Raw genomic sequence first — 120,452 nt, 5'->3', positions numbered from 1 at the left:
AAATGGACATATTCGCGAAGCAATAAAAGATTGCACCAAGGAGGTCCCTGCCTTCAGCAAGGCCCCCTTGTCGTCGGACCTACGGGCCCTACTAACGGATAGAAACGCACAGCAAAGACGCTACGAATCTGAACCGACCCGACAAAACGCGAGTCTACTTTGGACTCTCGGAAGACGGTGCAAGCGTCGCTTGCGCTGGCGTTATGACAGACAATGGGACGACCGACTGAGAGAGCTCGAGCCATCGCACGTAGCCTTCTACGACGTGGCAAGATATCTCAAAGCCGACCGCCTCGCAGCCACCCCACCTCTCAAACGCCCTGGCCTCCCAAACGCGATCGAGGACATCGATAAGGCCGAATGCCTAGCCGACAGTCTGGAAGCCCAGTGCACTCCAAGCACTACGGCATTTGTAAAATCACACGCGAAAAAAGTGAAGTCCGAACTCACTTCTATCTTATCTCGCCCCCCGGACGGAGTCGAAATTACCCCTACGTCATGCGAGGAAGTCTCTGCGGTTATCAAGGGGTTGCGCAAAAAGAAGGCTCCGGGGCCTGATACGATTAGCAACAAAGCTTTAAAGCTTCTCCCGGTCCAGATAATCAACCTCCTGGTGAACATCTTCAATGTTCTCCTAGCTCACTGCGCCTTCCCAGACGCATGGAAAGAAGCCACGGTCATTGGCATCCACAAGCCGGGTAAACCCCGCGACCTCCCGACTAGCTACCGCCCAATTAGTCTTCTCAACACCATTGGCAAGGTGTATGAGATAATAATTTTGAATCGTCTCAAAGCCATTTGCGATGAAAAGCAACTTCTCATCAAACAACAGTTTGGATTTCGATGTAAACACTCATGTGTTCATCAAGTGCACCGCCTCACGGAGCACATTCTAACCGGTTTTAATACATTTCATAACCCCATCGCCACCGGGGCGCTCTTCTTTGACGTAGCTAAAGCGTTTGACCGCGTCTGGCACGAAGGCTTGATATTCAAACTAAACCGTTTCGGCGTACCAAACAAAATGGTACGCTTGCTACACAGCTTTCTGTCCAACCGCACCTTCAGGTACCGTATAGACGGCACTCTCTCTTCACCCAGACAGATTCGCGCAAGAGTCCCTCAGGGCTCCGTGCTCTCCCCGCTTTTATACTCGCTCTTCACAAGCGACATTCCCACCGACCACCCGGGCGTACACGTCGCCCAGTTTGCGGACGACACCGCACTGTACGCGACGGCAGTAAACCGGGTCCACATTAGAGCCCGCCTCCAGAAGGCGGTAAACATTATAGGTAAATGGTTCCGCCTTTGGCGTATAGAAGTCAACCCAGAGAAAAGCGCAGCCGTGCTTTTCACCGGCAAAGCGGTCTCCCGTCTCAAGTCCGGACTCAAAGAAGTCTCCCTTTACGGAGCACCCATCCCCTGGCAACGTACTGCCAAGTACCTAGGCGTTACCTTCGATAACCGCATGAGCTTCTCCATGCACGTTAACAAAGCGAGAAAAAAGGCCGCATACGTAATGCACCGCCTTTACGCTATGATAAATAAGAAAAGTAAATTGTCCCTCCGCTCAAAGCTAACGCTTTATAAAACTACGATCCGTCCGATATTAACCTACGCTAGTGTAGTGTTTGCCCACCGTCCCAAAGCGACCCTTAGGCCGCTTCAAACCCTACAGAATCGTTTTCTGCGTCAAATCACGGGCGCGCCGTGGTTTTTACGCAATAATGACCTCCATAGAGATCTAGAATTACCGACAATAGCTAAGTACATGAAACAGCTCTCTCAAAACTATTTTGACAGAGCTGCCATCCATCCCAACCAACTAGTGGTTGAGGCCTGCAATTACACTCCCAACCTAAACGCTAACTGCAAGCAGAGGCGTCCCAAGAACGTCCTTCACGATCCAGACGATGACATAACAACCGACAATGCTTCCCAGGTAACACAATCACAAGCTACACAGCGTCTTCGCCGGCGAAGACGAGGTCCCCGATATCTAACGTCACCCGGACGTGGGTTTTCTAACTCACGATCTTGGGGGCGTCCGGACTGATTCACTCAGGTCACGGTTACCTCCTCCAGAATGGCCTTCTAAGCCGAGGTCCGAGTCTCATAGGAGACGCCCTTAGAGAGCCGTTCCGTCCTCTATCTTTCTTTCAGCCTTCGGGTCACATCAGGCGATGCTTCTGCGCTCGCCCAACCCCCCCGGTGACGCCGTAGTGGTTCCGCAGGGAGCTATCGGCACCTACTCAGACAGAAAAAAAAAAAAAAAAAACTTAGTAAATCTTTTCAACATTTACAGATAACTCTCTTTCAACAGCCTTTTTATAGAGCACGAGATGGCTCAGTGAATGTAGAGGCCGAATGGCAGGTACACCAGCGTTCTGAAGGTAGGAGGGGTTTTTAGCCGGTAGGAGTAGGGCACACTTGTACCGACTCATAAATCTATTGGCACTACCCAGAAAGTCCATGAGGATTTTCCCTTCTACTGAAAAAAAAAAAACCCAGTGGATGTGACCTCTGGACCTTGGATTTGAAGAGCATCGGTTCGAATCCGGTCCGGTGCATGCATCTCTAACTTTTCAGTCGCATTTTAAGAAATTAAATAGGTGTCTCAAACGGTCAACATCGTGAGGAAACCTGCATACCTTTTTTTGACGGCCTCCGTGGCGCAGTGGTATGCGCGGTGGATTTACAAGACGGAGGTCCTGGGTTCGATCCCCGGCTGGGCAGATTGAGATTTTCTTAATTTGTCCAGGTCTGGCTGGTGGTTGGCTTCGGCCGTGGCTAGTTACCACTCTACCGACAAAGACGTACTGCCAAGCGATTTAGCGTTCCGGTACGATGCCGTGTAGAAACCGAAAGAGGTGTGGATTTTCATCCTCCTCCTAACAAGTTAGCTCGCTTCCATCTTAGACTGCATCATCACTTACCATCAGGTGAGATTGTAGTCAAGGGCTAACTTGTAAAGAATAAAAAAAAACCTGCCTAAAATTTTCTTAATTTTCTACGTGTATCAAGTCTGTCAAACCGCATTGTGCCATCGTGCTGGATAACAGTCCAGCCTAATCCCTCTCATTCTAAAAGGAGACTCGAGCTCAACAATTAGCCGAATATGTGTTGTGGATGATAATGATGAACCTAATATACTTATGGATAAGTAAGGTCAAGCGATATACCTACGAGTACGGATGAGTAAGGTCAAGTTCAGGATATACCTGCTCCGAGCAACGGTCGTCCTTTGTTACGTGGGAGGAAAATAAACACGTGATTTGTCACTCGTAAGTAACTAATGATTAAGTATCCGATGTCAAGTCATTTACGTACTATTATATATATCATAATAAATTAATAATAAATAAGTTAATAGAACGAGAGTGTGAAGCCACCTTCCTCAATTTATAGTTTGAAAGTTTGTCAGCTCCATATATCTCAGCTCATATTTTTTTTCTCAATTATCTGCGTGTGTGAAGTCTACCAATCCGCATTGGGCCAGCGTGGAGGACTATTGGCCTAACCCCTCTCATTCTGAGAGAGAGACTCGAGCTCAGCAGTGAGCGAAATATGGGTTGTTAATGATGATATATCTCAGATCAGCTCAGCTCTAGGTCACCATAGGTTAGTAGGGTAGGTAACTATGGAGTTCTAAGGGTCCAGACTCTCAACCGTCCCAATATAAATCGTATTTATTGTATAAATGCATATTTTATGAATAGGCCATTAGACAAGCGCGATTCAACCTCATCCTTGCTTATCACCAGGCATGATTGTAGTCAAACGCAAGATTATGTACTCGTATCTACTCGTATATAAAAATAAAAATAAAATCGTTTATTTCAGTTTCTAAGATGACATAAATACATGCGACTTTGGAACCTTCCTTTAGGAGTAGTATAAACTGTAGCTTGGGAACTTCGTTCGTAACACTACCGATGTTCCGCGCGGGCGTATAGCGATGAATGAAAACCCCACGACCGATGGACGGCACTTCCCCGCACGCACGATTTCACACCCGCGCAGTCTTTCCCCTGTCGCCCGCATATCATAGGAGTGTTATCAATGAACTTGCCAGACTATGCCACTGTACTAGAAGACTACTAAGAGAATATCTATACAATACTCATATTATAAAAAAAAGAATGACAGCTGTCAAGCGTTAAGGATACACCGACTCTGTTTCTATTTACGAATTAAAGTATAACAAGTCAATGTTTACCTGTAATTATACGTGCAACTAACTAATAAAAGTGTAAAACTCAAGTGTAAATGCGCGCAAATCTGACCAATAAGTGGATCTCCAAAAATAACGCTTTATAATATCACCGGACTAATCTTGTGTTTTGTTTAGAAATACACTCCTGAACTGTATTTACTCTCAATCAAAGTGACTAAAGTTCTGCTTAGTGCAGTGTAATCCATGAACTTATGCGTAATTATTGCTAATAAAAGTGTTTATTAACAGTGTCCACTCATTTACGCAAAATCTGTGTTATAAATTCTCGTATGTGACACGCGACAAACGTAATATTCACATAATACTAATTTATGCACCACCAGACAATCTCTTACCAACTCGAATTGAGTCTATATCCTCTTGTCTCGCCGATTTAGTCATCAAGCACCCAAACGATCATATAATACTTGCCGGTGATTTCAACTTACCCTATATCACTTGGATTGATAATCAACCTACCATCCATAGACGCGGAGCGGTAGAGTTACACAATGCCTTCACAAACTTGTTAGATTTATGTAATGTATCAGGACTGAAACAGCAAAATACAATAGCTAATTGCAAGCAAAATACGTTAGATCTGCTGTTTAGTAATATTGACATTAGTGTGACACACTGCGATAGTCCTCCAGTCCCAGAAGATGTGTATCACCCATGTCTCCAGTTTAATCTGGGGAATTTGCGGCTTAGCTATAATCGTCAAAAACCAATCAAAAAACCTAATTTTTTTAAAGGTGACTATGTTCTCATTAACGACTTTCTTTCTAAGATCAACTGGTCTGAAGTACTAACGGGTGACTCAATGAATGATGTTATTAACAAATTTTATGCAATTCTCAAAGAAGCTATTAATAAATATATTCCGGTAAAGAGCAAGCTAAAATCAAACTTTCCAACGTGGTACACTAAATCTTTGATTCACGTAGTAAAAGAAAAACTTCTAAAGCATAAACTTTGGAAACAATATAATAATCCCAGAGATTACGACGAATTCTCTATATTAAGAAGTAGACAAAAATTAATTCAGAGTAAGTGTTACTCTCTTTACACCCAGCGAATGCAATCTTTTATAAGCAAAGATCCTAAGTTTCTCTTCTCTTACACCAAGTCCTTAAAAAGCAGTAAAAACGGGTACCCTACTGAACTAACTTTAGGTAGCACAAAATTCACAGGTGAAACCTCTTCCAGCTATGGTTTCAGCACATACTTTGAAAGTGTGTTTGTTAAGCCTGCTAATTATTATGACACTGCTAACCTGACAAATACTGCTCACAAGGAACCCACATGCAAAATAACTATTGGTGAAGACGACGTTCTAAAGTTACTTAGAACCCTAAAGGTCAACAAAGGGGCTGGTAGTGATGGTATTCCATCAATTTTCCTAAACAAGTGCGCTTCGTACTTGGCTAAACCTCTCTCCATTATCTTTGATCTTTCTCTGAACCGATTTTGCACTTTCCCCGATGTGTGGAAGGAGGCTTTAATTATTCCTATACATAAAAGTGGGTCCAAAACTCAAATCGAAAATTACCGACCTATCTCAATACTAAATGCTATGAGCAAACTATCTGAAACAGCTGTATTTACACACATCAGCCCGATAATAACAAGATCTATTCCTCCCGAACAACATGGTTTTATGAAGAACCGTTCAACAGTCACTAACTTAGCTGTTTTCACTGACTATGTGTTACGGAGTATGGATGAGAGATGTCAGGTGGATGTGATCTACACGGACTTCGAAAAAGCATTCGACCGAGTAGATCATGTAATCCTAATACATAAACTTAGCTTCCTGGGAATAAACGGTAATTTGCTGCGATGGGTAACTTCATATATCAAAAATCGAATGCAGGCTGTAGTAATGGGAAGTGCCAGAAGTGACTTTGTTAGTATTCCTTCTGGAGTACCTCAGGGATCAATCCTGGGGCCACTCTTGTACAATGCATACCTCTTTGATATTGGCAGTTGTTTTAGGTACTCCAAGTTTTTAATGTTTGCTGATGACAAAAAAGTATTCCTTAAAATACGCTCTCTTGATGATTGTCTAAAACTACAAGAAGACTTAAATGCTTTGACTGAGTACTATGTTAGGAATAGAATAATTGTCAATACCAAAAAATGTCATCACATAACGTTGACTCGTAAGAAAAATACTCTTAATTTCAATTATAAAATTAACGATATCATTATATCCAATGGTAGTTCAGTCAAAGATCTGGGTATACTAATTGATAACAAACTATCCATGAATAAGCACATCGACGTTGTTGCGGATAAAGCCTACAAACAACTAGGATTTATCAAACGCGTCACTCGTAGTTTCGATAACATTGAATGCATAAAAACATTGTACTTTGCCTACGTTAGAAGTCTTCTTGAATATTCGTGTAATATTTGGTCTCCCTATTATATTATACACTCTCAAAGGCTGGAGTCAGTTCAAAGACAATTTCTCAGGTATCTAGCGTTCAAAGACTACAGGCGATTTAACAATTATGAAGAAGCTTGTGCGCACTATAAAATAGACACCCTGGAGCAAAGAAGAAATCAGAGTGACATACTTCTGTTGCAAGCTATCTTGACTGGCAGTATTGACTGTCCTAGCTTACTGTCAGCTCTCTCGTTAAATGCTTCATCGTTTAGGCCCCGGCACACTCGCTTATTAGTTGCGCCTAAATCAAACTCCAACTATGGCCAAAACGCAATTTTGGTACGGCTATCTCGAAAATATAATAAGACTTACTCCCATTTAGATCTTTTTTATTTATCTAAAGCACAGTTAAAAAAAGAAATTATCACTTTACACCGAAGACAATAACACCTCAATGAACAAACGCTTTCAGAAAAACACATACCAAACTCAATAAACTTAACTAATTTATGCACCAATTCTCAAACCCACACACACGTCCATTTTCTTTCTCATGCTCTTAGACACATGCACACACACGAGCACACGCACTCACACACACACACACTCACGCTTATTCACTTTAATTCAACTTGCGAATTTTTAAATAAATTTTGTACTATTTTTCTTATATGTAATTAACTTAATAATATTATTTTATTCACTATCATTTCTTTTAAAAAAATATTTTTCATTTTCACCTACCTACCAACCTTATATTGTGATATAATATGTTATACCTACTTTATATTGTAACTTTCTTTGTAACTATATGTGGCCTTATTGTTGTTTATTTTACATTATTTATACATATTTTGTTAAACGCTGTTCGTTACAAATAAATAAATAAATAAATAAATAAATAAATAAAGCTTGTTTGTTTGTTTGAAAGCGCTTCTCTTAGAAGCTACTGGAATTTTTGTTGTTAGAATTGAAAAAACATTTGTGTTGGATTGTGTTCATTTCTCGAGTCGAATGCTATGGGTAACACATTACGATATCCCCGTCAATGAAAAAGTGGGTAAAACATTAATAAATTCTCTTTTGAGTGATTCCGTTGCGTGCGTAATCAAAAATCATGTATGACAGAATATTGCTTCTCTTAAAAAAATATACAGGTAAACTTGAAAACCTCCTCCTATTTGAAGTGGGTTTAAAAGTTCCAAAAGGTTTCCACGCGGACAAAGACGGGGGCGTCCAGTAGTTTAATATAAAAAAAACTTATAACATCAACAGTGACGTATATAGAGAAGGCATACGTGTCACATAGCCAGTTCCTTCCTCAGGCCCATGTAAATAAATTATTGTAAATAGTGGCATTTTGTATTGTGGGATTTTATATTTCTGTGCTAATATTTATAGTTTCTCAGAATACTATAAATAAATAAGCAATTAATAGTTTTAGAAAGACATTTTCCTTAGCTTAACAAAGTAGTTACAAAGTACGTCAAATAAGGTTCCTATGAGCTCGTCGTATGGGCCAATTCAGAAATTTCAGAACAGTCAAATTGAATAGTCGGTTAGTTCAATTTATCAGATACTAGAAAGTGCACGTCACTTCGTATGAAATAAATTAATTTTTACATGATTTCGATTTTTATATCGGACACCAAGCAGATTTTCACAAATTTGGGATTTTCTTGAAAGAAACCTAAAGTAGGTATATACTTTTAGAGTTTACTCCTTAAGAATCGATTTTTCATTTATAGCCCTCGGTATGAAAAAAATATGGTAAAATTCGATGAACGAATGACATACGTTTTTTGGGCGCAACCTATTCCGCGCACCTTTCACCGTGCGCTGCCGCCAACAGCGTGCACATGTGTTTTATCCTAACCGCAATCAAAAAAAGTTACAATTCTTCTGTTTTATTCGTTCATCATGTTCATAATATGATTTATTCTTTCACTCAAGAAATAGAGCGACGTAAATGCGTAGTGGGAATTACAATAATCACGTTTGTCAAAGGTAAAATATGGTGTTTAAAAAACCATCTGCGTCCAGCCTCATATTAATTACGAGTTATTACGTAGGACATATAATTAGTAGCAGATAGGTACTATGTGAGACGTGATAGCCCAGTGGATATGACCTCTGCATACCATTCCGGAGGGTGTGGGTTCGAATCCGGTCCGGGACATCCACCTCCAACTTTTCAGTTGTGTGCATTTTAAGAAATTAAATATCACGTGTCTCAAACGGTGAAGGAAAACATCGTGAGGAAACCTGCACGCCAGAGAATTTCTTAATACGTAATTACGTATGTTGGTCAACAATTACTCTTTAAATAAAAATTATATGTATATCCTTCTCTCGTGAATTTTTACACATAACCCTTTAGCCGGTAGAGGGTGGGGACTAACTGTACTCTAACAAAAATTAGCTCTTAAAAGCTTAATATTTTACAAACGGATCCTTCGGGCATGGGACAACTACAAGGGTTCATTGTGGACTGAACCCTAAAAACTGTATGTTGCTGCTAATGAAGTCATTATGAGCATATTGATGATAAAGAAATAGGTATTTCGGTCATTTTATCTAATTACTCGATTAGTAGTCTACCTAATCCATAAATAGCTAACCTTGCAACGACTACCGATCATCGAGAGATGGTGGTTTCATCCGCGCTTCCTGGACTTGTGTCGTACTCTATGGTGCTTTTCCACCAGAGATTTGCTATGCAGCTATGCTACGAAGATGTAAACTCTACGCTACGAAAATATGTGACTGTTTCCACCAATACTAAGCTGTGTAGCTGTGCGAGGAAGATGTGCTATGAAGATGCAGACATACTGTAGGTACTCTGTTCTGCACATAGCTACCCACTCGCGACGGCCCGTAGCAGGCACCCATAGCACCTTAGACCATAAAAAAGAATTAAAAAAATTAAAAAGAATTATTTAAATGGTCTAAGTATAGCACACATCCATAGCAACGCATCCTTCCTTACAAAAACATATCATAACTGCATCGGTTTCCACCAGTGCTAAGTTATGTGCACCAATGAATATGATTGGTGGTTAAGAAACCAGAGGCGTAGCTACCGCCGTTTCAGCCGTACCAATGATACGGGGCCCCCGGACTACAGGGGCCCCTTAAGTATGAAAGTAAAATTTTCATTTCACTTACTTTATTTCACTTACTTACTTATACTTCTGGTGCTTCGTGCAGAAAAAAAACTACTAAATAGATTTTCGGGATTTGCCGCTTGTCTGAACTCTTTTGTTTTATTGACCCCCTTCCAACTTTTTTTGATACAGGGCAAGCTACGCCACTGTATGAAACGCATCAATAGCAACTTCGCATAGCACTTCTCTGGTGGAAAAGCACCCTAATACACTCTTTCCTGACTAGTTGGAGGGGAATGGGAATATTGGTCACATTATAAAAAAAAAATGGCAAATATTCTTTAAAAAAACCAATTTATCAAAGTTCCATATCCCTTGTGCTATGGAGAGCCCTGTAGGCCATTAATAAAATAGTCCAATTATCAGTGGCGAAGAATGGGATTTAGATGAAGGTAAGCCGTCCCAAAGAAAATGAAATTCATACAGTGTGATACAAACTCCGGTTTCTCATATATCTAAATACAGTACAACAATAATTATATGCATGGATTTTTAAAGGTAACCCGGCGGTAATCGGCTTGCATGAACTCTTCGCCGCTGCTAATTATGGAGATGATACTTAAGCAACGTGGCGTGCATAGGTATTCATCAGAAGGTATTCTTCAAACAAGAACAAAAACAACAATAACCTTAAAATTAATATGTATTTTTCTTTCCTCGTACTAAATACCTAAAATATAATTTCAGTATCAGTAGATGCGGGTTGGTAGGCGTGTCGCATAGTCACAGACCACATCGGACGCAGAAATGACTGCGTGTTTCGTCATATTGTACTTACATTTGTCATCTTTCCGTATAACAATACATCACTCATCATTAATTCAATCAATCAGGGACATTTTATTTTCAAACGGTGGTTTTTTGACCGACCACCAAAGGTGTTATGTTTTTGGAGAGTTGGTATAGATAAATGTGCATAATATAATATGATAGCTTCTTTGGCACATTAAAAAGAAATTTAATCCTAAATTGTAGGAGTAATTTTCTTGTGGTTACTTGTAATGGAAATTTATTTAGGGCCTAACTTATTAGACTTGAAACGGACTTCACCCACGTGTTAGTAGTGATTTTAATTCGTCTCTATATCTATCAAAATTTTATACTGTTGATTGGGTTGCTGGGGCACTCAGATGTCCCGCAGCGGGTGGGTTGATTTTTTTGATAATTTTTTAATAATATTTTGTATTATGTTTTAAATTTTATTAACATTGTTATAAATTAAAAAAAAGGAAAAATAAATAAATGAGAGAAACCCGACCGACAACTTAACCTGCTCTGGGTGTAAATTGTAACACCAATTCCCCAAATCCAGGTTGAGAATTTTTACTGAAAATTTCTTAGAAGAAAGACAACTGTAACTAGTGCCTACTTCATGGCCCAACTCGGGATTCAAAGCCAGGACTTCGTGATCCGACGCTTTGGCTTACCATTGGCCCAGCGCGGCAGGTAGAGTATGTCGTACCACTTAATACGGACCTCTTCACAGCAGCCGTTATCACTTTAACAAGCAAAACTTGCGCGGGCGCATCCACCGGTGCTTGAGATTAAATAATTAATAAATATTAACACGTAAACAAATCATCAAGTCGCATTCGGACCGTCGACCGAGGCGGACGTCGCGAAATGTCACTATAGACGTCCGATAAAACAATAGATATATTATATACCTATTTTAGGTATACATATATTTTTTCCGAAGTGCTTCCAAATCAGCAATGGTCCACCATTGCTGATTTGGAAGATTTTCAAGGTAATTTTTTCATTTATATTAATTATAATATGTCAGTTTCAAAAGTAGTTTGTAATTAAAAAACGCAAATGTGGAATTAGGCTACAAGACAAGTAGCTTAATAAGAGTATCAAAATATTGATTTAGTTTTTATTGAGCTAAAGTTTTTTGAATGTATAATTTTTTTGGTTAAATTTTGGCTAAATTATTTTTCTTCTAATCGTGCGCGGTAGAGTGTTCGTGGTTGCTACGAGGTTTGACAACATTTCGTGGTCAGTCGGTTGATAACTTGGTTGCCGTCTTCACTAGCTCTGTTATCCAGTAGGAGATCTCTCTCAATACCTTTTTCCTTTCATCTAGCCTTGCACCACCGAACGCACAATCCACCTGTAAAAGAAAGCTTGCCAAAGAACATAAAAAAAAAACAAAAAATTCTGATTAATTTTGTAACTTAATTCTTCTGTACGTTTAACTTAATTACTTGAGATGATTAACCGCTTTCTATTGCCTTATTTATATACTTACTGATACTGGTATTTCGTCAACCAAATATTACTGTAAAATTAAATATAAAATTCAATAAGGTAAAGGTTATTTACAATAAAAATATCTTAAAATCAATCTCAAATATATGTATTGACAAATTGATTTTTTATGGATATCAATTAACTTTTGACACGGTTATGCGTAGGTACTTTGTAGGTGCATGTATTTTCCGAAGTTATTTATAATAGCGTTAAATTTTACGGAAAATCGATTTTCACGGTATCAGTTACGGTCTAACAAATGATAACGGTGACATTTTGATAAGTAACATAAGTAGGTGTATCTCCTGTTTACTGAAATTGACTTAAAGTAAACTTCTTCAGCATGAAATTCCATAAAGTACCTATATTACCTGCCTTCGATTCGGAGGGCGTAGGTTCGAATCCGGTTCGGGGCGTGCACCTCCAACTTTTCAGTTATATGCATTTTATGGAATTAAATATCACTCGACCATCGAGACACTCAATTTAATATCATTCATCATTATCATCATCATTAACAACCCATATTCGGCTCACTGTTGAGCACGAGTCTCCTCTCAGAATGAGAGGTGTTTGACCTTAGTCCACCACGCTGGCCAAATTCGATGAAATGAGGATGTTTTTCCTTCACCGTTTGAGACACGGTATTGGCGGATTGGCAGACTTTACACTCGTAGAAAATTAAGAAAATTCTCTGGTGCGCGCGCAGGTTTCCTCACGATGTTTTTCTTTCACCGATTGAGACACGTGATATTTAATTTCTTAAAATGCACACAACTGAAATGTTGGAGGTGCATGCCCCGGACCGGATTCGAATCCAGAATAAGAGGCAGAGTTCATATCCAATGGGCTATCACGACAGTCTCCATTAGAAATACGATAACGATATGGACCATGCAAAAATAAGTAAACAAAAGAGGTCTGTGGAATACCTAATTACCTGCATTTTATAACGATTATAATATTTGTCATATCTAACACTAACAATAACTTTAATACTTATTGTTCTATATTGTAGCTACGTACCTACACGTATTTATATCATTTTGTTTGTTTCGATTTATTTTTTTATATATAAACTGTATTATACAAAACCAAAAATTTACGAGTATTTATTGATTAGCGGACGCCCGTGACTTAGTCAGTTTTTCACAAATCCCACGGGAACCATTAATTTTTTCGGGATGAATAGCCTATGTGTTCATCTAGGGTATAACCTATATTTATTCCAAATTTCAGCCAAATCGGTCCAGTAGTTGCGGCGTTTAAAGAGTAACAAACATCCATTCAAACTTTCGCGTTTATAATATTAGTAGGATAGTAGGATGATACCTACTTATTTGGATTACATTTTGAGTGTCATGACAAATAACATTACATAAAACAGTTTGGAATCCGGTCATGTTCATTGGTTGGTTTTAATTAAATTTGACACATTATTATGTATTCATAATTATTATAATGGATTTTTATGTAACTTATTAGTGAAAGTTGGGTTACATTCAAACAATCGGTGATATGTAAAGCTTATTCATAATGTATTTAATCGTTTAACCCGTTCCGTGACTTGGTCGCTAACTATGGCCCTCTTATGAAGGTTCAGCTAAGCGGACGATTTTTTTTTTTAAAAGAATATTTGCCATATTTTTTATAATATGACCAATATTCCCATTCACCTCCAACTAGTTGGGAAAGACTGTGCTAGGAGTGGGTACGACAATAGACCAACGGGGCTGGGATCGAACCACCACCCCTCGGTGATGAGTCCGACCGCTCATAAAGGGTATAGATTGAAAGAACTATGATCAGAGTATCTCACGTGTCGCATCTTAGACTGTATTTATACTTACCAGTTACCAGGTTAGATCATGGTCAAAGCCTATTAATATATATTAGGTCAAATATTTTGTATATAAAAAAAAACTCTCGCCTAAAAAATCCCTTTATTAGTTAGTCTTAATGAAATCTGATTAATCTTCTCTACGTGCCTAAATCATCTGAGCACCCCCTTCCCGATTTTTAGTTACTACATCTTCCACAGTTACTCGTTGAAACTTAGTTTAGTTATTCTACAGAATAACTAAAGTAAGTTGTGTCTAACTTGTAATATGTTAAGGAAAAATATTGGCTTTGAAAGTTGCGAATCGGATTTTCTATCACGCAACACTATCCTTCAAGGACATAAATGTTTTTGTGGTCTACCTAACGTCTTTTAGCTAGAGCCGAAGTGTGTACTTATTTAGCAATAATGAGGAGAAAATCTAGATATAGGGGTGCCGGTTTGGTTGCGTAATGTGATATTTGCACTATGGATACGTTAGGTGTTTCTTGCTTAACGCTTAGGATGTTTTTTTATTAACCGACTTAAAAATAGAAGGTAATATAATTTTCTAAATTTTATTACGTTAATTATAAGGTTTCGGAAGGCTTTTGGTTGATCGGCATAAGGTTTGTATTAGTACTAGAGATAAAGGAGTAATTAAGCTTCCACTAAAAATAACTAATGTACAATTAACTAATATACATAGGTACATAGTATCAAAAATTGTAGAGTCCAAAGGAATCAAACCCATGTCCCTGTCTACTTGGAAAAGCTCATTAGAGTTAATTAGGATATTGTTACTCCATTTTGTTATGACTCGACCATTGAAATCGTACTGCATAAACGATTAATTGAAAAATAATACAATTAAGGAACTTAAGCTACTCGTAACTTAACGAGCTATAAAAAACACATCCAAGTAGAATGATAACAAGAATACTGGCTGCATCTCCATTGGACAGCCAGTTCTGATCCTTTTGCGCAAAATGAACTAGGCCTTTGACAAAATCACTGTCTGCCACTAGTCGAGGCCACATTTAAAAAATTCGGAGAAACATTTTCGCATTGCGACTTCATAGCTTAAGGGATCTTTGCGGCAGAAGGAACAAATATGTAGCTTTCGTTGAGGTATACTTCCAGTTCCAGCTTTATCTGCTGGGAATCTGGGGGTCCCAGATTAGGGTCCGTTTAATTTATTTAACCAGCGTTAGTCCATCACAATCTCTTGCCTTCTCTTACAGACTTATTCTTGACGGGTCGATTAACGTAGGAATGTTTAGTGGCAAGAGTCCTTTAAAAGGTGCTCCGTAAATTCTTCATTGAGGGAACAAAAGCTCAAGTAGCACAATACTTGTCTTTAACAGAGCTTTTTTAAACTTTGTGTTTGTAATTATACCGGTATTCCATAGTTTCACCCATCAAAGCGAACAGTACAACAAGTACATGCTAGTAGATATGCGCATGTTGATAGACATTGCTAGGTACTTCTACAGAAGTAGGGCCCTACTTCCAGTGAAACGAATATTTCCTAGCATAACACTTCAGCGTCATAGTTTTCACTTGATGTCCTTAAGATTTGATAAGATTGAATCACAATTTCTAATTGATAAAATTATTGAGTGCATTTTCATCAAAATTATATCTTTTAAGTGGTAATTATGACGTCGTTAAAGTAGTATGCTACTTGTTCTAATGTAGTGGTAGTTTGTTTGTGCACTCTCCTTATCATTGTCACGAAAAACTTCACTTTATCACGTCACATTGATAACAACGGAAAACAACTTGAAATCGTTTCAAGAAATCTGTTGACAGCATTGATGAGTGATAGAGTCAAGTAGTTCTGTGTGTAATGTCGTCATATTTCGCCATCAACATTAGCCTATTTTAAATTTTAATGAAGGGTAAGGGCCTTAATATTTTCAATAGTTATTGCATATATTTCGAATAATAGTAATTTAGGAACAATTTTCTCGTTCGTCCCTTCTTTATGCAGCATAAAGCCAACTTCATCTTATGCTACTAAGAATGAATAGCAGTATACAATTGTTTACGGGGAAATAAGGAAAGTAGCAAAGCGAAGTTATTCGTTTACGCCGCTATTATTGAACCGATTTGGCTGACATTTTTTTTATTTAATTGGATTTAAAAAAAAAGTTCTATTTGAACTATCCTGAAAAATGTACCTCGCAAGAATTTTGAAAAACAGAATATCACGCAGACGCAGTCGCGGGCATCCGTTAGTAAATAATAAATTATAATATTTCCATTATTCTTAAATCAGAAACAAGTTTCTTGCCTTCTACTCACTGCCAGACTTAAATTTTTCAAACTGCTTGCATAGAAGTCTTCCTAAAATAAATTAATTTTAATTTAAAATTGCGTGGTATAATATTAATGAGTACAAAAAAGCCACACAGGCTATATGTCTAATATATTTCTGGTTTTTCATCAATCAATATTATAAAGGCGAAAGTTTGTGTGTGTCTAAGTGTAAGTATGTTTGTTCCTCCTTTACACTGCGGCTGCTATACTAACTTGGCTGAAATTTGGAATGAAAATAGATTTTACTAAAACCTGGAAAAAATCACGTTTCCCGTAGCATTTATGATATACGCGAACGGAGTCGCTGGCGTATGATACGAGTGGTTTAAAATAATAATGTAAAAATAATGAAAATTAAAATGTAAGTAGGTTCAGGTAACTCGTATCTAGGTGGCTGCAAATCGTCTTTCATTATGTTAGAGGAAAATATGATGCACGTGCTTTATCGTGCTTAGGTAAATACATCTTCAAAGTACCTAATGAAATAATGTCACTGAACAAGTACTTTCCCTGTCAAAATAAAGCAGCATAGGTACCAGTGGCGAAGTACCGCTCGATATAATCTGTGGTTATACTCATACATCTTTAGGTACCTAAATATTCATTACAATAATGAAAATTCCAGCGGGAGAAGGCCTGTACGGACTCTTCGCTGCTAATAGGTAATTATAGAGATGCTGTTCTAAGAAAAAACATATCCCCTAAAAACCGTCAGACAAGTATTATTGCGACGGTACTGCAAAGTTTGCAATAGAAGTTTACCTCATACGAAAGTTTTAAGACACACCCACAAGAAGTTACTGTTTGTTGGAAGAATATATTAATACAGTCATGAAGTATGAATAACTTAGTACCTGCATAACTAATTGTGAGGAAAATTGTCACTATGACGTGCCCCCTTCCGCCGCGTCCTTTGATTTACTGAGCTACGAGTAAGGTCAACGTCTACTTACTGCTATAGTTAGTTACGCTTTAGCCAAACTGTTAACTGCTAACCAAACATTAAAAAAAACATACTGCCTTCAAATTATAAACTCAAACCTTCGTTGAAAACTATTCAAATAATCGCAATCCCATTAAAACCAGATAATGTAGTTTATGACAAAGTTGTAGACATATAAGTAAACATATACCATAAACATATTAAGGGTCGAATGCAATTTTTTTTTATTCTGTTTATTAATAGCTACTAATATACCTACATTTAATTTCATAGCCGGACCTATACCTATTTACCTTTTTAGGACCTGAACCTAGAATTTTCAGACATTTTGTCAGTAGTATTTTCGGATTTGTTTAGTTTTCTCGGAGATGTGTACAGAACGTATCTGTCTGAAAATACTAAACAGTCAAAATTTATGAAATTTCTTATATTTTATAAATGCATCATAGATACCTATTTATTATGTATGTATGTAGGTATACTGCCTCATTGGTCCCGTGGTTAGCTAGTTCAGCTACGGACAATGAGGTCCAGGGTTCGAATCCCGGGTCAGGCCAACAAAAACAAATCGGGATTTTTCTTACAAGGAAAATCTTAATAGCAGCCTGGAGTTGGAAAGTTGGCGGTGTTAGTACACCCCCGTGCCTCGGAGAGCACGTAAAGCCGTCGGTCCTGCGCCTGATCTCTCACCGGACGTGTCGGTCTGCCGTCCCATCGGATTTCGAGAGTGAGGGAAGAGAGAGTGCACCTGTGCTTGCGCATACACTTGTGCACTATAATATCTCCTGCGTACATGGCTATTCTCACCATGAGATTAGCCGCCGTGACCGAAAAAAAAAAAAGTCGGTCGGGAGCATATTATTATTATTATGTAGGTATTTGTCAAATTATCCGAAACCAGGTCAAATCGAATTGTAACGAGTATAGGTATAATCATCATCATCAAAGTTCTATTTGTATTTAAAAGTACGTGCACCATCATTATGTTTAAAGAAAATTATGGTTTTAGCGCAAACAAAAGAAGGAAAACTTGTCTATCATTAAACATGATTTTCTGTAATAATCATAGTTCTTGTATATAATGGAATGTAGGTTATTTAAATATAAATTTGTAGGTTTACCTTCTCGCTTTAATATGTAAGCAAAAGACATTAAAAAAAACAATAGATTCTTTAATTGTTACTCGAAAACTAACACGAACCGAAGTCACATATTATACGCTATGTGGTTTCGATTATTTCTAGTAATTAAAACTATTATTATGTTTTCTGTGCTATTATCTTTTTTTTTGTAAAATAATATAATAAATATTATAAATAGCTTTACGAATTATGTCCACGTTGAATGGTAGTAAGAATACTGGCTAAATTTCTGCCAGGCTGACCTTTTGGGCAAAAAATTTGCCAGCTTTTCTGTTGCCAGAAAATTATAACTAATATATTATCAATACTACTCTACAGGTACTGATCTCTAACATATTTTGACGGCCTCCGTGTCGTAGTGGTATGCACGATGGGTTTACAAAACGGAGGTCATAGGTTTAATCCCCGGCTGGGCCTATTGAGGTATTCTTGGTACAGGTCTGGCTTTGGCCGAGGTCAGATACCACCCTATCGGCAAAGACGTACCGCCAAGTGATTTAGCGTTCCGGTACGATGTCATATAGAAACAGAAAGGCTGTAGATTTTCATCGTCCTCCTAACAAGTTAGTCCGCTACCATCTTAGCATCATCACTTACCATCAGGTGATTGTAGTCAAGGGCTAAAAAAATAAATAATAGATTATTCATTTTATTTAATTCCTATGAATCATTTAACTGGATTTAAAAGTTTTAAGGAAAATCGTTTTTATAAAAGCTATAAAATATTTTATTTTTTATTAGGTAGGCACTTTAGGTTTTTACGATGTAATGAAACCAGAAGGTTTGTTCTTTATTTACCAAATAAAAATGATGATTCATTGGGGTTTTGAGATATTCCACAGTGTCATTTTAAATGACTATGACCCTTAGAAGGTCACACAATTTATTATCTAGTACAAACATTCCAGGCTCTTTACATAAAGATAAGGGATATGGAGCTTATACCCACCAGGGCGCGAATTTCAAAGCAATATGGCGGGGTGGGTGATAATCTATGACTCTTTGACTTTCATAGGACTACAATAGGTAGTATGTGGGTCTATGTGATAAACACGTAATATATTGTATTAGAATTTCATCTAAATACCAGCGGCGAAGAGTCCATACATTTTAAAATTCATACAAATATATTAATTATTGTAACAAATATGTATGGAAGTATGATAAACCGGAGTTTGTTTCAAACGGTATGAATTTCCTTTTCCTTCGCCACTGCTAAATACATAATATATTAGTGTTTTACATACAAACATCATATTTGACGAATGGCGCAGTTGATAATGATGTTATTTTAAATGAAAAGGTCCAGACTTCGATTTCCAGCACGGGTCAATTCAGGATTCTATATCGGGCTTTAGGTGGTAGACATATCTTTGTGTCAAATTAAATGAGCACCAGCGAAACATTGTCATCTGTTTGTGAATTATTGCTAAGTAATGATTTTTAGCTAAACGGTTTTCTATGTCACACGCCTCCCCTGTATTGCTGCTGTTTGACGGTCCTGTATAGCTCACACACACCAATGCATTTTTTGCTACTAACTTATTATTACTTCATCCACAACTACGTCTTCCGAAAATAGAATATCTGTGTATTGGTATGGCGACTAAAATAATAAATATGTAGGTAAATTACAATTTTTGCCCAGGGAATTACCAATACTTAGATATGAAACAGATATTATAATGTGTAAGGAAAATCTTCTATTTATTTACCTAACTAAATAAATGCGGTTACCTATCCAGTGTGTCAAAATGACCTTTTGAGTTGGACCAATCATTAATTTATAGCGATGCAGTGGTCAGTTATTTATATAGGTACTAGCTGACGCCGCGCGGTTTTGCCCGCGTGGTTCCCGTTCCCGTAAGAGTACAGGAATAATATATAGCCTATAGACTTTTTCGATAAATGGTCTATCGAACACTGAAAGAATTTTTCAAATCGGATCAGTAGTTCCTGAGATTAGCGCGTTCAATCAAACAAACAAACAAACTCTTCAGCTTTATATATTAGTATAGACTAGACAACTCCCCGTGATTTCAGCCGCGTAATTCACATTTTCGTGAGAATACGAAGACAAAATATAGCCTGAGACTCACAAATAACGTGACTTCCTAGTGGTAAGAGAATTTTCAGTTCAGTAGATCCAGAGATTACCCTACAATACCACAAAACTTTACCATTTTCGGGTTCCGTAGTCCACAAGGATTCCCTTATAGTTTCGCCATGTCCGTCCGCGGTTTATCGCAGAGACTGTTACTACTAGAAAGCTGTAAATTAGCATAAGTACGAGTATGTACATTAAAATGTGAACAAAATCGTAAAACAAAATTTTGAAAAATATTTTTTTTTATTTGTATAATATTTTTATATATGCGAAGTGAGGATGAATTTATTATAATCTATTAATGGTGTTATCGGTATTTATGTGCATTACATAAGGGATTAGAATAAACTTAATCTACGGGACCCTAATCTAAGCGTGGCCCGACACGTACTTAGTTAGTTTTTTACAATATTAGCAGAGTAATAGTAGGTATACGTGTAGGTTAATTTTGAACTGTTTTAATTACTAGCAATGTTATCAAATTAGCGATAAAAGATGCTTATTTTAATTGAAAAAATGTCCGTAATTAATTTTTTTTTTCGACGTGATAAACTATGTTATGTAAGTAGGTGCCTACAATCTACATAATATACTTTTAACTATGACCTTTAATAATTAATAATTTAGACATGATAACAAAACTTACGGCTTTATCGTTTATGATTAAAAGTAACGATTGTTTTTCATCTAATTAATACAGTTTTAAGTTTATATCTTACTCCGATACGGTTTAACTGAAAATTATAAGAGGAACAAAAACAATATACTAATTAAGTAATCTTTTATTACGATAAACTTTATATGTATAGTAAGAATATCAATAAAATTATTATTAATATTCTTACTATACAGAAAACATTATGTAAATACATATTTAAGAGAAAATATTTAATGTGGTTTTCATTATTAGATTGAGCAAGGGTAAGATTTATTAGTCGCTACGCTGGTTTATACTTCTATACTAATCTATACTAATATTATAAAGCTGAAGAGTTTGTTTGTTTGTTTGTTTGTTTGTTTGATTGAACGCGCTATTCTCAGGAACTACTGGTCCGATTTGAAAAATTCTTTCAGTGTTAGATAGCCCATTTATCGAGGAAGGCTATATTTTATCCCCACATTCCTAAGGGAACGGGAACCACGCGGGTGAAACCGCGCACGGTCAGCTAGTATTACATACTAGCGGACGATCGCAACATTGTCCGCCCTTAGACATCTTTAATCCAGCCCTTACAGTAGTATCGCTGTGAAAATGGAGTAACTTCTCCCGTTTTCCCAACGTTTCCCTTCACTGCTCTGCTCCTATTGATCGAAGCGTGATGAAAAGTATACTATAACCTGCCCAGGTATCTAGTTTCGTTAAAATCCGTCGAGTAGTTTTTGTTTCTATAACTAGCATACTGACAGACAGACAGACAAAAAATTTAGTGATTGCATTTTTGGCATCAGTATTGATCACTAATCACGCCCTGATAGTTATTTTGGAAATATATTTCATGTAAATTTGATTGTTTGTCTGAAACTACAGAACCGATTTAAAAAATTAAATCACTGTTGGGAAGCTACTATATTTTCGGGTGCTGTAGCCTGTAGGCTATATTTTATCCCCGTGTTCCTGGGAACGTGACCCACTTGGGTGAAACCGCGCGGTGTTGGCTAGTTATCTCTTTAATTTGTGTTGTATTTTTTTTATTTTACAATTTTTTTTTTATTCTTTGAAGTTAGCCCTTGATTACAATCTCACCTGATGGTAAGTGATGATGCAGTCTAAGATGGAAGCGGGCTAACTTGTTAGGAGGAGGATGAAAATCCACACCCCTTTCGGTTTCTACACGGCATCCTACCGGAACGCTAAATCGCCTGGCGGTACGTCTTTGCCGGTAGGGTGGTAACTAGCCACGGCCGAAGCCTCCCACCAGCCAGACCTGGACAAATTAAGAAAATCTCAATCTGCCCAGCCGGGAATCGAACCCAGGACCTCCGTTTTGTAAATCCATCGCGCATACCACTGCGCCACGGAGGCCGTCAAAGTTAACTCAGTTAAGAAACTTATTACAGTGCATGTTTATTCACTGACTGACCACTGACAATGGGTAGTAACGTTTTACGATGCGACGAATATGTATGCAGATATCAATCATTGCCTAATAGCAAATATGAATGAGGGGAGTTTTCCGCCGATTTGCCTCAAAATAGACACCCATTGTTGTGATTTATTTATTTAGCAACTATACATATACAAGTTTATTTTAAACCTAGCGGGACGCCCGCGACTTCCTTCGCCCTTAGACCTCTTTAATCCAGCCCTTGCAGTAATATCGCTGTAAAAATGGAGGAACTTCTCCCGTTTTCCCAACATTTCCCTTCACTGCTTTGCTCCTATTGATCGTAGCGTGTACCAAGTTTCGTTAAAATCCATCGAGTAGTTTTTGTTTCTATAACGAAACAGACAGACAAAAATTTTACTTATTGCATTTTTGGCATTAGCTTAGATCACCCCCTGATAGTTATTTTGGAAATATATTTCATGTACAGAATTGACCTCTCTACAGATTTATTATAGGAATAGATACAATACCGAATAGATAGATATCGCGTGCTCACAGATAAACAAACAAATGAATAATAATGCAAATTGCTTTTTTAAAGGTTGAGTGGTTTTTTTGTGGACTTTGAGCTCTTTATCCTTATTTTAGAAGATTTGATATAAAGGGCTATGCACACTACTTTATTTTAAGCCACTTAATTGTTTGATTTTGTGTGAAAAAAAATCAAAGTCCCGTTTAAATAGATTAGCTTTAGACAGATTAGCCCGGACAAACAGACAGACAAAAATTAAAAAAAAATTGATTATGTTTTAGTATCGTGTAATTAAGTGTTATGATGCAGCATCTTACAATTTACAAAAATATTTTAGTTCCAGTTTCATGTCAAGTTATAAAAGTTCTGGTTTCGCTTAAAATTGCCTCTAAAATACCTATTTTTAACCGACTTCCTAAAAGGAGGAGGTTCTACGTTCGGCTGTATGTATGTTTTTTTTATGTATGTCCAGCGATAATTCCGTCATTTATAGACCGATTTTTAAGCTATAAAAGTTTTGGATTTATATTTTTTATTTCATAAGTCTCACATTGTCTGCGTAATCTAATCGTGTAGACCGTCCCTTAAAGGACCATTAATTTTAGTGGCCATTGACCTTAACCTTTAGGAATAAAATTAGCTGATCAAGTTTTTTTGTTTTTTCTCAGTAATAAAAGATATATTGCGATTTTAGCGCGCGTCTTGTCAAGGTCGTATTTGTTGAATGATGATTTTGTTGTTTTTGTGCTAATGTCATAATGGAACTCATTAAGTCTATTATTATAAATGTAAATATAGATTTTTATTTACATTTGATGAATTGATGTACAAAAGATTATTAAAGTTGGCGATAAATAACTCATCTTAGCCTGATTATGGTTTACTTGGATGTTAGTTGGTTCAGCTACGGACAATGAGTTCTGGGGTTTGAATCCCGGGCATGCAATAATATTCAGGCAATAAAAATACGTTATTTGAATTTTTCTTACAAGGAAAATCATATTAGCAGCATGGAGTTGGGAGGTTGGTAGTTTTGGTACACCCCCGTGCCTCGCAGAACACGTAAAGCCGTCGGTCCCGTGTTTGACTTATCACCGGACTATAAGATTGAGGGATAAACACACACTTGTACACTATAATATCTCCACATGGTCAATTTCACCACGAGATTGGCCGCCGTAGCCGAAAAAAGAAAAAGCAATACGGTCAGGAGCATATTATTATTTGACTCAATCCATGCATTAACCAACACAATAAATTCGAACTAGTATATGTTCCTGACATTAGCGCGTTCAACAAAACAACTCTTTACCTATCTTTATACAATTAATATGACCAGTAAACCTTTTAGTTTTTCTGAGAAAAAACATTTTTATTGTAAGCGTTCAGGGACTTCACAGCAATAAAAATGTATGAGATTAATTGAAGTTTTATTACAGTTTACTTAAAGGTCTCTGTGCAAATAACTCTGTAATTTTGTATATCATTTAGGGATATTTTTTAGGGTTCCGGTTGTGAAAAGTAGGTACATAACGTAATCCTTGTATGACGTAGGTCTCATCAATCTATCTATCTATCTATCTATATATGTATATCTATACTTATAAAAAATCTGCAGAGAGGTCAATTCTGTGCATGACATATATTTCCAAAATAACTATCAGGGGGTGATTCGTGATCGATACTGATGCCAAAAATGCAATCAGTAAAATTTTTGTCTGTCTGTCTGTTTGTATGTTCGTTATAGAAACAAAAACTACTCGATGGATTTTAACGTACAATTGGTACAATTATTCTTCATACTCCTGGGCAGGTTCTAGTATACTTTTCATCACGTTACGATCAATCCGAGCAGAGTAGTGAAGGGAAATGTTGGGAAAACGGGAGAAGTTACTCCATTTTTACAGCGATACTACTGTAAGGGCTGGAAGAGGTCTAAGGGCGGACGCAGTCGTGGGCGTCCGCTAGTAAAGAATATGTATTTGCGCAGGATGGCTCTGTTGTTCTTAAGTCAACAATCTCGTTCTCAGAAATGCGAACACTCCGCCATCCACTAAATTAGTGGATGGCGAAACGAAAAAATATAAAGTTTGTCCCTCACTTTACTGTAGAGGAATAGACCACAATTATTTTCATGTGTAGCTGTGATCCCGTTGAATTTCTTTATACTGAATTGCAAATTCGTTTAATTCAAGGATACCTTACAAGCATTTTTGAAATTCAAGTCTGTTTGTAGAACTACAAATCACAATTTTTGTTTTATATTATATCATAAAAGTTAACTTTACACATAGCTTAAATGGCGTGCACTCCAAGCACACAAAAATGCCTTGCTTACCCTGAGGACTCGTTAACATTCCATTTAGTGCTGTGAGAAGGAACATTCCATTTTGTGCTGTTTTTCATAAAATGCAGACCCTAGAAAAACTTTTAACACGTCACTGCATACTGCATACTTACCAAATATCACAGAGATAGTCAACTACTGGTTGAGGCTTGTAACTACACCGATTCAGGATCGAAAAAACCGTCTTTTTCGATCCTGACGATAACATAACGACCGGCAACGCTCCCAAGGCAAAATAAACACAAGCTACACAGCGTCTTCGCCTTGTATCCACGTTGTTAAACAGAAAAGCATTAATTATTTTATAGGAAAAAAAATTGGATTGCGACTTCAGTAAAAGACGTAATCTTTGAAGTAATGAGGCCAAGGTTCGCAGACATCCGATGATTGTGATAACTTCTGATTTTGCAACAATCTCGCAAAAATGTTAATCTAAAGGTCCCTATACAATGTCGTTGCTAAGGATAATTCAGTAAATACCTCATTGGTGTGGTAGCTCTAGCTACGGAGCAAACAGTCCTAGGAAAGATGATGTAACCTTCCTTTGAAACTGCTTTGGTGTGAAAACTGTAAACTCTAGTATCAAAGTCAAAACCAAAATATACTTTTAAAAATGTCCTGAGCAAAATCGTTGATACATCTTTACGAGTACATAATTTGCTTATTGCTTTTTCCATTTTCTATTATCTTGAATATCAGATTCAATACAAGTTGGTATATTTTAAACTGTAGCTGATAAAAACGCTCTAAAAATAATTGTATTTGAATCATTTGGTACCATCACGTACTTTGTATTCTAAAACGAATTTCCTACTTCCTAATATTTTCTTGGAAATTTGGAACCGCTGTGGATTTTCCACCATGTTAAACTAAGCTACGTGAAGAAAATTTAAATCATTTTAATTTTTAATTCTTGCTATCAAGACACTAAATTCAATTATCGATATCATTATTAAAAATTGATTTAGTAATTAAAAACGCTTCACTATCCTATTTGTATCGCTATACTATATTTATGTTACTTAATTAACGGAAGGTGGCCCTAAATAATATTATGATATACCTACCCAAAAATTTATTTCTAAGAAATGAGGCTATGGAATCGTATATACATATTTATGCAACCACATAGTTCAGCCTTTGGTATTGACAGTATGGACATTGGACAGTAATTAAAATTAAGTTGTATGACAGTATGTATTTTTCTTATTGCAGATGAAGCTGTTGATACTGACGCTTTTCATAGCGGCAGGGTACGCGGCCGACCTACCGCCGTCCTGCAACAAGCCCGTGTACTGCGACAGCAAACTTCTCCACTACGTGCAGATGGCTCGCATCTTCCCGGACTCTAAAACATTCGTCGATCTAGAGATGATAAACGATGAAACGACCACGCTCGCTGCTTTCGACAATCTCCTGAACCAAACAAGTAATAATCCCACAAAACCTCAACTCGAGGAATTCGTGGATAAACATTTTAGCTCTGTCGGCGAACTGGACGATTGGACTCCTCCCGATTACAATCCGCAACCGTTATTCTTAGCGGGTATTCAGGACGAACGTTTTAGGGACTTTGGGAAAAGTGTGAACGACATTTGGCCTACTCTGGGTAGAAAAGTGAAGTCTATAGTTTTTGAGCAACCGGACCGCTTCAGTCTGATCCCTGTCCACAACGGATTCGTTATTCCTGGCGGTCGTTTTCGAGAACTCTACTACTGGGACACCTATTGGATCATCGAAGGTCTCCTCGTCAGTGGAATGCATGAAACAGTGAAAGGAGTGATAGAGAACTTACTGGAGCTGGTAAAGACAGTTGGACACGTGCCCAACGGCAGCAGATGGTATTACCAAGAGCGCAGCCAGCCTCCGATGTTGACCGCCATGATGTCCCTTTATGTTCAGGCTACAAACGATATCAAGTTTCTGAAAGACAATATTGAAGCTCTTGAAGAAGAGTTAGAATACTGGTTGAATTCGCAATTGGTTACCTTCAATATTGGGGATAAAGCCTACTCGTTGTTGCGTTACGATGCACCCAGCGAAGGCCCTCGACCCGAATCGTATTACGAAGACTACAGCAACGCCCAAACATTCGAAACACCTGAACGTCAACAAGAGTTTTACACAGACTTAAAAAGTGCAGCTGAAAGTGGCTGGGACTTTTCGTCGCGGTGGTTCATTGATAACAATGGAAATAACAATGGCACTTTTTTGACACTCCGTGCCAGTCAAATAATTCCGGTCGACCTAAACTCCATATTCGCAAACGCTTTGAAGAAAATGACATATTTCCAAGCAATAACGCTGAACGTTCGCAAAAGCGCACATTGGGGATACCTCGCTAAGCAGTGGCAAAGTACAATCAAGGAAGTCTTCTGGAACGACGAGGATGGCATTTGGTACGATTGGGACTTAGCGAATAGTCGCCACCGCAAATACTTCTACCCCAGTAACGTCGCTCCTCTTTGGATGGGTGTCGTGGACAAACAGTTTGTCAGAGTAAACGCTTCGCGAATTTTGCAGTGGCTGGACAATTCTAAAGGTCTAGATTTCCCTGGCGGTGTTCCAACATCTTTGTCCGCATCTGGAGAGCAATGGGACTTCCCTAACGCGTGGCCCCCTCTAGTAAGCTTGGTAGTAAACGCTTTAGAAGCGTTGGGAACAAAAGACTCCTTGCTAAGGGCTCGTGAAGTGGCTCAAACATGGCTTCGGGGATGTCTCAAAGGATTCGATACCAGCAAACAAATGTTCGAGAAATACGACGTGGTAACACCTGGACAAATAGGCGGTGGGGGAGAATATAATGTCCAGACTGGTTTTGGATGGTCCAATGGAGTTGTCCTTGAGTTCCTTGCGAAATATGGCCGTGTGGTCACCTCGCAGGATTCTGTGGATGATTTGAGTGTGATACCAGCAAACATATTAAGTTTGCTGTCACCGACCAAAACTGCTGCTTAAAATTGACCGTTCCTAAAATTTCATAAACATAACATTACTTAATAAGTATTTTTTTATATTTTATGTACATATATTATCTATACTAATATTATAAAGAGGTAAAGTTTGTAAGTTTGTAAGTTTGTCACATTTTTTAAATGGGGTAATCTTCGGAACTACTGGTCCGATTTTAAAAATTCTTTCACCAGTAGAATGCTACATTATCGGGGAGTGCTATAGGCTATTTTATATTGGTATCATATATATTAGCCGAGTTATCACAGTTTTTGTCATACAGGTCGGACTGAAAATCCTCTTAAACAGACTTATTCGCATGCGCTGCCTAACTATTGTGTAAAATTGAAATTAATGTATGGAGACTTTATGTATCTTTAAAGGTTCTACAAAAAAGTCCGCGACACCATATATCTATCTTCTATATATTAGCAGATATAGTACCTTTTGTGTTTTAAAAATTATTAATTTTATATACTTAGGTTTACGTCATTATTTATACAACTAAACTTTAATCCTTATTAAAATAAATTATTTAATAATCACAAGGATATTATGGAGATAAGATTTGCCTTTTACAGTATGTTAATTACTTAAATAGTTTCGGAGATAATACAAAATTTCTAAAAGACGCAGAAATTCCGCTACATGACGCCCCGCGCTTTCAATTACATAGTTCCCGTTCCCGTGTGAATATGGGGATCAAACATAGCCTATAACACTCGCAAATAACGTAGCTTTCTATTGGTAAAACAATTTTCCAAATCGGTCCAGTAGATCCAGAGATTACCCCACTTTAGTTTCTTGGGAAATAGTCCTTTGGTCATCGCACCACGCTCAAAGGGCAGGACAGATTTTGCTAAAGGTAGGGGAAGGGTAGGGGTAAGGTTGGGAAGGTGTAGGGTACGAGTAGGTTAGGGTAGGGTAGGGGTAGTGTAGGGGTAGGGTAGAAGTAGGGGTACGATAGGGAAGGGGTAGGGTACGAGTAGGGTAGGGTACGGGTAGGGTAGAGTACGGGTAGGGTACGGGTAAGGTAGGGGTAGGGTAAGGGTAGGGTAGAGGTAAGGCAGGGGTAGGGTAGGGTTAGGGTTAGCGGTAGGGTAAGGGAAAAGTAGGGGCACAGTAGGGTTGGGTAAGTTTAGGTAGGGAGTAGGGTAAGGTAGGGGTAGGGAAGATGTGTACATAAGTAAAAGCGAAAGCGAAAGCATGACCGCTATCACACTAATATTTTAAAGACGAAAGTTTGTGTGTGTGTGTGTATGTTTGTTCCTCCTTTACGCTGCGGCTGCTAAAGCGATTTGGATGAAATTTGGAATGGAAATAGATTTTATTCTGGATTAACACATAGGCTTTTCATCCCGGAAAAATCCATGGTTTCCGAGGGATTTCTAAAATTTTACGCGAACGAAGTCGCGGGCGTCCGCTAGTGTATTTTATAAAAACAGAGTGCCATTTCACGTGTTATTAATTTTAAGAAGCAATTGTTACCTATATGTTTTAGGCATAAACACTAACTTAGTAAGTACTTACAATTACTAATCTATACCTAGGGATATGAAGAGTTACCATATTTTTAAGAATTCCCTACTATTATATACCTACTTCAAATAAATAAATAGTGGCGGATTTACAAAAAGGCTACTTTTAAGTAGACTGGAGCCTAGAGCGGCAAATTTGGTCCAAAAGTTTGTATCTTACAGAAATAATATAATTAAAGTGAAAACGAGTCTTGAAAATTTTAATATTTGTCCTACTGCTACGTACTGCACAGTATCCAAATATCAATTTTGCAATTTTATTGACAGAATAATAGGGTTTCAATTTTCAAAGATTAGTACTACTGGAGCAAAATTTGTAAATCCGCTACTGTAAATGATGTTAACTAATTGTTTAAGGTATTGACTATTATGAAGTAGGCAAACAGTGTTAATAGAGTTAGCTACATATATTTTAATAATAACGATATTAAAATGATATATATGTATGAATCGAAGTATTAAACTTTTAATTAATTTATTGTACGAAGAATGCATCTAACATTCGTAACTTCTATGCTATTTTACACGACCAAATCTGTTCGACAGTACTACAGAAATCCATCGAAATATATAATCTTCCCTATACGAGTAGAGATATTCATACAATAATATTATAGAACCTCGCAAAATTCCTTTTTAGGAATTTATGGGGCTGGGATTTTAGGACTTTTTTCTTGGAAAATCGTAAAACAAAATGGCATTACTCTATATTTACTTTACTACATATATGTATATAGCATTCTAAAACATTTACTTAGTATTTTAATTTTTATTTAAAGGTATCTTCTTTCCTTCTTCTTCATTTGCAGGCTGTATTTATAGGATCTTAATTTTATATTCTCTTGCGTATTTATTGGAAAGTCTTTGATTATAAATACGAATCAAAGTATAAAGTATTACAAAAACACATTTTGTCTTCTTTTTATGCAGGCTGGTACTTAGACAATTTATTTTAAGCGTTATTTATTTATTTAGCAAATATTTGTATTGTAATTATCAACATTTATATAAGTACAGATAAGTATTTATTTTATCATAGTAAATTACCTAAAAATATGAGATTAAAATAATGATAAATAATTTATATGAAGCTGTATTAAATGAAGAAAAATCTATCCATTGCATTTGCAACATGAAATGTATTTACTTACTATTAAAAAATACTTATTATTTTCATTCATTTATTTTCATTTCAAACAATAAACTTATTATGGCTGTGTTTATTTGGTTTTCATTTATTTACCTAAACTTATTTACAAAAGAATTGTACGTACCTATATTACAGCCCTACTCGATGTGAACTGTTTACCAACAAACAAGTTAATAATGCGGTTATAAATCGTTAGTCATTTCACACCTAATAAATTAACTTGTTCTTCAATTAATGAAAATAAATTCGATTTATAAGCTTAGAACAATTAGATATAGTTGATATGTCTTGAATAACATTCAATAAAGAAATAAATAAGTGAAATGCGTTTTCTACCTTCATTTGTAAAATTTTTGTACACATTTAGTAGGGCTGTATATTCGTAGGTACTTGTATATTCGGGTACAATCTACATGACGTATTCGAAATAAGGTTCGAGTGGCCCTACAAGCATGTCATAAAGTCATGGTGGTGGTGGGAAGCGCGCACAGGGTGATGTCCTGCCACCGCGCCTCTACGTTACCGGTGATACCTAAAATCTTGCAATGCACAGCTAAGCGCACGATGTTCAAAAATATCATGGAAATTGCATCCGAATTGCGATTATAGTTAAATATGGGTGGTCTTAGCGAATGTCCATATCGCAATGCAGCACTTGGACGCCTAATCGCCCAAGCCGTTCATTAAATTGTGGCTTTCAATGAACACTATCAATAATTATCATATCAAAAAAAAGCCTCTCGGGAAAGTTGGAAGAAAATGGTTAGCCATCCCACAAAACACCTAAAACCATTGACGAAGATTCCCACAAATTATTTACTAGCGGGTGTATATTTAATAGCAAATGTTCTAAGCGTTAACAAAACCTGAACATTTTTGTAGGCGCAAGGTATAAAGATAACACATATTTAGTTAATTATATTCATTCTATGACATATACTTATATCACTTGAAAATTGAATTTAAGTATGAGTAGGTAAGCCGCATTTTTACTTGTGTAGGGTACCTATCAAATATAGACGGAAATGTTTCATTTTTCATTTAAAAAAAGGGGCTTTTACTTTTATCGTATTAGGTAAAGTGTAAACTTAGCTTATCTAAATAAAATAAGTACTACTTAGGTGTTTATATGTTTATGACGACTTTACTCGTATTAATGCAAAGTTTCGAGTCAATTAAGAGCAATCATACTTTGTGATTCTGATTATTAGACTGAAAATTAATCTCAAGAATATGGTTACCACCATATATTTACGAGTACGAGTCGGTACAAGTTACCGCCGTCCGTAGATAAAGCTGTACCTACAAGCCGCGGAGATAGTTTACTAGCGGATCCAGTCAAGCTTCGCTTTGACTTATGTGCACGTCTTTTCTATCCCTATCCTACACTACCCTACTCCTTCCCCTACCCTACCCCTACTTTACCGCTACCCTACCCCTACCCTACCCTTACCCTACTCCACGAAAAATTTTATAAATGAAGAACCGCAAATTTAAGGAAGAAAGAAAGATCTTTATTTTTAAGTAATGCCACATATTACATTTTTAAAATATAAATTAGTACTTAGCTTAATTTCCACGCATACATTTTACATAAAACATCTACTAAATAATTCGAACAAAGCCTGAGTTATAAAAGCCTTGAGTTATAAAATAACAACGAAAGGTGGCAATGATTTTTAAATATACACTAACGGACACCCGTGACTTCGTCCGCGTGTAAAAACGAAATGGAAAAAAAACGAAATCCGTTGCATAGTTTTAATGATTTAAGCATATATAGGGACAGAGAAAGCGACTTAAAAGGTAAAATTACATCTATGGCTATGGCTAATCTGTGAAGAGCACATGCGCTGAAGTTTTGGCTCGCAGCATAGATAAGGAATGCTAATTTGCGTCACGTATCACATCTCGCGTCTTATCGCACGCAATCGTAACGTCAAACGTTTTGACAGCTCAGCTTACTAAACTAAAAACTTCAGTGAATCTAAAATATGCCCTTTGCAATTAGTTTTACTGATGAGTCGTAAAGGTCAAGGTCGGCACGTGCATCGAAGTTGTTCAACTCGTGTTTATGTGAGGCGCCAAGTCGCGTTACTTTGTCGGGATGTTCCAATATCAAGAGGCGAGCTCAGTGAAAGTTGCGTCAGCTGTGACGGGGCGGAGGGCCGGGACACAGTGACACACATGCACTATGAATGCAGTAATGCACTTGCAGTGTGGTCCGAAGCCGCGGGACGAACGGACGTATCGCTCCTCGGCGTTACAGAGGTTATGTTTACAAATCGCCGCGCTCTCGCGTCATAGAGCGTTCCAAATATGTTAGTGCACAGATTTAGAAGATGTGTCCCTCTGTACCCGGTGTTGGGATTGCTCGGAGCGTGTGCACAAGCGTTCAGTGTTGTCCCCTCTTGCAACTCCTCCATCTACTGCTCGGGAGAACTCCTGCATAAGGTCCAACTCGCGCGCATTTTCCCCGATTCGAAAACGTTTGTGGATCTCAAACTAAAACATACTGAAAATGAAACGTTGGATTATTTCGCGAAGCTAATGCACGACACGGGCCAGAATCCGTCGCGTGAACAACTCACAAATTTTCTCGATCAACATTTCTCAGCGGGAAATGAGATAGATAACTGGCTACCGCCCGATTTCGACCCGGATCCTCCTGTATTGCAACAAATTACAGATCCAAAGCTGAGAGCTTTCGCTAAAAGTATCATAGGAATATGGGCCAAGCTGGGAAGGAAAGTTCAAGATGACGTAAAAATAAATTCGGATCGCTATAGTTTTTTATATGTGCCCAATGGATTTATTGTGCCGGGAGGAAGATTTAAGGAGCTTTACTATTGGGATTCATTTTGGGTGATACGCGGACTTCTCATAAGTAACATGGCTCAAACGGCTAAAGGTATGATAGAAAATCTTTTGTATTTAGTCGAAAAGTACGGGTATATTCCTAACGGCAGTCGTTCGTACTATCTGGGCAGAAGTCAGCCGCCCCTGTTAGCTGCAATGGTAGCTAGCTATTACGCAGCTACTGGCGATCTCGCATGGCTTGAACGTAACATAGAAACTGTTGAAAAAGAGCTGCAATATTGGTTGGATCAGAAAAAAGTGACGATCGAAGTTAAAGGAAATAAATATATGCTACTGAGGTATTTTGCGGATAGACAAAGCAAGGGTCCGCGGCCAGAGTCATATTTCTAAGATTACAGTAACGCTCGTGTTTTGAAAAATGAAGAAATGCGCGAAGCTTTTTACGCAGAAATGAAAAGCGCAGCGGAAAGCGGATGGGACTTTTCTTCTAGATGGTTCGTGACAGCTGACGATGAAATCGGTAACTTGACAAATGTACACGCCACTCGTATCCTTCCAGTAGACTTAAATGCCATATTTGCCGGTGCCTTGGAACTGGCCGGCTTCTTTCGGAACAAGCTAAAAGATAGAAGAGAGGCCCAGAAGTGGTGGAGCTTAGCGAAGTACTGGCGGAGCGCCATAGAGAATGTTATGTGGGATGCTGAAGACGGCGTTTGGTACGACTACGACGCTCTAGCGAAGGCCCCTAGAAAGCACTTCTATCCTAGTTGCGTCACTCCCTTATGGTCAGCTGCAATAGAGGATTACAATGCCCCTAAATACGCTGAGCGCATAGTTAAGAACTTACTTACTTCAGGTGCCCTTGACTTTCCTGGTGGGATCCCAGCGTCAGTGCTCCATTCTGGCGAACAGTGGGACTTTCCTAATGCCTGGCCACCGTCGCAGAGTATTTTAATATTCGGGTTAGATTCCAGTGGCAACGAAGAAGCTAAACGATTGGCTAAAGAGCAGGCCAGGTTGTGGATACGTGCGAATTACATTGGCTACAGTACTTGGCAGAAGATGTTTGAGAAGTACAGTTCTGTGAAGCCAGGGCATCAAGGTGGTGGCGGCGAGTATGGAGTCCAGGATGGCTTCGGCTGGACCAATGGTGTTGTGCTCGAACTGTTACAAAGATATGGCAAAGAGCTGGTACTTTACGAAGAACCTGGAAACGTCACACCGAATATACAACTAGTATTGTAACCTAATATTTACGCAATCTCCATTTGTGTAAAACCTGATAATGTATTCCTATTAGCCTAGTAAGAATTTGTGTACTATCATTTCAATTTGCATTGGAAAATTTATGCAAGTTTCTAAATAGAGTAGATATTTCAAAGTAAAATTGTACAATCGTGTAAAATAACAATTATTATATAACAGAGTAAACAATAATTTATGTATATGAAGATCTTTTAGCATATTTTTTTACATTTCTATATCTAAATTATCCCGAGATAGCTATTAATATTACCTATTATTAAATAACTATAAGGAATTGGAATGGCAGGATCGATGGTGATTTTTTTTAAATATCTAATGAAAGAAAAATTTATAATGTAGCAATAATTGTTTACTATAGTAAATAATAACGGGAAATCCAACAATAGTCATAATTATTTGTAGTATTATCTAACTCCAATAGGTACAATTAGCTAGGTATTTTAATTATAAGTACAAAAGTGCGTTGTTATTATATTTATTAGAATTAAATATTTTTAAATGAATATCTTGGTAAATCATTTATTATATTAAACCTATTACGTTTGCTTTCCGTTTGCTACACAGGTATACATTGCAAAATATTAAAATTCATAAGCTACCTGAGGCACAGAATTTTAGTCTGGCAAGTTCATTGATAACACTCCCATGATATGCGAGCGACAGGACAAAGGAGAATGCCAGATCCTGACCCAGTCCTAACTCGGAATTTTGCGGAAATTGTAGATGTACTAAATATATTAAATTTTTAAATAATTGTTTTTTAATAAACCATTTTTACTGTTAAACTCCGGAATAAAAATCTGCCAAAAAAAGTAATTATATCCATTACGTTATTTCCTCATAGCTGACATTGTTTACTTATTTTTTAAAAACCTTATTTCGACCTTGGGTTCGAGCCCTTTAGAGCGTTTTTAGTGCATTCTAATTATTTTATGTTCAAAATGGCTAGAATCCAGAGCTGCGAAGTTAGATCAAAATGTAAAAATAAACTGTCATATCACTGTCATAACACTGTCAAACTATCAAAACTCGTAATAATTTGAAAATAATACCTCGGAGTAATTTGAAAATAATAAAATCACGTTTTTTTAATGTATTGCATGTGCTAAGTGCTTCTGTATTTACAAAAAACCAATCACGACGCTTTATCGTTATCTATTTCATAATAAACTGCACATATACTTAACCTTAAAATCAAACTTCAACTTGGATTTATTTTTATACCCCTAGTTATAAAGGGTTAAAAGGTAATATTTGTTTAATAGTACAAAAAATCCAATAATATGATATAAAATATATATTGTTGCAAATTAATTTTTTTTAGTGGGTCAAACTTCTATACATTGTCTGGCATTGTCCTTTGTGCCCATAGATTTAAGAATAGGTACAGAGTACCTAACATAGATTTAAGCGTAGGTACAGAGTACCTAATATAGATTTAAGAGTAGGTACAAAGTACCTAACATAAATTTAAGAATAGGTACAAAGTAGTATGTGCCTGTAATTTCACAGGCTATCATACCGGTCGTTGCTTGGTAGCAAAGAAAAGCATGCCAGTAGAATTTCCCTAGACCAGTTTTGTTCTATTGCTTAACTGGACACTTGTGTTATCTGTAGATTTATTAGGTACGTAGTAATGTGGAGACTAATGGCGTCTAAATGGTATAAGCGTTTCAGCCAAAACTACAAAAATTAAATAAAACAATTCAGCTTATAATATTATTTATTTTTGAGTATTTTTTAAGATCAATAAAATAATAATAATTTAACAACTTACGACATAATTTATGTAACAGAAAGGAGATCAACAGAAGAACTAAAGTTACCGTTAGTTCAGCTTTTACCGTGTCGCAAAGCTAAAGTGGGTGGGGCAAATAGTTCGAAGAGCCGATGGCCGTTAGGGTCCCAAGATGCTGAAATGGCGAACCCCGCACCGGAAAATGCAGTGTTGGTGGGAAAGGGATATCAAGCGGGTTATAGCCTACAGGGCGCCGCTAGATGCGGCTCAAACCCGTGCTGTTTCGATACTGGCGAAATTAGGGAGACTTCTAGGATAGGTAGGTCTGAAAAGCGTCAGAAATACGTCACATTTTGTGAAGAAAGGAGTCATAATATTCAAGTCGTCACATATGTTATGTTATTTTTTTACTTAAACTCTTACAAAAATCTTTAATTCGAAGATTCATCACTTAAATATACCTCCTTACCTAATTATTAGATATTAATTAAATCAACGAGTACCAACATCATTACCAACCCTCAACATCAAACTGTATTTCAATGCTGATTGCCAGCAGAAATAAGCACGACCATTGTATACGTCAAAACACAACATATAAGTTATTAAAGATACATGATTAAGTGAGTGAACTGTCACCGTTTTCATAACTGCATTCCGCATTTGGACTCGCATGAGGTTGTTCTAACTGGTTCCCAAACTCAGCTTCATATAAAACCTGCTGGATCTTTAGTTTAGCTACAGCATGTTGTTTGGCATTTAACCGCTTAAGTGTCGGCGCGCAACTTAGAAGAAACAATTCATCAGGGTCCGTCCTATTACAGTGGCATGGGTCTAGCTCTTCTAGAACGTCTAGACGCATTTTCTTGGCCGGTTGAGACTGGGAGTCTTCTTCGTCCTCTGAGTGGAAGTCTGGGAAGGTGAGGTCTGGGAGTGAGAAGTCGGCGGCTGAACGTCGCGGCAACTCCTCGGTCTCAGAGTCTGAAGTTTCTCGTTTGACGTTTGATTCTCTAGCCCTGTGACGAAGAGTATTTTTAATCAGTGGTTAGCATATTGAGCTACGAGGAGCCTCTGGGTCCTAATGTACTCGACTATGGAACATTGACCTTTCAATTAATTCATGTTTAGTAGGTTACTCCGCCCAGGGCCCGATCCAGGGCAAACGGGGCATTTGTCCAGAGCGGCAAAAATGAGTTATTCCCTAGCCGACTTATTTTTATTCTTTCAACTAGTTTAGTATCTTTACATAACAATCAAGGCTCATATACATATACTAATATACCTAATAGTAAAAAAAAAGTATTATTGGTGTATGTAAAGGGCAGCAAAATTGGTCTTTGCCTGGAGCGGCAAAATTGCTGGATCGGCCCCTGACTCCGCCATACCTACTTTAGAGAGCTGTTAGTCTTGGTTATTATCATAAATATCTAATACCGTGCGTTACAGAGTTAACCATTGACATCTTAAGTCTACCAAGGTGCATTGGAACTCACTTTACAATTACCTCTTATCAGAAGGGACGTATGCTCAAATAGACTGGTATTGATAATGATAAAGATGAATGATGATGATGAAAATGTATTTACCTAATCATTTTCATTGCTGGTTAAGAATAATCCATCTTCAGGACTAAAAGACAAACTCACCTGCAAGCGCTGCCCCTTCTAAACAACGAACGAGGCTCTTTCAAACCAGCCCTAGGGCATCTATGACTAATTTAGAGGACTGAGATGCATGTCTGCCGGGGCATGTATTAGAGATGGCAGCGGATGCACCAATATTGGTCAACGGCGGCATTCGAGTCTCGAGGAAGACCACGGCTTGCTGACATGGTCCAGGTCTAGCTGGTGGGAGGCTTCGGCCGTGGCTAGTTACCACCCTACCGACAAAGACGTACCGCCAAGTGATTTAGCGTTCCAGTACGATGTTGTATAGAAACCGAAAGGAGTGTGGATTTTCATCCTCCTCCTAACAAGTTAGCCCGCTTCCATCTTAGATTACATCGTCACTTACCATCAGGTGAGATTGTAGTCAAGGGCTAACTTGTAAAGAATAAAAAAAAAAGTGGCAACCGAGTGTAAAACTAAAGCCAATCTATATATCAATCACTAGCCGACGCCCGCGACTTCGTCCGCGTGAAACTCGATGTAAACTTTCAACAACCCCTATCCTACCCCTACCCCTACCCTACCCCTAGCCTACCCCTACCGATACCCTACTCCTACCTACCCCTATCCTACTTTTCTGGTTGATTTTTTACACCTTGTATTCGAAAAACATAAATATCTTACGGAACCCTATTTTTTCTAAAATAAAATTTAGCATAAGTTACTTGTGGATAATGTAGCTTTCGAATGGTGAAAGAATTTTTAAGATCGATCCAGTAGTTTTTGAGATTATTCATTACAATCAAACAAACATACAAACAAAGTTTTCCTCTTTATAATATTAGTATAGATGAGGCAAAGTTAGGGGGACGCCTGTAATGGCGTTCGAAGTGGCGCCGATTGATTATAGGTAAGCAGACTACCGCGTAACGTAGCGTAGAGCCGTGATAGCCCAGTGGATATGACCTCTGCCTCCGATTCCGGAGGGTGTGGGTTCGAATCCGGTCCGGGGCATGCACCTCCAACTTTTCAGTTGTGTGCATTTTAAGAAATTAAATTTCACGTGTCTCAATCGGTGAAGGAAAACATCGTGTGGAAACCTACCAGAGAATTATCTTAATTCTCTGCGTGTGTGAAGTCTGCCAATCCGCATTGGGCCAGCGTGGTGGACTATTGGCCTTATCCCTCTCATTCTGAGAGGAGACTCGAGCTCAGCAGTGAGCCGAATATGGGTTGATGACGACGAGACTACCGCGTAACGCGAATATGCGAGGTGAATAAACAGAAGGTGGTCAAGAATAAGCAAATGTTTGTGAGATAACCAACGGAGTATCGCCCTTAGTAGTTTCGACGTGTGGCAACAGGAACTTCATGGCAGATAGATAGGGCCACCGCGTGCGTCCGCCGTGCGTTCTCTGCAACTTGATGAAGGAATCTCGCAGCGACCGCCAACGCTTCTTGCATTCCGCCTCTGTAATGACACCATTAACCATAATCAGTCTATTTTAACGGTTCACTACAGGGCCATATAGGAGAAGGCTTATGGCCTATGGCATTAGGTCTTAGTCCATCACGCTGGCCCAATGCGGATTGGCAGACTTCACACATCTGTCTTCTTCTTTTTAAGATTCAATTTAAATTCTTTCGTTATTCAAGTGACAGGAACAAATTTTAATTAGTAACGATTTTAACATAATCAACCCCTTAGGAATGAAAATAGCAATAGGGATGATGACAGTTTTTTAAACTGTATATAAGTTAAGAGTATGCTAATAGTAAAGCAATTTTGTAAAAGTAACAAGGTATCAACGATCATTACTTTCGGAGCTACAGGGATTTAAAGGGTCAGATTTGCGGCACTGCCGCGGTTCCCTGAAAAACGCCCCATACAAAATGGTACGAACTAATGACGTCTAGGCGCTTAATGATCGTTAGATTTGTATGGGCATTTAAACAAAATTATTAATATCTTTGTTATTTCTGCATTTATGTTTATAGTTCACATATTAAAAAATGTTACGTTTAATGTAAAGAAGCTAAAACTGTATGAATTTTCATCTAATTACAATAAAAGATTTTTAATAGATTTTGAAATTTTATAATCTAATTTATTTTGCAAATATCCAGACAATCTTCGCTTTTTAACCGACTTCCAAAAAGGAGGAGGTTCTACGTTCGGCTGTATGTATGTTTTTTTTTTTTTTTTTTTTTTTTTTTTTTTTTTTTTTTTTTTTTTTTTTTTTTTTTATGTATGTCCAGCGATAATTCCGTCATTTGTGGACCGATTTTGAAAATTCTTTTTTTGTTTTGAAGGGTTTGATTCCAGGGTGGTCCCATTTTTTTCATGTCAGGATCTGATGATGGCATCCTGGAGAAATCGAGGGGAACTTTCGAAAAACGTAGAGACAGCTAGTGCGTTTGTTAGTGTTTCCATAAGGTATTTTAAACCACTACAATTTTATGAAGGTCTGGAGTTGGTCTGATGATGGAGCCGATACACAGACGATGGAACTCGTCAACGATTTACAGCAGGTACCTTTTGTTTGGGCTTAATTTATTTGTATTGATGACAACTTTCCACCTAGATGGGTTGTGACTGTATTAAGGGTCTGATGATGAAGACGAAGGACAGTGAAGAGAACTCCTCGACGGTTCACAGTAGCTACCTTGTGTTTGGACTTGATAAATTTGTATTGATGAGAACTTTCCACCTAGATGGGTTGTGACTGTATTAGGGGTCTGGTGATGAAGACGAAGGATAGTTAAGGGAACTCCTCGACGGTTCACAGTAGCTACCTTGTGTTTTGACATGATAATTTTGTATTGATGAGAACTTTCCACCTGAATAGGTTGTAACTGTATTAGAGGTCTGGTGATGAAGATGAAGGAGAGTTAAGGGAACTCCTCGACGGTTCACAGTAGCTACCTTGTGTTTGGACTTGATAAATTTTATATTGATGAGAATTTTCCACCCATATGGATTGTGACTGCATAGGGGGTCTGGTGATGAAGACGGAGGACAGTCAGACAGTCAGTAGGTTTGTTCACACTCAATAGGTGTGTTGACACTAAAAATTAAAAAATAAAAATTTTAATAAAAAAAATTCAACCGACTTCCAACTTAAAAATTAACCTAAACTAAAAAGCAAAAAATAACATCTTACCTATGTGCTACCTTCTGATCAGTTTGAAGGCGGTGCCAATCCAGTGTCATGTTTTAATTAAAGCCGTTTCTGAAAGAACCAGAGAAACTGTGCAATTAAAACGGCTTGAATTAAAACATGACACTGGATTGGCACCGCCTTCAAACTGATCAGAAGGTAGCACATAGGTAAGATGTTATTTTTTGCTTTTTAGTTTAGGTTAATTTTTAAGTTGGAAGTCGGTTGAATTTTTTTTATTAAAATTTTTTTATATATAAATTAGTTAACATTGACCTTATTTACCCGAAAGTATCATAAAAATCAATATATTCTAACCTAGTCATCATCCCCATTGTGATAACAATATATTTGGAATCCATATTAAATGAACATGTTTAAGCAAGTTGCCTAGTAAATTTTTTTTCAATTTGACCGTTAAAATTACAAACAAAGAAATCGTTAAACATAAATAAAATAATTTTCAAAAAAAACTTACTTTGCAGTAAAAAAACTTGAACTTTCATTACTTGAAACAACTATTCAAAAATAATTACCAAAGGTATATAAAAATCTTAATAATAATCAACGGTTAAGTAGTTTTTCAGCACATGGTATGACTAAACTGAAGGTAGGTATTTTTGTATTTTGTACAAAAATCAATATAACTTAAAAACCGTAAAATTTCGGCAAAATATATTTTTGCCGAAATTTTAGTAGGTAGTTTTAGTATTTACGGGACAACCTGTATAGGTATCGATATGTGGGAAACAGTAGAAACATTTTGAGGTGTAGTGGAGTATCACGCGGTATGAATTTCATTTTCTTAATGACGGCTTATTTTCATCAAAATTCCATACTTCGCCACTGCTAGCTGGTAGATCTAGATAGGTATGCGCCGAGCCCGCCCTGACATTGTAACACATTGAACTGCGCAGCTACCTACCCATTATAATTTCTAACCCCGCTGGGTTATCTGGTTATGCTTTCGCGCACAGTCATACGCTACGTCTAGTGTATTCGGAATCGAAGTTTGGCGCCTTAGATTAATAACCTATAGACCTGCAACACCTAACAAACACTCCAAACGTAAGCCACTTGTGAGCGTAAGGCCTAGTTCGAACTACTTTAGTATTTTATTCAAGTACAAACGATTTTTGGGCATTAAATCCAAAAATTGCTCGTACTCGACTCGACAGAAATTACTTATTACTAAATCCAAAAATTGTTCGTATGTTAATGCGTCAAATGCCCCGATTTCGGGGCACATAAAACAGCTTACGAATCCGGGGACAACACACTATCTAGGTATGTGTTTATCCATGTTTGGCGCATATTAAACCGTTGTATAATAATAAAGTGTTCTGCAGTAGGTATTATCGTACAAAATACTGGGTATTTTTGTATGAATTTAGTATCAATCAACTTGTTTTTAAAATGTTTTTTTATTTGAAAAACTTACCAGACACATTGAGAGTTTCTTGAACATCTTTCCACGCGTTATCTCGTAGTTTCGTTTTGTTAAACCCACTGACCGTTTTGTCGTACAGAATCGGTCGTCTCTCCACTTCCCTTATCAAATCGATCTCGTTCATTCTATAGGCGACTCGTGAACGAACTTATGAACTGAATTTTTTGAACTAAACTCGGAACTTTTGAACTCGGCTCAAACCGAATACGGATAAAACTGGATTAAACTAATTTACACTTAATTCGCTATTGCAGGTAATTAGGTTAAGGCATGTTTTTTTATTAAATTTAGTTATTTATCCTATTTCAGTTATTTGGAAGATCAATGGAAAACTTAACAATGTACCTATAATTGTATCTAAGGCACATTTGATTTATTAATCTAATAAAATAATATGAATTAACTTTTTTAACTTAATTATTTTTTTTACACTGTCACATCAAATAAAGATGTTTTGTTACTTAAACCACATGAATGAGGATAATTAGATGAGGTCGCGTACGTAAATACGTGTTTTATTGTTAGTATTGGCGGAGGGTGTGTGAGGGTGCCGAGGGATGGCGCGGAGTGCCGTGCGGGGCGCGCGGGGCGTGCGGTCCGCGCGCGCCGTGCGTATCGAGCGGCGCGGCGCGGTGACGCAGTGGGACGATGCCACGAACTACGGCACGGCGAAACCACAGTAAAAATATATACAAGCAGTATTGTAACTCGGCCGTATTTTTTAAATAAATACATACAGCCGCGCGGTATGTAAACATGTAGGGCTGCCCGCCTCCAGGATTTTAATTACATTTGCCAACTTTGTGTTTCCATTTAATAATTAAATAATTTGTGTGTTTAGTGATTGTAAATATACTTTTTTTATATAAACAAATTAAATACTTTGTAAATTGTAGTAAAATAGGATCAGTGATCAATAAAATGCGTGTTGTTTTTTGATTGGTAGATTTAAATATGGCTGATACTAATCAATGACCTTGAAGGATAGGTCGTATTCATATGTTTATTTTAGTGATGCCATCTAGGTATTACCTCCACACTACGTGACCGTATAATAAAAAAACCGGTCAAGTGCGAGTCGGGCCACGCGCAGTGTAGGGTTCCGTAGATTATGTTAGCACTTTAATCCCTTATGTAATGCACAAAAATGCCGATAACGATACCCCACACTAAAGAATAGACGATAAAAAATTCAGCCTTCCTGGCACAGTCTGCACCCCACGCACGCCCCGAGTTCGAGATGTGTAGGTATAGCTCGCGTTTCGATTTCTAGTATGAAGTCAAACTACTGCTTGTATATATTTTTACTGTGACGAAACCCTATCGACGCTTGTTAGGGTTCGGTAACCAAAGGATAAGAACCCTATTACTAAGACTCCGCTGTCCGTCCGTCTGTTAACAGTCTCTCATGAATCGTTTTAGTATACTACTACTACTACTATACTAGTTTTAGGTTTAAGTATACTTTTCATCACGCTACGATCAATAAGAGCAGAGCAGTAAAGGGAAATATTGGGAAAACGGGAGAAGTTACTCCATTTTTACCAGTGATACTACTGTAAGGGCTGGAGTAAGGGCGGACGAAGTCGCGGGCGTCCGCTATAATATATTATCAATAAATAGTTTAGATAGACAATTAGTTTTATTTACCTCATATTCAAAATGAAAAGTAGAGTGTTAAACACGGCTAAAAGAATCCAATTCCTACTCGGACTATAGCCGTCCTCGCTACGCTCCTGCGTCTAAATACCTCGGGAATTGAGTCTTTCCACCTACGTTAACAATCTACTATTTTTTTCGTTCTAGTCGTTCTCTGGCTCTTATTCTGAGAGGAGACTCGGGCTCAACAGTGAGCCTGAGCCATAGTTTATTGACACTGAATCTGAAAGTTACTGCCATCTGTTGAGACGTTTTTGCCAACTTTGTTAAAAAGTTTTGGATCCAAGATCTAGGTGGCCTGTATTTAGCCTGTCTGTGTCCTCCTGGCCCATTTTCATCACAGACGACAAATTAAGAATGAAGATTATTATTTATGATGCTTTGTCATAGTCTGTGGCCAAAGAGTAAATTAACATATAGGGGATTGGATTTTTGGCGGGAATCGAGAAGCGCGCTTTTAAAATTGAAAATTTTAATTTAAAACTTTTTCAGTAATATACGTGTGAAATAAAGTGTACAAATGTAAATTAAATCAGGCAAAATGCCGTCAGACAGTGATGGTGATGCCTACGAAAGGCTAGACAGAAAAAAACGTAAAGTGCATAAGTCTGGTGAGGACGAGAGTTTAAAATATAAACCCTATATAAAGGCAGGTTATAGCAGAGCCTACACGGATAATAGCACTAACGCGGAATTCCCAGTGTTTGTGGAAAGCAGTGAGGCGGAAATTAAATTGGGGAACAAAAACCCATTAGTTGTGTCCAAATACTTTAAACAAGTAAAAGGTATCTATGAGAGCAGGCGCATTAATGCTAACAAAATAATGTTAGTATTCAAACAAGCAACAGCAGCCAATGATTTTCTCAAACATGAATGCCTAACGGTTTACAATCTTCGTGCCTTCATCCCGGCATCTTCTGTGGAGAGGGTGGGGGTTGTCAGGTTTATACCTAAAGAGTCCAGTAACCATGAACTATTTAATAAACTTTCTTCAGAGTGTGAGATTATTGGTGTAAGACGATTCATGAAAAAGGTTGTAGACGATGTTGTTCCTTTGTCAACTATTAGTGTAATTTTTGCAGGAACAACTTTACCACAATATATATATTTAGACAATTGGCGTTATAAGGTCTATACATATATTCCTCCGCTAATGCAATGTTTCAAGTGTATGAGATTTAATCACTATGGGAAAATATGCAAAAATATACAGGTCTGTTCACGCTGTGCTGGTGAACACCACTACAAAGCATGCACGGCTGATACATTGAAGTGCAGTAATTGTGGTGGAGCTCACTTAGCCATATCCAAAACTTGCCCTATAAAGGCAGCGAGATTAGAAAAAAATAAACAATCTTATGCTAAGGTAATTGAAATTAATAGTGTTAATTTTCCTACTCTCCCGAAGCCTCAACAAATACAGCAAAAATTCCACCAATCTAAACTAGACACACAAGAAAATTTAGATATTTCTTATTCAGATATCATTAATAATAAAAAAATATTATCCGCAATAATTAATACATTAGTTACTATAGGAAACTCAAATGACATAAAAAGCACAAGTAAAATTAAAGAAGCATTTTTGAAACATTTGAATAAAGTTAATTGGCTTCAAAGCTCATTATTGCTCAACATAACATTCAGAGTATTAATAACAAAAAACCCTTAGTAAAAACATTTTTAACACAGGAAAATATTGATATTTTATTATTAAATGAAACTTGGCTTAAAAACTCTAGTAATCTTGTAAAAATCCCAGGCTATAACTTTGTTGGAAAAAATGCAAAGAATGAACATGGTGGTGTAGGTATTTTATTAAGAAATACATTTAAATATAAACTTCTGAAAACAAAATTTTATGAAGATGTTCAATCCATAGCAATTTCTTTAGGAACCAATGTTGGTGACTTATCAATACTTTGTGTTTATTGTCCACCTAAAAATAAAAATAAATGTAAAATCAATAGACTTAAAAGTATCATCAGTGATATGCCAAAGCCCTGTTTAGTAGCAGGAGACTTTAATGCACATCATATTTCTTTTGGTTGCCATAGTACAAATTCAAGGGGTAGAAGCCTATTTGATATTTTTGATGAACAGGATCTGTGCATATTAAATTCTGGTAGGTCTACTACACTTCAGAGACCATTTGCAAATAGTTCTGCTATTGACATAACTGGAGTGAGCCCAGTGCTCGCTCCGTTATGTGAATGGACAGTAGGTGTAGACACTTTGGGTAGTTACCACTATCCCACATTCACAAAAATTAACTTAATTCCATCTAAATATTCTGTCAATGATAAAGTAGAGAAATTTTTATATAATAAAGCAGATTGGGATAAATATTTTAAGAAATCCAAGGAGTATTTTGAGTATATGACATTTAATGAACTAGATCCTTTACAGTCATATAACAAATTTTGTGAAATTTTGAACATTTTAAAAAAAGAATGTATTCCGCTTGTTAAATTTGAGGGTCCAAGAACTATTAAAGCTCCCGCTCCTTGGTGGGATGAAAATTGTGCTGTAGCAGTTAAAAATTCCAAAGAGGCTTTACAATTATATAGGCGAGTAGGGTTAATGGTAAATTATATAAATTATAAAAAAATAGATACACTTAAAAAAATAATCATTAAAAAAGCAAAGAAAGATAGTTGGAATAAACTTTGTTCATCATTTAATAGATACACTCCTATAACTTATATATGGAATTATATGAAAAGATTTAAACGAATAAATAACCAACCGAAACTTAAAAATGATGTATGGATTCCAAATTTCATCTCAAAACTTAAACAGAATAATAATAACACAAACTTAATCAACTCTGTTTTTGAATACAACAATGACAATGAAAATTCCATGTGGCTACTAAATCCATTCACCTATGCAGAATTCAATATAGCACTTCAATCAAGAAAGGAATCTGCACCAGGATTAGACGACATTCCTTATATAATGTTTAAAAAGTTACATAAAGCAGGTCAAATAGCTTTACTTAATATTTTTAACAAGTTATGGCTTTCTCAATGTATTCCAGAGAGTTGGAAGATTCAATGTATAATACCAATTTTGAAACAAGATAAACCTGAAGACGATTGCAATTCTTACAGACCTATATCGCTGACTTCTTGCATAGGAAAATTGTTTGAAGTAATGCTTAAACTAAGATTGGACTACTTTGTAGAAACAAATAATTTATTACCAGGTTTTCAATATGGTTTCCGTAGAGGTAAAAGCGCATCAGAGAGTATAACTTCATTTATATATGATATGAAGAATTGTCAATTGTCTAAATCCACAGCAGTATGTATATTTTTGGATATAGAGGGGGCTTATGATAATGTGGACTTAAACCAGCTCATCAATTGTCTTCATGAAATCGGTATCCCTGGAAAAATGTTAAAATGGCTTTCAAATTTTTTTAATAATAGACACTTTTATGTTAAGTACAATAATATACTCCATGGGATAAACCAAACTAGTAAAGGTCTTATGCAAGGTTCAGCATTGTCACCAATTTTGTATAATTTATACACCTCACAAATTGAAAATTTTTTATTAGGAGATGTTAAAATTTTACAATTTGCGGATGACTTGTTAATGTATAGTGTAAATAGAAATATAGAAATAGCTAAAAATACTATTAATTCTGCACTGTTCCAGTTGCAGTCTTATTATAAAAATTTGTTAAAATTAAATATCAATACTTCCAAAAGTTCATGTATGATTTTTGGCAGCCCAGTGGGGAATAACATCAAATATAATGGTACAGATATTCCATTTGTAAATCAAAAGAAATTTTTGGGTGTAATTATCGATAATAAATTAAAATTTGACAGACATATTAATTATATTAGCAAAAATGCGTTAAAAGGCATTAATTTATTGAGATGTTTGACTGGAACGTTTTGGGGCTCTGATCCTAAAGTCCTATCTCTATTATATAAAAGCATGGTCAGAAGTCACTTTGATTATAGTTTCCTTGCATATATGCAAGCCAATTCCACATTATTAAAAAAACTTGATATTATTCAAAACATTGGCTTGCGCATAATAAGTGGGGCTATGCGCTCTACACCTGTTAATTCAATGGAAGTAGAGACTTGTATTTCTCCTTTAATTGTAAGACGCATATATTTAGCTGAAAGATTTTGTTTGAAAGCTCTATCGTCGAGCTCTTCAATAGTGAACAAACTTTTGCTTCCAAGTAGTCTACTAACTGTAACTAAATCTACAACTGAATCTTTACAAGCGACTGCAAATTCACTTTTGGCAGGTAAACAACCTACCATATCTATTATTATGACATATATGCATAATATTGCCACTAACATAAATGTTAGTAACGCCTGGCCCATGTACTCTTGCTCCTTTGAGAGCTTGATTATGAAAAATAAAATTCATTTGTTGAATATTACGTCAAACATAGACTTCCGGATGTTTATTGATAAAAATTGTAAATATTATTATAAGTTATATACAGATGGATCTAAAAATCAGCACTTTGTAAGTGCTGCTTTCTATGATCCACAAAAAAAATTTAGTAAAGCGTTTAAGTTAAATTCTCGATGTAGTATTTTTACTGCGGAATCTTTTGCAATTTTAAAAGCAATTTCTTATATAAAAGAGGAAATTTTACATAGTGTAAATAATTGTATTATAGTAACAGATTCCAAAAGTGTTCTTTTAGCTATTAACAATTTCAATTTTAGTTATAAGTCTTCATACATTATTTTTCAAATTAAAAATGTATTACTAGACATAAGAAAAACTGGAATGAACGTAGAATTTGTCTGGGTACCCTCCCACAGAGGTATAGCGGGCAATGAACTGGTTGATTCTGTAGCAAGACAAGGATTGTTTAATGAAGATTGTTCAGACAATATCAAAACTCCATTTACAGACTTTTATCATGAAGTGAAGAAGAGACAGAAGTTGCTTTGGCATGAACTTTGGAAAGAAACTAGTAAAAGTAAAGGATCTTGGTACGCAGACATACAAAATGAAATACCGGTGCAGCCATGGTATAACAAAATGAGTTGGGATTCAAGAAAATTCATATCAATAATAAACCGACTAAGGTTTGGTCACTGTTTAGTGCCAAGCCATTTATTCAAATTAAAAATTTATAAAGATAACAAATGCATGTACTGTAAAAAAGACGACGCAGATATCAATCACATAATTTTCAAGTGTTCAGCTTTTGGTATACAAAGAATAATATTAGCAAGTTCGATAGAGTTAGTAAAGGAAGAAAACGAAATTAAGTGTGATCCCCGCCACATTAAGGAATTGTTGAGGAACCATTTATTTTATAAGCCTGTTTTAGATTTCATTAGTAACACAATAGAAAAATTGTAAAATACAGTAGTAAATTTATATTTAGACGACGACGACGATAATTTTAAGTGCTTTGTATTATTTTTAAGAAAAATTGTAATATTTAAAGCAGGGCCTATAAGGACTTGTATCCAAGGCCGTTAAATAAATTAAAAAAAAAAAAAATTAACATATAGGGTCTGTGGCACAAAATCAAAAATCGATTCCACGAATCAGCTGTTTTCATGGTTTTCAATTTTCATCATTCGTGTAGTTCAGTGATTTTAGTTTTCTGATTAAAAGAATTAAGAATTGAATAGAAATGTTCTATAATTAAAATTTTTGGAGTGACAAAACAGTTGGGAATATTTTTATTGCAGGTATTTTTGCTACATAGATAATAATTTAATTCATTACGAAAGGCAACCAACTGACTACTGTGTCTTTTTTTGTACCCATTTTAGCGTTATTTGTATTTGTAATCGGTGACTTTGTAACAAATTTCAATATGAAATTATGAATTTCACTAGCGGACGCTCGCAATGATAATTTTATACATATCATTGGACGCCCGCTACTTTGTTCGGTGGAATTTATTTTTTTTCGTACTTGCTTAAAAATATCTAAATATTCTGTCGCCGAACGCCGTTCCCGTCACTTTCCGTCCCGTTATTTACTAAATACTTTCTATAATTTGACGAAATAGTACACCTAACACCCTGTCAACGGGATAAGTGTTTGAAAGGCAACGATTTTATGATACTGCCAAATACCAGCGCCGGCCCGCAGTAAATTTTAAAATGGAGCGAGATCCAATTATGGCGCCTCTCCTGTTTGCTCCTGATACGTAATATGTAGATTGTAGATACTTATACTAAATTATGAGTGTAAAGTAAGAATGCGAAGCAAAGATCTCGGCCATACTCTAGGGTGATCAATTGAAAATCAGGCGCAGTACCGTCTATTACCGGTTGACTAGGATTATCATTTAGGCGCTCTCTAGGATTTGGCGCCTGGAGCGACTGCTTTGTTTGCCGTATGAATGGGCCGGCCCTGCTGGCTACAAAATCACCTCAAAAAATAATCCGAATATAGCTAGCACAATTTTGGGTTTACTTACAATAAATATTTATTGTATTTACTTTAGTTTTTACACTTCCTGAACAGTAGCCTTTGTTCGCTTTAATTAAGTCGCGCTAGTGATATATCTTTATTATAAAATGTTTGTAGAAAAATATAAAACTTTAGGACATATTTTTGTTCATGGGAAAATGCTTTTTTTTTAATGTAGTTTATTCTGCTATAAGGGGCAGACAAATCAAGAAATCACAGACCATACAAATAGCTCCAGCTATTTTTTAGCAGTTCAGCCAGCCAGCCTCTGTTCCTCAGCAATTTAAATCTCTTTTATTTTTATTATTTTTTCTTCTCACATTGTTATTTTTAGTATAGTATTTTATTCTTTTCTCCTTTTTAATTTAAGTTAGTTGTAATGTTTTATTTTAAGTTAAAGTTATTATTATTGTTTATTTATTCAATAAGGTTGTTGTGTGCTGTGTTTGTGGCGGCATCTGGTCAATGGTTCCAACTGAAAACCAGCGCTGCATGCTGTTTTTATTTAAAGAGTATGTAGCATTATGCTAAGTTGGGGCCCTTTACTGGGTTATGCCACACATCGACATTGTCCTGACGATTTATAGAACAAATTGTGTTGTGTGGCATAATTCGTTGATGAAGCTTTTTTCTTTCTTTCTTTCTTATGTATTGTCTGTATTATATCAATTATGTGTCTACTTTTTAAGCATATTTATCCTTCCTCTTGAATCACTCAATCATTTGCTGAAAACTGCATTAACATCCACTGAATAGTTCAAAAGATTTAAGTGAACATAAAGCAGAAGCGAATTCATTTTATAATATGTTATGAAGATAATTATATATTTTAAAGGCAAGCTTAAGGTGTTAAATTCATTCTAAATATGGATTAAATTTCCATTACCCATTGAGTGACTTGAGCTTTTTACAGGGCATTACAAAGAGCTATTTTATTGTAAAATATTATTATTGTGATAACAACAACAATTCACATCATAATACATTTCTTATCATAAATTATATTATAAATGGTAATTATATTATCTTTCACATGTTAAATAGCGAATGCAATTTTGAATACATTTACATTATTAGGGGCTCAAAGAATGGACAAAATGTTAATGTTTTTGACCTTTGGCCTCCGTGGCGCAGTGGTATGCGCGATGGATTTACAAAACGGAGGTCCTGGGTTCGATCCCCGGCTGGGCAGATTGAGATTTTCTTAATTAGTCCAGGTCTGGCTGATGGGAGGCTTCGGCCGTGGCTAGTTACCACCCTACCGGCAAAGACGTACCGCCAAGCGATTTAGCGTTCCGATACGATGCCGTGTAGAAACCGAAAGGGGTGTGGATTTTCATCCTCCTCCTAACAAGTTAGCCCGCTTCCATCTTAGACTGCATCATCACTTACCATCAGGTGAGATTGTAGTCAAGGGCGAACTTGTAAAGAATAAAAAAAAAAAAAAAATGTTACACAGATAGTTTTTTATATGTATATATCCTGAAGGATATATATTTGTATATACTTCGCTTTGACTTGACTTATGTGCACTTACTTCTTCCCTACCCCAACACTACCCTTGCCTTACTGTAACCTTTCCCCACCCCCCATGTGCCAAATTGGATCAAACTGCACATGTGTGTTTTGTTTAAAATTGGTTAAGTAGTTTAGGATTCCATTGATGACAAACAATGTGACACATGATTTATATATAGGGTGCTTGGAAGTATTTTCATAACTTCAAAAGAGCCGAACTGCATAACAAATTTTTCTTTAACTAGACATAAGAACTTTTTATGTTTTCATACAAAGTAATTCAAATAATTCCAACTATTCATGTAACACACGCCTTTATCTATCCTTGCATTTTAAAATACGTAATCGTAGTGGCAAGAATGTCGATATCGACGAGATATTGCAACTGGCACTCCGCACTTTACTAGTAAGCTACTTTATGATATTTATCAATGAATATGTTTGACTAAATCATAATATAAAGATGCGATATAAGGGACACAATTTAAAATCAATTGTGGCATCTTTCAAACTTTCGCCCAGTAATGTGTTATGTTCCAGGCATCCAGAAATGCTGGGTAAGAACCCTTTCTGGTGATTGGAAGGAATATAACCTAGAGTTATGGGAAATACTCCCAAGCACAGTATATTAACTACTACTATGCTTTATAATTGCTTGACTGAGAGTGTGGAATTTGGAAACAGCTACCTCCCTATGCCATTATGATCCAAAGTCTATGGTAGAAGCATGGGCTGACACACTTCTTTTCTATGAACATTGAACAAAGATGCTAGAAAATTTGCATCATGAGGTTTAATTTATTAACATTTGTTTACTTTTCCACCCTTATCACTTGAAATTACAATGAACGACTGATAAGGTTTATCATTGTGTAATTTGCAGGTGAGGTATTTACAACACTGTACTACAGTGGTGCGTTCCAAGATGGGTGACATATGGAGGATGAATTCCCATGTAAGTTTTTAAAACATTTTTGGCTACTATTTTATTGAAGAATATCATGGTTTTCACTTAATATTGGTGTAAAAGGCAATATTTTAGTTTTTGATAGTAAACTAGGTGATCCGCTATATAAACTGAGACTGTTGACTTGACGCAAGTGTGTATAGATACACCAGCAATGACACCATTCAGCAATGCTACTTGGCGGCTGAAATAAATAAGTATTTCTTTGGATGGACTCTGTCACAAAAAGCTTATTTAAAAAAAAAAAAGAATATTTGCCATATCTTTTGTTAATATGACCAATATCCCTATTCCCCACCAACTAGTTGGGTAAGACAGTATTAGGAGTGGGTATGACAATAGACCAACGGGGAGGGAACAAACCACCACCCCTCAGTGAGGAGTCCAACCGCTTTTTTTAGACTATTTTGAGGCTCTAATTTACTTTACTACTACAAAAAGCTAAGGATGTAATAGGATATCTACTATAAGCTACAAACACCATCCCATTCCACTTGGTTTATTGTACCAGTCCAAACTGTCTAACATGCTTAAAAATATAATAAAAAAGGTTCCTAGAGCTGAATATCATGTATTCTGGCTGGCTTCCAATGGAAATTATTTGTACGACAGCATCTGATACAATTTATCTGTTCCTAGTCAGTCATATATTTGACTGATAAGTAACATGTAATATAGAGAACATAGCAGTATTATGTGCTTCCAGCATTGAGGTCATAAAATAAAAGGACACACAATCATGAAGAAAATTTCACTTAAATGACCAATTTTGCTTTGACAGTTTTAGAATTATTATTTTTTAGAATTATTAATATAGTCCGATATTCAATAAAATTCCAAATTCAGAGCAAATTTAACCTTAAGGATTGAGATTAAGGTTGAATTTGCAAATGCGACTACTTGAATTGAGTGCCAAAAAGTTGTGTTTGGCACTCATTGAGTAGGGTTTTTCGGTCGATGAATTCGGCTTCCAGTTCTTAAAAATTAAATTGTAAATCACTAAAATTTATTTTTTAGATGGAGGATGTAATAAAATCTTATAAAACACTAACAAAGATCCCCTCCATAACCGATGGGAGGTTGAATAACAACGCTACTAGAGTGACCTCAAGATGGGCCATACGGAACTTGGATAAGGGCAAGCAGACACACTATCTTGTAGATTATTTACTGGATGACAATCTGGGGGTAGTTTCACAGAGCCCTTTTGGGGTTGACATCAGTCATGAGTAAGTAGTTGTTGATCTTACAGTTCAGATTTTTTAGAAAAGTTCCTCTGGTACTGAATCTGTTTTTAAGTTAAAAAACAACAGGTTGATCTCTCAGTAAAAACTTAGTAAACTTAGAATACGGATCAGGGTCACATGACCCTGACGCAACTTAAATTTCATATGCACCCCAAAAGTGCACTAAGCAATTAAAGAAGTTTTCACTTCAAAAAACCGTGATTGTTTTTTTAAATATAATTATGCATAATATCAAATAAATACCTTTTATTAGTAAATTCCACATAATCTTTGCAATGTTTGCTTGAATCATTATCAAATATAATTTGCTGAAAGCATGCATACTCATATAATACAAAATTTTAACTTTTCAGAATATTAACAGCAGTGTCCCCAAAAGAGACGTTCAAAGCGGTGATCAGGGAAGCGAAAGATGACAAGGATGGATCAAAAAAGAAGTTTTTCCTTGAAGTGTGGTCCAGCGCCGGCCTCAAGCATTCCATAGATCTAAATGCATTGGACATACATGGTGATGTCTATGCCGATGGTAAGTTCATTATAAATACCATTACGTAGTTATCCATTCACTTGTCAAATTCTTTATTCACAATATTGACTGCCCTTGAATCTACAGTTGTAAAAGATGTATAAAAATGTATTAAAAACATTTACTTGTGATACCATTGATGAGTTCCTTAATGATAAAGATGCTTGGAGGCCATTGGATCAGCGTCTACCTCCACACAGGAAGTCAAGCTAAAAGAAATTTTAACGATGTTAACAATTGTAAATTATTGTTTGATTTTTTTCAAAAGAGCTACTGTTGAGTTTCTTCTCGACTCTTAGTAGTAGAACTTGCCTTCCGAACCGGTGGTAGAGTCTTTAGAAATAGTCGAAACTTGTCGTTTCAAAATTGCTTGTTAACTAAGCCTACTTAAAATAAATGAATTTTGATGTTACATTACAACTATAGTGCGCCTAACTTCTAGTCTGCTTTGAAGTTACAATGATTTTTGTAAGCCTCGTGTTCATGACGTTCTTATTTATATTGTATGGATATTATACCTAGATATAGACTAGCGTGTTATTTTTTCAGCGGAATTCGGTAGTCTAGACTGGTCATCGGATGAGACCAACGTAGTATATGTCGCAGAGAAGAAAGTGAAAAAATCGGAACCGTTCATCAAGAGGAAATCGGTCGACGATATCATCACGCCAGCCAGCAGGAAGCCTGAGCCGGTATGTTGTGCTTAAAATTCTTAAATAAGTATTTGTAATTTTAAAATTCAAACTATCTTAAGTGCTATTCATAATATAATACATATTATAACACAAAATTCTTCGCTGCGTCTGGTCGCAAAAAGTTCGAAATCTACCGAACGGATTTTCATGCATTTTTTTTATTTCACAATAAACAGAATGATACTTAAAGTTGTTTGAAATATCACTAAAATTGTTGGAGGCGTCGATAAAAGTAAAGCTTTAATGAAAAAACTGCCTATTCCCCTTGAGATATAACAAAACAATGCATGGTGGATAATGCGACAGATAAAATGTTTTAAAATTTTTAGTGATCCGAACATTTACAATCAATTTTCTCCAAAATACCTCTAACTTCAAAGGAGATGGTCCATTTCAGGTCCACTCTTGTACCCCATATCATTAAAATTTAAAAAATACAAGGATTTTATAAAATTTATTGAAGTGAACAAATCTAACTAAATAAAAAACCCAAGTTTTTGAGTTATATCAAGATGGCGCCTGTAGAGCAACTATGACATGCCAATTGACAGCAAACGTCAAATCGATTACTGCATTGAAAACGTCTGCTATCCGCAATTATTACCCATACTATTGTTGCATTTCTTGGGAGATAATGAATATTATTTCGAAAGAATTAAAGTAAATTCGTAGAATTGTATAATCAAAACTAGTTAAAAAAATATCTTCTTTTATTTCCGCTAGTGTACAATGACTGATCCTGGGCTCCATACAATTTTGGACCATCTCCTTTGGTACATATATCAATATTTATTGTTAGTTTTAATTTCATGACATGTTCAGGGTCAAGAACACTTGTACCGTGACGACTGGGGCGAGCAGCTGGCCGGCAAGATTGAGACAGTGGTGGTGGTGTGCAAGCTGCCCGAGGAGACCTTTACTGTGTTGGACTTTGTTCCTGGAGGGCCCGGACAGGTAAGCTTAAGCCACTGAGACCCTTAGGCCATGACATTGTGGTGTTTGATGCTTTTACTACTTGTGAGTCTTGTCTTGCTCCGGTGGTTGATGCATCGGACGGTGTATTGGTACTTCGGCGCAATTTTAAAATAAACGATTTTTCTTTCTTTTCTTTCTATCTTCTTTCTGTGGAGCCATGAAGTCATAGTGCCAAAATTTTTTTGAAAATAAAGGGCTGGCTCTTTTTTTGCGCAAAGGATCAGCCTGGCGCTCCAGCGCGGAATTGCAATATTTTTTCCGTTTCACTTATACCATGTGGGCATTGTTTGTATAGTTAATAGGATAAGATAGCTTACGAGTAAGTAACCTTTAGTTAAATCTAAAGAAATGATAAATTTAATAATGGCAAAGTGATATTGGTCCAAAAACAACTCTTTTTCGTCTCGAGATACGTCGTTGTCACATCTTAAAAATAACCTCCCTTGTACTCCGTGGTCAGCGCGGAACCTATCACTATCTGTTTTGTTCTACCTCTTCTTTTCATCGTGATTCGAATCATATGCTCCTCGCTTGACTGCATACGTGAGATGAGGTTTTTAGTGTTTAACCCCTCAGCCTACCTTCAGAGGTTGCTCTCAAATCTGTGGTACTTCTTAGCGGTATCACTTAGCGGTGGTCTCGAAAACATCAAGCGGGTTGCAGGGAGCCGCTGGATGCTGGCGGCTCGAGACCATTTGTTTGGAAGTCCATGCAAGAGGCCTATACCCAGCAGTGGTTGTCCATCGGCTGTTAATGATGATAATAATTAATAGACATATTGTTATTAATTATGTATTTCGATCTATAGGTGAGGTTCTTACCAGACGGAGAGACCATAGTGGGAGTGACATGGGAGACAAAAACGTTGGGCCGCTTGGGTCTCATCTACTGCACTAATCGACCGTCCTTCGTATTCTGCATCACCTTCACTGGCACTTTTAGTGAGTTCACTATTTATACTTCAACTTTCATTGTAATTGTGAATCATAGCTACTCATTGAAATTAATCCTCGGATTGGAGATATAACGTCAAAACTAGATAATCCATCTTTTGTATATTCCACTGTCTCCTTAACTTTGCTCATTGATTCAATTCTTATAATAAGTATTAAAAATTATTGACTTAAATAATAATTGATTTAAAGATTTCTTTGAGTTTCTATAATATAATTTGTAGAAATACTGAGCGGCGAGAACAAAGCGGTCCGCTCGCCGCGCGTGGCGCCCAACGGCGACTTGTTCTGGCTGCAGCGAGAGGCGCACGGGCCGCACCACGCGTGCCACCAGCTCGTCAGACTCGCTGCGGACGACGTGAGTTGATAAGTTGTAAATATTTACTGAGCGGCGAGAACAAAGCGGTCCGCTCGCCGCGCGTGGCGCCCAACGGCGACTTGTTCTGGCTGCAGCGAGAGGCGCACGGGCCGCACCACGCGTGCCACCAGCTCGTCAGACTCGCTGCGGACGACGTGAGTTGATAAGTTGTAAATATTTACTGAGCGGCGAGAACAAAGCGGTCCGCTCGCCGCGCGTGGCGCCCAACGGCGACTTGTTCTGGCTGCAGCGAGAAGCGCACGGGCCGCACCACGCGTGCCACCAGCTCGTCAGACTCGCTGCGGACGACGTGAGTTGATAAGTTGTAAATATTTACTGAGCGGCGAGAACAAAGCGGTCCGCTCGCCGCGCGTGGCGCCCAACGGCGACTTGTTCTGGCTGCAGCGAGAGGCGCACGGGCCGCACCACGCGTGCCACCAGCTCGTCAGACTCGCTGCGGACGACGTGAGTTGATAAGTTGTAAATATTTACTGAGCGGCGAGAACAAAGCGGTCCGCTCGCCGCGCGTGGCGCCCAACGGCGACTTGTTCTGGCTGCAGCGAGAGGCGCACGGGCCGCACCACGCGTGCCACCAGCTCGTCAGACTCGCTGCGGACGACGTGAGTTGATAAGTTGTAAATATTTACTGAGCGGCGAGAACAAAGCGGTCCGCTCGCCGCGCGTGGCGCCCAACGGCGACTTGTTCTGGCTGCAGCGAGAGGCGCACGGGCCGCACCACGCGTGCCACCAGCTCGTCAGACTCGCTGCGGACGACGTGAGTAGTAAAGATTTACTGAGCGGTAAGAACAGAGGTTATAAATATAATAGTTTTAGCAGAAGCTTCAAACGTGGGTTTAAAAAATAAGAAAACCAATGTCGAACAATAGTTATGATTCACAAGATTAACTTAATTAACAAATCGAACTGTAACCAAAAAGACCCTAGAATGAAAGAGAATGACCTTGAGTGGAGGCACTTGTGGACGTTGTGTGTAGGGTTAAAGGATCCTTTGACTGTTAACAAACACTCCCCTTTTCCACTCAAGTCACTCTCCCCGCCCATACCAAGTAACCCATAAAGAATTACACAACAAGAAATGTGAATGGTTTGAACGCGACTCGCCGACCGTAAGACGGGCGCCTTACATCGCAACTCGTTCCCGCGAACCAATCGCTACCCCTTTTTAACTCCCCTTATTTACGTTTCGTTTCAGACTACTATTTCTTACAATAGCTTCATTATATGAGACTTTCATTTGGTTTAAAGATATTTCCAAAAAAAGAAAAATTTTGCATATCAATGTTTTTACAGACTGTGCTTTATCGCGCCTTGTCAGGTTTTTTCGTCCAATTCTTTTTAACCAATCAATCTCTTTGAAATGCTAATTATTGTTCAAGGTCAAAATCCTGCTAGACTCAGAAGATGAAGAGATAGATGACAAACTAGTGTCAGTGGTAGTGGACATAGTGGAGAAAGAGCTGGAGATAAGCAACGGCGTGTTCTACGGCATCTACTGCGGCAGCTTGCCGTCCAAATGCTTCAGCGAGGACAGCAAGAAGCTGGTATTTAGCACTCAACAGCAGAACGAAATAAGGAGCTACGTAGTTGATACTGGTAATCAATTTGAATGAACTAGACTGCTCTGACATACTGCCATACATACCTGCATCGTCCTCGCTCTGTGATAGACGTACCGCCAAGCGATTTAGCGTTCCGGTACGATGTCGTGTAGAAACCGAAAAGGGGTATGGATTTTCATCCTCCTCCTAACAAGTTAGCCCGCTTCCATCTTAGACTGCATCATCACTTACCATCAGGTGAGATTGTAGTCAAGGGCTAACTTGTAAAGAATAAAAAAAAAAGAATATAAAAAAAAAATATTATGATATAAGTGCGGTAAGTTGAAAATTACAGCCTAGGCGATATTGCAGCTCTAACCGCAGGCGAGAGCTTATATTAAGGAAGCAGAGGCTGTAATTATTAAAGAGCACGTATGTCATCGACGTTTTATAACACATTTTCGAGGGAACACACTTTCTGAAAATGATTTTGCATCTTTGTCTGTTTTCCGTTTGAAGACATTTTGACACGCTTGTCATTTTTACATAGATAGCGAAGTGCGAGCACCAGCGTATTTTTTTAGGCAAATGCACCAAAAGCAGCCAGTATTACTCACTAAAATAGACAAGTCAATAATGAGTTTTTTTTTCACCTCGAGTCTAAAGCATCTCACAGTCGTCGTGTTCGGTTTTGTTTTATTTCACCTACTTAAGAACACTTGGGTTGACAACCCGAATTTAACAATATCTTAATTACGTAAATTCATTCAGCGGTTTGGAAGATATGAGGTAATAAAGAATATTACATACATACAAGGAAGACAAGCGTGCAAAAAACATAACCCTACTAGCAGTTGGGTAATTAATCTATACCTACATACTCGTAATAATGTAGAATAAAATCTCAATCCAATGAAATAGATTTATGCTACAATGGTGTTTGCAGAGACCCGCAAACTAGTGGATATAACGAACAACCGAAAGGCCCTGGGTTCGACGTCTGTGCTGTGCGTGCAGTCTGATGTCATCTTGGCCTCTTTCTCCAGCCTCACTACACCACCACAGGTAGAGCTAACTAACTTTCTCATTAATGTCTCTCTTACATAACCTTACTAATACTTGCACCATATCGCCGCCATTCCAGCTCCTAAATACCCTAAGGTCCATCGGTTCTTAAGGCTATGTGTCCCGCTAATTGTACTTCAACCATAATGTAGTTAGAATATTTATGCGTAAAAGTAAGTTTACCTACTGTTCGCGTTCAGCTTTGCTAGGAAAGGAAAAATAGATAGGACTTACTGACTGCTTTCTATCTTCTTTTCACTTTTCACCATAAAACATAAAACACATACAAGCGAACTGACGAATTGTCGCGATGCGCGCGCGCAAACGTATATAGGTATTGATGGTTTCAGTGCGACTAATTAATTTTGATAAGTTTTCAGCGGCGTGGACGAAGAAAGGGAGTTTATGCGGGACAGAGAGGTACTTAGAGGATGCGTTGAAGTAGAAAGAGATGGATGCGTTAGCTTGGCGCGAACACCTACAGCCATGGATGTGAATACATTTCAAAACTAAATATAATACAATTCAAATAAACCAGTCGTAATCTAATTAGAAATAATAAATATACAATTAAAACTTAACTCGCCACTGGAAAATCACGTCCATTAAATATTATAGGGGTAGGTAAGGATAGGATAGGGTAGGGTGGGAGTAAGGTAGGGTAGATGTAGGGAGGGAGTAGGGTAGGGGTAAAGTGGGAGTACAATAAGATAGGGGTAGGGAATGAGTCAAAGCGAAGCTTGACCGCTAGTAGTAATATATTTTCAATAAGTATTACTCAACATTTGGGAATCGCAATAAAAGATGTTGTTTTGTATTTGTTTTCCTACAGCTTTTTGCATCAAAACTGTCGAGTATGGTGCGCGACGGCGGCATAGAGTGGGTGCGCGTGAGCGCGCCCGCCGAAGTGCCGAGCTCCGTCGCCAACGCTAAAGTGGAGTACATGACCTTGAAATCGGACGCACAAGCTCCTGTGTGTACGTATATCTGTTTGTTACCTGCACTCATATTATAAAGGCGAAAATTTTTGTTCAAGTGTGTTTGTATGTTAGGAATGGAGATGAATATTACTCTGGCTGCTTTTCCGGAAAAATTCATTTTCGCGTGTGTCACACATTTTTGGGAAAATTATAAATATTGGTCCTTCAGTTCCTAGACTTTAGACATGTAATTTTTTCTTCAATTGTTTTTAAAAAATTTTAAATTTCAATTGATATTTGAATTTGTAAACACCAAAGCCTCTTCGTGTTTATCAGTTATTTTTTAATCATCTACACGAATCCAATGATATTTCATTCTAACTTTAAAGTATATTTTGATGAAATAGATGACCAAATCAATATCAAGCTAGATATTAGCCATAGAGAGCTACAAACACGATGTGAATTGTTTATCAACAAACAAATTAGGCAACTCTTTATCCCGGAAAATGTACGGCTCCCGTGGGTATTGTGTGTACCAGAATTTAACGCTAACTTCCTCTGCTAAAATTTTTTTTTTTTTTTAATTCAAATGTTTCAAAATTTTGTTCACGAGACATATAAACACTCCACTCCACTCCTAGCACAGTCTTTCCCGACTAGTTGGAGGGGAATGGTAATATTAGTCATAATATGGCAAATATTCTTTTTTTTTATAAAAAAAAAAACCTTCGTCCACAGCATCGTTCACGGCGATATACTTCGGGCCGGACGAAGGCAAAGTGTACCCGCTGGTGGTGTGGCCGCACGGCGGGCCGCACTCCGCCTTCTCCAACTCCTACTCGCTGGAGGCGGCCTTCTTCAACCTCATTGGTGAGTTTCTGTTTCATATTCTGTTCTGTGATGTAAGTTTACACTTGCTAATTTGTCTGTGTAAACCTCAGACTAATTACATAAGGACTCATCATCATCATTATCAACCCATATTCGGCTCAATGTTTAGCTCGAGTCTCCTCTCAGAATGAGAGGAGTTAGGCGAATCACCACGCTGGCCCAATGCAGATTGGCAGACTTCACACACGCAGAGAATTAAGAAAATTCTCTGATATGCAGGTTTCCTCACGATGATTTTTCTTCACCGTTTGAGACACGTGATATTTAATTACTTAAAATGCACACAACTGAAAAGTTGGAGGTGCATGCCCCGGACCGGATTCGAACCCACACCCTCCGGAATCGGAGGCAGAGGTCATATCCACTGGGCTATCACGGCTCTAAGGACTAGTATAGACCCAAATTCACGAACAAAATTGTCTGTCATTTTTTAAGAAAATCGAGTTTAGACTTATACTAAACCGTTTTGTTACACCATTAAACTACACAAAAAAGTATCTTACGGAGCTCTTTAATCGACGAACACTTACATCTACAGGGTTAATTTTCGTAAACTTGCAATTATTTCAGAAATAGTTTAGAATCGATAATACTATCGATCTATGATTTCAAAAACCCTCCTTAATTTTGACATTTTTTGAAATAATTTTTCCATGAAAATACACAATGTATGGACATAGTGTATCACTGAAAAATCCAGCCGCGTAAAGATACCTAACTATCGCAAGGAAGCGGCTGGTAAGTAGGTAACTGTCTCTAGTCAAAACAAGTAGGTAGGTGTAGGTCCCACGTGTAAACAATCTTATCGCTCCAACCTTTTCGTCTTGCCGACAACAAACGCACCGCACGCGGTCGCACGGTACGGGAGAAGGGGAGAGGGCGGCTTTTGTTTTAAATTATTGAATTGAATCAGTCAGTTACGTTCGTGTCCTTGACCTAATTACTGCGCGTGCTTGCAAAGTTTTAAGTTTTTAATTAAGTGACCCGTAACCGTTATGTCTCGATCAGTGTACTCAAATCGAGAATTTTATGAAATGGTGCGCTGTTACAATTTAAGTGGTGAAAGCTTAGTTCGCGCGCAAGTGTTATATCGGACTGAAAGCATACCTCGGCTGCAGAGACAAGGCTTAAACCCCAGGCTGCCATCTAGAGCCACAATTTTAGCGGCAACGCAAAGACTGTTAGATTACGGGCAGTTTACCACACCTAGACATGCTTTTGACGGCCGCGTGGCGCAGTGGGTAGTGACCCTGCTTTCTGCATCCACGGTCGTGGGTTCGATTCCCACAACTGGAAAATATTTGTGTGATGAGCATGGGTGTTTTCCAGTGTCTGTGTGTATTTATACATTATATAAGTATTTATATGTAGTATATAATTGTATATGAATATTATAATATCAACTATCTTAGCACCCTTAACACAAGCTACTCTGTATGCTTACTTTGGGGCTAGATAGTGATGTGTATTGTTTAAGTATATTTATTTAAAAAAAAAAAAAAAAAAAAAAAAAATGCTAGTGGGAGAGGCGGCCACAGGCAAATTACACTTCAACTGGAAACTGAAATTTTACAGTTCTTCGAACGTAAACCCTGCGCTAGCACGAACGATGCAGCTCGACGTTTTAGTGTGAGCCAATATTACGTGTGGAAGTTACTGAACACAACGGGACTCCATCCTTACCACTACCAACGCGTACAATCTTTACACGACAACGATGGCCCTGCTCGTGTACGTTTTTGTGAGTGGTTACTTGCAAATGAAAATGTTAATATTTTATGGACTGACGAAGCATTGTTTACGCGCGTAGGAATTTACAATAGTAAAAATGAACATTTTTGGGCCTTGAGTAATCCACACGTCATTAAAAGTAGTTACCATCAAGAACGATTCAGTATAAATGTATGGGCCGGTATAATTGGCAATGTCATCGTGGGTCCTATTTTTATTGAAGGTAGATTAACGGGCGCAACCTACCTGGATATGCTTAGTGGAGTCATAGAGGAGATGTTAGATGATGTGCCACTAAACCTAATACGCAACTATTACTATCAACACGATGGTGCTCCGCCTCATTACGCAAGTGATGTGCGCAATTTCTTGAACAATAAGTACGGTAACCAATGGATTGGACGCGGAGGCCCGGTACCGTGGCCAGCTAGGTCTCCAGACTTAACCCCACTTGATTTTTACTTGTGGGGTGAAATTAAGAGACGTGTCTATGTGGAAGAGGCACAAAGTGTTGATAATCTGCGTGACAAAATAAGTGCAACCTTTAATGATATTAAAAGTGACACAGAAACACTTAATTTAATACAAAACAATTTAGGCAAACGTGCCCGTTTGTGTGTTCAACGAAATGGCCTACATTTTGAGCAACTTTTAAAATATTCATAAATAAACTAAATAGGTACTTCGACAATATTAATGATTAACCTGCCTGCAATTATTTATCATCTAAGTAATTGTGTTTTTCGTGTTAAATTGTTATCATAACTTTTTAAAAATATCTAATAATAAAAGACATTACGTACTTTACCCATCTTCTTAGTTAGTTTAGTCTAGGTTAGTCGTGTAGGTACTTGAGCCCAGCTGATCGCATCGCGTCGAACGAGAACCGCACCGGGCGGCGAGAGAGCATTGAACTTGATTTTTAGGTAAGTGCCTACAGCATATTAGACTCATATCTTACCTACTAGTACTCTACCTACAATGTACAGTGCCCTTGAGTTTTTAAGAATTAGGATTTCATTGGGAATTTTTCAAATCCTTGTAACTTAAAAACTACCATGATTTATGCAATAATTTTCAAATTGTATTTTTATTTTGCTTTTTAAATTTAAAATTCAAAATAATGAAAGTCTATGAAAATTAACCCTGTATATAACATCGACTCTATAGATACAGTTTTTATAATCGCATTAGATCGTTGATCATATACTTTGACAGAAAAAAAAGTCTTGCGAGGCAGGTCCTTTTGTAATTAGTCTGAGGTGTAAATTGGGGGAGCGTCAGCAGAGCAGAAATATATTATTAAATTATTTGGATTATACAAGGGCAGACGTGTGACATTGAAAAATTACCAACCAACCATTACAGAGCAACTGCTCACAGTCGGATGATAATTTAACAGATAAATTAAATTACATCTGCTTTGCTGATGCTACTTTATGTTACAAGGTTGCCTAAGGTGTACAGATAGTCGCGTTCGTGTACGCGACCATCTGTACACCTTAGATCGATGCCTCATTAGTGCGTTGCGTTGCATCGTCGCAATGGATCGACGCATTGTATGCCACACCTATGATGCACAACGATGTAGTACAGGAGGACGACTCACGCACCTACTCAGTCTGAACAACACATACAAAACAAATAAGTACTGTCCGTCTTCCCATAAAACGTCGCATGCGACGACGCAACGCTTTAATGTGGCATCCCATTCAATATATGAAAAACGACGCACGTCGACGCTGCAACTTAACGTAACGTGACGCACTAATGATTATCGCTCACTATTACATTTTTTTCGATTTATTTAATTTTATTAAAGTTTACTAAAACTAAGTGTCCATTATAATTTTATGAGTTTCACAATTTTTATTTATATTTTTTTAAAATAAATTACAGTCTAAATAATAAACTATTGATTTGAGAAAACATTTTTCTATAATATAAAGTCTGTTGGATAAATTATGCAATGTTGTTATCTAAACTGCAAAAGCATGATTTAATGATATGAATATTGAATGTGAGATCATCTTTACTTGTCCATTCTCTAATATATTATGTCATTCCAGTCAAAACATTACATAACTGTCTGTCATAACCATGGCATCAATAAGGCTTGGTTTTGCAATTTTTAATATTACAATCACAAATAATTTTATTTCTAAGATTTGGTAGCCATAAAAATAGAAAACCTTGACAAAATCAATGTACATATAGTCAGCAAGTAAAACAAATATTTGGTTCCAATTATGAATTATTTCCTGAAAACAAATTTTCTGGAATCACAAGCCATCAATTTGGGAAAGACCTGTAAATAATGTCAAGCTTGCTTAAATGTGAGCTTCAGCATTTTGTCCATGCCTCTAAAACCAAATATTTTGCAGTTAATACACCCTAAACTCCTGTAATTTGATTTTATTATCTAGCACTTGCAATCATAGCTAAAAAACCGTGCAAAGTGACTGCCTGTGGTAAAAAAAAAACCGAATGATTAAAGGGATTTTAAAATGATTTTAGTCATTTATGAGGTTTTTATAAACCACTGCTAGGTTTTTATTTTAGGGACAGGCAAATTGTCCATTAATATCCGGCCGCTCAGATATTGCGTTTTCTGACAGGTCGTGATCGAATGGGACAAACATATTCAATTACAATTGCCTCGTTTTTGTCTCATATCTACAAAGACCAACAGTTGGCATAACCTTGATACAACGCAGCCAACTTTCTACTTCAGCAACTTTCTACGCCAGCTCGAAGTTACGTCGCCCATTCGATTACGACCTGTCAGAAACGCAATCTTTGAGCGTTCGTATATTAACTGGCAACATTGTCGATTCCAGGATTTGCCTGCCTCCTGATAAACTATCGCGGGTCGACCGGCACGGGGGACGCGTCAGTATTCTTCCTCCCCAGTCGCATCGGCTCCGCTGACGTCGAGGACTGTAAATTCGCCACTCAGAAAGCTTTAGACCAATACCCTATTGATGACAAACGGCTTTTGTTGTATGGAGGCTCTCACGGGGGTTTCTTGGTGTGCCACTTGAGTGGCGTGTACCCTGACTTGTACAGCGTGACGGTGGCGAGGAATCCCGTCACTGACTTGGCGTCTATGTCAAACACGTCCGACATTGCCGATTGGTGAGTTCTTATGGATATAGTCAATCTTTTCTGAGAAGTTCACTTGGCATTTGATGTAGAGGTCAGATGATAGACCAAGCGTGTATAAATTGAAGGCGCGTTATCACTGCAGATATTATAATCACTATACATACCAATGTGACTGTCAATCACTTGATTGTACAAAGCCAAACTGACTTCCCAGAATAGATTGATTATAGTGTATTTTAGTAGTTTTGTATGTATGGCTCTGCATGTATTTGTGCACGTTTTAGTTCGATAAGTCAGGTTTTGTTTGTGTTTACAATTTAACTTGTGAAGTTGTGTTATTTGATCATTGGTTGTTTTTTTTTTAAATACTCGTCGTTGACCTTTGCTTTTGTGCATTTCCATTTGTCCATTGACCTGTTGCCATATTAATGTGTATTGCGACATTTTGCATATATCCATCCTAATGCGCAAAATCTCTGTTCTCAAAAATTTTGAAAGTTGTGTACAAGGCAAAGTCAAACTCAAATCCAAAATTTGCGAGACAGTCAGAACTTCTAATAACTCTTCCAAACTCAATTGGTCTTCCTTTACGAGTCGATGATTCATATCGTCATCATTGCGTGCCATCCTGGAACCTAATTCTGCCGGTCAATAAGCTAAAAGCTTCCCTATCTTAAGCCATGCTTTTTAGCTGCGGATAGTCTAGCCCAATCCATTTCCTCATATCGCTCAACTATTTCCGTCTTCGGCGACCGGGTGCTCTTGATAATTACTAAAAATCATAATGGACACTTAGCCATCTAACGTACAAAGTTATTAACTATCCCGAAAATGTCCTTTAGGATTTGCCTCGGTCCGTATAAACTATCGAGGTTCGACCGGCAACGGCGATGCAAATGTGCGATGCCTGATGGGCAACATTGGGGATTATGACGTCAATGATTGCCTTCTCGCTTTAAACACTTTGAAAGAGCAGAATAGGGTATTAGAAGATCATTGCGTATTGTACGGCGGAAGCTTTGGAGGTTATACCTCCGCGCATTTGGCGGGGAGATATAGCAAGCTGTTTAGAGCTATGGTGCTGAGAAATCCTCTAATAGATTTAGCTACTAAATCCAATTATGCTGACAATCCAGATGGGTGAGTATGATTTGAATGGGCTTTTTGGAGATTAAGATTGGCGATCCAATATGGATCTAATCTTTTCAATTAATGAAAAATGGTAAACCATTCCATTGGTATTGCATGCTTGCTTCTTATTTCACCTTATCATGCTTTGCTTCATTTGGAACGCATTATTTTTGTTAGAGTAAGAATTATTTTTAACTTTCAAGGAATATCTATCAAATAACATCTCAGTTCAAGTTTCTTGAACTCTTCAAACATACTTGTCCCTTGATTATTAAGAAAAATAGCCTTTCATTAGTTGTAATTGTTCATGACTGAAACAATCAAACATGCCGACATTTTTCACATTCATAATATTAGTAAGATTGGCTCTCAAATTAAAAACAAATCATAATGGAAAGTCATCAAAGTTATGCAGTTTCCATACTTCAAAATTTGTAGGTGCGCTGTGGAAGCTGGGTGGCCGTTCTCAGAGGAAGGTCCCTTGAATGAGGACAAGTTGCTGACATTGCGAAGAGTTTCCCCAATAGTTCACGCGCAGAACGTGTTGATTCCCACGGCTCTGATGCTGGGCTCCAAGGACAAACGCGTGCCGTACTACCAGGGTCTGGAGTATGCGCGCAGGTTGAAGGCCAACGGGGTCAAGGTCATGTAAGTATTCATAATGAGTAAGGAGCAAGGAGAGTTTCTAGCGACTACGAATAGCTTCAGTGGCAATCAATCGTCTATATATTTATCTTTCTACGATAAAATATCACCTTGACAACAAGCTTAATCTGAAATTTTTTGATAGACAGTTTAGGAGAAAGCGATTACTAGGGCCATCTGTCAAAATTATGGTTTTTTTCCGCAAAGCAAAGGGCCCAAATTTGTATAAAGCCCAAGCCTGGTCTATGTACAAAGACAAATAAAAAAAAACATAAAACGATCAAACAATCTTTGTTTATTCAAATCTACGCATTCACGTTCAATATAAAGAACTGAATATACAGGGCGTCCCGTAATTAATGGATGAAACGCAAATGGTAGATACACCCACCTAATTATTTAAAACTGATTTGAATAGTTATACATAAAACTCTAGGGTGACCAAGTTATATTTTTTTTCGGATTTTTCAATTTCTTCTATCTTGAATCAGTTTTTTTAATGCTGTAGCTGCTGTAATTAAGATTTTAAAGATCTGATTTTTGTTAAACATTACAGATTAAATTATTATCAATGTACTGTATTACTATATTTACAAATAATGTTTTTTTTGTTTTATAGAAAATGCTTTGAGTGTTTAGGGGTATTTATTTTGTATATGCTGTTCTCGTATATCACAAATACCTATATAGAAAATGCTGCACTCTTCAATATCTTTTTATTAAAATCTATTAGGTTACATGATTCGACCGAACTATAGTCGAGTTAGGTACGAACTGCTATAGGCGACATTCTGAAAATGCTTATCCCGCATTCTGTATATTATGTTGCAATACGTATGTGTGTCCCATTATTATTTAGTTCTATTTAATAGTTTTTTCTTATTGCAATGGTATATTGATTATTGTACATAGACCAGGGCCTGTAGTTAAGAGGCACGTCGATTCTCTTTCTACGATCACAAACGCTTTCAAAATTGAAAAATGTATAGGAATGACATATGCTTTCGACAGGTCTCGTGATCAAATTGTCAATCGGATCTGTCATTCCCATACATTTTTCTAGTTTTCGAAGCGTTAGCGTTTGTAGAAAGAGAACCGACGCGCCACTTGGCGACAGGTTCTGTTTTAATTTTTTTAGAATTAAATCTTCTTTACCTTACCTACCTTATCTTATCGGCCGATAGACGTTCATTGCTGGACATAGGCCTCTTGCATGGAACTCCACGCACAACGATCTCGAGCTGCCAGCATCCAGCGGCTCCCTGCAACCCGCTTGATATCCTCGGTCCACCTAGTGGGGGGTCGATCAACATTGCGCTTTCCGGTGCGGGGTTGCCATTCTAGCATCTTGGGACCCCAACCTCCATCGGCTCCTCGAACTATATGGCCTGCCCAATGCCACTTCAGCTTCGCGACTCGCTGAGTGTGAGTGACTTTGGTTCGTCTGCGGATCTTCTCATTCCTGATTCGATCACGCAGAGAAACTCCAAGCATCGCTCGCTCCATCGCCCGCTGAGTGACTTTGAGCCTTCTAATAAGGCCCATAGTCAGCGACCTAATCTCGGATCCGCTCATCACTGGCAATACGCACTGATCGAAGACTTTCGTCTTCAAGCACTGGAATTTCGGACGGAAAGATGTCCATCTCCTTTGCTTTTTTTTAATTTTCTTTGTTAATTTGTAGCGTGTACATGTACGAGGACAACCACTCGCTGAGCAGCGTCCCGGTGGAGATGGACAACCTGCTGAACGCGGCGGACTGGCTCATCACGCACATCAAGCCCTAGCGCTGCAAGGAGCAGTGGGGCGCGTACCTCAGGGAGTTCGCCTTGCATCTGCTGCAGGAGACCGTCGCCGACTAGAGCCGAGACTGTTGTCACAGACCAGTGCTAGACAGTGATGATGTGAGTTCGAAAAATGGTGAATTTTCACATTCTCCATTTCAAAATAGTGTTTAAGTATGTGGCTAAAATGGTGAATTTTTCCATTCTCCATTTCAAAATAGTGTTAGTGTTTAAGTGTGTGGGTAAAATGGTGAATTTTTATATTCTCCATTTTGAATTTCGTGAATTGGACACGACTCAGTGTTAGTGTTTAAGTGTGGGTAAAATGGTGGTTTTCCACATTCTCCATTTTAAAATAGTGTTTGTCAACGATCTCCTATTCAAAAGTGGATGCACAATCAGCGACCAAAAAACGTCCCCACTCAATGAGTGCCAAACTTCTTGGCACTCAATTCAAGTAGTCGCATTTGCCTTGAACTTAAGGTTGAATTTTCTCTGAATTTGTGATTTTATTGAATATTGGACTATATTTAAAGGCCTTTAGGTATAGTTTTCTTTGCCAATAATTCTAAAACTGTCAAAGCAAAGTTGGCCAGTTTTCAAGTGAAATTTTCTACATGATTGTGCGTCCTTTTACTATAATAGGTCAATGGTGTATGTGTGAAAAATGGTGAATTTTCACATTCTCCATTTTGAATTTCGTAAGCTGTATACGTAACAGTGTTAGTGTTTAAGTATGTGGGTAAAATGGTGAATTTGCACATTCTTCATTTTGAAATTCCAAAATTTAGTTTTTTTACTGTGCCAAAGTTTATTGCTACGACACTGTGTTATAGACAGCGTTTAAGTTTTGTACATGAAATGGGGAATTTTTACATTCTCCACTTACATTCGAAAGTTGCATAATTTAATGCTTACTGTACCAAAACTTGTCTTTATGGTATGTATGGTAAATGGTCTAAGTTTTTAAGAATATTATGCGCTAGGGAAGTGAGATTTGGCAGATAGAGAAAGTGCTGAAAGCTAATTTTTACAAGTCATATGTGTTGAAAATATATTAAAATGAGTATTATTATGTATTCGTAAAATAATACCACAATTCTTCATGAAATATCAATAGATGAAAAGTACAGTCTACGTAACTGTAAAGGTTGTGGATAAAATAAGTTATAAAAAGTGTAATTTTTATGTATAATTAGAATCCGATATTGTTTAAATATTTTAATGCTATTGCTGTGTGTGTGTGTGGCGATTTTTCAGAAAAAACGAAGTCGCCTTTTTTAACCGACCTAAAAAAGGAGGAGGTTCACAATAATTCGTCTGAATCTTTAGTATAATTCAACTAAGTGTTTAGTTTAGGGACTCTCAAAGTATGACGTCGCTCTATAGCGCATACTTTGCTCTTATAAAATGGTCGTCAACCCTTGACTACAATCTCACCTGATGGTAAGTGATGATGAAATCTAAGTTGGAAGCGGGCTAACTTGTTAGGAGGAGGTTTCTACACGACATCGTACCAGAACGCTAAATCGCTTGGCGGTACTTCTTTGTCGGTAGGGTGGTAACTAGCCACGGCCGAAAGCCTCCCACCAGCCAAAGACACGTTTGCTTTTATTCAATGACCTCTAGGTGTCCATTTAATTAGCTAATTTAACTAGATGGCTGAGGCTTAAACACCACGTCGCCATCATTTTGTGGTAGAGGAAACATCTCGAACAGATCCCAGGACTCGTGACCTTGGGTGTAGGTTTAAAGGATCCTTTCAGATTTAATTGGCACTCACCTCCCCTGCCCGACATGTTCTTTATGTCCACACTAAACAATTTATGATCAATAATTACAACACAAGACATTATCGCACAAAATCACTAACAGGACCAGCAGCATGACGGTGTTCACGCTGCCTAATAAAGACCTGAACTTAAGTCATCAAATACCTTCTTATTTATACCATCACTGTTGTAACATCTTCATACAAATACTTCCTTTTTATAATAATGTTAATACCACTCATAATTGGTAAAAAAATTATTTCAAAACTCTACACATCTAAGTAGAACAGTTACTAAGGAAGTCTTAGTAGAATTTAAGTAGAATTAAACTTAATGGTCAAGTGTATGAGTATAATTAACTTTCTAGTATATTGTTCGAATAATGTTATTAGATTATTCTAATCTAACGAAAAAACTATTAGCTTTTGTACATAAATTGTAAGAATGATATTCTAACTTTCGGATGCTCTCGCAATATTTCTTCTCTAGGGATTATCAGCAATAGAATGTGAACAATAAGTAATATTGTAGCGGTTAAGGGAAAAATAAAGGGTTAAGCCTTAAGATTCAACATGGTTAATCTTTAATTCTGATTCATTTATTATTTATATGTCCATAAAATACTTTTCTACTATATTTTTATATTTATGTGTGGATACAATTTTGTTGAGATATTATTTTTTTTAAATATAATTTTGTCATGTTTTTGATATAATTTTCTTGTGTTTATGATATACGCAACTTTTCAGATTGATATTAGAATGAGATAAATGCTATTAGTCAGATTACAAAATTATTAATAAAATGTCATTATAAGTCATTTACGCTAAGTCGGTTAAACCATAGATATAAGGTGTATTATCTATACTAGATTCTGTAATAAATGGTATAATAACTCACACAGCATTAAAACAGGACGGCGTGTCTCTAAATAAAGGTGTGAAAAGATACAAATGTTGGTCTGTAAAGGTCATAGCTCATTGGACTTATTACCGCCTCGTCGCTCGGTGTCCACACGTCAACGCTTGAATGGCGCGTATTAACCAGTGAATGAAAATTAGTCCGTCAATCATCGTCTTTGCGCGTAAACCACTCTCGGATAGCGCGGTAACTATTTGGATCCCATGGTCAATAGTAAATAGTCAATATTCATTTATTTCAATTAGTCTTAGTTTACAAACACAAGATAATGGTGATAAAAATTACTCGAAAATTTAAAATTAAATTCACGAGGGTTCTAAATACGCCTTGGTCCGAGAAGAGTCCACAACAAACTCAGCCAGGCTTTTTATTTTTTATTTTATTACTATTTAACAATAGGTGTAAAAGTAGTTGAAATTATTAAGAGCCGTGATAGCCCAGTGGACATGACCTCTGCCTCTGATTCCGGAGGTTGTGGGTTCGAATCCGGCCCGGGGCATGCACCTCCAACTTTTCAGTTGCGTGCATTTTAAGAAATTAAATATCACGTGTCTCAATCGGTGAAGGAAAACATCGTAAAGAAACCTGCATGCCAGAGAATTATCTTAATTTTCTGCGTGTGTGAAGTCTGCCAATCCGCATTGGGCCAGCGTGGTGGACTAGTGGCCTTGCCCCTCATTCTGAGAGGAGACTCGAGCTCAGCAGTGAGTCGAATATGGGTTGATTACGTAAAAGTAGCCAGCCATGTAAAACATTTTATTTCCAAGCTTTTTTGTCGTTTATATATTCATTAACACTATTATACGACTTTTCTACAAACTTGCGTTTAATAAAAACTTTGAAATTATTGAGAGACATGCCTGTGGTTTCATGTGTCAGTTTAATATAAAAACATGCCTGCATATATTTTCATATTAAAGTAACGGGAACTACCAGAATCTGCTAGTAGTAGTATTCTATACAAAGAATACTTACCACTCAAGGCGAGGCATGTCATGGCGCTGGGTGGTTCCAATGAGCTATGACCTTTAATGGCTTTTGTATTTAAATCTCTGACTGTATAAATCTTTTTCATACCAGCTTCTCTGGTATAAATGACTAAAATACTACAAAGTTAAAAAAAACTAAACGTTTCTAGGTCTAAGTTCTAAGCATAAGTACCTAAATACTTATCCAATATGTGTAACGAAAAACTACGAATTTAAATAATAAGGAAACATTGTTATAATGTACTTATACAATATAAAGATTTCAATAAGCCAGTTGTTTTTATTTCGTAGTGAGAGATATGAAGACCAATAGCAACAAAATCGAATATATCACTTCTCTCCAAAAGCAAAAATGCACGTTTCGGTAATTAATTAGGTACCTACTGATTTTTACCCGACTGCAAGAAGGGTTATGTTTTTCGCGCGTATCTTGTATGTATGTATATATGTATGTAAGTATGTATGTATGTAATATTCTTTATTACCTCATATCTTCCTTAGATAGGTGAAACTAAAAAAAATATAACAAGACGACTGTGAGACGCTATAGACTCGAGGTGAAAAAAAAATTTTTTTTCCTAATATTGCAATATGGGTGTCAAATTCAAGAGCTTTTTGTGAGGATTCTAAAATGGTATATCATGGCCATGTTTAAAAAAAACTACAATTAGAAAAACGTTATTTATTAGTTGTCTATACAAAATACGCGAGGCGGATGACTATAGGTGCGAGCAGGTTTGTGAAGTGAAGTCTTAAAATAGACTAAATTAAATATATTGAATATAAAAATTTTCTAATTGCTTTCTACACTTCTGGACTGAGCTTGTTTTTTTTCTTTTCAGTTTTTTTATACTTTATGCAGTCGGGTTTTTTTATTTGTTTAATTAATTTTTAATCTATACTAATATTATAAAGCTGAAGAGTTTGTTTGTTTGTTTGATTGAACGCGCTAATCTCAGGAACTACTGTTACGATTTGAAAAATTCTTTCAGTGTTAGATAGCCCATTTATCGAGGAAGGCTATAGGCTATTATCCCCTTATTCCTACGGGAATAGGAACCACGCAGGTGAAACGGCGCGGCGTCAGCTAGTGCTTTTATAGTTATTAAAACGATACTAAAAATGATATGTGAAATATTCGTTAGTCTGTATCTCTGTTTGTCAGGGATAATCTCTGGAACGGCTCTGGAATCTTTGGAATAATTTGAAATGCCCTTCCGGCGTTTGTTTTCTGACACTTATAATTTGAACACCTTCAAAGCAAGAGTGAATACTGAATAGGCATCTTCTAGGTAAGCGCGCTCCAACTTCGACCGCATTAATGCTTAAATTAAGGCTTAATTAAATGAAAAAAAAGTCAAGCGCTAGGCTCTCACTGGATAGAAGAGGTTTTCTTCTTCTGTTATTGCATCTCTTATAATTAGCAATAATCAAGGCATCTCACCTGATGAGTAATGATACTTTTTTTATATTCTTTACCATCAGGTGAGATTGTAGTCAAGGGCTAACTTGCCCTTGACTACAATCTCACCTGATGGTAAGTGATGATGCAATCTAATATGAAAGCGGGCTAACTTGTTAGACGCAGGATGGAAGTCCAAACCCATTTCGGTTTCTACACGACATCGTACCGGAACGTTAAATCGCTTGGCGGTACATATTTCCCGGTAGGGTGGTACCTAACTAGCCACGGCCGAAGCCTCCCACCAGCCAAACTAAGGTTAATTTTACTTTATTTACTGCTGCCCGAAACTGATCTGGTAGGTACTCATATTGAACCAATGGCGTAAGTTCTTGAACCTTGAGCCAAGATGTTCATGATGATGATGACTTCTACGAACAGGCCTTCGTTTTCCTTCTATCTTTCTGTGGATAAAGTTTCACATTATATGATCCATAAAAATTCAAAATTCATTTATTTCAATTATGCTTAGTTAACAAGCACTTTTGTCAAGTGTCAAAAGTCATGTTATGTCATGATTAATGGTAGTAATTAAAGTCGAAAACTTAAACTTAAAGTTACGAGGGTTCCAAAGCGCCGCGGTCCGGAAAGAGCCCATAACAAACTCAGCCAAGGTTTATTTTTTTGTTTACCACCATTTTACAAACTTACTTATCTAGAACTAAGCACATAATCGTATAGTGCAGTTCAACACCAAGCCGTTTTATCATCTATATCAGTAATTCCCAAAGTGGTCTATATCGACCCCTAGAGGTCTATGACAAACTGCAAGGGGTCTATGTCAGCGAAAAAAAATTTGGGGGTCCATTAAATGAAAATGGTTTCCACGATAGTAGATCATATCACATACACTGATAGTACCTATTTTAAAACAAATACATTATTTTAAAAGTAACTATGAAGTAAAAAAATCATTTTATATGTTTATAAAATTGTGTAAGATGTAGGATACAGAAAATGAATATCAAATAAGTAGGGGGTCTACCCAACACGGAAAAACATCGCAAGGGGTCTACGACACAAAAAAGTTTGGGGAACTCTGATATATATAATCCTTAACATTATTTATATACCATACTTAACACATATTCGAGCTTCCGCCTTTGAACTTGCTAGACCTTTTTTGGGCTATTTTTTATCCCAAAAACACGCGGTCCGAAGTCCAAAGTCGGAGGCGTCCGCTTGTTAAAAGTAAAACAATAATTTCATAGTCTATTATCCCTTAGGGCAAGGGTGCAGGGGTGCAGGATGTATATCTACTGCAATTAGCACATGGGATAGGGGTGACTGTCGGTGTAACGGTGACTGACTGGTACGGCTCGTCACGCTCGGCTGCGCTCCCGGTACCTGTGACATATTGGGGACTTGTTGGTTCGGTGTTAGATTAGTCATCATTAACAGGTTCGAATCCTGACTAAGAAAAAACTTTTTTTTTCGATCGAGGATCGAGGTCGAGGATCGAACCACCACCTCGGAGATGAGTCCGAATTCGAATCTCGGGTCGGGCTAGGTAATATTATGTTTTTTTTTCTTATTTCTTAGAAATGATCTTAAGGAGCCCACGGCATTTGCACAGTCAGAATAAAAATAAATATCACATGTTAATGATTGACCTACCGTAACCGATAGCCTTCTTTAGGCTATGTTTCAAAACATAACTAAGATTGTTTTCGAAAGAAGAACAATCCCAATAATCTTATTTTTGTAGATTCGAACCCAGAACACAATGTTCCGTAAGTAACCACGCCACACGCAACACGCAAAGAACGACCGCCACTTCGTCCGCATGGTGTTCAGTTTTCACAAATCCCGCGGGAAACATGGATTTTTCCGGGATGAAAAGTGGCCTATGTGTTAATCCAGAGTAAAATCTATTTCCATTTCAAATTTCAGCCAAATCGCTTCAGTAGCCGCAGCGTAAAGGAGAAACAAATATACACACAAACTTTCGCCTTTATAATAATTAGTGTGACTACTAACCAATTATTGTCTACGATTTATTAGGGACATTTACAACAACACTTCACTGTAACATCGCAGCACTTGCCTTAATTGCTTGTTAGGGGGCCGGTGGGACCGAGCTGACGTTGTTTGCTCGAAGCAAATACCTGCTCCAATCGATAGATAGATATTAATAAATTACGTGACAGGCGAAATCGTTGGATGGATTTTTACGACCTTCGTATGGTGTTGGTAGCTATGTATGTAGGTATATACCCGACTATTAGAAGGTAGGCACCTACTAGCTGCAGTGGATTTTTAATCGACTTCAAAAAAAGTTCCGTATGTGTATGTATGCAAGACTTTCTCAAAAATGCATATTTATTTATTTCAGGTAAGTACATATTGTTGAACCTTTATTTTTGGTAATCCTTGAAAAAATTGCCTAATCGTCATCAACCCATATTTGGCTCACTGCTGAGCTCGAGTCTCCTCTCAGAATGAGAGGGGTTAGGCCAATAGTCCACCACGCTGGCCCAATGCGGATTGGCAGACTTCACACACGCAGACAATTAAGATAATTCTCTGGTATGCAGGTTTCCTCACGATGTTTCCCTTCACCGATTGAGACACGTGATATTTTATTTCTTAATGCACACAACTGAAAAGTTGGAGGTGCATGCCCTGGACCGGATTCGAACCCACACCCTCCGGAATCGGAGGCAGAGGTCATATCCACTGGGCTATCACGGCTCCTACCTACCTATTAACCATTTTGTTTTTACATAACAAGTTTCAAGCTTGTTGTTATTCTTTTACGCAAAAACTATTGAACAGATATTGATGAAACTTTTCCAGCAATATAGTTTACCTACAGCAGAAAACCTACTATATATACCTACTTAGACGATTATTATTATAGCCAGTAACGAGCTGATATCTTTATTTAAACATGATTTTCACTTTCGCAAAGTAGCAAATTACTTTGTTATCTAAAACCAATTAATTGAACTGTTAGGTAGGTACTTACATACTAAACTAACGTACCTACTAGGTAGGTACTTACACAGCCAAATTACAAGCGACCTAAACGTTTCCTCCAATTCGCAGAGCACCAAGTTCATTACCGCGGAAGTCACCCGCAGCGTCTCCGATAACGGGCCGGAGTACCCGATAACCGTGACTAATTGTCCGTAAGCACCACATGCGGGTGGACTTGAAGAAAACGCGGAAAAATATCGATCGCCATACGCGCCACCTGTTCACAATGGGGGCCGCGCACCTGCCGGGGCACGCCGCACAGTGGCTCGACCCGCCGGCACGCGCGCACCACGGCACTACCACCAGCGAGCTAGTGGGGACTGACCGTTCGCTACGTCAGACCGTCCGCGCGCCGCCGCATATCGATCGCCCACCATCCACACCGTCTTACACCCACGCCAACTGTGACTCAGCTCAAGTTCCGATGTAGCTGAGCGACCATGCACATCACGACGGGCCTGTCTCCGGCGTCCGGCGAGATGCTGGACGCCTCGGTCAACTTCTACGGTGACTCCGGCGAGTGTGGCTTCTTTTCGCTCGACCACGCGGTCCCGGAGTCTTCGCACACCGTCGAAATCGAATACGTTTACGAGCAACCCGATAGCTACGAATTGAGTGAGCCGACGGTGACACAAGTCAGCAGCCCGAGCGAAGATGTTCAGCCGAAGAAGAGCTGCGAGAAAAAGAAGATTGTGGTCGAGGACGAACAAGAGACGGATCTGACGAATTTGACATGGCTCCAGAATATAACTAACATAATGGCGGTGCCGCAGTTTCCTATTCCCCCGATGTCACCCAATCCGCCGGCGAAGATTCCACCGCAGAACACCAGGCTGCAGAAGTTCAACCAGACTATAGCGAAGTGTCAGAAGGACTTCAGCGAGAACAGAGAGGATTACCAGAGCAACAGCGAGAAGAAACCGCCCTACTCCTACAGTACGTTGATTTGTATGGCGATGAGGTACAACAACGACAAGATGACGCTGTCTGCGATTTATTCCTGGATACGAGAGAACTTCAAGTATTACAGGAACGCAGACCCCACGTGGCAGGTGAGATTTTACCTATTATTGTGCACCGTTGGATTTTTGGGCCACCTATTGCCGCAGTGATATTGGTGGCTCCATATTACCTATCTAAAAAGGAATTACCGCAATTGGAAGGAAAACCTAAAGGAAAATGATTTATCAAATATTTTTTCCCAACTTACTTTCCTTAACTATTGCTCTTATATTGTCTCGTACCCTTTACAGGTTTAACCATTCAAATTATTAGTATCTAAGTTTAATAAGTAACTTACCTAGGAAAATGTGTTTCAGTGGTTTTCGTGATTTTAAACAAATACTCTTTCTTTGTACAATGCGTAATGCCAAGTGCGTGTCGTACCACGCGCAATGTAGGTATTTCTGCCATAAATTCTTAATTAGGCACAATTACCTACAAAATCGTGGTTCTCCAGACATTTTGTAAGAATATTTTTTAAACTTCTCATTTTACTACGAGTACTATTAGGCGTGCACTCATGCTGAATTAGTTTTAGAAATAACACCAAAGTTTCTGGTTCCTGTTTCGCGCGAGTTGATCAATCAGTCTTTTCAAACGCTAAATCGCTTGGCGATATGTCTTTGCCGGTAGGGTAACTGGCCACGGCCGAAGCCTCCCACCAGCCAGACTTGGACCAATTAAGAAAACCAAAAAAGAGAACCTAGGACTTCCGTCTTGTAAATCCACCGCGCATACCACAGAACCACGGCGGCCGTGAAAAACCAAAATTTTCATCCTCCTCCTAACAAGTTCGCTCGCTTCTATCTTAGATTGCATCATCACTTACCATCAGATTGTAGTCAAGAGCTAACTTGTAAGAATAAAAAAAAACCACGTACTTATGTATTTTACGAATAAATCCATTATTACCACCTACACTAGTTATAAGTACTGCTATGTAGTAAACGGTTTTCTAACAGATTGCAACAACCGTTAAATCTGCATATCAGATAAGATAGCGTCTAATTGAATTTTGTCAATAGATTTAACCGGGGGTGAGTAGGTACTGTGTAGTGGCAATGCAATGGGAGATTAGATACCTACGGCTTAGATTATGTTTATTCACTATTTAATAATTCGTATCAATACTACTTTAACATAGATATGTAGATAGAGATTACCGCCATTCGGAATGTTGAATTAACCGCTATTAAAATCTTCGGTTCGACCTTATACATAAACATATTTCGGACCCTTTCCATGTAGGTACTATGTGAAAATAATATTTGTTTATATTAAATTTGATATGAGTCAACTATCCTATTGTAAGATGATGTCGCTTGGTTGCTTAATCAAGGGTCAGATAAAGAAGGAATTCGTTCTTGAACCGGCACGCATTAAGACGAGGTTCCACACTCTGAATGCCTGACCACTGGTTACTTGAGCACTCAAAAGCCCCTGAACCGGAGGACATATTGTTTTTATTATTTTTGTAAATCCCAACATATTATTTCAAGGAAACAAAGCTTGCTCAAAGCAACAGAATGTTCTTGTAGTAGGAAGCGCTAAATCTACCGGTAAAGATTATAGCGATTTAGCATTTCGGTATGATGCCGCGTAGAAATCGTTAGATGTAGAATATGGCTATAATACGCTGCAATGGTAGGTTATTTACCTACCATTACAGCGCTAACATGGGAAAGCCCACAAAAAGGCAAAGGCAAGACAAGACAAGAGGCATAGTGCCCCGCATTTAGGCGCTTAGATTTGACGGCAAAAGAGGAGTGGGACTCTCTTAGGGGAGCCCATAGATGATACATTATTTATAGGGAGCCGTTTTGCTCAAATCACAACAAAAATACCTAATATACACAGCTTAATAGCTCAGTGTGATGTAACACAGATCGCCAAGTTGCAGGATACATAAGAAACAAAATATCTTAACTTTTGTTTGAATATAAAAAGACAAAAATAAAATGATAATTTTGTGAATATTTCCTTACAGAACTCAATAAGGCACAACCTGTCGCTCAACAAAGTGTTCGTTAAAGTCGCCCGCTCGAAACACGAACCGGGCAAAGGCGGCTTTTGGAAGCTCGACCTCGCACACCTAGAGGGCACCAAACGCATCTCAAACAGGCCGCACAAGAAGAAGAAAACCAACGAAACTAAGAAGGAATCAAAAGTTACCGAGGAGCAAATCGCTATCGCAAATATACCACTTGATATAAATGATATGACAAATGAATTGAACCAAGCTGTTACCTTACATTTGCCGGAGTTTACCCTACAATTGCCAGAGATGGATATCGACACAAATATTGGCGCCAATGTCATCGTGGAACCAGTGGCGCCCCCGCCCCTCATACAGGAAGATGACTTGTCTTCCTTACTCCTGAATCCAACGGACTGGTCGGATCTGCAGTTGGATATGTTGGACAATTATTTGGATTCGTGCTTTTAGTAATCATCATCAGTAACGTCTTTGTCACGTCCACTGCTGGAAATGGATCTCCTGTAACTTTGAGAAACCACGAGCTGCATAATTGCAGCATGCAGCCCGTATGATGTCGTCGGTCCATCTAGTAGGGGGTCAACACTGCACTATCTGATGCAAAGTCGCTTTTCAAGTAAGTCCTGTTCAAAATAACTCATTCTACTCAAAATATCGCGTCTCTCAACTAGAACCAAACCCATGTGGTCATATATCTAGCCAAATTGGCTGGTAACTTTTCAAAGACATTTAAATATTTCATAAATGTAACATTTAAATAAATGCAATTTATGTAACCGTTCCTTTAAAAAAGCTATTCTTGGCAAGGGAATGATTTTTTTAATGTTGCACTTGTAGAGCGAAATTTTGTCTAAATTAAATAAATTGTGGTATTTTAAATACTTTATCGTATGTCGTATATCTCTAAAAAGGCGAATAAACTATTATTAATAACCTAAAATAGAATATTTATAAAAAATGCAAGTTAAACATTAAATGGCATTAAGCGAAAGATATAGGTAGGTACTTTATCTATTTAAAAATTAAATCATTAAAAGTTTTAATCATTAAAAAAATACATAGAGGCAGTGAACTTGAATATTTTAAATATTTCTTCTAAAAGGTCTAAAAAGTGTAGTAAATTAGTGATTTATAACAAACAGCTTTTAAAAGTTTAATGTGGGTAATAAAACCTATATCAAGGTAATGTAAATATTGTAGAGTTTGTATAAAAATGTGATTAATCTTCGTAATAGTACCTAGGTATTAGGAAATTAGGTTTTCTACTGGTAAGTTGGTAACGCTAATTCGTAGCATCAACAAATATATGTATTGTATGATCCATATTACAGTACCTACAGCCTGCAGTCTGTTGTATTTTTTTTTAATTTCAATGTAAACGAGGGAAAACGTGTAAAACCGGGTCTCCTTCATGTGTTTTGTAGCTTCAGTAATTTCTTTTACCCGCCAAGAGATAGACGATAAGATGGTGGTACTTTTGATTTTGAGTTCGCGGAGACGTGCGCGCACTATGTATTTTAGGGTATAATTATTAATATTCCCAAAAGTGCTTACAGTAGCCTAGCTACTAAGTTGAAAAATTTAAGGCTTGTAAAGAGCAATAACTCGTTTAAATAAGAATAACCGATGTATGTAAAATTATGACATGGTTCGGAATTAGTTTGTTACAGAGTAGGTATACTTTGTTAATGTACAATTTATTATTGAATTGTGGACAATTTTAAGACATCACTAGTTTCAAGTTTTTCGACTAATTAGCAAAACCCGGCTTATAGATTTGAACTTTTGGTGGATTTAGTGAATAAACTGAATATGCAGGTTCAACATTGCTCAAAATGAAGCTCAGTATTTCATCTGATGAAACGTTTAAATTATTTACAAGAAATTGTGCTATAAATAAAAAATAACATATTTTATTGTGTGCTGAAATGCACAAATTTATTTGAATAATCTAACAAGTTAACAGTATTATAAATAGTTATTATTATGTAGAACGTAAAGTTAACTATTTTTTAAAAATGTAGAAATATTTTACTAGTATTCAGTGAGATGATATTACTTCTAGAGATATTCACATGTACATAAGTATAAACAACAGTATTTTCTTAATTTCTCAGTTTTATTTATTTTTAGTTATCAAAAAGTGCATAAATACCCGGGAATTTCAATATAATAAAAATGTTGCTATTGGTCCGTTCAAAAAGTGACGTCACTGTACTTGACTATTTCATTTAGAATTTGTAACGTTACGCAATCGTTTAAAATATAAATTCGAGAGCTTAAGATATGTCAAATGTTTTAAGAGTTTACTTCGCATTATATGTACTTTGTATGTAGTTATAACTCTAGTCAGTAACATCTCACTGACGGTACTAGTGACAGTTTTACCGCTCAGTATTAAAAGGTACAACCTATTGCACAATTATATAAAAGTTGTATAATTATTTTAATTCAAAATTAGCTTTAAGTATTAATATAAACATTTTAAAACTTAGTATAGTTGTGGACAAAAGTGCCTAGTTAAAGATTTTCACTGTAAAAAACCTACATACCTATCTACTCGCAAGTAGAAACTTTATTTTAATAGAAGCTTATTTCTAAGTCTGACATGTAATGGTTTTTTTTTTTAATAACACAAAAAAAAAAATATTAAACTCTTATTTTTACCAAACACCTCAACACATTTACATATTGCGGTTATAAGTTGTCTATAAATGAACGCAAAATGTTATATTCAGGCACTTTTCAGTGCGACGTCTGATTTTTCGCATAATAGACAAGCAGTGCATTTATAGATGTGTCTGGTAAAAATAATAATTTAGATACATGTAGCATGACGTCGAAAAGTTAAATTTTCATAATCAATACATCCAGAAAAGCTTCTTGCTTCTTTGGCATCATAAATATGAATCAAATTGGTTCAGAATTACAATATAATCATAATAATTAGTGCAAATAAAGCGCAAATATATTTTTTCCAAATAATTAGACTAGGTTGTTCTAGATTATATAATTTAGCCTAATTTTGGCTTAATAATGTAGATTTTAATATATACATATTGTACAATGATAAAGCTAATAAATCAGACGGTCCGTCCAGTATTATGCAGTAACTGCAATGTATGTACGTTTTGCTCAGCACAAAGTGAAAACTCGATTTATATACACTTTTCTTATATTTGATAGTTTATACCAAAGTATAGGTATATTATGTATTTATTTTAGCGCGTAAGTTATAGTCCACCCAACGTAGAAGTTATGGATAACAGATTTTTAGTAATATTTGGGAGACAAATTATTCGTTAATGAAACTAGACTGGCCATAAGTGTTAAAACATAAAACTGGCTTATAGTTTAAATTATTACACTTTGTACGTAGTTTCAGAATGAAACTGTAACACAACGCTTCGCAAAAAAATTCGATACATAGTACATCGTAAGAACTTGTGTAAGGCGTGTTTGCAAAGTTTTCTGTGTTACGAACTAACAAACTTTTAAAAAAGGTGTCTTCTGTGCCCGTATTTGTAATGAACGACCGGCGCCGTCCCGAGCCGGGAAACCAAAAAGTACCGGAAACATATATAAAAATAAAAACCAGGGCTTATGATTTTGTATCAATGGTTTGAGGTTTTAGCAGTATGGTTTCACAAACTATAATATACTTTTTGTGTCATAAGCGAGTAAATGCATCTATGTTGTAAATAATGAAGTCTTTTTTTATATCCTAGTCAATGTATGTAATTATATAATTTGAAATTTTACTATAAATATATATTATATTAGCACAAAGTAGCTATGTGGCGTTGTAAATGTTATTAGATTTACATACTTAGTTTAGTGTAAATTTCCGTCCGTAAATAAAAATAATGTTTTCTTTATTGTGAAATTGTGTCCCAAAATGGGTTATCCTAGAACTTTTTCTTAATTCAAATGAATAATAATACTGTTTTATACAAAATATGTAAGCTTTTCACACAATTAATCTAGTCAATTGTAATATTAGATATTATTGTAGATACATATTGTATTTAACTTAAAATAGTGGTCGGGTATCCAATTGTTTGGTGAACATGATAATCTATACATATACAAAAAGCCTTGCTAAAGTAGTAGGTATATACCTACGTGATATATATTCTACTTGACAGTAATAAAATTCTTAAACAAATAGGAATTATAATGTATTGTCAAATTTTGTAAAGCAAAAGCAATAAATTAAATTTTTTGTAAACCTTATTGTAGGAATATGCAAAATAATGATCATTAAGAAATTTATAAAAAGGTAGAAAGAAACGACAACAGCTAACAGTTTTGTGCTCGATTGTACACGTGAAAATTTGTTTTACGTAAAAAAAGTTTAGTATTACGTGATGGTTGTTTTAGAAACTCAGCTCAAAATATGTACGGAAATTTATCTGTAGAAGTGACCTTAAATAAATTATGAAAAGTATTAACCATACGTGTTTTATTCCAATTTATTTAAATAAAAAAAAATATGTATTTAAGAAATTACTTAAATAATCCTATTTTAATTAAAATAGGAATGTGTTTCCAGCTATACCCACCATTTAAATAGTATTTTAAAGGGACAGGTACTCATCTTGATTTTCTAAAAATATATTTTCGAGAATATTTCTAATTATCTTCACTTTCCTCATCTAACAGGGCAAACTTTGAAAATTAAATCATCTAATACACTATTTTTACAGAATAAATTTTCATTTAAACTAAGCCTACTTTTGATAGTATTTTCAAAAAATATATTAGCCATCATAGCTATCGCCGCGTTTATGTTACCACTCGGCAATGTTGGCAACACTGAACCATCGACAACATAAAGGTGTTCTATTCCAATAACTTTAAATGACGTATCTACCACAGAGCTCTTTGATTCACGGGGTCCCATAGAACATGTGCCTACTGGATGATAACTGGATAACGTTAAATGTTTTACATAACACTCTAAATATAAATCCGAAAATATATCATAATTTTCACAACCTGGAAAGTGCTTTTCATTTAAATGACCTCCTATAGCTTTCATGGCATCTGTTTCAACTAGTTTAATCAAAATTTTTACTCCATTTACTAAAGTCTTAACATCATTTGGGTGTGACAAATATTTAGGATCAATTTTGGGTGGTAAATTAGGATCTTTACTTTTAATTTTAACCTCACCTATACTTTTGGGGTGTAGTAGTAATGTAAAAAATGTTGCTGCGTGTTTATCAAAGAGCTTACTAAAATAATTATCCCATACAAAATCGGTTATCCCTAATGTTTTTCTCAAATGGCTACCTCTATCTGCAGTTATTCCTACTGGCAACACCATAAATTGTACATCAGGTACTGTATGATTATCTGTGGATACAAAACCTACGACTTCACAGCCAGGTGTAGTTAGGGCGCCAGTACCGTTCACAAAATATTGGTAGACATGAAACAAATTCATTATATCAAACATCCCCACAGATTGTGGTGTGTCAAACAATACCAAATCTAAGCCAGTGCCAATGTGGTCTTGGAGATTTTTTCCAACTGGCAACTCCTTTATCACAGAAACATTAACAGAATTTAATATATCTACTGGACCTATACCAGATAGTTGTAACAGTTTAGGAGAGTTATAAGCCCCTGCTGAAACAATTACACCTTTTTTTGCAAACAATTTCACTCTCTTTGGATAACTTATTTGTACACCTATACATTTATCTTCCTCAATTATTAACTTATCAACCAGCACATTTGTTAAAACATATTTGGATGTGTCAAAATTATCTGATGTTGTCCACCTTTTACCATTACGTTGAGTTAGTAAAGACTTTGCAAAACCTAGATTATTTTGACTATTTAATTCCTTATAACCGATCTCTTCTGCTGCATTTAAGACAACATCACTAATTTGGCTATGATACTGTATGTTATGAAGAGGATATACATTAGATTCTATATAATTTAAGTGTTCTTCAATGTACTCTTTTGTAAATTTACCATGGAACCAATCAACATAGTGAGATGTGTTGCCTCGAAAGTGAATCATATTGTTCATTTTTGATGATCCACCAAGCATTTTGCCTTGGGTTTGCTTACATTGCTGAAATAAAAAAGAAATATTTTATTTACATTGTTCAAATCTTAATTTTGTAAAATATGTTGTTTGGAAAAATGTGATTTGTTGAATGTAAAGAAAATAATAAAAGTACAATTTACTTAAAATTGCACTTGTGAACTGCCCTGCACACTATTTTTAACCGACTTCAAAAAGGAGGAGGTTCTCAATTCGGTCGGTATTTTTTTTTTTTTTTTTTTTTTTTATGTATGTACACCGATTACTCAAAGACGGCTGGACCGATTTCAAAAATTCTTTTTTTGTTTAAAACGGTATAGTTCCCATTTGGTCCCATTGCCATCATGTCAAGATCTGATGATGGAATCCTGGAGAAATTGAGGGGAACTTTCGAAAATTATATGGGTGTCTAGTGTGTTCGTAAACTTTTCCATTTAGTACTTTTAATCACTACAATTTCATGAAGGTTTAAAATCGATCTCATGATGGAGCCATAAAACAGACGAGGGAACTCCTCGGCGATTTACAGCAGTTACCTTGTGTTTGGGCTTGATTAATTTGTATTAATGAGAACTTTCCACATAGATAGGTTGTGACTGTCATTTAAGGGTTTGGTGATGAAGACCAAGGACAATTAAGGGAACTCCTTAACAGTTTACAGTAACTACCTTGTGTTTGGCCTTGATTTATTCGTATTGCTGAGAACTTTGTACCAAGATGGGTTGTGACTGTCATTAGGGGTCTGATGATGAAGACCAAGGTCAATTAAGGGAACCTCTTAACGGTTTACGGTAGCTACCTTGTACTTGGGCTTGATTAATTTGTATTGCTGAGAATTTTGTACCAAGATGGGTTGTGACTGTCATTAGGGGTCTGATGTGTTCGTTTGAGATGAAATTTTACACTAAAAATGGAAAAATAATAAAAATCTTAATAAAAAAAATACAACCGACTTCAAAACCTAAAAACGTACCCAGTAAACAAAAAAGCGAAAAATAACATCATAATATGTTCTACCTGCTGATCAGTATGAAGGCGGTGCTTAGCCGGTGTTGTCTTGATTTAAGCCATTTCTGACAGGACCACATGAAACAACACTGTTTGCAAAATCTAAATGGCTTGAATTAATACGTCACCGACTTAGCACCGCCTTCATACTGATCAGCAGGTAGAACATATTATGATGTTATTTTTCGCTTTTTTGTTTACTGGGTAAGTTTTTAGGTTTTGAAGTCGGTTGTATTTTTTTTATTAAGATTTTTTCTTTTGTTTAAATAAGCTATAATAATAATATTCACATCAAAGATGCAAAAGTTACAACTCTGCTGGGAGATATATCAGTTAATTTGCAGAACATGAAAATATTTTAAAAAATATAGGTAGGTATGTAATGAAATTCATTCAGTTTGCACTTTTCCACAATGTCATTACAAGTCAGAATTGAGTCTATCTATAGTAGTAAACATATATGTACAAGGTTAAGGAAGAACAACTTACAGAATTTACCATAGCAAGGCATGCATTCTCCTGAGGCACAGTCTGAAATTGCCAGTCAAATACAGAGCCGTGCAGGAGTGGGCCAAATGCTGGTATGCTGTGAAATGTGTGCCCTTCACCCCCTGCTTCAAGTACTACGAAGGTATAGTTAGTGTCTTTCGACAATCTGTGTGCTATGAGAGATCCTGCTGTTCCTGACCCAACTGGAATATATTAACAATATCAATTATTATTTAGCAGAGTTATTGGTGAACCTCTCCCCACTAGGTGAATCAATAACATCAAAAGTTCCAGATATAATTTGTTTTTATCCTATACAAGTAGGTATCCAAGTAAATATCTAAGACATCAGCAAAAAAGAAAGAGGTTGTGTCTCTGATCTGATGATATACCCAGAATCAAGTTAGCGGTGGGGCTGATAACTGAGTATCCTATTTCAATTTGGTTGTTCTTTTGATAAACTTCAAAACCATAAGTACTCAACCAATGATCAATTGATCATAAAATAATGCACAGATATTGTCAGGGGCAGAAACCTCAGTGAAAGGACAGTAGGTAATACCGAGGGACATAATTGTTGTAGAATCATTTGACAAAATCTAAATTACCGCCAGCGAAACAGCGAGCAAAATCAGAAAGAAAGAAAGATCAGGATGATAAGATCTAATACTTTAGTATTTTTGCAAGACTAGTCTTTTAATACATACCTATTATAAAATCGTATTCTTCTAGTATTTCATCCGAAGATGTAAACAAGTCATAGTAGTACACTAAATAAGTAAATATGGAAAATAGATGAATGCACACACTGAATATGAAAAACTGCAGAACATGAAGTGGCGACATAGTTACAGATTAGTTATATATTGTCGGCCGTACTTATTAATAGGGATTTTATTAAGCATAATTAGACATATTAGGTATATAAAATCAAATGAAATAAACAAGAACAATTATCAACAAATTAGGTTATGTTTACGTTCTTATCTCGACTGTCAACTGTCAACGTCAAAAAAAAATTCCATCAATGTCAAAATTATTTTTTAATACTGGCTGCGAATCTAGGCTTTCCGTCGAAATTTCAGTGTTGTACTATGCGAAAATGACTATTAAGCCACAAAATCATAGACATCTATAGATCTATGGACAAAATAGTGAAGCGACTTCGACCGCCCTCAGAGCGGGGCACACGATGCGTTGCCGCGCCGCAACGTTGTTAAGTCGCAGCGGCGCCGTAGTAGTTGGACAGTTTCATAATAATGTTATGACGAATAAACAACTGAGCGGTGCCGCCTCGGCGTCGCAACGCCGAATGCCCCTCCCCGCCTCGTCTCGATGTTTGCAAGTCCAGAGGCCTAATTGTCTAACGCAAACGATTGAATTTGACAGTTGAAATCGTACGTTTTTACTTGTCAAACGGCTATTTCGGATTGTGTAAGCCAATGGAAAGCCATCGGTTGGGCATAGTTAGTTCATTACGATTAGATCGTTATTTTTATACGAAGAGTGAATGATTTGTTAAGATTTGACAGTTATTTGCGATTGTCTTCGAATTGTGTAAAGTTTTATGTTCATGGCTTATGTCAAAAACTTACGATGGGTCTTGAGTCACCTTTGATCGTAAAACGGACAAATTGTGGATGTCCAAAATTCCAAAATAATAATTTATATTTTATTAAATATCTAAAATTAATATTTTTTTCCATTCTAAATCTCTCAATTCAGTCTCCCCGTCCACAGTTAGCATTTTTAGGACGAAACTTTGCGAAGTGTTTTGTTTGTAAACAATGAACTCTGTTAAAAAGAGTAATAAATAATATATTCTTTGCAATGAACCTATAAAGTCAGAACAATGAAGTTAATTGAGTGCTATTAATCGATTTATATAGGATGCTGAGACTTGGACTCTGAGAGAAAGTGAGAAAAAGAATATACACGCTTATAGAAACGTGTTGAAGAAGAATGCTTGCATATCCTGGACACAGGCTCACTCCTCCAAGAACTGGGGATCAAACAGCATCTTTCTTCCAGCATCCAATGTCTTCTTACACACACTTTCTTTGGACGTACCAGAGAAAGAGACGATAAGTCCATAGAGCGACATAAACTCAATACCTACGATATTTAATACCATACCATGTTTTAGATTTCTGCGACATCTTGCATGTTGTTGTATCCAATGTGTTGGGATCTGTGTTCCAGGGCTTATGTGTGTGGATTAGTTAAGTTTGCTGGTTATTAAGCAAAGGGGAATCGAATTTCATTTTTAAAATTATGATTATGGTGAACAAACTCTTTCGTCATCGCTCATAGGTACATTTACATTTTCCATTGGTGCATGCCCACCCTAGGAATCCTAGGATTCTGAGCTACCGAATAGGAATAGGAAATAATAGTAGATAAGCCAATGGGTGGGAGTAGAATAGGATAGGAATAGGGAATGAGTCAAAGCGAAGCTTGTCTGTCTGCTATATTATCTTAGTACACAAACTACACTTACATTGAGACTAAATGTTGATGTGTGTATTTTATAATATGCTCAATATTAACAATTTTGCTTAACAGGATATTTAATATGCCCTATAACTGCAGACTCCAATATTGCAAAAAGCACCTGCAATACAGTGGAATAACATATTGGTGTGCTGAAGAAAAGATGGCAAAGGCTTTTAGCTGATAGGACATTGTACTGATGACCCTGTTATCCGGTCAAATCATAGTGTGTGTATTATCAAAATATTTGCATAGATTGTGAAATGCTGATGATATTTGATTTGGTCTTTGATATTTGAAAATAAAAGAATACTTACTTCGCTGAGTTTGTTTTTTGTAGTCTTTTTCCAAAACTAAAGCTTTCAGTTTAACATTTTACTATTAATATTTTTTTTTACCATTACAATAATTAAATAAATTATTCAAAAAGTGTAGTTGTAAAAAATACATTTATAATACCTGTGTATGTTAACCCCCCTGCAGTTTCACCCACATAATTCCTGTTCCCGTGGGAAGGAATACATGGCCTATAATACTCAAATGTGGATTTTTATTGGTAAAATAATGTTCAACATTGGTTCAGTAGGTCCAGTGTTTACCCCTACAATCTCACAAACTGTATCTTTTATTACAGTATCTTGACTACTAGTATTCTAAGAATTATGAAAATGACACCTCTGAGGGTGAAATAGGGGTTGGAAGTTTATAAAAAAAAGATTTTTTTAAGTTTATTTATTATAATAATAATAAATACAGTAAACATAGACTTTCAGTTAGACATTTTTTAAACCCTGTAACCACGAAGCTTAAAAATAATCAAATATATACTTCTCATCCAAACAGTCGGCCTGTACAGTACTTGCAGACACTGTTTTGATGATTAGTATATTTTCTTAAATCAGAAAAACAAGTCATCATCATGGATCAGTTATCAATCATGGATTGGTCGCCTATTGTGCATTTTTCTTTCTTTCCATTATTTTTTTGTATCGTATGTTTCTGTGTGGTGTACAATAAAGTATATTTTCATTTCATTTCATTTCATTCAGCCCTGCCCACTGTACTTGACAACATATTGGCCATACTTAAATGTTAAAGCATGTTTATTTTTAAATATGTTTTACCGTAAATAAATTATTACAGATGCTATCTTTCTAACAGCTAGCTAGCTAGGTACAATGAAGTTACACACTAAATAATCAAATTTATTTTATAATTAACAAAAATGAGTAAGAATATAGATGGATGGCTGACATAGAGAGCTCCTGGAATTAGACACACACACACACACACACCACATAATTCTTAAGCTGGCTCAGCCAGTCAGTCTTGTTGTCAAAGCACTCATCTTCATGTCTCTCAGTCAATATCAGTGGTTCATCATAATGGTCTGTTCATAATAATCAATTTAGTCTGAAATTAAAAAAAAAATTAATATTTCATACTAAAAGTTAGATAGAATCTTTGAGAGGAAAACATTAGCAGTGGTGTCCTGGGTTTGATCCCTGGCTGGGCCGATTGAGGTTTTCTCAATTGGTCTAGGTCTGGCTGGTGGGAGGCTTCGGCCAGTTACCACCTTACTGGCAAAGACCTACCACTAAGCGATTTAGCATTCCGGTATGATGCCATGTAGAAACCAAAAGGGGTGTGGATTGTCTTACTACTCCTAACAAGTAAGCCCGTTACCATCTTAGATTACATCATCACTTACCATCAGGTGAGATTGTAGTCAAGGGCTAACTTGTAAAGAATAAAAAAAAAACCTGCTCCAATGTGGATTGGTAGTTATGGTGTTAATATACCACTATCAGATGTTAATGATAGTTAATGTTCTGAAGGTCTTGTGTTTGATCCCCGGCTGGACCAATTGAGACATACGGCCAAGCGATTTAGCATTCCGGTGTGATGACGTGTAGCAACTGAAAGGGTTGTGGATTTTGAACCTAACTTGTAAAGAATAAAAAATATAAAATAAAAGAGTAACATTTTGCTCTCAGTAGAGGATTTTGAATGGTATATCTAAATGCCTAGATAAACTAACTCTGCGAACCCATTGTAATTATGACAATGTTGTTGGCTGGTGAAGGAATAAAACACCCTAAAGAGCTAGAGAACTGTTCAAATCCTTTAATAATAAGTCTGTTTGTGAAGTCACTCATCACACACTTAGGTAAACCTATGTATATTAGTGCCGATTCATACGAGACTTAGAGATTAACACTGGGATAAAAATAACATGCGGACTTTTCTAAGAGACAGAGGAAATGCCCACCCTCTCCTTTTGCGCAGCCCGGATGTGCTAAATACTTCCCAACAAAGAAATTACTGCTATAACTAGTGCAGGGACATGTAGTAGACAAGCAGCGCGATCACTTATTAATCGGGCATTGTTGATTGTTCTTCAGTTGGCTAACTGTAAGTTAACCACTTGTAGTTACGCTAACCACCTTAGCCCTGCCTTCCCTGAGTTAAGGGTTGATTTAACGAGAAACTTCTTAAGAAATGGACATCGACAAAATTAGATAGAGGTAGTTTTCTTTTTTGTTTACTTTTATATTTTTGATTAACAATAACACAAACGAAGTAAACTTTGCTCCTAAGATCACTATAATTTAGTAAAACTTTGCTCAATTTCTAAATTCTCTTTAAAACCTGAAAAATAAAAATTTCGTTTTGTTTTGTTTTTGTTAAATTAAAATTTGTAATCCACAGGTTATAAATATGCTATGTTTCACCACAGACTAATAGGATACCCCGTTATTTTGACACTAGCCTACACAGACAACAGAGAGATTACCAAATAGTCCAAATAGCCCATGGTTAAATTCGTTAATTGCGTTTTGTTACTTGAGTTGCATGTACCATTTTCTCACGCTATTTTCTTCAATAGTAGATATTTTTCGTGAAATTTAATGCTTCTTTAATGTTTTAAACAAAAGACATAAAACTTTGTTAAAATATATGCATTATTATGGAGTTTGACTTAAACTTGATAATATTATTAACGATAGTTTCACTATCGTTTTGCATAAACAATACGCAATCTTCATGAATGATTTCAGTTCATCGTTCACCATCCGGTCTTCATATAATGAACTAAATTAGACAATACCAATGTAAAGTTACGATTGATCGTTGATCGTAGCCGATCGTATGAACTTTACGATCAATGAACTCCGTTAGACAATTAGGCCCCAGTACGGCGCATCGTGTCACATGCCACAGATATTTACACCATAGAGTAGAATGTATTTTACACTTAAGACGACGCAGCGACACCGCTCCGGCGCTGCAACGCATCGTGTGCCCCCGTTCTTAGACCTCTTTAATGCGGCCCTATCGCAAAATCCATTCTTTGCGGATACCTACTAACTGTAAACTATATCCCAGTCAAATTTCATCTTTGTACGTCAAGCGTGAAATCTCGTGATGAAAATGACCTTTCGAATTTATTTATTAGATTTCGCATATCCACCCATTTATTGGAAAACGCCCGTGCTCATCTCACAATATTTTCCAGTTGTTTGTGGGATCAAACTCACAGCCATGCAGACAGCAGTATCACTAACTACTGCGCCACCTGCGCCACGTGGCCGTCACAGTTAGGGTATCAAAAATAAACAACCTGAGGACTTAAATATATTATAATTTATACAAACGTATTTAAAATAAATTATATTTGTAGTATCTGTGGTTCTAAATTTAATCTGTCTATGGTTTCTTGTGGCATGCAATACGTGGGGTTTACCCGTTTTATGCTGGTGTTGCCAAGTAAGGAAAGGCCAGCTAAACCAAATAAAGTGTGAAAAGGATCAGTTATGTCCCCCGGTCGGTCGCTAAAGCCGCCTGTCTCTGCATCTTGGCAGGCTAGAATGTATTGTTCTAAGTTTTTCTTGTCCACCCAATGTATCCTATTTAGCATTGATAACGATGACATTACCCACCTGAAAAAAAAAAACATAAAAATAGTAAAGGTTCAATTATGTATATATCACACCAGATAATTATTGGTCGTGTCGACACGTGAAGTTTTGACGCTTCCGTACTAAATGTATAAAAACGATTCTGTTCAGTCACGACACGACAATTAATATAATTTCGGTTTCTTGGGTATTGACGTTTACGTTTTAAAATTGAAAATTATGATTTTTAACTGTTGCAATACAAATACACAGGTTGCTGACCTGAACATCCTCACAATTCTGTACTAATTTTAAGCGCGGCACAATTTTTTTTTTTTTTTATTATTTACAAGTTAATCCTTGACTACAATCTCACCTGATGGTAAGTGATGATGCAATGTAAGATGGAAGCGGGCTAACTTATTAGGAGGATGAAAATACAATCCTTTCGGTTTTTACACGACATTGTACTGTAAGTGTAAAAAATTTTGGAAGACTAACAAATGCAGAACAGGTTTTACTTTTAGGTCGTTTTTTTTAGTATTAATTCTTTCAGTTTTTCTAATTTTGGAAGCTCAACTACTACATTCAAAGCGGCATCGACTTCCAGAACGTTTAGCATTCCCTGAGGAGAGACATATATTGTCAACCAATAACCGCAACATTGAAATTATACCCCTCTCTTTCATGACAATGGCTAAATTTGTTATGGTCGTCTTATCGTTAAATGATGAGTTAACGATGAGTAAGACAAATGTAGCTTATTATATCGCGGCACGCCATGAATGCCTACCATGAATAGCACAAGTCGGGCAGTTTCTCCGGCCTGCCGTTGAGCCCACCGCTGGGCAGCTGGCGCTCGCACAGCCACCACGCCAGCTCGGCCGCCTTCAGCGCGTCCATGCGCTTGCAGATGGAGAGCGTGCCCACGCAGCAGTATATTAAACCTGCAATTGTTATCTTCCGTTAAATTTCGTTATTCAATAACGTTACGCTTACATCGATTGACTATTAAAAAGTGGATGCACAATCAGCGAACAAAAACGTCCCCACTCTATGAGTGCCAGAGAAAACTTGGCACTCATTATAAGTAGTCGCATTTGCAAATTCAACCTTAAACTCAATACTTAAGGTTGAATTTGTTCTGAATTTAGGATTTTATTGAATATTGGACTATATTTATAGGCCTTTAGGAATAATTTTCTTTATCAATAATTCTAAAACTGTCAAAGCAAAATTGGCCAGTTTACAAAATTTTCTACATGATTGCGTCCTTTTAAAGAGGTAAATTTGAGCTGATTTGTGAAAAATCGCGAAAAATCCCACTTTTAATCTCAAGTATTTTGTGTACTGACGGTAGTACAAAAGTTACAGGTCAATAAAAAAGCCCATGTGAGAAATCTTAACAAGTTAAATTTATATCCCTCTTCTGTAAAGAAAGAGGTCTGACCCGTTATTGGGTCATTCAAATGGCTAGTAACAATGACCACAGTAAAGAAAAAATACACAGTTGAATATTACCTGCATGACTTTCAGAACCAGGTTTGGATCCAAAACCTCCGTCAAAGTTCATACAACTCAATACAAAGTCGACCGCTTTGTTCACGTCAATGGCGTCCAGCCGCTGAAGCAGAGACAAGCACATGACTGCACAGAACGAGAACCTCGTGTCTACTTCCCCCCACATGTCACCTGTGTGATATAATTAACTATTTATTATATAAAAATAAATTAAACTTGAAATATCAAACCAGACACATGTTCTTTTTTTCCAATTATTATGACATCATTCATGAAGCTATTTTGAAAAATTTGTGGTTATATTCTGATGTGTTTGATGATGAATCTAAAGGAAATTTATCAAATCATAATATCTTCCTGCAGCCTGTCATAGAATGTCATACTGGAAAACCATCACCATATTAGTAATAAGCTTAATGAAAAATTACTAAAATTTACTTTACTTTTCAAAAGATTGAAAAGAAAAGCTCCTTCTGACCTTTGTTATTCAAAAAGGATTTTTATTTTTATATCCAAGAACATTTTTTTTGGATGTCAAACTCTTTAGGCTCTCCAACAGACATGTTTCTAGTCAAGAGAAAAAAATATATTTACCAAAAAAGCTACCGTCCTCTTGCTGTAGTGAAGACACATAACGGACTACTCCCTCCACATCAATGGCATCTAGTCTGTCATACATTGCCAGAACCTGAAAAAAAAACATTACAAGTATAATGCATAATGATGAAACAACAATGATGTAACAAGAACAGAGATAACTGCTCAGAGTCACCATTAAAAAAATTGAATTTCAATTTATGTTTAGTTTGTATCATTTTACAGTGTGACACAGACTTTCATAATTTACTAGCCAACACCCTGCTGTTTGACCTGAATAGTTTCTGTTCCTGTGGGAATACAGTGATAAATTAATATAGCCTATGGCACTCACAAATTATGTGGCTTTCTATTATAAATTATATAGGAAATATAATATAAAGATAATTATATAAAGATTTTCCAAATCTGTTCAGCAGATCCAGAGATTACACTCTACAATACCACAACTCTTTATAATATTAGTATAGATATACCTCAAGTACAAGAGAAACCATGTCCTCAATCACAATAAGTACTTTTTTTTTTCAAGCGGGCTAACTTGTTAGGAGTAGGATGAAATCCACTCTTTTCGGTTTCTATACATCTTTTGTTGGTAGGGTAGTAACTAATCACGGCCCAAACCTCTGACCAGCCAGACCTGGACCACTCAAGAAAACCTCAATTGGCCCAACGGGGGATCGAACCCAGGACCTCTATCTTGTAAACCCACTGTGCATACCACTGTACCACAGAGGCTGTCAAAAAACTTAGTGTTGTGGCAACTCTTCACCAGATACATAAAGACATGTACAAATCATAAGTTATGTATCTATCTGATACTGTAAAAAGTACAAAGATACCTGAACAGCACTTAGTGTGTAAAGCATGTGTGGGTCATGACCATTGCTCGCTGATATACCTCCACTCTCATTGTCTTGACAGGATGAGATGAATGATATGATATCGTCTTTGGGCATTCTGAAATATGAATAGGTATTTTTAACTCTCATTTATTTATTTATCCTTTTTTTTAATGTTATAATATAAAATAACTCAAGAATGGTTGGACCAATTTGACTGAAAATTGGTGGAAAGGTGGCTTAGAATGAGAAGATGGACATGATGAAGGATACTTAGGGTAGGGGTGTGCTACAGTAGGTGTAGTGGGAGTAGGGTAGGGTGGGGTAGAGTTTTACATGGACAAAGTCGCAGGTGTCCGCTATTATAAAATATAATACAAAACACTAATAAAAATGTATAACCCTCCCGCTGCGGGATATAGTTGACTCAACATTCCACATGGCGGTAAACTCGTTTATGTATTATTATTATTATTACTATGTTGCAGAGAAAACAATTACATATTAAATTAAGCTGCTCATTTGCAGCAACAATATACATATTATAACTTATTTGCTGTTAATAATATCAAGTTCACTTGCACAACCTGACTTGGGCCTGGTTCTGCAGTGGGCTTCACAAGCTTTACCTTGACGATTGGTCCATCAGTTCCATAGCTGTTAAACTCCAGTATATGCCCGACATTCGCAGGTACTCCGTCATGCAAAACTCGTAATCATCTTTGTTCAAACCGTAACCAGCTAAGTAATCCGAATGTTTTTGCAAGAGTAACGTTTTTGGTCGGTCATCAGACAGGGTAACGTCCTTTGTTTTAAAAGACATGACAATATTGTATTACTTGAAATAATAAATATTAAAATACTCTAAATTATTTTTCAAAAGGAATCGATCGATCTTCGAATATTTGTTTACAACAAAATGTCAATGTCAAAGTTTAGACTTTGATATTATTTTTTTTAAATAACTTTATGGCTCTGAGCTATAGCCCTTTTGAGCAACAGACAATAAATATATTACGCCGTAAACGGAGTCCATTAAAGGCCCTAGAGAATACTTTAGTTTTTTAGTCGAGTACGAGCAGTTTTTGGGCGGTATATCATAAATTGTTAGTACTTGACTAAAATACTAAAGTAGTCCGAACTAGGCTTTAGAGTTTGGCCAATGAAAGTAGAGACTGAAATCGCCCGCCACATTTAAAAAAGTCGGAGTAAATTCTGTAAATTATAGTACAAATATTGGAATATACTCAGATAATACCTAAAATAATTATAGGTAGTAATGTATTCACTAACAAAAATAATTAAAAAAAAATTATGAAAACGTATGCTTTTTTAATTTGTTTATATGAATTTTTAAATTTGGCGGGCGATTTTAGTCTCTACTTTTATTAGCCAGACTTAATTCATATTAAAGGAAAAAAATATTTGTCACACAAAAACAGACTCTATCTTACCGAGTGAAGATATATAATAGAACAAAAAATATAGTGTGACCAGCGAGTTACCCTATTTTATCCAGAGGTGAAATCAATTCTCTTGCAGATAAGGTCGTGGCCTAGTCTAATCGCTGAGCAATTTATAGTACTTTTGTATACATATCTTTTGATAACCTATCCTTTGAACCTACATATATAATTTCCCGCTTCTTTAAGAGAGACGATTAGTATTAGAAGCCTAATTATTTCTCGGTCGTCTTTAATTCCCCCCTAGAGGGAATTATCTAAAAAAATTGCTTTCATAGTTACAGGCTAATCCAAGACTGAGGTCAGTCATCGCCCACTAATTTTTAAATCCTTACAAACTATAGGTGCCTACTCGTACTAGGAGGTTGGGCAGGGGCACTTTTTAATCTCCAACAATTAGCCCTTACAAACGCATTGGTGCGTGGTGGGTAAAAGCTCCACATACCATTATAAATAAAACCGCGGGATGTCGGTTTGTAAATAATAACATATTAATTGATGCGCATTAAATTGACACCTGGCTACTAAACACAACCATACAACCAAAGTACAAATATAATTCGTGGCAGGTGTCAAGTTAATCCGCACGAGATGTAACTAGTCTCTCCTTGACACTGCTGTTTGATAATCATAGGTGCGTACATTTGTTTAATTCGATGGGTGGGTTTCGAATTCCAACTGATATACTTAGGTGAGTAATCTTTATTGGAACTAATTCAATATGGTTTGCAGTACTCATTATTGTGAGGAACATTATGCTTTATAGTTTTATTGCAGATAACATGTTATCAGATACAAGGGGGCAATAAACAATGATGCTGACCCGGCTCGATAACGCTAACTATGTAAGGCTGCGGTCATACGCAATACTTTTTACATGCAACTTTTTACTCAACAATAATTTTATAAACAAACTGTACTGTTGGTCCAGTGGTAAGCATATCAGGCTTTAGATCCTCGTGTCGATTCTTGTCTATGTATTTTTTTTTATTTTATGAAAGTACTTAAGTAGTTTGTAAGATTAGTTACGACATCAAAGAGGCTTGTGTAGGTATAGTCCGGCAAGTTCGTTCGATGACACTCCCATGATATGCGGGTGACGGGGTGAAAGACTGCGCGGGTGTGAAAGTTTGCGTGCGGGGAAGTGAAGTGCATCAGTTGTGGGTTTTTACATAGCTACATATTAAAATGATAACTAATTTTAGGTGAAGGCTAGCCCAGTGGTTAGGACCTCTGTTTTCGATTCGGAGGGCGTAGATTCGAATACGGGCCGAAATTTAAAAAAAATATCGCGTGTCTCAAGCGGTGAAGGAAAAACACGTTATCTACGTGTAAGAAGTCTGTCAGTCCGTATTGGGCCAGCGTGATGGTGGCCAGAATGATAGGAGTTAGGCATTAGCTTTCGATTCTGACAGGAGACTCGTACTCAACAGTGAGACAAAAGTGGGTTGATAATGATGATGATGATGAAACGCTTGTTGGTACAATATAGTTATTCTAACAGTAGGTACAGGTAGGAAGGTGTTTGTTGTCGTAAATGTCAATAAGTAGTTAACTGAGTCGGGTCCGGTAATGGAATTCAATTATTTGCTTAACGAAATTGGAAATTTCCTGTATCTCGGGAAATTTATTTTCTGAAATTGGCTTGTTAAAATAGGAAACCTTGACTTTCCTATTAATTGACTTGGTTAAGTGGGGAGACTGCACCTTCTGACATTCATCAGCGGATAACTTCAAAGAAGATTCTGATAGTTCTGATAGCAAAGTTATGGGCTATATGACTGCAAACACACCAAAGAGGCCTTACTGATAAAACTACTTAAACTTAATAGTTGGCTGGAGTGACTCCAATGGGGACCAGCACCCAATGGACCGACGTTCAACGGACAATTATTAGTGGCCAAGTGCAGAAGAGGCCCAGAGAAGAAGTTATTTATGGTGCAAATCAGATAAGCCAAGTTAGTTCATCAATTTAACATTTTGATGAAAATAATTTATGATACAAAAACATAAGTACCTAGCTCATTAGTCTGACTGTCGGGGATTTTTGACTTTTAATTTTAACTTAATTTATTTGACTTTTAAGAGAGTCGAAATCAAGATCTCAGAGCTATTAACACTTAATCGTGTCACGGTATTCCTCAACTGCGTAGAATGTAACGAAATATAATCCTACTTAATTAAATTAATTGTATAATTTTCCTGCTGTATCCCGAATGTTTATCTTCAGTTTAATTTGTTCAATGTGAAGAGGCTCAAGTCGACACTCTACCGTCTGGCTTTTGTTATGGAAATATTCAATTTACGTAAGTATTGGTAATTCGACACACATTAAAATTATTCTTCGACTGAAATTTGTTTGTACCTACCTTCTATTGAAATTATTATTACCTACGTCTGAATAGTATTATGTGTGAATGACTTTAACCTGTGCTTGTTGTGTGTGAGTTATAATTTCTTTTTCTGTGAAGACTCGATAAGTGTTGATTTAGTGAGAGATTTTGTGAAATATAGGTTTTTTGACGTGACTACGTCTTATAATTTGATGAAGCCTGCTTGCTACACACTCGAAAACAGACGCGGTCATGCGTCGTTCCTCGCTCTAGGGTTGCCAAGTTTTTTACAAGAAATAAAGTATATTTTGGTCTATGAAGATTATTAAACAGTATTTTAGAAATTGAACATTTTCTTTTGAAAAATGCAACCATTCCATCAATATTTTCTTATGATGTTGTCACGTTCAACTATCGTCAGTAAACCGACTATACAGGCAACCGATTTTTTGGGAAATAAAACTTTAATTAGTTACTCATATGACATAGGTTGTTTACTGAAAGTAAACGTACCACTCAAACTATACTATGTGCGCTGTAGCATGGTGCGGGTGACAGTTGCCTTATGACGTTAATACGTACTATTAACGTGAATCGCGACAAACTTTCAAAAGTGAAACGAATTGTCACCCGCACCATGCTACAGCGCACGAGCTGTGACATATCCTACCAACGTAGATAGCTAATTATTTAGTTTTTACAGTTCAAAATTACATACGAGTATCATTGTCTGAAACAACACGTATGGTTATAATTATTAAGTATCCCAATATTCACAGATGCAACATTAATGAAATAATACTGAAGAAAATCACTATTTATATTGGTGCATTTGATTGCTGAAAACAAATAAAGATAATCATAATGCTTTACGTTGATTATGATTGTTTGTTTGTTATTAAAATAAGCGATTAAGATAAATGAGAAAATTGACACACCACCTGAGTTTGTTAGTTTTGCGTAAATTATAAAATTATAGTTATAAAAAACAGGAAATCAACAACTACAGAAGTGGCACCAAAAGATGAACATAGCGTTTTATACAATTGAATGCTTGTAAATCAGAAACCAGAAAGAGCCGTTATATTTGCCGTGCCTTCTATTCGGAGGGCGTCGGTTCAAATCCTCGTCCGGAGCATGCAGCTGTAACTTTTCAGTTGTGTGCTTTTTAAGAAATTATATATCACGTGTCTCAAAGTAAAAACATTGTGAGAAAATCTGTATATCTGAGAATTTTCTTAACTCTCTACGACTGCGACTATTACCTCTAATTCTGAGAGGAGACTCGTTGTTGACAGTGAGCCGAATAAATAAATATCCTAACAATAGTTGTTGTGACTATTTTATGATCAATATCATTAACATGAATTTAAAAAGAAAGGAACGTCCGAGATAGCTCAAACTTATCCAAAAAATCACTTTTGAGATAAATTTGTGGTTCTACCCTATAGTTTCAAAAACAGATCCTAAGAACATTTCGTACAAGCTATCTATGGCTTTTTGTTAAATATCTTTGCATAAAGCCTGCAGGGTGGCAGAGCTGGCTAAAACATGGGCCGAGAAGCTAATTACTAATCTAAAATTTGTAAAAAAATTAATTAAATTTTAGGGGCCCCATTCAACGAATTTGCCACGGGGTTATCATCATCATCATCATGTCAGCCGATGGACGTCCACATCAGTCCACCTGGTGGGGGGTCGACCAACACTAAGCTCACTCGTTGAGCTATGTCAGTGACTTTGGTTCTTCTGCAGATCTCCTCATTTCTGATTTGATCACGCAAAGATACTCCGAGCATAGCTCGTTCCATCGCCCGCTGTGTGACTCTGAGACTTCTTATGAGGTCCATAGTTAGCGACCAAGTCTTGGAACCATGTCATCACTGGCAACACGCACTGTCCGAAGACTTTTGTCTTCACGGGGTTATAGAAGCAATTGACTGAAGTCCAGTGTTGTATTCTCTTTGTATCAAAGTAATCACAGCGACAAAAAAGTCTTGCGTGGTATGTGGACGCGCCTTTAGTCTTAATGTTTCAATGAGCACGCTATCAGACTGGCAGAGCGCGCCTCTAACGGCTCTTGTTAAAACCGCGCTTGTGAATATTGCTGTACTTCACACGAGTGCTCCAACGGTGAGTGCGATACTTTTTATAGAGTTCTACTTTATGGTTAGATGTTATTTAGTTTTAATTTTAATCTGCGGATCCTTTTTCTATACCTACATACCTAATTTGAAATTTCAAATACTATTAATGCGAAAATAAGGTTCTTTGTTATGTTTTTTTTTTACATTAACTTTGTTTGTATTGGTGTACTTTATATGCTTCAATGGTGAGTGTGTGTTTTTTTTATAGAGTGTATTTTTATGGTTAGATGTTTTGTTATCTGTAGGATTAAAAGGTTAATTTTCATATCTTTTTTAGTTTTTTCTATGTAATTTCTGATAATGTAAATGCGAAAGTTCGTTTGTTTGTTATACTATCATACCCTAGCTGTAGCGTTATTTTGGAATGATGAAGGGTATGAAGTGGGTAGACACTAGACAGGAATAAACTAAAAACTCTGTGCGATGTGTTTAACTAATTTGTTTGAAACGTACGAGTGGGAGGGTAGACTGGAAATAAAACTTCATGCGTTTCTAATAATAAATCTTCATTGTCTATGACTTGAAATATGTCAAAATAACATTCAACTTTGTTTCATAAAAGTTTTTGAAATACACTTCTTAGGCGGCAGTTTATTAATTTAAAAAATAGAATTGAGATTGAATTTTACGAATGAAGATTCAGTATCCTTGCTTCTTGCATTGTCATCAATATTTTCTTACAAGTTCAACGGCGTATTCATGAGTAGGACTTTATTGAGGATGCCCTGGGTTAGGTCCAGAAATGTTCGCCTTTATCTTTTTCCTCTTCCATATAAGTACTTAAACCATCTAAACATATACCTACCTTTCTCGATTTTAGTAGCTGCATTTTCTTTTATAAAAAAATACTAGACGCCCGCGATTTTGACGTGAAAATATTTTTTTTTTTCAAAAATCCCGCGTGAACCATGGATTTTTTCGAGATGAAAAGTAGCCTTATGTTGATCCAGAGTAAAATCTATATCCATTCCAAATTTCAGCCAAATCGCTTCTGTAGCGTAAAGGAGGAACAAACATACACACATACACACACTTACACACAAACTTTCGCCTTTATAATATTAGTGTGATTGAAGAAGCTAGCAGGTTATGTTGGACTCTTAATAGGTAGTTGGTAATTTAGTAATAAATTACAATCGTAACTCCATGGTTTTCCAAGCCGTCGCCTCGAGATTGAGGTACTATAGGCACGGGAACTATATATTTAACTAGCCTATAGGTATGTTCTTTAACAACCTTAGTTTTTTTTCCAGTAAAATTCTTTCAGCCATCCCATAGGCCGGACACGGATTTTAAAAAAACTTGTTTGTGTAAATAACCAATAGGCACTTGATAAAAAGTTATTTTGAAATCACGTACAGACACATTTTTATTTATATGTATTGGTTACAAACGCACAGTTATGATTTTGACATTGAAATGTAGCAAATACGTATTTGATAAGAAATCGCGCGATCGCCGGGAGAATCGCCGGGTTGTAAAGAGTGGACTGATCGGGAGTAAATACCTACTGCCTTATCAGCTGTGTATACACAACAACGCGTAACGCGTTACGTAAATCATTTAATTATGCCGTAGACAGAGAATTTATGCGGATTACTAGCTGTAGATCATATAGATAGCATTATCACAGATATGCTATTTTTAATTTGGTACAATATACATAATAGTAATATAAAAAACGTGCTGCTGAGTTCGTACAGACAATCTTCAAAAGCAGTCAACAAGATTTGATGAAATTTTGTGAATGAATGAATCAGTTAGAAAGATAAGGTACTAATTTAGACTTTTACGCGAAATCGAACGCTAAATTACTAGAAACTAGAAACAGATAAGTCTAATACTAGACCAGATAATTTACAAAACTAAAAACCTAAAATCATTCGATAAGTTCAATAATTTTTCAACGAAAGTAAAACCAGTTCCAAATGATCATACATAATATATGTACTATGTATTTGGGTCAATTACAGAACCTCTTTAACTTAAATTGGTTAAAATTGGGAATGGGGGACAGACTTTTTTGTACTTTATTTTTATAATCCTAGTTTTTCATACATTTTCTTTATTCATTTTATTTACGCATCCAATTATTAAACTCTTGAAAACAGATTTATTTTTCAGTTCAAGTTTCATACCAATTACTTAGGTAGGGCTTACCGCACCAATGTGCCCTTCGATCTACAACAAGGGCGAAACGGCACTTAGTTAAATAGTTTGAACTTAGGGTTGTATCGCTAGACTTGGCAGAATTTAAAGTAGTTATTAAATTAAATTAAGTACCTACCTACCCAAAATATTTCGCGAAGTACTATTTGAATTGTTCTGTGGTTTTTCTGATATTTCAAAATGTTGAATAGCTACATGTATGACTATTATAAGCGATAGTAATTAAAACTACGTTACTTGTTGCGTAATACGTTTGTACTACTTCCTATCGTATCAATTGTCCTGGCTCTGGCTATTTAGTAGCTCGTAGTAGGTGGTCAGTACCACCCTACTATCAGACGTCAAGCGATTTAGCAATGTCTTTTATTTTTCTTTACCATTTAGGCGCCTTGAGCGACTGCACCGTTCCATAGGCGTAAATGGCGGTCGGGCCGGGTGGGCCGGGCCCACCCTAGAATGGTCCAGTGCCCACTCTATAATTCTGGGATACAGATTTAAAATTCTATGATAGACGCCAAAATACAAAATATACAAACAAAAATCAATAAAATCAGTCGACCCGTTTCAGCGTCCACAAACATTGTGAACGACATTTCTCTAATGAGTGTAAACTCGGTTCAGCGGTATGTCAGGGGCTGGCCCCTTAAGGTGGGCCTGGGCCCACCCTAGAAAATAATCCTAGATACGCCAATGCTCCGTTCGCCGTATAGGATACCTAGTCATTGAATAAAAATAACACATACAACATTTACATATACTAGATTTAAATTGTTTTCCCATGATAATATTGATATAAAAGTAGTCTGCCGATAAGTTTTAATATTGTCGAACCCATACGCTTAATATAGTGTTAATTTGAATTTGTTATCCGAACATTGGCAACGTTAAGCCCTCGTCGATCATTATCACTATCACCAGATTATACCTGGTATCTATCCACTTAATAATTAATCAGTCACTTGCAATGTATATACGAGTACCTAGCTAATTAGCCTTACAACAAGTTTTGTCTTTTCTAGTCCCTAGTACTTAGTATAACCAATGGCATAGCTACCAAGGGGCTTGGCGGTGCAATGTCCCGGGTCCCTCAAGTTCAGGGCCCTCAACATTTCTTGAGAAAAATATAGTATTTTTCAGATTTAGACTTAAAAAAATAGTTTCTTAAAGAAAATATAGAATTCTACGATATATTTCTTCAACAGTGTATACTACGCAGACTCGAAATACAGTACAATACTATATATTACAGTATGGTAGGCAACCCTATCAGGGGCCCTCTGATCCTTACCAGAAAATCAAGATCGAACTGAATTTAGAAAATTTCGCAAACGAAAAAAGAGCTGCTGATTATTTTCTTTATTAAACCTAACCAGTTTAAATAGTAGTGGACCCATTTTTTATTTGCACTAGGGCCCTTGGTTACCTAGCTACGCCACTGAGTATAATAACCACATATACTATATCATATAGTACTTCTCAATTAACATCAGAAGCATATTAATAATTAATTAGTAAAAGGTACTTACTTTACGTGATTTCGATGACCAGACTAGCTAGCCTATTTTGGTCTTTATTATCAACCTATTAAAATAAACATCAATCAATTGAGAAATGTGATCTACCTACTGTATGATATCCACCAGTAGACACCGGATGATATTTGCTTCATAGAATCTTAATTTTCTATATGCCAACTAGCATTATGTCAAAGATAATGTATTAGCCTGCAGGCGTCATTATCTGCCGATGGATGTCCACTGCAAACTGGTCTCAAGTCTTTAGCGTCCAGCGGCTCCCTGCAACCCGTTTGATGTCCTCGGTCTACCTGCTGGTGATTCTTGACACTTTTGCCGTTACTGTAACAGCTGCAAAAGCCAAAGAAAGGCATAGCGGGGCTGCCAGCGATTGTTGTTGTATTTTTGTATCCATGAAAGATCATGCCCTTAAATGACCATGTTGGGCATATGGGTTGACCATTCGCAGGCCTAGACTCCTCGCACCGACGTCGCACCTACTAACTACATTTTCTGAAGACGACTACTTCATTTTGAGTCCAGACGTTCCTACTATATTTTATGAAGCTATTTATTATCCTGCTATACTACTACTATCCTAGTGGCTTTAGTTTATACATGCGCACTTAAAGCTTACCCTAGACTGAAACACTTCACGCATCTGAAAACCTTTACTATATCGCCAAAAAGACAGTTTTGTTACAGCCCTAGATACCTGTACATAGGGAAACTATAGTCAGAGTAGCCTTCGACAGCCGATCGTAATGTACCGAAGTGACACATTGGAAATGAAGAATGTGTGTTCGTAAACGTAAACCATAGTTTACGTCACTTTATGATGTCACTAGTCACTACCTGACATTGTTCTTGTTCAGTATAGTTTCAGACTCAACGCAGCACGGTTGTGCGGCTTGTAAAAAAAAATTCAAAAAGAAAAATCTATCGAGACTGTACATGCACAAGTATTTGTTGAAATTAAACTGAATTTGTAGCCGCAGGATAAAGAGGTTTTTTAATCAACTTTTCATAATCGGAATGACAAAAAATGGGACGTTGTAATCCAATTAATTAGTCTGATAATTTCCATGTTAATTAGGTATACATTATAGGCGCGACTTATCACAATCAAAACAAAAAAATGTTAACACAATGTTTTTATTGATTAGGTATTGCTTCGTATTAATCAAAGAACGTACACACGTTTTAATGTAACTTCGTAGTCATTAGGCTTTAAAAGTAGGTAAATAAAATATCGAAGGTAGTAAAAATTATGTAATTTAAGCAAACTATATTATGAAAAGACTTATGCCATATTTGATTGATATATACATTATTGATATAAAAAAATACATTATACCTAAATCACTGTTCCAGATGACAGAAGCAGTAGCTAAAGGCGAGGCCACACTATTGCGCGAGGCGCGCGACAAGTTTGTCGCGGCGTTCGGACGCCAGCCGACTGCAGCATCCGCGGCGCCCGGTCGCGTCAACCTTATAGGCGAGCATGTGGACTATTGCGAAGGATATGTTCTGCCAGTGGTGAGTGAATAACCAACTTTTTAATCTGTAGTCTTATGTTGTAATTTTTATTGACAGTTGCACAAGCAATTTTACCCCCTTCCATTAATATTTTTGCATGTTTTATATATTAACTAGCGGAGCCGGTCAAGCTGCGCTTTGACTTACATGCACTGCTTCCCTACTATACCCTTATCTTACCTACCTTACCCCTAATCTGACAGACGGACGGACAGACGGACATGGAGTAACTATAAGGGTTCCTTGTTGACTACAGATCCCTAATGTAGAATATTTTTGGCTTCAATGTCGATAACATAATTTTCAAAATATCCTCAATGAATTTTATCTGTTACATCATTATTCATTTATTCAGATCACTTGTTATAAGTACAGACATTGGGAGTATTATACCTATATGTTTTAATAATAGTGTTTTCCCCACATTGGAGGAAAACCACCAAATCTAAATTAAATAAACAACATAAAAATTAGAGATTTTCCGGTTGACCGTCTTGTTTTGTTGAAATTTCAAATTATCGGTGAAATTGTCCAAACTTTTTAAAATATCTCTATTGAGAGTGCTGTTATCACTATTATAAAAAAAAAAATAAGCATTACATACATACAACTTTTATAATACTAATAGATAACGTACATGACTAATTTGAAAATAAAATTTTATTAGTTTATACTAATAAGTGATTTTATAACCCAGTCGATTAAACAAATTACTAGTGTATACTATTGTATATATACCTTTATGACTTGGACGTATAATTTGGTTTTTTATGAGTATGCTTGAAATGTCTCAGGGGGTATGAAGACTAATAAAGTTATAGACTTAGAAAGCAACTAGCATAGTTCGAAGAATGAAGATCAGATAGACGTTGGGCCCCAAGGTACTGAGTTGAAAACAACAACATAATAGGGTAGTTGACTTTTATCAAATTTAATTTACAATTTATAAACTTAAATAGTAGTAGTAGTTTAATAGTATATATATATATATTTATATATATATATATATATATATATATATATATATATATATATATATATATTAATATTAATATTAATTTAAAACTTAAGTTAAGGGGTGCGGATTTTCATCCTCCTCCCAACAAATTAGTCCGCTTCCATCTTAGATTGCATCAACACTTACCATCAGATGAGATTGTAGTTAAGGGCTAACTTGTGAGGAATAAAAAAAAAATATTAAAAATGTATGTCTGGCAATTGTAGGTTCTCGGTCTATAACAACAACGGGAAATATCACAACAGTGAATAGAAATACGTATTTAAAGTTGAAATTGAATTTTTGCATTGTATTCCTGTGCTAGGGGCGGTACTGGTAACTGTGTTTGTTGTACGAAGGTAGAAACTGGGTCAGCAAACCTTATAACCTATTTTTAACACATTTTAAGCAAAACTTTCGAATCCGTAATGTTTTTAATAACGAAATTCTACAAATTCTGCTCCCAACATTGTATACTAGAATCTTTTTAACAAAAAAATTCAACCGACTTCAATATCACAAAAATAAACGAAAAATAACATCGTACGTGCTACCTTCTGATCACTCTGAAGGCGGTGCCATCCCAAGCAAGTGCGGCGTATTTATTATTCTGAAAGAATAAAAGTGATCAGAAGATAGCACATAAGATGGTATTTTTCGCATCTTAGTTTATTTTTGTGATTTTGAAGTCGGTTAAATATTTTTGTGTGTCCTAGCTAAACGAAAGCGCCACAGAACGGGCAATTTCGTTATTTTCATTTTAATTTTGCTTCCGGGGTTAAAAATGACCGATATTACCCTTCTTCTCCAAATAGCCACAAAACCAACATGCGAGCATCGAAACTTAGGCCTCTTGCGTTGACTCTGACCTCTCATTCGCTAACTAATGATTTTGTTTTCTCCTGTTGTTTCAAGGCGTTACCATTCCTCACAATCGTGGTGGGCGATTACAACAACACAGACGAGTGCGGGGTTGTCTCCACTCTAGGCAGCAACCAAGACGTGAAGACATCCTTCCCTGCAACCACGGTAGCAACTCTGTCGCCTGGGGAGCCGGCCTGGGCTAACTACGTCAAGGGAGTCGTTGCTAACTTCCCGAGTAAGTAACAATGCTAAGAGCAAGTTAACTTTCTGATTGCGTTTCACTTGTAGTTTTGACGGCCTCCGTGGCGCAGTGTTATACAAGACAGTCCTGGTTTCGATCGCTGGCTAGACCGATTGTGGTTTTCTTAATTGGTTCAGGTCTGGTTGGTAGCCGTGGCTAGTTAGTTAAGCTGCCACCCTACCGTCAAAGACGTACCACTAAGCGATTTAGCGTTCCGGTACGATCTCGTGTAGAAATGGTCCGAAAGGGTTAATCCAGTCCTTACAGTAGTATCGCTGTAAAAATGGAGTAATTTCTCCCGTTTTCCAACATTTCCCTTCAATGATCTGCTCCTATTGATCGTAGCGTGATGAAAAGTATACTATAACCGGCTCAGGAGTATGAAGAATAATGGTACCAAGTTTCTTTAAAATCCGTCGAGTACATTTTGATTCTATAATGAACACACAGACAGACAGACAGAAAGACAGACAGACAGACAGTCTTTTCACTCTTGACTTGAAAATGTCCAACAAGAAGTAGGTTTATAGGTAATTGTAGGAAAACCAGAAGGGCATTTCAGATCTTTGCAGTTTTTAGGTGACGGTGCGTCTGGTGGAACTAAACCGCCAAGTATATTAGCAGTAGCAGTTAGCACCCAATCCAAACTATATTAAACTAAAGAATGCCCGCGACTCCATGAGCGTGAATTTCCGTTTTCACGCTCTTCATTCAAGAATGGATTTTTCGGGATAAAAAGTAGCCTTTAGCTCCAATGTCTAATTTATCACTATAAAAACCTACACCCAAAATGGTTCTATGGTTTAACCGTGAAAAGGAACAGACGGACAGATAGACTTAGTTTCGCATTTATAATATTAGAATGGTTAGTGTATGGAATAAGAAGCACTTATGTAGTATGTGGTATGTGGTATGTAATTTCAGATATTTGCTTGTTTTTAAAAAGTTTAATTTTAATTTTTCAGTGAAAGTAGGAGGCTTCGACGCGGTGGTGGTGTCCGACGTGCCGATGGGCGCCGGCGTGTCGAGCAGCGCGTCTCTGGAGGTCGCCTTCTTCACATTCCTGGAAGCACTCACTGGTCACACAGTTGAGTACGTTTGTCAAACTTGTGCTCTTATTTACGACCTCCGGACCCGGTCAAGTTTCGCTTTCACTTATGTGCACTTACTTCTTCCCTACCATCGTATCCCTACCATACCCCTACCGTACCCCTACCTTACCCCTACCCTACCCCTAGGCTAGTACAGTTACCCAAGCAACCAATAAGCTATTGGCGACAAAGAGCTGCTAATAATAATCGTTTCAGTCAATGGTCTTACACCGAAAAGATTAGACCAACACCTTGAGAAGTTATAATATATCTCAATACCAAATTTCAGCTGATTCGGTTCAGTAGTCGAGGCGTGAAAGAGTAACAAACATTCATATTATGAAAATCATCATCATCTATGAGTTAATCCAGAGTAAAATCTATTTCCATTCCAAATTTCAGCCAAACATCCAAATAAACATCCAAACATCCATTCAAACTTTCGCGTTTATAATATTAGTAGGATTAACATTGTAAGAATAAAAAAAATAGAAATAAATAAATTAGAGTCAAAAAGATGTTAGTAATATTTAACCTCGTTTATTTATTTGTTCAATTAACATTTAATTTCTATTACAGTCCTGTACAAAAGGCGCGGTTATGCCAGAAAGCAGAACACGAGTTCCCGGGGATGCCGTGCGGCATCATGGACCAGTTCATCGTTACTCTGGGGAAGAAAGACCACGCTTTGCTAATAGACTGCAAGTAAGACTAAGACCCCGCAATGCAGCAGCGTGGTGGGTCATAGCTCCATATCCCCTCTCCTATAATGAAGGCCTTTAGTGGGCCTTTAGAATAAGTTGATAATGATGAAGTATGATAAAGTTATAGTTATTCATTCTCATGAATAGCTTTGGGTCTCAACACTAACGCCTGAAAAGTGAAAGGTGCGCAGAATAGGTTGCGCACAAAAAACGTAACGCTGTTATTCGTTCATCGAATTTTACTGACTATATTTTTTCATACCGGGTACAATATTGGTTACCGATTCTTGTATGTCACTTTGATTGTACCTATTTCAAGGTCATAGATAGGGTGTTAATTTGAGTCTTTACTTTGATGGTATCGTACAAGAACCGGTAACCAATATTGTAATGGACACTGATGGATTACCAAGTTACTAGAGACGCGACGACTTTAGGGTTAAATTGGTTTTCCTTTAGCTTCTGGGGTTAATAACACTTTATACAGTCCAATTGTACAGAAAACAACACGGATACGTGTTATAGCTTTTAAATTGGACGGAAAGCTATCAAACTTTAAAACTCTATTACACGATCTGGCCTATTCACTATTTTGAAATAAACATTAATTAAATTGACAAAATGTCATCTACATACAGAATGATATCCACCAGTAAGCACCAGAGGGCCTAGTGGCAGTTTGATACTGTTACCGTCACGTAACGTAAACGCGAATTTCTAAGGAATTGAAACAGCGCCATCTAGTGGCACTACTACACAACTGTTTCAATTCCATATAAATTTGCGTATACGTCAACGTGATAGTAACGGTATGAAAATATTGAAAACTCACACTAGGCACACAGATGACATTTGTTACAGAGAATTTCATTTTCGTTTGTCAACTAGCATACGTCAAAGATAGTGAAATAGCCTGCAGTTCGTTTTGTTTAACGTCATTCTTTTTTTACTTTTTTTTATTCTTCACAAGTTAGCCCTTTACTGCAATCTCACCTGATGGTAAGGGATGATGCAATCTAAATTTTCTTTTTCCTTTACAAGTTGCCACGTCATGTCATGTCATGTCATGTCGTGTCGTGTCATGTGATGTCAAGTCATGTCATGTCATGTCATGTCATGTCATGTCAAGTCATGTCATGTCATGTCATGTCATGCCTGGCCATGTCTGGTCATGTCATGTCATGTCATGTCATGTTGTGTCTTAGATCCCTGTCATCCACCCACATCCCGGTGCAGTCGAGCGAGGCTGTGATCCTGGTGGTGAACTCCAATGTGAAGCACCAGCTCACCGGCAGTGAGTACCCGCAGCGGCGCGCGCAGTGCCAGCAGGCGGCAGACCTGCTGCGGATACCCTCGCTGAGGAGTGCCTCCATCGATGATTTAAAAAGTAAATCACTAAAACCTTCGTTTACTTTCATTACGTACATTTTTTATAGTCAATAGATTTGCATTTAACTACATCCACGCCTGATGGAAAAAAAAATTGAGGTCTATGGGACGCGCTCGCCTAGAAGGTGTCTATTCCTTCTTGCCTTGAAAGTGTTTGAATTGTAGGAGGCAGAAAACACAGACGACAAATGGATGTTTTACACTTTAGCAATTCGAATAAGCAATGTTTGGCGCAAATCCTCTGAACGTCAATGACGTTGGGATGGACTCTTAACGGCGTCTCGCTATTCTATGGTAGAAAGGAAAAGCAGAAACAAGGAACTGCATCGTTGCCCCAGTGTTAAGGCTAACCACTGGATCATCAACGCAATTTACGTAAGGCCCTTGTTCAAGTACTGGTTGATTTTCTTTATTTCAAGTTATCAGTAGTGTACCGGATGTGGAAAGTTGGTGGTGTTACACTCCCGTGCATCGGAGAGCTCTTTAAGCTGTCAGTTTCGGTTATTATCATTAACGTCTGTTGGTGAACGCTCCAGAGTCCAACAGCATTCTAAGCCCAAGCACTGGTGTTTAAAAATTAGTTTAAAAATTACCTTATGATGACTCTGGTAGTTTAAAAATTAGCTTATGATGACTCTGGTAGTTTAAAAATTAGCTTATGATGACTCTGGTAGTTTAAAAATTAGCTTATGATGACTCTGATAGTTTAAAAATTAGCTTATGATGACTCTGGTCCTTTAAAAATTAGCTCAAGATAATTTTGCCGTGTCTTATGCGAACAAATATATAAAATTGTGAAATAATTAATATAATGTTTGCAACGCTGAAAACAAACACAGATAACATCAAAAACAAATAGGTAGTCGTATGTATATATTCTTTAATCAAGTTACCATGAAACAGCGCTACGATTGTAGTGATAATTTTATGCTGCGAGCGTACCTCTACATACAAAGTACTCGTAAATATCGTTTATTACCTATATTTGTTTTCGACACGCGGTTTGTAAGTGTCAAAAACAAATGTGCAACGCTTTTCAAATAAATGTACACAAGCATTCGATTGCGTGCATTTCACTAACATTTGATGACCTTGGAAATTGCGACTTTGAAATTGTTTGGACTTTGGACCCACGTGTAATGTTAATGCTATACACAATAGGGGTATTATGTGCACATACAAATCAAGAGTGAATAGCATAGTTGCCTTGAAGGTATTTAAATTATAGGTGGCAGGATACACATGTTAGAAAGGGTATTTCACATTTAGCTGTTCGAATTAGAAACGTACAAGCTTAACGTTTAGTGCGAGTCCTTGTTGTCAACAGAATAGTTAGGTAATTATTGCATGTTTTTAATAGAAGTACAAAGTGCTTTCAAATTACCAGTGTTTGAGTGCTCCTACCCCTTTAAACCAAAGACCCAAGGATTGATGGATTGATAAATCCTGCACGTGCCAACTCATTTTTGTCGCATACTACGATTAAAATAAATATGCTTATTACATGCAATGCAACAGGTGAAAAGTTTGTTCATCATCCTCTATAATACCAACTTACCTCCTCAGGCCAAGTCTCTACTAGTCATACACTTATACTAAAGCCATTCTCGATGAATACTGTTTACCAACAAACAAATTAAAAATGAGGGTATATATCGCTAGTCATTTCACATTGCACACCTAATAATAATTATAATTAACTTGTTCTTAAATTAATGAAAATAAATTTGATTAACAAGCTTAGAACAATTAGATATGGTGAATATATTTTATATAACATTTTATAAACAAACCAAACATAATGTAAAATAAATAAGTTATGAATTGACATGTGTTTTCTACCTTCATTTCTAATTTCTTTGTTGGTAAACAGTATTCATCGAGACAGACTGTAGTATAGTCATACGCTTGGGTGTTTTCTCAAGGCCATTAAACTAGATTTTGCTTGTTTTAGAATTGAGCTCACAGAATTGCGACGAGCTGGTGTTCAAGCGAGCAAAGCATGTGATAGAAGAGATAGCACGCACGGAGGAAGTGGCCAAGCTGTTACCACAAAACGAATTAGATGCGGTACGTACATATCACACTCGCAAGTAAAGGAATTATCGTCGGCAGATTGAATGCAATTAGGCTCCTAGGTGTACATTATCGAAGCCCCTGTGATTTTACTTTTTTTTTCCGACATACGTCCACTTCTGGATAAAGATCACTTGGAAGTTCACGACCTTGAACCTCTTGCATCTCTGTGTGTTTTGTTTTTATTCTTTACAAGTTAGCCCTTGACTACAATCTCACCTGATGGCAAGTGATGTTGCAATCTAAGATGAAAGCGGGCTAACTTGTCAGGAGGAGGATGAAAACCCACACTCGGTTTCTACATGGCATCGTACCGGAACGCTAAATCGCTTTGGCGGTACGTCTTTGCCGGTAAGGTAACTAGCCACGGCTGAAGCCTCCCACCAGCTAGACCTGGACCAATTAAGAAAATCTCAATCGGCCCAGCCGGGGATCGAACACAGGACCTCCGTCTTATAAATTCACCGCGCACACCACTGCGTCACGGAGGCCGTCAACGTTTGAAGTCAGGGGATGGAACCGACAGACAAGGAACATTGTGATGGTAGCAAATTCGTCTACGTCATCGATTCGTTTCCTATGTTCTACCTCGGAGATCTATCGAGTATACATAATCGTTCGAGCTGATTTGTAGCAGAGTTCTGTTTCTGGAACAGGTCGGCCAGTTGTTCTACAAGTCGCACTCCTCGCTGAGCGAGCTGATGCAGGTGTCGTGCGGAGAACTGGACCAGCTGGTCGGTATCTTGCGCGCGTCGGCCGGCGTGTACGGCGCGCGCATGACGGGCGGCGGCTTCGGCGGATGTGTTATTGCGTTGGTGAGTACTACTTCGGCAATGGCGTGCACAAATGTTTTAACAAAAGTATGCACTGTAATGTACATACAAATTGTACTATGGAAACTTCTGTCTCCAGTACGGATTCGTAATGAGAGATGGTAGTCACCCTTAGACCTATACTTTTGATTCAGAAAGCGTAAGGTCGAATCCGGTCCGGGATATGCGCCTCCAATTTTTCAGTTTTTAAGAAATTAAACCACGTGCTTCAAACTGTGAACAAAGAACATTGTTAGTTTTGTATACTTGAGAATTTTCTTAATTTTCTAGGTGAGTGAAGTCTGCCAAACCGCATTGGGTCAGTGTAGTGGATATTAGCTATTAGCCTAACCCCTCTCATTCTAAAAGGAGACCCGTGCACAACAGTGAGCCGAATATGGACTGTTAATGATGAATACTTTCGGACCAAAGTGTATTATAGACCATTTAAAGTCTTTGTTTCCGGTCATTATCTCTACAACCTAGGCGCCAGAAAGGATTATCTCGCCAACCCATATTGTTATTGGGTCATATGACGTCATCGTATTATGAAATGCAAATCGACATCGCGTCGATTCACTGTGGAGTTTCATAATAAAAGTCGGTCAATGAACTTTGCATCTCGTTTCCTCTAATCAAAGTTTGCACAGCTTCTCCCAACAGTATAGCTTCTCAGTAACTAATGAACTAATCTTATAAATTGATGATTGTGGAAGGTTTAGATATGTCATTTGTCAGGGTTTTGAATAATGGGCTTGATGACTAGGTTTGAATATATTGATTTTAATGATACAAATAAGGTCAATGTTAACTAATTTATACATAAAAGCAAAGATTGCCGCCTGGATATTTGCAAAATAAATAATTTTATAAAATTTCAAAATCTATCTTTTATCGTAATTAGATGAAAATTCATACAGTTTTAGCTTCCTTACATTAAAAGTGACATTTTTAATATATGAACTATAAATATAAATGCACAAATAACAAAGATATTAGTAATTTTGTTTGACCGCCCATACAATCATTATGTACCTACGACGTCATTAAATCGTACTACTTTATATAGGGCATTTTTAAGGGATCCGTGGCAGCGCCGCAAATCTGACCATTTAAATCCCTATAACCCTGAAAGTAATGATCGCAGATACCCTGTTACTTTTACAAAATTGCTTTACTATTATTATACGCTTAATTTATATACAATTTAAAAAACTGTTATCATCCCTTTGATAATTCTTGGAAGTGTCGACTATAGTAGAGCCGCTTTTCTTCGAAATTATTATGCTAAAGAGCAATTGCTTTTTTTTAATATATTTTTTTATTCTTTACAAGTTTGATGATGAACTCTATTATTAAATTTACAGGTAAAAAAGAATAATGTGGAACAGGTAAAGAAGAATGTCCTGTCCCAGTACAAGGGTAAGCCGATCTTCTTCGTCTGTCAGCCAAGCGATGGCGCGAGGATACTGCAGTTACAATAGATATTATTTACATTAAATAATGATACTAGGAAAATAAATATTTATATTTTTTATACTTGGGATTTTATTTTTAATTTATTTTGTGTTTTTATCGACTGTCCTGTTGGTCCAGTAGTAGTAGTAGCCTATGTACACTATACTGAACCAATAACACAATTAAGATAGTCTATTACACAGTGTACATTGTAGCATGTACAATTGTATAGGTTTTGGATCACGAGGTTCTGGATTCTAGTCCTGGGACTATGAAAAATTAAAGATTTCTTAAGTCACTTGAGAAAATTAAATGAAGCTGACGGTCCCAGACATTTCTTTTTATTTTTACATTCTTTACAAGTTAGCCCTTGACTACAATCTCACCTGTTGGTAAGTGATGATGCAATCTAAGATGGAAGCCGGCTAACTTGTTAAGAGGATGAATATCCTCACCCCTT

General features: G+C 36.9%; 6 protein-coding genes, 1 long non-coding RNA gene and 1 pseudogene across 9 annotated transcripts; 4 read left to right on the top strand and 4 right to left on the bottom strand.

Moving 5' to 3' along the window:
* The first annotated feature begins 11,437 nt into the window (after positions 1 to 11,437).
* LOC112048069 (uncharacterized) lies at positions 11,438 to 35,526 on the top strand (annotated as a pseudogene). The gene is made up of 3 exons (XR_008251279.1): positions 11,438 to 11,528; positions 26,513 to 28,252; positions 33,245 to 35,526. The product of XR_008251279.1 is annotated as an uncharacterized LOC112048069 (transcript).
* A 1,031-nt stretch (positions 35,527 to 36,557) lies between these two features.
* Positions 36,558 to 43,960, bottom strand: LOC112048080 (transcription factor Adf-1-like). The gene is made up of 3 exons (XM_024085451.2): positions 42,971 to 43,960; positions 39,695 to 39,839; positions 36,558 to 37,777 (listed from the first exon to the last, which is right to left on the bottom strand). The coding sequence occupies exons 1-3, from the start codon at positions 43,101 to 43,103 to the stop codon at positions 37,381 to 37,383; spliced, it is 675 nt and encodes a 224-aa protein (XP_023941219.1). The 5' UTR covers positions 43,104 to 43,960; the 3' UTR covers positions 36,558 to 37,380.
* Positions 43,961 to 46,437: 2,477 nt separating this feature from the next.
* LOC128198482 (uncharacterized) lies at positions 46,438 to 48,716 on the bottom strand. Its single transcript, XR_008251233.1, has 2 exons — positions 47,847 to 48,716; positions 46,438 to 46,577 (listed from the first exon to the last, which is right to left on the bottom strand). It is a non-coding gene; the product is annotated as an uncharacterized LOC128198482 (long non-coding RNA).
* A 4,761-nt stretch (positions 48,717 to 53,477) lies between these two features.
* LOC112048077 (acylamino-acid-releasing enzyme) lies at positions 53,478 to 75,103 on the top strand. Its single transcript, XM_052884161.1, has 14 exons — positions 53,478 to 53,549; positions 54,579 to 54,790; positions 55,162 to 55,334; positions 55,884 to 56,026; positions 56,852 to 56,983; positions 57,813 to 57,945; positions 58,182 to 58,315; positions 59,713 to 59,929; positions 60,821 to 60,939; positions 61,772 to 61,916; positions 62,601 to 62,732; positions 67,325 to 67,622; positions 69,162 to 69,371; positions 71,053 to 75,103. The coding sequence occupies exons 1-14, from the start codon at positions 53,520 to 53,522 to the stop codon at positions 71,153 to 71,155; spliced, it is 2,181 nt and encodes a 726-aa protein (XP_052740121.1). The 5' UTR covers positions 53,478 to 53,519; the 3' UTR covers positions 71,156 to 75,103.
* A 4,206-nt stretch (positions 75,104 to 79,309) lies between these two features.
* Positions 79,310 to 83,839, top strand: LOC112048083 (forkhead box protein J1-A-like). Its single transcript, XM_024085457.2, has 2 exons — positions 79,310 to 80,330; positions 82,268 to 83,839. The coding sequence occupies exons 1-2, from the start codon at positions 79,719 to 79,721 to the stop codon at positions 82,724 to 82,726; spliced, it is 1,071 nt and encodes a 356-aa protein (XP_023941225.2). The 5' UTR covers positions 79,310 to 79,718; the 3' UTR covers positions 82,727 to 83,839.
* A 348-nt stretch (positions 83,840 to 84,187) lies between these two features.
* LOC112048078 (glucose dehydrogenase [FAD, quinone]) lies at positions 84,188 to 90,834 on the bottom strand. Its single transcript, XM_024085448.2, has 3 exons — positions 90,548 to 90,834; positions 89,841 to 90,043; positions 84,188 to 88,370 (listed from the first exon to the last, which is right to left on the bottom strand). The coding sequence occupies exons 1-3, from the start codon at positions 90,684 to 90,686 to the stop codon at positions 86,931 to 86,933; spliced, it is 1,782 nt and encodes a 593-aa protein (XP_023941216.2). The 5' UTR covers positions 90,687 to 90,834; the 3' UTR covers positions 84,188 to 86,930.
* A 5,128-nt stretch (positions 90,835 to 95,962) lies between these two features.
* LOC112048074 (geranylgeranyl transferase type-2 subunit beta) lies at positions 95,963 to 100,095 on the bottom strand. The gene is made up of 6 exons (XM_024085443.2): positions 99,825 to 100,095; positions 99,196 to 99,313; positions 98,351 to 98,444; positions 97,757 to 97,927; positions 97,029 to 97,182; positions 95,963 to 96,277 (listed from the first exon to the last, which is right to left on the bottom strand). The coding sequence occupies exons 1-6, from the start codon at positions 100,016 to 100,018 to the stop codon at positions 96,007 to 96,009; spliced, it is 1,002 nt and encodes a 333-aa protein (XP_023941211.2). The 5' UTR covers positions 100,019 to 100,095; the 3' UTR covers positions 95,963 to 96,006.
* Positions 100,096 to 102,867: 2,772 nt separating this feature from the next.
* LOC112048073 (galactokinase) lies at positions 102,868 to 120,071 on the top strand. Of its 2 annotated transcripts, none has more exons than XM_052884381.1 (9): positions 102,868 to 102,964; positions 110,196 to 110,360; positions 112,273 to 112,456; positions 113,428 to 113,554; positions 114,133 to 114,258; positions 115,463 to 115,644; positions 117,601 to 117,716; positions 118,379 to 118,537; positions 119,902 to 120,071. In XM_052884381.1, exons 2-9 carry the CDS (start codon positions 110,196 to 110,198, stop codon positions 120,016 to 120,018), a joined length of 1,176 nt encoding a protein of 391 aa, XP_052740341.1. In that variant the 5' UTR covers positions 102,868 to 102,964; the 3' UTR covers positions 120,019 to 120,071. The 2 variants fall into 2 exon arrangements, with proteins under 2 accessions (XP_052740341.1, XP_023941209.2); XM_024085441.2 differs by lacking the exon at positions 102,868 to 102,964 and adding an exon at positions 105,008 to 105,124.
* The last annotated feature ends 381 nt before the right edge of the window (positions 120,072 to 120,452 follow it).

The sequence above is a fragment of the Bicyclus anynana genome, chromosome 11 (assembly GCF_947172395.1).
Source record: "Bicyclus anynana chromosome 11, ilBicAnyn1.1, whole genome shotgun sequence".
NCBI classification, from domain to species: Eukaryota; Metazoa; Arthropoda; class Insecta; order Lepidoptera; family Nymphalidae; genus Bicyclus; species Bicyclus anynana.
This window is presented reverse-complemented; position numbering and strand designations above follow the sequence as displayed.

Coding starts and splice junctions, on each gene's coding strand:
- LOC112048080 (XM_024085451.2), bottom strand. CDS start 43,103: ATGAACGAGATCGATTTGATAAGGGAAGTGGAGAGACGACCGATTCTG. Junction 39,840..42,970: donor AGAAACTCTCAATGTGTCTG/GTAAGTTTTTCA, acceptor GTGTCATTACAG/AGGCGGAATGCAAGAAGCGT. Junction 37,778..39,694: donor ACTACTAAGGGCGATACTCC/GTTGGTTATCTC, acceptor TCTTCGTCACAG/GGCTAGAGAATCAAACGTCA.
- LOC112048077 (XM_052884161.1), top strand. CDS start 53,520: ATGGGTGACATATGGAGGATGAATTCCCAT. Junction 57,946..58,181: donor CACCTTCACTGGCACTTTTA/GTGAGTTCACTA, acceptor TATAATTTGTAG/AAATACTGAGCGGCGAGAAC. Junction 61,917..62,600: donor GGACGCACAAGCTCCTGTGT/GTACGTATATCT, acceptor CTTCGTCCACAG/CATCGTTCACGGCGATATAC.
- LOC112048083 (XM_024085457.2), top strand. CDS start 79,719: ATGCACATCACGACGGGCCTGTCTCCGGCGTCCGGCGAGATGCTGGAC. Junction 80,331..82,267: donor ACGCAGACCCCACGTGGCAG/GTGAGATTTTAC, acceptor ATTTCCTTACAG/AACTCAATAAGGCACAACCT.
- LOC112048078 (XM_024085448.2), bottom strand. CDS start 90,686: ATGTCGCCACTTCATGTTCTGCAGTTTTTCATATTCAGTGTGTGCATT. Junction 90,044..90,547: donor AGAATACGATTTTATAATAG/GTATGTATTAAA, acceptor AATATATTCCAG/TTGGGTCAGGAACAGCAGGA. Junction 88,371..89,840: donor GCCTTGCTATGGTAAATTCT/GTAAGTTGTTCT, acceptor TTTTTATTTCAG/CAATGTAAGCAAACCCAAGG.
- LOC112048074 (XM_024085443.2), bottom strand. CDS start 100,018: ATGTCTTTTAAAACAAAGGACGTTACCCTGTCTGATGACCGACCAAAA. Junction 99,314..99,824: donor CTGATGGACCAATCGTCAAG/GTAAAGCTTGTG, acceptor TTCATATTTCAG/AATGCCCAAAGACGATATCA. Junction 96,278..97,028: donor CCCGACTTGTGCTATTCATG/GTAGGCATTCAT, acceptor TTTTTTTTTCAG/GTGGGTAATGTCATCGTTAT.
- LOC112048073 (XM_024085441.2), top strand. CDS start 105,029: ATGAGCACGCTATCAGACTGGCAGAGCGCGCCTCTAACGGCTCTTGTT. Junction 117,717..118,378: donor CACAAAACGAATTAGATGCG/GTACGTACATAT, acceptor TTTCTGGAACAG/GTCGGCCAGTTGTTCTACAA. Junction 118,538..119,901: donor GCGGATGTGTTATTGCGTTG/GTGAGTACTACT, acceptor TTAAATTTACAG/GTAAAAAAGAATAATGTGGA.